The 121,896-nt window shown below is 38.9% G+C and overlaps 2 protein-coding genes and 1 long non-coding RNA gene across 3 annotated transcripts; all 3 read left to right on the forward strand.

Annotated features, from left to right (window-relative positions):
* Window positions 1-23,288: 23,288 nt before the first annotated feature.
* ITCH (itchy E3 ubiquitin protein ligase) lies at window positions 23,289-98,601 on the forward strand (the record flags this gene model as incomplete). Its single annotated transcript, XM_079719557.1, has 23 exons — window positions 23,289-23,358; window positions 31,700-31,841; window positions 35,146-35,270; window positions 36,282-36,419; window positions 44,478-44,523; window positions 53,404-53,561; window positions 55,291-55,480; window positions 56,774-56,869; window positions 58,740-58,914; window positions 64,297-64,366; window positions 70,023-70,107; window positions 73,573-73,701; window positions 77,960-78,032; window positions 78,892-78,963; window positions 81,686-81,774; window positions 83,531-83,690; window positions 84,000-84,133; window positions 84,432-84,572; window positions 89,736-89,856; window positions 90,291-90,395; window positions 92,308-92,404; window positions 96,290-96,362; window positions 98,477-98,601. The coding sequence occupies 23 exons, from the start codon at window positions 23,289-23,291 to the stop codon at window positions 98,574-98,576; spliced, it is 2,589 nt and encodes an 862-aa protein (XP_079575683.1). The 3' UTR covers window positions 98,577-98,601.
* LOC307063421 lies at window positions 98,593-105,305 on the forward strand. The gene is made up of 3 exons (XR_013811246.1): window positions 98,593-98,697; window positions 104,509-104,623; window positions 105,062-105,305. It is a non-coding gene; the product is annotated as an uncharacterized lncRNA (long non-coding RNA).
* A 676-nt stretch (window positions 105,306-105,981) lies between these two features.
* Window positions 105,982-121,389, forward strand: DYNLRB1 (dynein light chain roadblock-type 1). Its single transcript, XM_079719821.1, has 4 exons — window positions 105,982-106,032; window positions 113,591-113,666; window positions 117,247-117,414; window positions 121,028-121,389. Exons 1-4 carry the CDS (start codon window positions 106,030-106,032, stop codon window positions 121,069-121,071), a joined length of 291 nt encoding a protein of 96 aa, XP_079575947.1. The 5' UTR covers window positions 105,982-106,029; the 3' UTR covers window positions 121,072-121,389.
* Window positions 121,390-121,896: the final 507 nt, after the last annotated feature.

Raw genomic sequence — 121,896 nt, forward strand, 5'->3', positions numbered from 1 at the left:
ATTGAGGCTGGGGTCCATTCTTAATAAATACGTGTTTATTTATTTGGCTCCTCCGGGTCTTAGTTGTGGTACTCGGGATCCTCGTTGCTGCGTGCGGGATCTTCTTTGCAACAGTGGGATCTAGTTCCCTGACCAGGAATCGAACCCTGGCCCCCTACATTGGGAGCACAGTCTTAACTACTGGACCACCAGGGAAGTCCCTGGAGTCCATTCTTCATAGTAGTGGCTGGTGAATGAAGGCAGATTTTTCAAAACGAGTCCTTTGATACATAACTCTTTTGAATAGGGGTTTGGGAACTTGGCTGAGTGGCCCTACCCATGGGAGACTACTCAGTATTTACAGTTACCATGTATGCTTCTGTATTTTAGTAAGGCTGAGAGTTTGACTTCATTTGGTTTTAGTTCTCTGAATACCACTGTGTACTTCAGCTCTTTGAACTCTGTACTTTCTGCTTCAACAAGCAAGTTTTCATCCTTACTGGTTTCATGTGTTTTCTGAAATGTCTTTTTGGTGGCTTCTTTTTTCTTTTTGGTTGCATTGGGTCTTCATTGCTACGTGCGGGCTTTCTCTAGTTGTGGCGAGCGGGAGCTTCTCTTGTTGCAGATTACGGGCTCCAAGCACATGGGCTTCAGTAGTTGCAACACATGGGCTCAGTAGTGGCTCGTGGGCTCTAGAGTGCAGGCCTCAGTAGTTGTAGTGCACGGGCTTAGTTGCTCTGGCATGTGGAATCTTCCGGGACCAGGGATCGAACCGTTTCCCCTGCACTAGCAAGCAGATTCTTAACCACTGTGCCACCAGGGAAGTCCTTGGTGGCTTCTTTTAAGAAATTATAGGCCTATATGAAATTATTGAAGGGTCTTCTAGGTCACAGTGGATGTGGCCTATAAAAATAACTGATTATGTTGGATATGTTATTCCTGAAAATAAACCAGGCAAATTTCATAATATCCTGGTTATTTAATAATTTATCTATAAATAGGATATTTTAAAATAAGACTAGAAATGTAGTTTGTCTCTTTGTTGCTTATGGGGCAAGATGTTACTGAAATAATCTTGTGAAATGTCTTCCACATTTTTTTTTTCCACTGCCTTTCAGGAAGATGTTAAGGTTAGAGGGTTTTTAAAAAAATATTTATTTGTTTATTTTATTTATTTTTGTCTCTGTCGGGTCTTAGTTGTGGCACGCAGGATCTTCGCTGAGGCATGCGGGATCTTTCGTTGTGGCAGGTAGGCTTCTCTCTAGTTGTGGTGTGCAGGTTTTCTTTTCTCTAGTTGTGGTGTGCAGGCTCCAGGGCAGGCAGGCTCTGTAGTTGTGGTGTGCGGATTCCAGATCGTGTGGGCTGTGTAGTTTGTGGCACGTGAGTTCTAGTTGAGGTGTTCAAGCTCAGTTGTTGTGGCACGCGGACTTAGTTGCCCCGTGGCATGTGGGATCTTAGATCCCTGACGAGGGATCAAACCCATGTCCCCTGCATTGTAAGGCGGATTCTTTTCTTTTCAAATTTTTAAATAAATTTTATTTATTTATATTTTTGGCTGCCTTGGGTCTTTGTTGCTTGCACGCAGGCTTTTTCTCTAGTTGCGGCGAGCAGGGGCTGCTCTTTGCTGCAGTTCACGGGTTTCTCATTGGGTGGCTTCTCTTGTTGCAGAGCACGGGCTCTAGGCATGCGAGCTTCAGTAGTTGTGGCGCTCGGGCTTAGTAGTTGTGGCTCGCAGGCTCTAGAGTGCAAGCTCAGTAGTTTTGGTGCATGGGCTTAGTTGCTCCGTGGCATGTGGGATCTTCCCGGACCAGGGCTCCAACCCATGTCCCCTGCACCGGCAGGCGAATTCTTAACCACTGCACCACCAGGGAAGTCCCTAAGGCGATTCTTTACTACTGGACCACCAGGGAAGTCCCAAGGTTAGTTTTTATTGCTGGCAGTGTAGACATTCTGTCACATTTTTCTAGTGTGATAGTAAACATTACTCAAAATAAATGATATAAAAGTGTTAAGAACTGGCCCTATTTTAAGTTTCTTTGTAACTGACAGACTAATAAGTAATAGATTATTTTAATATTGTACTAGATTTTAGATTCAAACTGATATCTTCATTGGTTCAAGTCAGTGGTTTACTAGGTGAAGATACAGGCTCTGCACCACCGTATTTGATTGTGAAGGGACTTCCCTGGTGGCGCAGTGGTTATAAATCCGCCTGCCAATGCAAGGAACACGGGTTCAAGCCCTGGTCTGGGAAGATCCCACATGCCGCGGAGTAACTAAGCCCTTGCGCCACAGCTACTGAGCCTGCGCTCTAGAGCCTGTGAGCCACAACTACTGAAGTCCGCACGCCTAGAGCCCATGCTCTGCAACGAGAGAAGCCACTGCAATGAGAAGCCTGCGCACCGCAGCAAAGAGTAGCCCCCGCTCTCCACAACTAGAGAAAGCCCGGGCACAGCAACGAAGACCCAGTGCAGCTAAATAAATAAATGAATTTATATTAAAAAAAAAAAAAGATAGGTTAATCTAGCTGTGAGATGTAGAGGTAGAAGAGAGATACTAGAAAGGAAGAATGTGTCCTGGAGAGATCTCCCCAAGATATATAGGAGATCTAATGTCAATTTTTTTTTCCTTTTTGTTGTAGAAACTATTTTAAGAGCATTTTTTGTCATTCACATTGGGAATATGCTTTTTATAGACAGGTTTGTTGAGATGTAACCTACACATAATAAAATTCATTCTTTTTAGGTATACAGGTCTTTGAATTTTGATAAACACTTGGAATCTTTACTTGTGCTCTTTTGTAGTCATTCCTTAGGAAGCACTGATGGGTTTTCTGTCCCAATAGTTTTGCCTTTTCCAGAATGTCATGTAAATAGAATCATAGAGTATGTTAGTTTCCTAGGACTGCTGTAACAACTTACCACAAACTGGGCAATTTAAAACAGCACAACTTTATTTTTTTGAAGTTTTAGGAGTCTAAAAGGCCAAAATAAGGCATCACTGGAGTTGGAACCTCTCAGAGGGAGAATCTGTTCAATGCTTCTGATGGTTGCTGACAATCCTTGTCTTGTGTATACATCTCTCCAGTCTGTGTTTCCATCTTTACCCTGATACAGTATAACTTCATCTTAACTTGATTACATTTGCAAAGATCCTATAAGACCAAGTAAAGTCAAATTCGGGGTTCCAGGTGGACATAAATTTTGGGGGAGACAGTATTCAACCCAGTACCTAGAATATGTAGCCTTTAAAATTTTTAATGTTTTAAAATTTCATCATACAATAAGATTGGCTTTTTTTGGGTGTACAGTTGTATGAATTTTAACACATTTATTGATTCTTGTAACTAATACCACAATCAAGATACAGAACAACTTCATCACACCAAAAACCTCCCGTGTTCTGTATTTTTGTAGTCATATTCACCCTCAGTTAACCTCTGGCAGCCACAATTTTTTTTTTTTTTTTTTTTTTTTTTTTGCGGTACGCTGGCCTCTCACTGTTGTGGCCTCTCTTGTTGCGGAGCACAGGCTCCGGACGCGCAGGCTCAGCGGCCATGGCTCACGGGCCCAGCTGCTCCGCGGCATGTGGGATCTTCCCGGACCGGGGCGCGAACCCGTGTCCCCTGTATCGGCAGGCGGACTCTCAACCACTGCGCCACCAGGGAAGCCCTGGCAGCCACAAATTTGTTCTTCATTCCTTTAGTTTTGTCTTTTGGAGACTGTCACGTAAATGGAATAGTACATATGTAAACTTTTTGAGACTGGGTTTCACTCAGTATGATGCCTTTGCGATTCCTCCAAGTTGTTGCATTTTTTAAAAAACATTTATTGCTGAGTAGTATTCCAGTGTATGAATGTACCGCAGTTTATTGATTTACCTATTGAGGGAGATTTAGTTGTTTCACATATCTTGCAATTGTGAATAGAGCTGCTGTAAACATTCTTGTACAGATTTTATATGGACATATGTTTTTATTTCTGTAGGCACGGTTTCTCAATCTTGGCACTATGACATGTTGGTCTGGATAATTCTTTGTTGTGGAGGACCATCCTTCACATTGTAGGACGTTTAACAACATCCCTGGCTTCTGCCCACTAGATAACAATAGCACCCACCCCCACCATTGTTTTAAAAAAAAAAAGTCCCAGAGGACAAAATAGCCTCTGATTGAGAACCTCTACTCTAAGGTAAATACCTAGGAATGGGATTGTTGGGTCATGTGGTAAATGTGTTGAATTTTATAAAAAATGGGCAAAACGTTGTCCAAATTGGATGTACCATTTTGCGTTTCAACCAGCAGTACGTGAGGATGCTTTGCATCCTTGCCAGCCCTTGATATTGTCAGTATTTTCTTGTTTGTTACTCTAATAGGAGCGTCATGGTATCTCATTGTGATAGGGTACTCTTTATTTTCTTTTTTTTAATCAGTTCTTTATTTTGAAAAAAATCTACAGAAAAGTTGAAAAAAATAGTATAGTGAATACCTGTAAATACCTTGCTTATATTGACCTCTTGCCACATTTACTTTTTCTCTAGATGTACTTTTAATTTTGCTGAACCATGAGAAAGTCATTTGCAAGCATCATGATACTTCACCCCTGAACACCTTTACGTTACTTCTCCCAAGAAAAAGGATATTTTCCTGTAGGACCACAATAGTATGTGTTAGTATTTCTAAGAAAATTAACAATTCCATAATGTCATCTAATATATTCAGATTTTCCCAGTTATCACCGAAAGTCTTTTGTGTTTTTGTCCCTACATATAGGATCCAATCAAGGTTCACACATTTTGTTGTTTTGTCTTTTTAGTGTCTTGATCTAGAACTGTCCTTTTGCCTCTTCAGTTTTTCTTCTTTTTTTTTGCCACACAGTGCAGCTTGCAGGATCTTAGTTCCCCAACCAGAGATTGAACCCGGGCCCTGGCAGTGAAAGCGCCACTTCCTGACCACTGGACTGCCAGGGAATTCCCTTGCCTTTTTAGTTTTTCAGTGTTAATTTTTTAAGAGTCCAGGCCAGGTAACTGGTAGAGTGTCATGTATTTTGGATATAATTATTTCCTCATTATTAGATTCAGGTCAAACATTTTGGGGGCAATAATACTAGTCTAGGTGATATTGTATACTCTTTTTTTTCTTCATTATATCGGGCAGCACATCAATGGTGGACTGTCACTCTAACGGTGTTGGTAAGTTTACTTATTTGATTAATGTGATACTATAAGATCTCCATAATAATTGTATACTTTTCACTTTGTAATTAGTAAGTAAGATGTGGTGTAATATTTGAGGCCATATAAATATCCTGTTTTCTAATAACCTTTCATCCATTGGTTTTACTATTGTATTAGTTATCTATTGGTGCATAACAAATTATCCCAAAATTTAGCTGCTTAAAATAACAAACTTTTTATCTTACATAGTTTCTGTGGGACAGAAATTCAGAAGTGGCTTAGCTGGATGGGTCTGACCCTGGATCTCTTGAGGTCATAGTCAAGATGTTGGCTGAGGCTGCAGTTATCTGAAGACTACTAGGGCTGGAGAATTAGCCTCTAAGGTGTCTTTCTCATGTGGTTGGCAGGTTGGTGCTGGCTCTTGGCAGGAGGCCTCAGTTTCTTGCCACATAGCTTGTTTCCCTGAGAACAAGTAACCCAAAAGAGCAAGTGGCATTGCATTTTTAAAAAAAAACTGTGGTAGGGCTTCCCTGGTGGCGCAGTGGTTGAGAGTCCGCCTGCCGACGCAGGGGACACGGGTTCGTGCCTCGGTCTGGGAAGATCCCACATGCCGCGGAGCAGCTAAGCCCGTGAGCCATGGCCGCTGAGCCTGCGCGTCCGGAGCCTGTGCTCCGCAATGGGAGAGGCCACGACAGTGAGAGGCCCGCGTACCGCACAAAAAAAAAAAACTGTGGTAGAGTACACACGATATTAAATTGACCATGGTAATCATTTTTAAGTGTATATGTTTCAGTGGTATTAAGTACATTCATATCACTGTGCAGTCATCACCACCATCCACCCCCAGATCTCTTTTCATCTTGCAAAATTGAAAGTCTGTACCCAATCAACAGTAACTCCCCATTTCCTCCTCCTGTGAGCCCAGTTAACCACCGTTCATTCTGCTTTCTGTCTCTGATTTTGACTACTCTTGGTACCTCATATAAGTGGAATCATATTTTTGTGGCTGGCTATTTCACTTAACAAAGTGTGTCCTTAAGGTTCATCCACATAGTAGCACATGTCAGAATTTCCTTCCTTTTTGAGCCTGAATAATAATCCATTGTATGTATTTACCACATTTTGCTTATCCATTCATCTGTTAATGGACACTTGGATTGTTTTCACATTTTAGGCATAATGAATAATACTGCTGCTATGTACGAATACCTCTTCAAGACCCTGCTTTCCGTTTTTTGGGGTATATAGCAAGAAGTGAAATTGCTGGATCATATGGTAATTCCGTTTAAAATTTTTTTAGGAAATGGCTATACTGTTTCCCACAGCAGCTTACTGTTTTACATTCCTACCAGTATGTACAAGGGTTCTAGTTTCTCCACATTCTTGACAACATTTGTTATTTTCTGGGGGGTTTTTTTGGTAGTAGCCATCCTAATGGGTGTGAGGTGGTATCTCATTGTGGTTTTGATTTGTGGCATAGTGGTGTTGAGTATCTTTTCACGTACTTAATGGCCATTCTTCTTTGGAGAAATGACTGTTAAAATCATTTGTCCATTTTTGAATTGACTTGGGTTTTTTGTTGTTGAGTGAGGAGTTCTCTATATATTCTGGATATTAATCCATTAGATGAATGATTTGAAAACAATTTCTTCCATTTTGTAGGTTGCCTTTTCACTCTTTTGATAGTGTCCTTGGGACATGTTTTAAATTTTCATGAAGTCCAGTTTGTCTATTTTTGTTGTTGTTGTTGCCTGTGCCTTTGGTGTCATATATAAAAATCGTTACCAAATCCAGTATTGTGAAGCTTTTGCTCTATTTCTAAAAGTTTATAGTTTTAGGTCTTTCTTGCATCTAAGTCTTGGACCCTTTAAAAAAAATTTATTATTTATTTGGTTTCACCAGGTCTTAGTTGTGGCAGGTGGACTCCTTAGTTGCGGCAGGTGGGCTCCTTAGTTGCAGCAGGCAGGCTCCTTAGTTGTGACTTACCAACTCCTTAGTTGTGGCACGTGGACTTCTTAGTTGCAGCAGGTGGGCTCCTTTTTTTGGTTTTTGTAAGTGAAGGTAGGTAACAGTCTAACATTGTTTTGCAAGAGGATATCCAGTTTTCTCAGAATTGTTTGTTGAAAAGACTGTCCTTTCCCCATTGAAAGGTCTTGGCACCGTGTCAAAAATCATTTTGCCAGGGAATGGTGTGGGAGAGGGGGCTTGGGGGGAAGAATCATTTTGCCATATATGTAAGAATTTATTTCTGGGCTCTCTATTCCAATAGAATAAGTCTATATGTCTGTATTTATGCCACACTGTTTTGATTATTGTAGCTTTGTACTAAGTTTTGAAATCAGAAAATGTGAGTCCTCCAACTTTGTTGTTCCTTTTCAAGGTTCTTTTTGCTATTTAGGGTCCCTTGAGATTCCATATGAATTTTAGGATGGATTTTCTATTTCTGAAGGAAACATCATTAAGATTTTGATGGGATTGCATTGAATCTGTAGATTGCTTTGGGTAGTATTGACATCTTAACAATATTTAGACTTCCCGTACGTAAACACAGGATGTCTTTCCATTTATTTGTGTGTCTGTTAATTTCTTTCAGCAGTGTTTTGTAGTTTTCAGGTTACAAGTCTTTTACCTCATTGTTTAAGTTAATTCCTGAGTGTCTTATTATTTTTGATGCTGTTAGTAAATGAAATTGTTAATATTCTATTCAGATTGATAGTGTATAGAAATGCAACTCATTCGTGTTGATTTTTTATATCTTACTACTTTGCTGAATTCATTTATTAGTACTAATAGTTTTTGCATGTGGAATATTTAGGGTTTTTTACATATAAGATATCATCATCAAACAGAATTTTTTACTCCCTTTCCAAGGTGTATACTTTTTCTTTTTCTTGCCTAATTGCTCTGGCTTGGACTTCCAGTACTCTATTGAATAGAAGTGTTGAGAGCGGCCATCCTTGCCTTGTTCTTGATCTTAAAGGAGAAGCTTTCATTCTTTCACTGTTGGATATGATGTCAGCTGTGGGTTTTTCATATATGGCCTTTATTATGTTGAGGTAGGTCCCTTCTATTCCTAATTTTTTTTTTTTTTTTTATCACGAAAGGGTTTTGAATTTTGTCAGGTACTTTTCCTCCATCAGTTGAGACAGTCGTGTTTTTTTCCCCTTCATTCTGTTAATGTGCATTACATCAGTTGATTTTCATATGTTTAACCATCTTGCATCCCAGGAATAAGTCCCATGTGATCACGGCATAAATCCTTTTAATATGCTGAGAAATGTCTGTTTCTCCCTTTATTTATTTATTTAAAAAAAATTTTTTAAAACTTGGCCACACTGTGCGGCTTGCAGGGTCTTAGTTCCCCAACCAGGGATTAAACATGCACCCTCAGCAGTGAAAGCATGGAGTCCTAACTGCTGGACCGCCAGGGAATTCCCTCTCCCTTTAAATATGTGTTTTTGCTTCATATATTTGGATGGTCTGTTATTAGGTACATAAATGTTTATAATTATTGTTATATTCTTGCTGTATTGGGCCTTTTTAATAAATTATGCCCTTTGTCTCTTATAACCTTTTTTGATTTAAAGTCCATTTTATGTGACATTAGTATAGTCACTTCTCCCTTTTGGGTACTGTTTACATGGGGTATCTTTTCCCATCCTTTCACTTTCAACCTGTTGGTGTCTTTGGATCTAATGTAGGTCTCTTGTAGACAGCATATAATTAGATCATGTTTTATTTTATTTTTTTTTAATTTTTATCTTTTTTTAGCCACACCGTGCGGCTTGTGGGATCTTAGTTCCCTGACCAGGGATTGAACCCAGGCCCTTGGCAGTGAAAGCACAGAGTCCTAACCACTGGACCACCAGGGAATTCTCAATTAGATTATGTTTTAAATCCATTCTGCCAATCTGTCTTTTGATTGGAGAGTTTAATCCATTTGTATGTAATTACTGAGAAAGGAGGACTGACTTCCTCATTTTACTGTTTGTTTTCTGTATACCTTATAGTTTTTTTGACCCTCATTTCCTTCATGACTGTCATTGTATTTAGTTTATATTTTGTAGTGAAACATTTTTATTATTTTTTCATTTCCTTTTGTGTATATTCTATAACAGTTTTCTCTGTGGTTACCTTGGGAATTACATTTAACATCCTAAGGTTATAATACTCTAATTTATAACAGCTTAATTTCAATGACATTCAAAAACTCTGCTCCCTTACTGCTTTGTTACCACCGATTTCAGTTACTGATATCACAAAATGCATCTTTATACATTGTGTGCTGTGGCATTGCCTTTAATGATATAGTCTCTGAAGTTGCATATTGTCACTTCCTGCCACATTCTGTTCATTAGAAGAGAGTCACTAAATCTGGCCTACATTCAAAAGGCATGGGATATTAGGTTCCATCTTTGTCAGGGAGGAGTGTCAAATCGTTTGTAGACATATTTTTAAATTCTGGGACTTCCCTGGTGGCGCAGTGGTTAAGAATCCACCTGCCAATGCAGGGGACACGAGTTTGATCCCTGGTCTGGGAAGATCCCACATGCCATGGAGCAGCAAAGCCCGTGCGCCACAACCACTGAGCCTGCGCTCTAGAGCCCCCGAGCCACAACTACTGAAGCCCGTGCGCGCCTAGAGCCCATGCTCCACAACAAGAGAAGCCACTGCAGTGAGAAGCCCACACACTGCAATGAAGAGTAGCCCCGCTCGCTGCAACTAGAGAAAGCCCGCACGCAGCAATGAAGACCCAATGCAGCCAAAAATAAATAAATAAATAAATAAATAAAATTAAAAAAAAATGCTAACATCTGTTCTTGCCTGGCTCAGTTATTTACATTAGAGGTTCTAAAATGATGATTCTTTCATTCCTTCATTATTAAGCTGAGCTGAATTTTGCTGGGAAACTCAGTCCCTATGACAAGCCTCCAAATAGTATTTCCTGTTCCTGTTTTTTATTACATTTTAATATTTTTTATTTTTAATCTGAAAATCTGGTTTATTAGATTACTTAACATTTCTGTGCCTGTTTCATCATTAAAGTGAAATGGGTGTAGTACTTTCTACCTTAGAGGGAGTGTATTAATTTCCTGTGACTGCTGTAACAAATTACCACAAACTTAGCATCTTAAAATAACAAACTTGGGACTTCCCTTGCGGTCCAGTGGTATAGAATCTGCCTTCCAATGCAGGGGACGCGGGTTCCATCCCTGGTCAGGGAACTAAGGTCCCACATGCTGAGGGGCAACTAGAGCCCACGTGCTCTGGAGCCTGTCCGCCACAACTAGAGAAGAGGAAACCTGCACACCACAAGTGGAGAGAAGTCAGAGCGCCACAACAACAGATCCCGTATGCTGCAACTAAGACCCGACACAAAAATATAAAAAATAAATTTAAAAAAAAACTACTTTAAAATAACAGAAACCTTTTTTCTCATGGTTCCGGAGGCCACAAGTCTGAAATCAAGGTGTCAGAAGGGCCCTGTTCTGTCCAGAACTCTAGGAGAGAATTCTTCCTTGCCTTTTCCAACTTCTCGTGGCTCCATAATTCCTTGGCTTGTGGCTGCATGATTCCAATCTCTGCCTGTCTTCATATGGCCCTCTTCTCTTCTCTGTGTCTCTTATAAGGACAGTTGTCATTGGATTTAGGGTCCACCTGGATAATCCAGGATGATCTTATCTTGAGATTGTTATTATTTTTTTCCCCTCTGCCACCCAGCATGTGGGATCTTAGTTTCCCAACCAGGGATGGAAGCCACACCCCCTGCATTGGCAGCGTGGAGTCTTAACCACTGGACTGCCAGAGAAGTACCAATATTCTTAATTATATCTGTAAAGACACTTTTTTCCAAATAAAGTCACATTCATCGGTTTCAGGGAATAGGATGTGGACATATCTTTTTGGGAACCACTATTCAATCCACTACAGGGAGAGCATATTAAATGAGTTACCACATGTAGAATTCTTTAAAACTGTGTCCAGCATGTGATTATTCAACAAACTAATTATTTTTTGTTATTATGATGCTTGTGATTTATAGCAGTCTCCTGAATTTAATACTTTCTCTCTTTTATACCGCTATTTTAGCCGTTTAAATTTCCATACCTGTCATGCATACCTAGGGTGACTGTATCTCATGGTTTGCCTAGTATAGTCCTGGTTTATTCCTGTTGACTTCTAACTGACCAAGAGTTCAAATTTTTTAATATATTCTTTCTCTCTCAACTCCATCTGAATTCCAAGGGTGCCAACCCTGGTTATGTTTTTTGTTTTTTTCCTCACTGCACAGCTTGCAGGATATTAGTTCCCCAACCAGGGATCGAATCTGTGCCCCCTGCAGTGGAAGCATGGAGTCCTAACCACTGGACCACCAGGGAATTCCCTGTGTTTTGTTTTTTGCTCTTTGTGTTGTGTTGTCATGAATATGTTTTATGTTCACAAGTTTGTATAGTTAACCCAAACTAGTTGGCTTTTGAGATAAAATTTTTTGCCTTTTTTCACTTAATAGTTTTTCTGCTTTTCACTTTGTCCATGGTGCTGGTCAGTTTTCTAGGTTATTATGTAGTCTTTTGGGTTTTCTGTGAAGACATTCACATTGCCTGTGAATTACAAGTTTTGTTTCTAATGTAACAGCAGAGCTAGGGCTTGGTGCCCCTTTTGTTGATTTTATAGTCAGTTCTTTTTTATTGTGCTAATTTCTCCTCTGTGACCTGTTAGTTGACTAAACTTGAGGAAGTCCCGTATTCTCTTCCTGTTGTCTTTTCACCCACAAGTGATTGTCTTCTGGGTCATCTTGTCTGAATTTCCCTCCCCACAAAGTCAAAATTATTTACTACCACCTGTACTTACTCATGTGAGGAAATTTTTACATATAGAGAGTACAGTGTCAGGACTTCCCTGATAAGAAGGGCAAGACTCCATGTCGGGACTTCCCCAATGCTGGGGGCCCAGGTTTGATCACTGGTCAGGGAACTAGATCCCACGTGCATGCTGCAACTAAGAAGTCCACATGCTGCAACTAAAAAGAGTTCCGGCTTGCCGGCATCTAAGACATGGCACAGCCTAAATAAATAAATATTTTTAAAAAATAGAGTACAGTGTCAATTTTCTGTAATTCTGATTATTATGGCTCTCCCTCATTTTAATTTCTAGGCAGGCAGAAGCCCTCTTTGTAAATCTGTGCTGTTTGCTATTATGACGGGAAGCTTTCTTCAGAGTATATTTGTTGGCTGCTTTTATATTGTCATTATAGACCTAAGAACAACAACAACAACGCAAAATCACCCTTTATTACCTCACTTATTCACAAAGAGGCTCTTATGTATAGGTTACCAGTGCTCCCATTTATTTGGAGAAATACTGGACAATGGTGAGTGCTTTGGATTGTAATCGATATTTTTAAGCCTTTTAATGTCTCAGTAAGAAAGATATCCTACATTCAAGGGGTTAGAGAAAAATTCATTTTGAGTATAATAACTTTTTCATGTTTATTTTGATTCAACATATATTTGAGAGCTTACTATTAATATACTTCAGATACTCTGTAAGGTTCTAGTGATGTAAAGATGAATTGCCTTGACCTCAAGAAGACAGTTTGAAAGGTGAGAGGGATTTGCAAACAGATAATAAGAGACAGCTGTTGAACACTTAACTGGGTTTAAGCCTTTCTATATGACTTTACAGGTATTGTCTCAGCCTTTAAACCGAAACTACAATTAAGTTATCCCTGATGTATGGATGAAGAAAGTAATTCAATAATTTGCTTAAGTAATGGTGCTGAGATGTGGATATAGATTTATTTGACTTCAAAGCCTGCACATTTAATTACTGTGTTATAATATCTCTTGGAATACATGCTATAGGGTACTCTAGAAGAAGAAATTAATTCTTTCTGCTTTGAAGTTTAGGGAAGGCTACCAGATGAGATGCTTGAGCAGAATGTTGATGGATAAGAGAAGACCAGATGACTGGGAATTTAGGGAAATTGTGGGGCAAAGGTTGAAGAGAAGGAATAGGATAAATAAATCACAGAAGTATTAAACAGATGATATTTTGGGGAATGAAGAGCTTCACTTCTGTGTGATTGGAGCATGGGGTCTGTATGGGAGAATGGTATGTGAAATAAGAGAATAGGCAAGCCAGGATCATGGCAGATCATCAGAGGTGTAGAAAGTTCATTTAAAAAATCCTTTGACAACACTGTGTGGACAGATTGGGGTAAGGCAAAGAGAAATACTGAAATGAGTACGATAGTACAGGGAGAGCCAAATGAAGGGAATAATAATGGGGATAAAGAGGAAGATGTTTAATTTTTTTTAAATTAAAAAAATTTAATTATAAGATATTCCACCCATATCCAACTGTTTTATTCTAATGTCTTAAGAAATTTTGCCTCTTCCATATTTCCCAGTTTTAAGCCATCATGGTGATGTATGTAGGATGTTACCGTTTCTCACTTTGATGCTTGAGAGCAGGTGTTAGCAAACTATGACCCGTGGGAGGAATCTGGCCCTCTGCCTGTTTTTATAAATAAAGTGTTATTGGAATAAAATGCATTTTATGTGTTGTCTGTGACCACTGTCACACTACAGTGGCAGTTGAGCAGTTGTGACAGAGATCATACGGCCCACAACTGTGAAATATTTACTCTCTGGCCCTTTACAGAAAAACTTTGCAGAGCAGCAGATTGAAGACATTCTTTGATCTAATAACTAAAGTGCACGTGATAGTGCTTACTTAATACTATATGTTGGGCTTTGTTAACTAGGTGACTGACCACATCAGTCATTCAGAATCTACCCATAGTGTATTTGGAAATTTTTTGAACCCAGGCCATGGCAGTGAAAGCGCCAAGTCCTAACCACGGGACCGCCAGGGAATTCCCATGGAAATTATATTAATTAGACTCTCCCAAACTGCAAGGTTTTTTAGGTAATGGGAGGTTAATGTAAAGTTCTTTATGAAAATAAAGAATGGAAAACTCAACGGCATAGTCAGGTTTCAAAAGGAAAACAGGACATGTTGCTAGTTGGTCCTCACAAGGACCGAAAAGTAGCTTAAAGCTGCAAAATTTTTCAAGATTACAGCATAGCCCTGGCAACCAAGTTATTTTGTCAGCCTGGCAGTGCAGGTATCAGTTGATTCCCAATTCCAGTGCTCTGACAAACTGAAATCTGTACAGATCTTGCAATTTCACGCTACTCAAGAGCTGACCAAACTGGTGCTGGGGAGAGTTTTCATGCTAGTTACTTCTTTACCCTAAATTTTTTTTTTAATGGCGCTCTTTTTGTTTAATGAATATAGTATCTTTTCATCTCTCTGAGGATATTAATATATTTTGCTTTTCTTTGGCATCACTTTTCTTTTCTTTTCTTTTTGCGGTATGCGGTCCTCTCACTGTTGTGGCCTCTCCCGTTGCGGAGCGCAGGCTCCGGACGCGCAGGCTCAGCGGCCATGGCTCACGGGCCTAGCCGCTCCGTGGCATGTGGGATCTTCCCGGACCGGGGCATGAACCCGTGTCCCCTGCATTGGCAGGCGGACTCTCAACCACTGCGCCACCAGGGAAGCCCATATTGTGTTTTTTGTGTGGAGTCTTTTTTTGCGGGGGGAGGGGTCGCACTGTGCAGCACGTGGTATCTTAGTTCCCCCACCAGGGATCCAACCCATGTCCCATGCAGTGGAAGTGTGGATTCTTTACCACTGGACTGCCAGGGAAGTCCCTGTGTGGAGGCTTTATTGAGTTTTTTGTATATAAGATCATGTCATCTGGGGACAGAGATAATTTTCCTTCTTCCTTTCCAATTTGGGTGCCTTTTATTTCTTTTGCTTACCTTAATTGCTTTTGCTAGGACTTCCAGTACTGTGTTGACTAGAAGTGGTAAGAATGGGCATCCTGTCTTGTTCCTAGTATTAGAAGAAAAGGTTTCAGTTTTTCACCTTTGAGTGTGATGTTAGCTGTGACCTTTTCATATGTAGCTTTCATTTTGTTGAGGTAATTTCCTTCTATTCCAAATCTGACAGTTTTTATCATGAAACAGTATTGAATTTTGTCAGATGCTCTTCTGCATCAGTTATGATGATCATGTGATTTTTACCCTTAATCTTTTAATGTGGTGTAACACATTTATTATCTTTCTTTTTAAAAAATATTTTAGTCTTACTGGAGTATAGCTGATTTACAGTGTTGTGTTAGTTTCAGGTGTACAGCAAAGTGATTCAGTTATACATATATTCATTCTTTTTTAGATTCTTTTCTCATATAGGTTATCACAGAATACTGAATAGAGTTCCCTGTGCTATATGGTACGTCCTTGTTGATTACGTTAATTTTCGTATGTTAACCCAGTCTTGCATCCCAGGGATTAATCCCACTTGGTCATGATGTATTAATCCTTTTAATGTGCTGTTGAATTCGGTTTGGCAGTATGGAAACTGAACATTTTGAATGTTATCATGTAGCAACTCTGGAAATCATATTCTTCCCCAGTCTCATGGTTTCTTGTTGCTGCTTCCTGTGGTTGTCATTTGATTGTTTGGTGACTTTTCCAAACTAATTTTGTACAGTCCTGTATTCTTTGTCTTGTGTGGCCACTTAAGTCTGTTCTGTTAGGTTAGTGGTTTGACAGATAACCTTTTCATTGATTGACTAATACAACATTGGTTTAGGGCTTCTCTGGTGGCACAGCGGTTGAGAGTCTGCCTGCCGATGCAGGGGACAGGGGTTCGTGCCCCGGTCCGGGAGGATCCCACATGCCATGGAGTGGCTGGGCCCGTGAGCCATGGCCGCTGAGCCTGCGCGTCCGGAGCCTGTGCTCCGCAACAGGAGAGGCCACAACAGTGAGAGGCCTGCGTACCGCAAACAAAACAAAACAAAACATTGGTTTATAACATTATACGTTTCATGTTTAAAAAATTATATTTTGACCTCTGCATACAGTACAACATGCTCACCACCAAGAGTTTAGTTTCCATTCGTCACTGTACAGCTGACTCCCTTTATCCATATCACCCTTCCCCCACTTGCTCTATGCTAACCACTACTCTCTTCTCTCTGTGTGCTTATTTTTGTTTGGTTTGGTTTGCACCGCCCCCCGCCCCCGCCATATGAGTGAAATCATACAGTATATGTCTTTCTCTGTCTGACCTATTTCACTTAGCATAATATTCTCCAGGTCCATCCATGTTGTTGCAAATGGCAAAATTTCCTTTTTTTTTTTTTTTTTTAGTTAATTTACTTTTGGCTGCGTTGGGTCTTCGTTGCTGCGCATGGGCTTTCTCTAGTTGCGGCGAGTGGGGGCTACTCTTTGTTGCAGTGTGTGGTTTTCTCATTGCAGTGGCTTCTCTTGTTGTGGAGCACGGGCTCTAGGTGTGTGGGCCTCAGTAGTTGTGGCTCACAGGCTCTAGAGCGCAGGCTCAGTAGTTGTGGTGCATGGGCTTAGTTGCTCTGCGGCATGTGGGATCTTCCTGGACCAGGGGTTGAACCCATGTCCCCTGCATTGGCAGGTGGATTCTTAACCACTGCACCACCAGGGAAGTCCCAAGATTTCCTTTATTTTTAAAAGAATTTTTTACAGCTGAGTAGTATTCCATTATATATATATTGCATCTTCTTCATCCATGGGTAGGCACTTAGGTTGTTTACATATCTTGGCTATTGTATATAGTGCTGGATTGAACATAGGTATGCATATATCTTTTCAAATTAGATGTTTTTGAATTCTTTGGATAAATACCTAGAAATGGCGTAGCTGGATCATACTGTCATTCTATTCTTAATTTTTGAGAACTCTCCATACTGTTTTCCATAGTGGCTGCAGTAATTTACACTCCTACCAACAGTGTATGAGGATTCCCTTTTCTCTACATCCTCTCCAACACTTGTTATTTCTTGCCTTTTTGATAATAGTTATTCTAATGGTATGAGGTGATAACTCATTTGTGGTTTTGATTTGCATTTCCATAATACTTAGTGATGTTGAACATCTTTTCATGTCCCTGTTCGCTATCTGTATGTCTTTGGAAAAGGGTGTGTTCACCTCCTCTGCCCATTCTTAATTGGGTGGTTTATTTTTTGGTTGTTCTTTATGTATTTTGAATATTAACTCCTTATTGGATATGATTTGCAAGTATCTTCTCTGAGTAGGTAGGTTGAATTTTCATTTTGTTGATGGTTTCCTTTGCTGTGCAGAAGCTTTTCAGTTTGATGTAGTCCCATTTGTTTATTTTTGCTTTTGTTTGCCTTGCCTGAGGAGACATATCCAGAAAGATTTTGCTAAGACTTATGTGTGTTTTCTTCTAGGAGTTTTATGGTTTCAGGTCTTACATTCAAGTCCTTAATCCATTTTGAGTTGACGTTGTGTATGGTGTAAGGTAGTGGTCTAGTTTCATTCTTTTGCATGTAACTGTCCAGTTTTCCCAGCATCATTTATTGAAGAGACTATACTTTCTCCACTGTATGTTCTTTGCTCTTGTTTTGTAAATTAATTGTCCATATATGTGTGTGTTTATTTCTGAATTCTCAATTCTGTTCCATTGATCTATGTCACTTTTTCTGCCAATACCATGCTGTTTTGATTACTATAGCTTTGTAATATAATTTGAAATCAGAGTGAATGATACTTCGAGCTTTGGGTTCCCCCCACCTCAGGATTGCTTTGGCTATATGGGGCCAATTTTGTTGCTCCTTACAGATTTTAGGATTTTGTTGTTGTTGTTGTTCTATTTCTGTGAAAAATGTCATTGGGATTTTGATAGGGATTGCATTGATTCTGTAGATTGCTTTAGGTAATATGGACATTTAAAAATGTTAATTTTTCCAGTCCCTGAGCACGAATACCTTTACATTTTTTTGTGTCGTCTTAAATTTCTTTCAAGAATGTCTTAAAGTTTTCAGTGTACAGGTCTTTCACCTACTTGGTTAAATTTATTCCTAGGTATTCTTTTTGTTGCAATTGTAAATGAGATTTTTTTGTTAATTGTTTTCTGATGATGCATTGTTAGTGTATAGAACAGACTTGTATATTGATATTTTTACTCTACAACTTAGTGTATTTGTTTATTTCTAATAGTTTTTTGGTGGTTTTTTAAAAATATATAAAAACATGTTATATTTATTTCTTCTCTGATTTTTATTAAATTGTAGGACACTTAACTGGTGTTGGAGAATTGCTTGTTGGTGTGGGGAACCTACTCACCACACTCACTCACATGTGGGAATTGGTGACTGGAACCTTTACACTGTTAAGAGAATGAAAAGAGAAGCCATAGGCTGTGAGAAAATATTTGCAAAACACATAAAGGGCTTATATTTAAAATATACAAAGAACTCTTAAAATGCGACAGTAAGAAAACAAATAATAAATGAGCAGAATATCTGAACAGATATCTCACCAAACAGTGTACATAGATGGTAAATAAGCATATGAAAAGAGGCTCAACATCATACGTCACATGGGAATTACAAACTAGGCCAATGGTGAAACGTCATTGTACACCTGAGTCGAAAACTTATATCCACAAGGAACCTGAACATGAATACTTATAGCAGCTTTATTCATAATTGCCAAAAGCTGGAAGCAACTAACATATTCTTCAGTAAGCAAATGTATATACTGTGGAATAAACACACATGAAATATTACTCAGCAATTAAAAAAAAAAAAAGCTGCCAAGCTCTGAAAAGATATGGAGGAAACTTTAATCATACTGCTGAGTGAAAGAAGTCACGCCGAGGCTCTAAATTGTGTGATTCCACCTATCTGATATTCTGGAAGAGGCAAAATTATAGAAACAGTAAATAGATAAGTGGTTGCCAGAGGTTCTTAGTGAGGGAAGAAGGATGAGTAGGTGAAGCACAGGGGATTTTTAGGGTTGTGAGATTATTGTGTGTGATACTGTAATAGTGGATACATGGCAGTTATGCGTTTGTCAAAATCCATAGGACTGTATAAGGTTCACAAAGAGTGAACCTAAATATAAATAGTGGACATTAGTTAATTTAAAAAAAACAAAAACTGTGGAATATTCTAGACACTGATTAGCAAGGCAGACAAGGTTGCCTACCTTTGTGGACCTTATAGTCAGTAAAAAATTTAATCAGAAAAATTTCAGTGGTGTGATAGAAAGTAATAGGATGGCTACATTAGATTGAGTAGTCGGGGAAGACCTCTCTGAGTATTTGAGTATTAACTTGAGACCTGAATATAAGATGTTAGCTATTTAAAGGTAAGAGGGAAAAACATTTCCAGCAGAGGGAACAGTTAGTGTAAAGCCTGTAAGTCTGGAATGACCTTAGTGTGTTTAAGAAATAGAAAGAAATCCAGATTTGCAGTGGGTAAGGGGGAGAATGATATGAGGAGAAGTCAAGAGAGTAGGTCATGGATGGAATGTAGTGGGACTTCTGTAAGCCAGGGTGAGGAATTTGGATTCTATTTTAGGTGAGATAGGCAATTATTGGATGTTTAAGCAGAGTAGAGCATGATCTAACTTTCGTGTTTAAAAGAGTACCCTAGTTGCTGTGTGGAGAATGGGTGGTGGGAGGGAGAGGGAGCAGGTGCAGAAGCAGGGAGACCAATTTAGTGACTTGTAGTAATTTGTTGACAGGGAAGGGATGGGTGTTTGTGGCTTGGACTAAGATGGTTAAGAAGAGGAGAAAAATAAGCATATATTTTAAGGTATGTAGCAGGGTATATTTTGCAGGTAGTATCTTTAGAACTTGGTAATGAGGGAAAGATAATGTCCACAGCTTTGGCTTGTGCAACTGGATGGATGATGGTGCTACTGAGGCCAGGGAGTTTCAGTTTAGTCTTTTTTTTTTTGGCTGTGGTGGGTCTTTGTTGTTACATGCGGGCTTTCTCTAGTTGCGTCGAGCAGGGGCTACTCTTGGTTGCAGTGCATGGGTTCTAGGCGTGCGAACTTCAGTAGTTGTGGCACACAGGCTCAGTAGTTGTGGCGCATGGGCTTAGTTGCTTCATGGCATGTGGGATCTTCCTGGACCAGTGCCCGAACCCGTGTCCTGTGCGTTGGCAGGCGGATTCTTAACCACTGCGCCACCAGAGAAGTCTCCTCAATTTAGTCATTTTAACCATGCAGGCAGTTATAAATAATGGTTAGACCTAAGAGTCTGGAGCTCAGGGGAGAAGATGGGACTTGAAGTGTAGATTCTCAGTCTACTCTGTCTTGCCTGTTTTTCAAACTGTATAAGTAGGCTACACATTTTCTTTTTAAAAACTCAAGCAATACATACAAAACCAAAGTTCCCCATGACCACCTCCTTTAGTACACAGACCCTCTCCCCTTCTCCACAAAGATAACCACTATAAACAGTTAGGGATGTATACTTTTTCTGCTTTTGTTTATATTTACCTACAAGAATATATACTTTGTTTTTGTTTGAAAAAATAACATCACATTATATATATTCTGTAACTTAAAAAAATGTTCTTGGAATCATTCCATTTCAGTCATTAGTAAGTTTTGATAGCTGCATAGTATTCTGTGGTATGAATATGTTATTTATTTAACTGGTTGCCAATTGATACTTAGGTTTCTATAGTTTGTCTTTACAAATGGTATATTTTTGTTCTTAGGGATTTAAAATACTTAAGTAATTTTGATTATATAAAACTAATATGTATCAGTACATACATTATTTTTTTTAATACTAATTTATTTTATTAATTTGGCTGCGTTGGGTCTTAGTTGCACAATCTTCATTGTGGCCTGCGCTATCTTTTATTGTGGAGTGCAGGCTGTTCCTTGCGGCATACGAGCTCCTCAAGTTGTGGCACGCAGGCTCTGTAATTGTGGCACATGGGGCTCTCTAGTTGTGTGGGCTCAGTAGTTGTGGCTCTCGGGCTCTCCAGTTGTGGCACACAGGCTCTCCAGTTGTGGCACGCAGGCTATAGAGCTCACAGGCTTAGTTGCCCTGTGGCACGTGGGATCTTAGTTCCCCAACTAGGGATCGAGCCCGCGCCCCCTGCATTGGAATCACGATGTCCTAACCACTGGACCACCAGGGAGCAGAAGCCTAATTTTACCTTATTGTATTTGTATATTTCTTACATGGGACCTGGCAAATAGTGAGTGCTGAGTAAATTTTGCTTGAGTTTAATCTTTCCTTTGACCCACTCAAAATATTCTTAAAATTTTTATCAAGTCCCCGAAAACCTAAGAACAGGTTATTTTAAAAACATATTTAGGGACTTCCTTGGTGGTGCAGTGGTTAAGAATCCGCCTGCCAATGCAGGGGGCACAGGTTTGAGCCCTGGTCTGGGAAGATCCCACATGACGCAGAGGAGCTAAGCCTTGTGCCACAACTACTGAGCCTGTACTCTGGAGCCCACGAGCCCATGCGCCTAGAGCCCATGCTCCGCAACCAGAGTAGCCACCACAGTGAGAAGCCCGCGCACCGCAATGAAGAGTAGCCCCTGCTCGCCACAACCAGAGAAAGTCTGCGCACAACAACAAAGACCCAATGCAGCCATAAATAAACAAACAAATAAATTCAAAGAGTATTAATGATAAATAATAAACATTCACAGAGCATTTTTTTCCCCACATATATAATCATTCGGTCTTACAAAAGCCCTGTGAGGTAGAGGTGGTATTATCCCCATTTCTCTGACAGGAAACTGGGACCTAGAGAGGTTATATAACTCAAATAGTATCATATAGTAAGTGTTGTAGCCAGGAATCAAACCCAAGTGTTCTGATTTTGTTATAAAACCTTTTTTATTGTATATGAATCATGCCCTTTCCACAGGGGGATTAACTCTTCCATGATTATGGGCTGAAGAAGATATGTTAGAGGTGTTCATTTAGTATAATTCAGTAGCCACAGGCCCTGTTTTGGGCTTCTGGGTTTCATCAGTGAACAAAGCAAAAAGATCCCCCATTCACATGGAGTTTATATTCTAGCTTAGAGAGTCAAAACCAATAAACATAATTACCAGGTAAATTACTTAGTATGTCAGAAGGCCACATAGTTTATAGGAGAAGAAAATGATCATCATAAATGGAGCAGACTGTTAATATTGTGAAGAAGACAAGTAGAATGAACGTCTAAAGGCAAGAATGTGCTGGCATATTTCAAGAATAATAGGGAACTAGGTGCCCGAGTAGGGGAGGAGAGTAGCAGGGAAATAAGATCAGGAAGTAGGGAGCAGTGGAAGCATGTATCATATAGGGTCTTTCAGGATTCAGGCTTTTACTCTGAGTAAAATGGGAAGGTTTTGAAAGGTTTTTAACATTTTAAAAGAATCATCCAGATTGTGTTAAGAATAGGTACTAAGGCTAGACAGGGGTGGAAAAAGGGAGACCTTTTAGGTTAATCTAGGAGAGGGGCATAATTTAGGAAAAAGATGGCTGTCAGAGGTGGGTCTGAACAGATTGGTGGTAGAGGTGGTGAGAAATGGCTAGACTCTAGATATATTTTGCAAATAGAGACATCAGAATTTGCCAGCGGGTTGGAAAGGAAATATAAAAGAAAGGAGTCAAGGATGACTCCAAGGTTTTTGGCTTGAGCTGCTGAAAGAATGAAATTGCCATCAATGTTACAGAGAACATCAGGAGTTCCATTTTGGATATGTTACGTTCGGAGTGTCTTTTAGATACCCAAGTGAAGTTGTTTAGAATTCAGGAGTGAAGTCTGGAATAGAAATATAAAGTTGGGACTTGTTGATATGTAGATGATATTTAAAGCCATAACAGTAGATGATCTCCTTGAGGAAATGAGTATGGAGAGTTGAGAGAAGAGGGAACCAAGAACTGAGCCCTAGGACTTTCCAGTATTAAGAGGGTGGAGAGAAGAGAAAGAATCATCAAAGGAATCTAAGAAGGAACAATCAGTAATGTAGGACATAAACCTAGAGAATGTGTCTTGGGAACTAAAAGGAAGAAAAACCATGGAAGAAGGAATGATCAACCATGTCAGATTTTGCTGATGGTTAATGCAGGATGGATACGAGAATTGAAAATTATATTTAGCAATGTGAAGGCCACTAGTTATTGTGTGGCCTTCAGTGGGACATGGAAATGGCCTGGCTAGCACTATTTACATATTTTTCAAGTGGGAATTTTTGATGTTTATAGTGTTTCTTTGGCCCTGTTCAGGTTTGCCGTCCTGTTGGTGTTATGTCTGACAGTGGATCACAGCTTGGTTCAATGGGTAGCCTGACCATGAAATCACAACTTCAGATAACTGGTAAGTCTTAAAAAGATCTACTGCTTTATTTCCCCCCAACCCCCAAGATAAAAAGAAAAAAATCTTAAAATCTTTAGTGGCTGTGATGTATCAGGTTCTGAATGAATGAATGAACATAATGTTTAGATATGTAAAAATTACATTTTGATTTCAGGATATTCTTGGGTATAGTATAGGATTTGGGTTTGTTTTTTCCATTAAACATGCTTCGGCAATTGCTATTGTTTTCATTTGGATTTTATTAGCTTTGTTGAGATAATTCACATACCATACAGTTTACCCTTTTAAAAGTCAATGATTGTTAGTACATTCTCTTGGTTGTTGTGCAACCAACACCAGTCAATTTTAGAACATTTTCACCACTGCAGAAAGAAACCCCTGCCTCATATTCCCCAACCACCTTCAGCCCTAGCTAACTATTTTTGTCTCTATAGCTTTGCCTGTTTTGGATCTCTCATATAAATAGTCATAAAATGTGTGGCCTTTGTCTCTGACTTTTTTCACTTATCATAATAATGTTTTCAAGGTTCAGCCGTGTTGTAGCATGTATTAGTATCTAATTTCTTTTTATTGCCAAATACTATTCCATGTGTGGACATACTTTATCCATTTATCAGTTGATGGATGTTCGGGTTGGTTCCACTTTTTGGCTATTATGAATAATGCTATGAACGTTTGTATGTAAGTTTTTGTGAAGATGTATGTTTTCAGTTTTCTTGAGTATATACCTTCTACTTTCTTGAGTAGAATCACTGGGTCATGTAATATCCGTGTTTAGCTTTGTGAGGCATTCCAAATTATTTTTCAAAGCATCCACACCACTTTATATTCCCACCAGTCATGTATGAGGGTTACAATTTTGTAAGCATCCTTGCAATGCTTATCTTTTTGATTAGACACATCCTAATGGATGTGAGCCATCTCATATGGGTTTGAGTTGCATTTCTCTGATGGTTAAATGATGATGAGCATCTTTTCATGTGCTTATTGGCCATTTGTATATGTTTTTTGGAGAAATGCCTATTAAATTTTTTGGTTGCTATTGATACTTTCCTAATATCTCTTTGTTTCTTCCTCTAACCATACTAATCAAGTGTATCACTTTCAGATGAATGTTCTTAAAATGCCTCCTGATTTGTTCATTCCTGCTCAGAAACCTTCAGTGCTTCTCCTTGGCTGTGGTATTGAATTTCTTTAAAACTGGGCTAAGACCTTTTACAGGCTCCATATGATCTCTTTGTAGGTCTTTATATATCAATAGAAGCTACTTGTACTAGCCAAAGTGAGGCACTGGATTTTCTTCAGACATGCATGTGTCTATCACACAATGGAACCCTAGTCTCTCTCCCTTTAATTTAATGGCATTTATTGATTATTTTAGTTTTTACTATACCTGGCTTATATCCACTTCTAGGTTATGAATATGAGGTCATAAACTGTATCATTATTGTCCTCCTCAAAACCTAAAAGTGATTGAGTTATATAAAAGTAACACTTTAAGTTGAAAGCATGTTAGAATTTATTCTTGGGAATCCTTTCACTAACTCCAGTCTCTTTCCTTAGCAATGTCTGATTCTCAGTGAGAGATATTAATATTTCTTTGCTAAAGCCAGATTCTAATTGTTTCTCCCCTCCCCATTCTCAAGCTAGTCTTATAGCTGATTTATATTGGGCCAGGCTTCTTAAGACTTCTTTTTTGGGGCAGCTTATTGTTAAAACCTTTGATTTAAAGAATTTCTGATAGATTGTTTCAACTTTTCAGGTTACATAAGTAACATACATGCTTTTTATTTTTAAAAGCTGAGTAAAATAGTAAAGTGAGGAGTTCTTATTTATCATCTCAATCCCCAGATAAATAGGTTTATATTCCTTTAGACTTTTCTTTGCATAAACTGGCTATCTTATTTGCTATCATTACTGTCATAGTAAGAAAAACATTTAATGCCTAAATGCATTATGTCCTCAAGAAGACATAATTCTTAGCCATTTATAAGCTTTTAATCTTGAGTCTAAAAATCCTGAGCATGTACAAGTATAGGGCAAAAACATTTTAACAAAAACAAACACCATGAATTATGGATAAAAGCTATTTACGTATTTAGCAAAAATATCATTAGATATGGGACAAATGAAGAACATCAGATAATGAACAATAAAGTGCCAAGTTGACTAGAATCAAGTGTCCTTCATAATTCATTGTTTACTTCTTTGCTTTTGGTGCTAGAAACCTCAGAACTAAGTTTTTTTTTGCACAAATACCCTTAATTGACATTGTATTTTATAGTCTGTGTTAATGGATTAGCATAGTTTTTTTTTTTTTTTTTTTGGTAAGCTCTTCAACATCTTCCAAAATTCAAGGAAGGCATAAATATGCAAGTGTTAAGTATAAAAGCCATGGCATATGGTAATGGTGAGAAGAGATAATGACTTTGGTCAGGAAAGAGAGATCAGTATTTGACTAGAGTTACTGTGAAAGGAGGTAGTGCTTGAAGCATTGCTACTATTTAAAAGTAGAGGACTTCCCTGGTGGCACAGTGGTTAAGAATCTGCCTACGAATGCAGGGGACACGGGTTTGATCCCTGGTCTGGGAAGATCCCACATGCTGCAGAGCAACTAAGCCCGTTTGCCACAGCTACTGAGCCTGCGCTCTAGAGCCCGCGAGCCACAACTATTGAGCCTGTGTGCCACAACTACTGAATCCCGTGCGCCTAGAGTCCGTGCTCTGCAACAAGAGAAGCCACCGCAATGAGAAGCCTGTGCACTGGAGGAAAGAGTCGCCCCCACTTGCCGCAACTAGAGTAAGCCCATGTGCAGCAACGAACACCCAACACAGCCAAAAATAAGTAAATAAATAAATAAATAAATTTATTTTTTTAAAAAAAGTAGATAGGTAGGGACTTCCCTGGAGGTCCAGTGGTTAAGACTGCGCTCCCAATGCAGGGGGCACGGGTTCAATCCCTGGTTGGGGAACTAAGATCCCACATGCCGCCTGGCATGGCGAAAAAAAAAGTAGAAAGGTAGAAAAGGATCTTTCAGGAACGAACATGACAGAGCAAATGATGTGAAGGAGGGAAATGCCAAGACTTCCCTTGATGTCCCTAAAAGCCACTGCTGCAGAGCAGGGACCCATGAGAATTAATGAGAGTGGATCATCTCCTTCAGGTGTGTCAAGGCTACAAAAAAAAAAAAAAAAATTGCTAAGGGAGATGGGAAGTAACCAGAGTTTTTAACAAAGAGCAGACAGCTGGATTTGTATTTTAAAAGTCGGTGTAGGGCTTCCCTGGTGGCGCAGTGGTTGAGAGTCCGCCTGCCGATGCAGGGGACACGGGTTCGTGCCCCGGGCTGGGAAGATCCCACGTGCCGCGGAACGGCTGGGCCCGTGACCCATGGCCGCTGAGCCTGCGTGTCTGGAGCCTGTGCTCCGCAACGGGAGAGGCCACAACAGTGACAGGCCTGCGTACCGGAAAAAAAAAAAAAAAAAAGTCGGTGTAGGGGGCTTCCCTGGCGGTGCAGTGGTTAAGAGTCCGCCTGCCGATGCAGGGGACACAGGTTTGTGCCCCGGTCCGGGAAAATCCCACATGCCGCGGATCGGCTGGGCCCATGAGCCATGGCCACTGAGCCTGCCTGTCTGGAACCTGTGCTCCGCAACGGGAGCGGCCACAACAGTGAGAGGCCCGAGTACCGCAAAAAAAAAAAAAAAAAAAGTGTAGGGACTTCCCTGGTGGCGCAGTGCTTAAAATCTGCCTGCCAATGCCGGGGACACAGGTTCAAGCCCTGGTCCGGGAAGATCCCACATGCTGTGGAGCAACTAAGCCCGTGTGACTAGAACCTGTGCTCCACAACAAGAGAAGCCACCGCAATGAGAAGCGCACGCACTGCAATGAAGAGTAGCCCCCGCTCACCACAACTAGAGAAAGCCTGCGCGCAGCAACAAAGATCCAACGCAGCCATAAACAAACAAACAAACAAACAAACTTCTTTAAAAAGTTGGTGTAAAAGACTCATAGGGAAATTTAGGGTCAAAAGTTAAAATGTTACTCTGTGGTTCTGCTCAAATTTATTTCTTGAACTCTTTCATACGTACATTACACACTTACACACATGTATGCATACATTATTTGTTTACAATGTATGTTTGCTAATTGCTGTCCCTTACCAGATGAGGGCAAGTAGAAAATTTATTTCAGAGAAATGGCATGTATTATAAGTTGTAGCAAAACAGAGTTTTAAAATATTAAATGATAATACTGTTGATAAATGGATTGTTTAGAGAACTTGATGTGTGTGTGTGTGTTTTTTTAATTTATTATTTTTATTTTTGGCTGCATTGGGTCTTCATTGCTGTGTATGGGCTTTCTCTAGTTGTGGCAAGCAGGGTGTACTCTTTGTTGAGGTGCGTGGGCTTCTCCTTGCGATGGCTTCTCTTGTTGTGGAGCACGGGCTCTAGGCGCGCGGGCTTAAGTAGTTGTGGCATGCGGGCTCAGTAGTTGTGGTGCACGGGTTTAGTTGCTCTGTGGCTTGTGGGATCTTCCCAGACCAGGGTGCGAACCTGTGTCCCCTGCATTGGCAGGTGGATTCTTAACCACTGCGCCATGAGGGAAGTCCCAGGTTCCACTGATTTTTACTCTTGCATTTCCTGGATCATTCTTTATTCTTTATCTCCAATTCCATGGTCTGGATCCTTTACTTTGGACATAAGTCTGTTTTCTTACATCCTTCCCTGTCTTTAGCCATTTCCTGTTTAATTATGTTCTGTACATAACTTCAGCTATTATACTGAGCTTATCTGTGTTTTGATGCTTGCTGTATGCTAACATTATACTTACGTGGGCAAAATAAATTCTTCGGTATTTCCTAGAAATTTCTTAGTCTCAGTCCTTACTCAAAACTCATCATTTGAGGAAGAGAAACCATCTTATTTTAGTTATTACAAATTGAAATTAAACATTACTGCATTTCCCCAAATTTACTAGAACACCGTATATTTAGCTCCCAGTGCTTAGAGACCAGGAGAGTCCTTCACAGTTTAAAGTCAAAAGTTTATATCCATTTCTGCCCAGCCAAGACATAGTTCTGCTACAGAGACCTCATGTAGCTTCTCATGACTTCTGAGCACAGAGATAGCACTTGCTTTAACTGGTTTTATCTCTTATCAGTTCATCATACTGCTAATCATACCTGGTCTCAGCACCCCTGTTTGTTTTACCTTGTTCATTATAGCCTCCTGATTCACAAAATAAATTGGATAAGCTAAGGATTTACTTTTACTTTATATTTAAATTGTCAAGATTTTAATTTTGTATTGGAGAGGTAGGATGAAGAATCGAATCAGTCGGGTAAAAATGTTAACCTTCAGAACAGAAGGATCAGAAGAACATTAATAAATACCATGAAATCATATGCAGTAGATTGTGTGTGTGTGTGTGTGTGTGTGTAAGTAACTATAAAGCAGGGCAACTTATTTTCTACCATGGCTAATCATTTGGTTCAACAAATGTATTAAACGCCTGTCAGGTTTAAATCACTAAGTGCTATACGAGTTATAAAGACTGGCTATAACCTTGCCATGCAGGGGATTACAGGGTGAGTTAAACAAGTAAGAACTGATAAACTTACTAAGAGCTAAGACAAAATAGAAAGCTGTAGGAACCATATATAAATAGGAAAATGCTGTGGGGGCATAGAGCAGGAACAGTTTGACTTACTAGGTTTAAAGAACCATCCGGTCAAAGAGAAGGGGGTATTTGTCTCTCAAGAAGTAGGATTTTATTGGGTGAAAAGAAAGAAGGATCATTATGAGTGGAGGGGGTAGCACGTATGAGGCATGAAAGTACTAGGTAGGCCCTTGGGAGGGACAGCAAACAGCTAAGAGTGGTTAGACTGCCAGGGGCCTGAGTGGAGTTCGGTATAGGAAGAGGCTGTAAACGTACAGAGTAAGCAATGTAAAATGCCCCAGAAGAGTGTAAACTTCATTTTGCAGGCATTAACAAATCATTGAAAAGTATTGACATCACATCTGTTCTAGGAAGATAATTCTGGTAGCTGTGAGAGATTGCATTAGAGAAGTGAGAGTAAAAACAGACAGTTGTTAGAGGCCTCTTGGAGTAGCCCAGGTGACAGATGATATTGACATTTTTCTGATTCCTTTTCTTCCAGTTTACAATTTACAGTTTTTAAATTCCTTTAATTTACTATGGGAATTTAAATTTTAGGAAGTAGTACATTGATCTGTTTTATAATATTAGGACTGTAATGAAAGTTTTATGCAATATAAGCTTTGAGATTTGAACACTTAAATAATTTCTCCGGTCCAGGCTTTGCCGTGACCCTTGGGTAAACTTTTAAATTTTGTTGAGCTTGTTTTTTTTTTTATGTATAAAAATTAAGATGATAATACCTATCTCACAGAATATTTGTATCGAAATGACAGTCTTTAAGTGCCAGACATAGTAAACACTAACAGTTGGTGTTGGTTTCCCTGACTCTTTTTATTTTCCCATTTAAAGTTTCCTAAAATGGCTCTAGTGGGGTTGGGTGGGATTACTTGGCAAAATAGCTTTCAAAAGTTTGAATCCTAAAAAGCCACTAAGGGCAGGTCATTTCCTCCCTGTCAGGCCTGCATTGCTCTTTGTTCTAGGTTTAATCAGTTTTAGAGAATCACAAGAGCCCCTGAAATAAAATGAGCTTATGCATGAGTGTGTGGGCTGTTTTACCTTTTCTCAGACCAGAAATGTATTAAAAATAGGGATTTTATATTTTTCTTTGGCAATCCTGTGATTAAATTAGGCTTTGTATTAAGCTGTAGGGCTTTATAGTACATATTAATCAGATATAGGTCTGATCCCCACTTGAGTATTTTCTGTTCTGAAAGACATTTTACTTAGTGTTTCTACCTAGATGTCTCATGAGCATCTCATATTTTATATATTCTTTATAATACGCTTGATTTCCTGCCCGTTCTTCCCTCCTCAACTTGTGCTTTCCCAGATCTTTTCCATCTTATTAAATGATACCACCTTCTATCCAGTTATTCATGCCAGAAACCTGGGAGTTATCCTTGCTTCTTTCCCCTAACTCACTCATGAAATCTAATCCTGTTGGTTCTCCTTAGAAAATGCTTATTCCTCCCCATATCCATGTTTACCACCCTAGTCCATACTACTGTCGTCTCTTAATTAGATGGCTCTAGCAGCCTCTTAAGCATAAAAGGACAAAAGTCTTTGATAAACATGAAGTTGGGAGATTCATGGCCGCCACCTGGGACCGTGCCTGCTAGGGTACCCAGACTGTCTATGTGTTGGTCTGTATATTGAGCTTCGTGGGTAGCTGCTATATAAACTTTTCTAGCAACTCACAAGGGCCCATTAGTCTTGAAGGGCACTGACATTCTCTGAACTTTGCTGTTGGAGTATATATCCAGGTGGTAGAATATTTCCTTGGCTGTGATCATCTCATTTATAGGGGACCAGTGAGTTGTCTCCTGTGGGAACCAGGGGGTGCTCTACTAGATTTGAATCTACTCTTCGTACCTTTCACACAATGCTAGGACAAGGCTATTTCATGGCAAAAGTGACTAACTCAAGGGTGAAGGCTAAGGATGTAAGAAGCTCTTGCTAAGATAGCGAGAGATAAATGAGATGCTAAAAATAATTTTAGTTTGTAACTCTTCTTTCATTGGCTTTCTAGCATGCTTAGAATGAAATCCAAATTCCTTATCTTGGCTTACAAAGCTAAATGTGATCTTATCTCATTTACCATTTTTCCCTGTTTGCTATACTTTTCCTCAGGTATGCCAAGCTTTTGTACCTCTGTCTGGAATTTTCTCTTCTTCCTACCTTCAGTCTTCACATGGATAGCTTCTTGTCATTTAGATGGTTGCTTAAAAGTACTTCCTTACAAGACTTCTTTACTGCCAAGTCATATTCTGCCACATTAGGCCGTTTTTCATCACAAGGACTTATCTCTAATTGTAAACTGCTCTGTCCACAGTTTAGAGCAATATCTGATAACGTGGTAGGCATTAAAATATTTGTTTACCAAGTTTGTCAGTGTACTTTTTAATTGACGTCAAGATTTCTGGGACTGTTGATACTGACAGTTGGTGGGGGGGGGTCTACTGATGGGAATTTGGGTGGATGGTGTGGGGAAGTTCTATATTTTTTAATATGATGGGAAGAAATACAAAGGTTATATGTGAATAAAATTTGTGAATATTTTAGAGCAAACTGCTTCTCTGAGTAAAAATAATAAAGCTGTGTTTAACCTTTATGAAATTAAATCGATTTGAAGGATGAACTAACATCTTGAATATTGAAATATTTTCTCTTTTATTTTACTTAGTCATTTCAGCAAAACTTAAAGAAAATAAAAAGAATTGGTTTGGGCCAAGTCCTTATGTGGAAGTCACAGTAGATGGACAGTCAAAGAAGACAGAAAAATGCAACAATACGAACAGTCCCAAATGGAAGCAACCTCTTACAGTGTAGGTTTGAAAGTATTTTCTATGGTATATTTTGTTTAGTAGGTGAGCAGAAATGCAGCTTTAAGAAAGTTTCTCACTTTTTTCTTTGTTCCTCCTCTCTTTTTTTTTTCCCCCTTTTTCCCTGTTCTTAGGACTCCTCCTTCTAGTCTCCTTTCTCTTTAGTTATTTGTTTTCCCAGTCTCTCCTTTTTATTGCATTGTTGCCACTGAAAAGTAGCTGGGAGATCCCAGGGTCACGGGCCTAGAAAGATTAGCAGCTCTTTCCTTAATTTAGGTTTGAAATAGAGGGCTATGAGTAGCTCACTTTATTTTTTTAATTTAATTTTTAAAAATAGTTTGTGTTTTTTAAAATTACAGTGCCCACATAGAACCTACACAGGGGTTTTTTTCCTTTAAAAAATTATGCTATACATTTTATACTTAACATACATAACATCCTTTTTCGCTGAGTACGTACGGATCTAATATCCCTTATATAGCTACATAATATTCTTTAATATGGATGGACTATGAATAATTTTACTAGTTCTCTGTTGATCGGTTGGTTTCTGATGTGCTGTTAGACAGTGTTGCAATATACATCCCTGTGCATATGTCTGTATGTTTGTGTTTTTAATCTGTCATTTGAATTCATAGAAGTAGGATGTAGCTCAATTTCAACACTTATTGACAAAGCCCCAGATGTTGGTAGGAAGGGAATTACAGGTTGAAGAGAATTATAGGTTAATTTTAATTTTTCTACTAAAATGGAAGCAAATGTATGATTTATCAACAAATGGATTTTTAAATAATATAGTGTATATGGTTTGTATATTAAAGTGTAGTTCAAAATATAACCAGTTGTTATCTCATCAAATATAGACAAATTGCTTTCATTACCTAACATTTGGAATTCTTGCATTTTTTCTCTTAGAGAAACAAACCTGTAACTAAAAAAAGTTTTATTTCTAAATGGTGAGGTGAGACATTTGAAATGATAAGCTCTTCTCTTCACATGATACGTGCTTATGTGGGCAATATTTATTCCTAATAAATGACAAAACAAATTAGCTATACCTATATTATTCTTTAACATGGATTTTTGAAGTTGTAGGGCATCTTGATGTACTTTATGATTTTGAGCAAATGAATGAAACTTAAGAATTTACTGAAGGTCATCTTGAAACCTATTTGCAGAAGTATCATTCTAATGTTCCTCATCTGTATTTATTTCAACATCGTTTCTTAGACTTCATTTTTAATTAGTGCCCCATTAGAGATTTGATCTAAATTAAACAATATGTGAGTAACATTTTTTAAAAAAACAAATCTTCAAAAGGCCACAGCCTCCAATAGCGACTGGAGATGTTCAGAATAATAGACTGAATACTCATCTACTTTGTACCAACTATCTGTGCTCACAATAAATGTACTTTAGGGCTCTTGAGCTGATAACGACATGAACTCCTTACTGGTTTAAAAGTTAAGAAAAAAGAAACTCCTTGTAGCCCTATATGGTAGTGCTATTCTTAAGCCCAGATGTTCGGGGGAACATAGCTCAAGATCTTCTGAATTTTTAAGTTGCAGCAGATTGGCCTGCAATTTTAACACAGCTTCCATTGTTGGGTAGCAGGCTTTCCAGACTTCTCTCAAGATTTGAATTGAGGGCTTCCCTGGTGGCGCAGTGGTTGAGAGTCCGCCTGCTGATGCAGGGGATATGGGTTCGTGCCCCGGTCCGGGAAGATCCCACGTGCCGCGGAGCAGCTGGGCCCGTGAGCCATGGCTGCTGAGCCTGTGCATCCGGAGCCTGTGCTCTGCAACGGGAGAGGCCACAACAGTGAGAGGCCCGCGTACCGCAAAAAAAAAAAAAAAAAAAAAAAAAAGATTTGAATTGAAATAATTAAGAGTATACCATCTTTGATGGTATACTTTATTGTCTCTCAAAGTAAAATTAAATTTATTAACTCTTTTATTCCATCCCCATTATGATTTCCCAAATGACTAACAGAGAAATGTGCTCCTTTTAAAAAATATTTATTTATTTGTTTGTTTGTTTGTTTATTTATATTTTTGGATGCGTTGGGTCTTTGTTGCTGTGCGAGGGCTTTTCTCTAGTTGCAGTGAGTGGGGGTTACTCTTCTTTGTGGTGCGCAGGCTTCTCATTGCGGTGGCTTCTCTTATTGCAGAGCACGGGCTCTAGGCGTGCGGGCTTCAGTAGTTGTGGCACACGGGCTTCAGTAGTTGTAGCTTGTGGGCTCTAGAGTGCAAGCTCAGTAGTTGTGGCGCACAGGCTTAGTTGCTCCACGGCATGTGCGATCTTCCTGGACCAGGGATTGAACCCGTGTCGCCTGCATTGGCAGGCAGATTCTTAACCACTGCGCCACCAGGGAAGCCCCGAGAAATGTGTTCTTAATATACATTCTCCTGAAAGTAACATCTGAAAGTTTTGAAAGAGAGTGAATACATTGTACAAAAAAGAAAAGGCAGTGATAAGGTGAAAGTTTCTTTGTTTAAAATACCTGTCACTGGGAATTTCCTGGCGGTCCCGTGGTTAGGACTCTGCACTTCCACTGCAGGGGGCATGGGTTCGGTCCCTGGTCAGGGAACAAATTCTAGAATTTGTCTTATAACCTTGAACCATAGGACTATGGTAGGTTATATAGTGTTCCTGTTTTTCTAATTGAAATAGTTTTTATACAGTTTATTGCAAATTCAGATTTCTATTCTGTATTGGCATTTAGCAAGGTCTGGAAGAGTCTTTATTTGACAGTTGTCCCGGACACTTTGCCTCTAACAGTGTGAAACTTGGGGTAATATAATCCTCAAATCATTTAAGTAGCTGACCGAGAAACTTCTTAATGTAAATTTTACTGACAAATTTTTGTTCAGATTACAGACTGCCATTACAGTCTGGCTGTGTGATCTTGGGCAATTTGCTTAACCTCTCTGAATATCAGCTTCTATATCTGAAGATGGGAGTGGTAATTCTCATCTCAGGGTTGCTGTGAAGATTAAACGAAATAATCCTAAGCTCAGGTAGTAACCTGACGTAAAATAAGGATTTAATTTATAAATTCACTTTTTTGTACTACGAAAGTAAAACTGATTTTTCAACAGTTTGTAGCATGGTGAGCACTTTTACTTTTGTTGATGATACACATGCATGAAATTGCCCCTATAGTTCAGTGACAAGTGAAGATGACCATAGGCAGTATTGGTTGTACAGTAAACTGTAACGTGTGCAGTGAGAAGATTTTAATTATAATTTATTTACAGTCTTGTGATATTTAAGGAAAATTTTTTTTCACCTTTTTTTTCACCTGTAGTATCGTCACCCCTGTGAGTAAATTACATTTTCGTGTGTGGAGTCACCAGACACTGAAATCTGATGTTTTGTTGGGAACTGCTGCATTAGATATCTATGAAACATTAAAGTCAAACAATATGAAACGTATGTATGTAAAAACAATAGAATATGCTCACCTTTTGTTTTTCTGCAAGAAATTCATATGCCCAATGTGGAGAAACTATGTTCACTATTTGTTTTTAGGTTTACTTGGTTATGATATTAATAAGGAGATGAATCTTGAACTGTTTAATGCATTCTGAATAACTGTGGTTTGGCCATTCATTTTGGATCTGATATTTTAAATATTTATTTAGTAAATAGGTATTTATTGAAGGCTATATACTCAAAACAAAAAATATAGAGCAGAGCTGAAGGAAAAATGTAATCTCACTACAGAGGACAAATTAATATTTTGGTTAATATTTTGACATTTCCTTTTCAAATGCTTATTTTTAAAACTTCCTCATTTTAGATGGTTGTAGTTTTATTTATACGTGTATATCTCTATTTTTAGATATCTATATATATTATAGATACATAAAAACTTGAAACATGCTTATTTTAATTAATATATCATGATTTTAAAACATTTAATCCCTTGAGTATCTAAAACATCTAAGAATTTTATTTCTCATTTAGGATTTACAAGATGAAAATTCATTCTTAAATTGTTTTCAGTCAATATAAGTCAGGCATATATTGCTGAGTAGTCTTAGTTGTCCTGCTGGCTCATTTTGTAAAAGAGAATGAATATAATAAGTGAGATGATTAAGCTATTTAGTATCTTACATTGTGGATATTAACCATTAGGAAATTTTGTTCTATTTTAAAAATGTTTTTGGCGTCAAAAGGCCTGAAACCTTGGGTGAAGTGTATTAAAACAAATTGTGTACACATAAATGTAAAGTTTTTCTGACAGTTTTGTTTTCATCAGTTAAGTTTTGTTCTATTTTAAAAATGTTTTTGGCGTCAAAAGGCCTGAAACCTTGGGTGAAGTGTATTAAAACAAATTGTGTACACATCAATGTAAAGTTTTTCTGACAGTTTTGTTTTCATCAGTTAAGACTTAAAGGAAAAGAAGTGACCATTTTCTATAATTTTATTCTCTTCCAGTTGAGGAAGTAGTTGTGACTTTACAGCTTGTAGGTGACAAAGAACCAACAGAGACAATAGGAGATTTGTCGGTTTGTCTTGATGGGCTGCAGCTAGAGTCTGAAGTTGTTGCTAATGGTGAAACTACATGTTCAGAAAGTAAGTAATCACTTCTTATATAGGGTCTTTAATGATTCTTCTTACAGTAGCCACTGTAGTATGTTGTAATTATTGCTGTTCTTTTCCACATTAAAGAAATTATTTTATTTCCTTTTTAAAAAGAGACATTTTTCATTTTAAACTTTTAGTGCATTGTTTCTATGAGGAAAACATTTTTCTATAAGTTGAAAAGCTAGCCAAGTAAAAGCTACATCACAGTTGGCCCTATGAGTGATGAATTGATTTATAAAGTATCCGTTCTGTAGGCCAACAGTGGCAGTTAGTATGGCACTTTTTTTTTTTTTTTTTTGCGGTACGCGGGCCTCTCACTGTTGTGGCCCCTCCCCCTGCGGAGCACAGGCTCCGGACGCGCAGGCTCAGCGGCCATGGCTCACGGGCCCAGCCGCTCCGCGGCATGTGGGATCTTCCCAGACCGGGGCACGAACCCGTGTCCCCTGCATCGGCAGGCGGACTCTAAACCACTGCACCACCAGGGAAGCCCCAGTATGGCACATTTGATGCTACACCTTCTCCAGTGCTAATGGCAGACATAGTTTACTCTCTGTAGCAGTCTGATTGAGTTTAAATTTGACTCAGAATCCTTCTTAGTACTGTACCAGACAAGCCAGTAACAAGCTGGAATCCATTTGCCATTCCTCTTCCATTTTTGTAGGCTACATTTATTGAGATGTCTTTGAGTTATAATAATGACAGAACCAATTCTTTATATGTATGCTGATATATTTTACAGTTTATGATTTAGTAGTGTTTGTTAAAGGAAATAAATATGAGCTGTAATTAAAAAGTTGGATAGCACCTGAGTTAGTGCCTGCACAGCTAGCATGCTTAATTAAAACCACTTCTCAGTGAATTCCCTTTAGATATTTCCAACCCTTATTAATGTGCTAATAAGTGTATTTTCACTTGAAACACAGATTGTAGAGGCCCCAAGACAAAGCGCATATTAATGGTCTCCTTGATTAGTCTGACAGAGATCTTTTTGTTTACTTAGAAACTGCCTTATGAAACATTTTGCAGTTGTCAGGTGCTGCTGTACTTCTCTTCCTACTTTGGAAGACTTCCTACTTCCTTTCTAACTCATGACCCTTTTTAATAGCAGAACCTTTAAGATAGTCTTGGTGTTTCTTCCAGTTTGGTTCTTTGGGGTTAATGAGGGTGGAAAGACACTTCTGAATTGGTTATACTGCTTCAGAGTTGACCTGTTCATCTTAATTGACTGTTATTCACAGGAACTCTGTAATAGTTACATTTTTCTATAAATTGGAATTCTGGAAGGTAATAAAAGTTAAGTTACATTGTTAAACTGCTCTAAAACCTCAGTATTTATAGCTTCCTAAGATTTTTTTCCTACAAATTGAAACTGCTACTAATGCAGAATATTTAATAATTAACAAAAGTAAAACATGTCAGCCTTCATATTTCAGAGTAGACTCTAAACTGCATATTATACTTATGACTTTACTGTTTGTTTCCTACAGAAGTGGACGTTTCTGTGTAACCAGTTTTTGACTCAAGTAGGAAAATAATTGACAGAATTTAATCTCATTCTTTGAAGTAAAGAGAGGTTTTAACTGGGAAGTCACAGTGGATTTTAGGGCTAGAGTTGCCACATACAGTAGCTGCCATTTGTGTAATGTTTACCATGTGCCAGGCACTGTGTTGGTGTGTTTACATATATATTCATTTAACCATCACAATTTTGTAAGACATTTTGCATATGAAAGAAAGTGAGGCTCTGAGAGTTTAAATAGTATGTCCCGTATCACACCAACAAGTGTGATGCAGAGTCAAGATTGAAACACAAATATTTGTTGGTTTCCTTTTCTTTCCAATACACTTTCCGTTTCACACTTAAAAACTTAAGAACTTTAAATTAAATCATGAGTTGTTATAAGTAAGCAAAGAAAACCCAATTAAGTCCACAAGCATCTGTGGTGGGAACTTCACTTGTATTGTTTTTTGATTGATTCCATTTCTGTAACTTTAACTATAAGCCAGAAATGAAAATTAGAGTTTAGCGCTAAAATTGAATTTCTGTCATCTGAGCATTGTTTGGTTGGTTTCTTTTGTATTCTAATATTTTTCTAATGTTACAGAGTTTTAGTGTTTTTTTCCCCTCTGTGTGTTCAGTCAAGTTTTTGTGGCTTTGCTGTACAGCAAAAACTAATACAACATTTTAAATCAACTATACTCCAATAAAAAATTAATTAAAAAACAAAAAAGTTTTCGTGGAAGAACTCATGGGATTTTAGACTTTAATATTTTTGGTTAATTTAAAAATAATGCTTATAAAAAGATCTGTCTGAATTTTGGTATTAAAAGTCACCAAATAATAGCTTGTTATATATTTAGATATACTGCGAAGATTTTTCTAATAAGATAGCATTATCTCTTTTGATAGTTAAAATTTTCATTTTTTTGGTAGATAAAATTTTCATTCTTTTTGGTGGATAAATTTTCTAAAAATGGCAGTTATATAAGTAAACTCTTTTTCAGGTGAAACAGATTTTACTCACTATGTTTGTTTGTTCTTCCCACTTCAAGCTTTATTTAAAAACCAGAGAGTTTTATGTTCCCAGTCTACCTCTCCTACCACTGTCTTCACTCAAGGAACAAGTTTAATATCCCAACTGAGAGTGTCATTTGTAACATTTTCTTTGATACTCTTCCTTATTTTTCTGTTTAGGAAGTAGTTACATAATTTGTCTTGATGTTTTCCTTTTCTTAAGTACAGAGTTAATCTGCTTTTATGAGTCTTTGGTAAGAAGAAGCCTTTGTTTAATTTGCTAGTTAGGTAGACTTATTATAGCTCTCAGATCTAAATTAACCTAACAAATTGAGAGTAGGTAGTTGTTCATTTCTGCAAGAACTTCCCATTCATGTATTTTGATTTCTTGGGTGGGTGGTGGTGGTTGATTGTTAGTTTAACACCTGTCTTCCCAAATATGGCATTCAACAAGAAACACTGAAAAGTATCGTCATCAAAGGCAGTAGTTTTCCTAAAGAGAAATAAAAGTCTATTTTACTTTTAAATTTATGATAATAAAATAGGAACATATTCTTGTAAAGATCTTTATTCTTTACCATGGATGCTCTGGAAATGTATTTAAAATTAATTTGGGGATAGTTGTTGGCATATGTGACCTCCAGTTCTTATTGTGTATGTTCCATTTTGTTTTGGTTTTATCTCATTCTTTCCCAGTCTTTCTCATTAAACTATAGTTTTTGTGGTTTCTTTTGATTTTAGGATAAATAGTCATTCTCATGTGTGATTATAATGTTTCTTTTCAGTAAAATAAATTCTAAGAAACTAGATGAAGTTTTTTGCTATACCAAATATTATTTGAAATTACTATACCTCCGCTGGGTCTGGGTACCAACTAATTATTTTATAGAGAGAAACTTTGCTGTAATGGTGTTTTTTTTAATTTGACTTATATTTGATTGATTATTTTAAATGTTTGCTCAGAATATTAACTAACGTCACAAAAAAGCCAGCAAAACTTCCTTTACACACTTACTTTTTTTAATCTTTATCAGTGCTATTTTAAAAATGGAAGTATTGGGAATTCCCTGGTGGTCCAGTGGATAGGACTTGGTGCTCTCACTGCCAGGGACCCGGGTTTGATCTTAAGAATTAGAATATGAACAATATCATTGCATCCACCCGTGTTCTCCTCCCTATATCAATCCTTGTCTTTTCCCTAGAGATAATCACTATTCTGAACTTTGAATTTATCATTTCCTTGCTTTAAATTTTTTTTCACATATGCATGTGTCATTTTGCACTCTATGAAAATATCAGTGTTGCCTTTTAAGATTTATCCATTTTTTTTCTGTAATTCACTTATTTTCATGGCTGTATAATAATCCATTGGGTGAATATACCACAGTTTATCCTTTTTTTTTTTTTTGCGGTACGTGGGCCTCTCACTGTTGTGGCTCTCCCATCGCGGAGCACAGGCTCCGGACACGCAGGGTGAGCGGCCATGGCTCACAGGCCTAGCCGCTCTGTGGCATGTGGGATCTTCCCGGACCGAGGCACGGACCTGTGTCCCCTGCATCGGCAGGCAGACTCTCAACCACTGCGCCACCAGGGAAGCCCCGGTTTATCCATTTTTATGTCAAAGGACATTTGGGCTCTTTCCAGTTTTTTGCCATAATGAACATAAGTGATACATTGAACATTTTTATATTTATATGTGTCTCCTGGTACATAGGTTGAAAGGTCTTTGTAGGCTGTATACTTGGGAGTGGGATTCCTAGGATATGACGCAAGTGCATTTTCAGCTTTACAACATTTATTGTTTCTTCAAATATGCCTCTTTTTTGTAATTCTTTTAATTTTGATGAAATTTACAAAATAGATACTTAACCTTATAAAGTGTACAATTCATTGGCATTTAGTGTATTCACAGTGATGTGTATCCACTACCTCTCATTTCAAAACTTTTTGATCACTCCCAAAAACCAAACCATTATCTGTTAAGTAATCACTCCCTATTCCCCCTCCCCTCCATCTCCTGGTAACCACTGATATGTCTCTATGGATTTGCCTCTTCTGAGTGTATCATAAAAAAGGAACCATACAATATGTGACCTTTTGTGTCTGGATTCTTTTGCTTAGCATATTGGTTTTGTTTGTTTGTTTTGGCCAGCTGCGCCTCTTGTGGGATCTCAGTTCCCCGACCAGGGACTGAACCTGGGCCACAGCAGTGAGAGCACAGATTCCTAACCATTGGTCCGCCAGGGAATTCCCTGGATAATATTTCATTGTGTGTATATATGCCACAATATTTTTTTATCCATTTGTCCACTGATGGACATTTGCCTTATTTCCACCTTGTGGCTATTAATGAATTATAAATAATGCTGCTATAAACATTTGTGTCCAAGTTTCTTTGTGCATGTCTTGGATATATACCTAGGAGTGGAATTGCTGATGCTTGTTTTTGATAGTTTCTTATTTCTTGCTTGTTAGTTTTCTTTTGATAAGTAGGTGTTTTATATTCTCCATTTGAAAATTGCAGTATCAGAAATATTTGGGGATATAAATGTTTTGACTCTCCTTCATTGAGGCTTGTTTTCTTATATGTTATGGCTCTTTGATTGCCAGTTTATATTTGATCTTAGTCTGGGGGAATCTTAAGGGCCTAATATGTTGGGGATTCTTTGCCCAGAGAAAATTTCTTTTGCTTCTGTTAGTGCCGGATGTGTCACCTACCTGGGAATACTTTAGCTCCTTTCCAGGGTCCCCAGCCTAATGTGGATGTCTCTGGTTCAGCCCCCTCATCTTGTTTCTGATCCACCTCAGAGCCCTCAGGGTAACCCTGTCTTTCACATTTGCTTACTGCACCCTGTTCTTGCTCTAGTATCAGTTCACTTGTTTGTTCATTTTGCTTTTGAGATTGCTAGGCACCCAAGTAGAAATAGTGTGTTAAATTGCTTCATCTAAAAGCTGGTTCTTCTGTGGCAGGAGGATCCTTTTCAGTAGAACAGAAGAGATCTTTGTTGATCTTCTAACAAAGTGTCCTCTGGGTAAAATGTGTGTATTTAGAAATCTGATCAGGTTTTTGTTTTTTGTTTTTTTTGGAGGAAATTTGGATTGGGAATACTTTTAAACAGCAGTATGTTTATAAAATACCAATTTAAGTACAGCCTTTTTCCTCTTCTTGGACATTCATCGTGTAAGTGTTGGATAGATAGATAGATAGATTGATTGATTGATTCATTGATTTATCTATCTATTTATTTATCTGTTTATCTATTTATTTATCTATTATCTATTTATCTATTTATTTATCTGTTTGTTTATCTGTTTATCTAGCTATTTATTTATTTATTTATTTATTTATACATGCGGTATGTGGGCCTCTCACTGTTGTGGCCTCTCCCGTTGCGGAGCACAGGCTCTGGACGCACAGGCTCAGCGGCCATGGCTCACGGGCCCAGCCGCTCCACGGCATGTGGGATCTTCCCTGACCGGGGCATGAACCCGTGTCCCCTGCATTGGCAGGTGGACTCTCAACCACTGCGCCACCAGGGAAGCCCAGATTTATATTTTTTAACTATTGTTGAAAGCACAAGATTAGATCTAAATAATTTATGTCATAAATTTCATAGTTATGGCTTTATTCTGTGTTGAAGTGAAATAAAAGATTGAACAAAAATAACCCTTGTTTGAACTTTGAAATGTAAGTGTCAGGAAACAATAATAGTTAATGTTTATAGCGTGTTTATATGTGCTGGGCACTGTTCTAAATGTTTAATTTTCACAACTGTTCTGTGAAGGTAGGCATCATTATTGTTCCCATTTTATACACGAGGTAAAAGGCACAGGAAAATCAATCGTATTTCTCTAAGGTCTCACAAAGTTAGTACATGTTGAACCTAGAATACAGACCCAGGCAATCTGGCCTCAGTCTGTGTCATTAAATATGTACTATGCTTCACTGTAGTAAATGATAAAGTTTAGAAGTAGCAATTATTGGTAGAGTTAAATGGATTATTTCAAATTGTCTTCTTATTTTTTGAAAAAAGTGGAATACTGATTGACTGATTTTAATAACTTATTATATTTTGTTTTGGTTTTCTGGTTTCATTTATGTCATTTATCAGCTATTTTAGGGGAATATATTCCATATAAAAATAATTCTTATAAAATTGAAGCATACTGTTTTCAGCCAAAATGTATTTCATTGTACCATGTTTTTTAAAACCATTTTTAACAGCTTTATTGGCATGTATTTTATATTTCATAAAATTTACCTATTTCAAGTGTGTTAATTTAATGATTTTTAGTAATTTAATGATTTTTAGTAATTTAATGGAGTGATCTAATCATTTACTGTAAATCAGATTTAGAACATTTTCATTTGCTAGTAAGATCCCTCCTGCTTATTCACAGGAAATCTCATTTTGACCTCTAGCCTAGAGCAACCACTAATCTATTTTCTGTCTCTAAAAATTCATCTTTTCTGGACATTTTATGTAAATGGAATCATAACAATATGTAGTCTTTGTGTCAGGCTTCTTTCACTTAGCATAATGTCTTTTCAGGTTTATCAGTGACATAGCATGTTTCAGTAGTTTGTTCCTTTTTATTATTGAATAGTTTTCCATTGCATAGGTATACCACATTTTATCTATCTACCTGTACCATTTTTTTTAAATGTAACATTTCTAGATAAGACACTTGCCAACCTTGCTGAGTATGATATAGTAGTAGTATAGTGGTGACTCAGCATCTTTTTAATGAATTAATTCATTAATTATGCTTTGGAGTAATATAGTGATTTCACTGTTTGAAACTAGAGACTGTATTTAGGGACTATTATTCTTTAGCTAAATGGACCTAGACTGTTAAACTTGAGTTCTTTTTGCATTTCATAGTTTTTTAAACTTCTCTGTATACTGTTTTTGCTGCAATCCGTGTGCCTACCTCTAGTAGCCTCCTTCTATCACTTGTATAATACATAGGCCCTTACTGAATCCTAAGGATATTTCTCATGAATAAAATTTGAAGGAAGTGTGAATGTTGTGGCATTCATTTTGGCCACTTTGAGATCCATTTGTGCCTTTCCTGTTCTTGAAGCTATTTTCAAGACCTTTGCATAAGAAAGATTTTACTGATTTTTCTATTTTCAGAATCTATTTTATCATCGTCCTGCTGGTAGTCAGCACTTTTTTGGAGAGGTAGTTGACTCCTCCCTAGAAGATGACTAAAATACATTTGAATTAGAATCAAGCGTGACATATTTCAAACAAGGCAGAAGCAGCATATGAGTAATATACCTTGACTAATTAACATCTCTTACACATAATAATCATTTGCACAAAATTTTTGTAAAACTTCTCAATCACAAGAACATTTATCATATTTTCCTTTTAAATATCATGTTGGACTTTAACTCTGTTCCAGTATCTTCTTTACTATAAAGATTTGGTGAAAGGTTTTGTTTACATAGCATGTTTAAGAAAAAGGTGCAAACCACTTTCTGAAACTCGTTTTCTGTACAACTTTTATTGTTGTTAAAGGTGCTTCACAGAATGATGATGGCTCCAGACCCAAGGATGAAACAAGGTAAGAGTTCACTTATTACATACCACAGAATGCAGAAAGAAACAAGGGAGAATGAGTAAGTTTCGTTTTAGTCAAAACTTTAAAATTCAGATTGATATAAAAATAAATGGGTATCAAAAATTTCAGGGCTTAAGGTAAGAAGGGAAATATTTATGGAAAATTCAAGACCCTAAGCTTATATGACTGCAGTTCTCTAGACTAGGCCAGAGATACCCAAATGCTAATACTTGTTCAGCTTATAGAAAGTGAATATGTTGGCACTTTTCCAAAGGTAGGGAAGTTCAGAATCCCAGGGTCATCATTGGGCTATTTTCTTTTCTAAGAAAGCTGGGCTATGATTTTTCTCACTGGGATTAAAAAGCAATAGAAAAGGTTTTTAAAATTAATAACTATCTGTAGACTGGAAGACAACTTATGCCTCTTGTGTTTCTTTTTATTTTTATGTTTCATAGTTTTTTTGAAGTCATGAAATTTCCCTCATAAAGATGTTTTAATACTTCAGATTTCTTTGGTCAAATAACTTCTCTTTTGCCTAATAAACCCATACTTTTGCATTAATAAGTGAGAATGTGGTAGAATTTTATAGTGCATTGAAAGGTTCTGTTTTGCCAGTCTCATTTCTTTTTTGCAAAATCTTTCTTATAATACTTTATGAAACTACTCTTGACAGCTGTTAAGTTTCTTGCAAAGGCATTGCTGGAGCCCTGGCTTCATGCCATTTATTTAATCAATGCTTTACATTTTCCCAAGTGAATCATTGTTCACAAATAATCTGAGGAACAATGTCTTCTAGGTTTATGAGACTGCCCGACTAATCTTTGAGCATGTCTTTTGTGTTAAGCATGAATTCCTTTGCATTAGCCTTTTCCAGAGAGCATACCTCTGAGATGATGGGTTTGAAAAACATTTTGTAAACTGTCAAATGCTGTTTAAATGTTGATACACAACAGTCATGGTGGTGAATCCCTTGCTTTTGTTTGCAGACTTCATAACTACAAGGCGTGTGAACAAGGCAAAACCTCCCCCTCCCCCCAGTCATTTAAGAAGCTTACTAAACAGCTTTAGGTTCTTTTACTGTGATTCAAGCACTGCCTATATCATCAGTGTAGTCCTGTTGGTCTCCTTTCCCCCATAGCATGTCTGGATGTTGTATATTTCTCAGTGTTGTCTTCTGTCACTTTTATGAATTACCAAGATGATTGGTGCCTGGCATTCAAGATTTTGTTTTTGGATGTGCCTTCTTGACTGTTAATCTTTGATTTGTATATTGTGACCTTATTATATTAGCATCTTGGTTCTCCATGTTTCGATCAGGTACATATGTATGGTGAGATAAGCAGGGGCTTGTAAGACTGAAGCAGAAAACAAAGCCATAGTAGCACTTAATTCGTAGCTAATTGCTTTTCACATATAATGATGGTGATAAGTTCACACTGACAATTCTGTACAGTATACAGGTTTCCATATTGGTTTTCAAAATTCATCTCAGGTTTTAGCTCCACAATCACTCATGAAAGGAACTAAAGTTAACCACCAGTGCTATTTTAGTATCACCATGTTTCTCAAGCTTCAGAGTACATTAGACTCACCTGGAAGACTTGTTCAACAACAGATTGCCCAGTCACAGATTGCCAAGGCTTTTGTCCTCTTCCCAAATTTTTACATCTAGGATGGGGCCCAAGATTTGCATTTCTAACAAGTTTCCAGGTGATACTGATAGACTAGGTCCTATACTTTGAGAACCACTATTCGGGAGACATACAGGTATTTCTTAGATTTCAACAAACTATTATGGGAAATCTTTCAGTTATGTAACAAAGTCTATTTCTTGAAAATCTAGGCTTGCACAGCTTGCCAGAAATGTCACTCGATCTTAATCTCATCCTCTTTTACTTCAGAGCTGGCTTGAATCCTGTTTCTTTTTTGAACTGCTTTTACTTGTATTTATTAGAAAATGATACATGATTTTTAAAATGTGAAACAGTCTATAAAATATGTAAAAACTTCATGGAAGAAATGGCATTTGACCTAAGACCATTAAGCATAGTTATAATTTGGGTATGCATGTCTTGAGGGAATTGGATGAAGGAGTTCTAGGTGGAAAGAAGAAAGACAGTCATGGAGGTGGGGAAGAACACAGGGGTTTTATTGGAAATCTTTAGCCTCAGTATTTGGCTGAAAATAGAGTAATTGAAAGTGGGAAATGGCAGGTACTGAATTTGAAAGTAGAATCAATCAGTATTTATTGCCTCTTACTATGTGTCAGGCAGTATGATGAACATGTTTCCTGTTATTTCAGTTAATCCTTAAATATTTTTATGAGGTAGGTATCATTTTTACAGGTTATGAGAAAACTGAGGCTCAGAAAGGGAAAGAAACTTGCCTGAGTTAATAGTGTAAGTGGCACAGTTGAACCTGGGACTGCCTTACCTTTAGAGCCTGAGTGTTTTACTGTTGCCTAAAGTGGAATGCTTTTTTTTACCCCCCCCCCATGTAAGTGCTTATCCCTCAATAAATGTTATTTTTAGTACTGCAGAGGTTGGAGCCAGATGGAGATTTTGGTTTGCAAGTATAGGCTTCTAGAATCTTTTTCTCTGGAGAGGAATGTCTTTTAAAATATTTGAACAGAGCATTGGTATGATCAAAACACCATAAGAAAAATTATTTGACAGTCGTGTGTAGTTTGGACTGTATGGTGGTGGTGAAGGTGGGAAGACGTATGTGGGAACTTATTACAGTAATCCACTGAGAGAGAATGAGGGTTGGAACTGGAGCAGTGGTGGTAGAAGAGTAGAGAGAAAACGTGCCAGTGAAATCAGTGGGACTTAGGCATTGAGTATCAATAGGCACAGGAGAGAAGAAAAGTCAAATTGCCTGAGAGGATAGCAGAGTCACCCACAGAACTAGAACATAGGAGGAAGAGTGGCTTTAGCATTGGAGAGTTATTCTAGATCTCCTGCATTTAGCTGATAACTTGGTACCAGGGGATGAGAATGAGACAAAGATTCGAGTTTCTGATTTGGAATTATTTTAAAAGATGATCTTTGAAATCATGGAATTTGAGACCCTAAGCGAAAATTTGTGGAGAATGAAAAGTAAGACAAGAACAGAACCATAGGGACCTATATTTAGTAAAGTGGAGGAAGAGGACAAACCATAGAAGGAATGGTTAGAAGTGGGGAGGACAAGATTAGAAAATCAGTGTCACAGAAATTAAGAGAAAAATGTTTTTAAAAGATGGTGTATTTAACATTATCAAATACTGCAGGAGAGAATGAGATCTTAGCCTAATCAAGCCAGGGAAAACTGGCTGTATGGAAAAAGAAAAATCAGGTTAGATCTTCAGCTCATCCCCAAATGAAGGTAGATTCTAGGTTTTTTAAATTGATTTTTAAAAATGAAATTATAAAACCTTTAGAAGAAAATATCTCTGAATACATTTAATTATATAGAAATATAGAACTCTTGTATGTTCCAGCATATAGAAGCAAATGACCACTATTTAACCAATATGAAATTAGTACCTTTGGATTGTAAAAAGCTCTCACAAATAATGAAGAAAAATTATTCCTTTATAATAGAAAAAACAAAAGACAGACATATACAGTGCATGAAAGAGGAAACTCAGATGGCCTATAAATGAAATACTGTTGAACATTCATGTTTTTATTTACCAAATTGGCAAAGATTTAAAAGTATATAAATGGGGGCTTCCCTGGTGGCGCAGTGGTTACGAATCCTCATGCCAACGCAGTGGACACAGGGTCAAGCCCTGGTCCAGGAAGATCCAACATGCCACGGAGCATCTAAGCCTGTGCGCCACAACTACTGAGCCTGCGCTCTAGAGCCTGCGAGCCACAACTACTGAGCCTGCATGCCACAATTACTGAAGCCCACATGCCTAGAGCCCATGCTTTGCAACAAGAGAAGCCACTGCATTGAGAAGCCTGCACACTGCAGCGAAGAGTAGCCCCCGCTCGCCGCAACTAGAGAAAGCCCACGCACAGCAATGAAGACCCAACACAGCCAGAAAGGAAGGGCGGGCTGGAGGGAGGGAGGGAGGAAGGAGCAATGGGATAATATATTAAAATGTTAAAAGTATATAAATACTTTATGGTGAAATGGGCATTTTCATATCTATCTGGTGGAGAACAGATCAATTATTACCTTTAAAAATATTTTTTTCTTGGGTGCAGTGGTTGAGAATCTGCCTGCCAGTGCAGGGGACACGGGTTCGAGCCCTGGTCTGGGAAGATCCCACATGCCGCGGAGCAACTGGGCCCGTGAGCCACAGCTACTGAGCCTGCCCGTCTGGAGCCTGTGCTCCGCAACAAGAGAGGCCGCGATAGTGAGAGGCCCGCGCACCGCGATGAAGAGTGGCCCCCGCTCGCCGCAACTAGAGAAAGCCCTCGCACAGAAACGAAGACCCAACACAGCCAAAAATAAATAAATTAATAAATAAATTTAAAAAATATATTTTTTCTTAAATTAGCAGTCAATATTTCAGTTTAAAATATTTGCCTACTTTGACCTAGCTATTCTATTCTGGCAGTCTACCTGAAGGAAATAGAAAATGTCACTCCCTTCCCTAAAAAAAATTAGATTATGGTATGTCCATAGGATAGAGTATTCTACAGTCATTAGAAGTGTTTTCAGATAATTTGGGTGAAATGCCCAGTATATAATGAATAATAAAGAAATAAAAACTCACCCAGGATATGAAACATTGTATGATCACATACATGGTATGATTAGTCATAGCCAATGCAAAAGGACGGACAAGAGATTATCTCTTAATGGTAATAATCTCTAGAATGTACGATTGAAAGTAATTTTTATTTTATAATTAGAAATTAGTTTTTATTTTGCAAACCTCTTAAAATTTAAAATGCACTAAATACATTAATTGTATAAATACCAAGAATTACAGTGAAGGAAAGGAGAATGAGAGGATAGCTAGAAGAGTAATTAAGATTGAGGAAGTGTTTTAATTATACTTGTGACTGAGAGGAACAATCTAGAAGGAAGATGATGGAAGAGAGAAGAAAGGTGTTAAATGATGGTGAAAAGTCCTAGAGCATATTATTTGTGTCCTGAAATCAAAGACCCACAAGACAAATTAGCCTTGAAGAAGTGAAGATAGATTTTCTTTTCCCCAGAGGTGGGAAGCAAACAGATGAAGATATTAGTGGCACAGAGAAATTTTAAAATAGAGAAAAAAGAAGGATAGCCGATAATCATCATTTTAGGGAAGAGGTGGAGTCAGGGTCATTTACAAATTGGGATTAGGTATTTGAGGAGATGGGAAATGTTTTCAATGAGCAATGGGAATGTGGCCAGGAGTAGATTAGAGATGTAGAAAATGATTGATTTACAGGCAGTATGGATAGCCCAGTTGAAGTTGAATAATGTGAACTGAAGTCCATGTTGCCTCAGTCTTTTTGAAGTGATCAGGCTTTAGGAAAGTGAAGTTTGTCAGAATAGAAAGATATAGACACTGTAGAATGGACTTGAGGACACGGGGAGGGGGAAGGGTAAGCTGGGACAAAGTGAGAGAATGGCATGTACATATATACACTACCAAATGTAAAACCGATAGCTAGTGGGAAGCAGCTGAATAGCACAGGGATCAGCTCGGTGCTTTGTGACCACCTAGAGGGGTGGGATAGGGAGGGTGGGAGGGAGGGAGACGCAAGAGGGAAGAGATATGGGGATATATGTATAGCTGATTCACTTTGTTATAAAGCAGAAACTACCATTGTAAAGCAATTCCAATAAAGATGTTTAAAAAAAATACACTAAAGGATTCTGCCACCTTAGAAAAAAAAAGATATAGACTAGAGAAGCACAATACTAACATTTTCTATCTTTTGCTTGGGTCTGTGTAACTGTATAGGACCTAGCAAAAGCTCTTTGTCCTTGCAAATTACTGTTAAACTTTTTATTACTGTTAATTTTAACAGTAATCTCATTGACCTGTGGTGTAGGTTGTCACAGTCACCTGTCATTTCTAATTCTTCAGCTTCTGGGAGACTTGAGCTTTGATTTGTTTTTGTTTGGTTGTTTTTTTTGTTTTTATTTATTTTTGTCTTTTAACATTTTTTTTTTGGCTGCATCAGGTCTTAGTTGCGGCACGCAGGATCTTTTGTTGCAGCGCCTGGGCTCTTCATTGCAGTGCATCGGCTTCTCTCTAGTTGTGGCACGTGGGCTTGGATGCCCTGCTCCATGTGGGAATCTTAGTTCCCCTACCAGGGATCGAACCAGTGTCCCCTGCATTGCAAGACAGATTCTTAACCACTGGATCACCAGGGAAGTCCCTGTTTTTGTTTTTTTAAACAGGAAAAAAGTACTCACTTAGCACAAAAAAAGAATTTTTGTTTTGTCAGAACTTTCCTTACCGGGCCCAGCACAAGATTTGTTAGGACCTTTTGTAGAACTATCTGCCCCTTTAATTTGGTACTTTACCTGGTTTATTTACTCTAGTAATACACATGTAATTTCTCATCTGGAACATTCTTCAGCATTACTTGTTGACCCCAGAGAACAGTAGTCGGAAAAGTAAATGAAGGACTAGTTGTAGTGAAAAGATTGCTTGGGGGTGGCGAGTATTGGGCAATAGTGAATTAAAGTACTTGGGAAAGTAGCCTATCATAGAGCCCAGCTGAGACTTGAAGAGAACTGATGGACTGTGAAGATAGAGAGGGGATTAAAGTCATGATGAGACTGAATAAAAGATACAGTAGGAGGCAAGTAGAAGGAATAGAAGGTTGTAGGAATTTCAGCGTTTAAGGTCTAGGAGGAGGAGCGATTCTAACTAAGTATAAAGAAAATTTAAGGAATCATAGTACACAGCTTGTCGGATAATTATGTTGAGAAATTGAGGCCAAAATACTAGAAGGGTGAGCAGCATGGATGTTAAAATCTCCAAAATGGGGCTTCCCTGGTGGCGCAGTGGTTGAGAGTCTGCCTGCCGATACAGGGAACGCGGGTTCGTGCCCCGGTCTGGGAAGATCCCACATGCCGCGGAGCGGCTGGGCCCGTGAGCCATGGCCGCTGGGCCTGCGCGTCCGGAGCCTGTGCTCTGCAACGGGAGAGGCCACAACAGTGAGAGGCCCGTGTACCGCAAAAAAAAAAAAAAAAAAAAAAAAAAAAATCTCCAAAATGTTAATCTTCAACAACAGAACGTAACATTTTTGGAATCCAGTTTCTGCTGTACTTCTGTTTGTCATAGCAGATTTACCTCATGCCCTGAATGTTCCCCCTCCCTCACATATCCCTAAAACGTGACCAGCAGTGGAAGTGTAATTTAGTTGAACATTATAGCTGGGAAGGTTTTAAGGAATCATTTAATCCAGGTAAATGCACTTTTGAGGTACAGAGAGATTAAATAACTTTTCTTTGGTCATATAACTTGTCAATAGCAGAGTTGGAGCTCGAAACCTCAATTTCCCATTTTTGGTCCATTCTACCAGTTGTTTGTCTTTCTAAAAGCATCAGGAATCTTTTTTTCAAGCTAATTAATCACCTCTTAAAATAGTATAGAGAGGAAATACGCAGAGTCTCAAAGAGTTCTACGACTCAAAAGGAGATATATGACTCTTCACCTAGGGGAAGGGGAGCAGTGTCAAAGCTGACTTTTGCTGCATTCCCTTCATATTCTGGGGTTGCTTGGTCTTCTTGCAGGTGGTCGGCACTAACCAGGTGCTCACTGCCTGTTACTGAGCTTTTCCATTTATTCAGAATAAGCATTTGAGGAACCCCGCAAAGCAGTATTTGTCATGCCCTGCTGTTCACACACATCATCTGGAGATCTTGTTAAAATGCTATTTCTGATATAGTGGGTTGGGAGTAGAGTCCAAGATTGTGCATTTCTAATAAGCTCCTGTGTATTGTGCTTGCTTCTGGTCCAAATACCACACTTTGACTTCTGGGAAACATAGTATGAAAATGATTTAATGGTACTGCCTCTATTTTAGTTTCTTCAATCTATCAGATTTTATTCAGGCTTGTTGTGAGGTCCAGGAGTATGGATTAATACTGAGTAGTGGTTTCCAGTTACCAGGTAGTAGATATCAGGGCTTTAGCCGAGGCATCTCCAAACTAGCTAACTCATGCTTTGCTATTTCTAGTCAATGACTAGCATCTCCAAACTAACTAACTCATGCTTTGCTTTCTATTTCTAGTCAATGACTAGACTCCCCTGGGAAAAGGAATCACCTGTGTTTAACTGACAGTAACTTTGTATCTGACATTCCTGTTAGTGTTCTTCCCCCTTTCTCTCCAGTTGATGTCATTGCTTTGAAGAAATGATAGTTCCTTTAAAAAGGTCTGTGGGCACCTCTCTTCTAGATCACTTACCTTTAACATTTTGTATACCATTTGCTGGGATGGGGAGAGAGCACCTATTCCTGGGAAATACGTGTACTTCTTTCTCCTGTTGTGGAACAGTCAGCTTTGCCCCATACCTAAATAATATTAAGAGCCAGTGGAAACCAAGAAAATGATGATTAAGTTATCTGTGCTTGTGATAAAATAGTGCCCTTTCTAAGGCATTTGGAATTTTGAGAATTTGACTCCATTTCTACTTATACAGGGCCTCTGAAGAGTTATTTGAAATCTGAACCAGCACACCTAATAGTTCTGATTGGTCCCCTAAGTACTTCTGTGCCATTGAGTAACCCCTCACATATTTCTACATGGGCTCTGAGGCACTATATGTAAGACTACCATAAGAGCTGTTTATGTATTTGATGAGGCTGGCTAGAAATTAGGAAGGTTTTCTCAAGCTCCTGAAACTTTAAGTTTTGGTCTTCCTGTTGTTTTTTTTGTTAAATTCAAAGAGCATTCTTTTTCCCTTCTGTTCCCGGCCATCTTACCCAGAGCGAACACAAATGGATCAGACCACCCTGAGGATGCAGGGTCTGGTGAAAATAGGAGGGTCAATGGGAACAATTCTCCATCACTCTCAAATGGCGGTTTTAAACCTTCTAGGCCTCCAAGACCTTCACGACCACCTCCACCTACCCCACGTAGACCAGGTGTGTATTCTAGCCATATACTAGGGATGTAGGTCTCAGTACCATGATTATAAAATTCTTTTTGGGAATTGATCCTCAGGTAAGTGTTAAGAGACCCTTTTAGGTTGGTTTTCTAGCTGAATTTTTACATTTAAGATTTTGGCCAAGAATGATCTTTCTGTAGTTAATCAAGATGTACCTGTTCCCCAAGTTTTTCTGCCAGGTGTGAAGTTATTGAGGCAGGTGCTCTACTGAGAATGAAAATCGTGTGTGCTGGGAGTTCGCTGATGGCCTAGTAGTTAGGATTCTGGGCTTTCACTGCTGTGGCCCGGATTCAGGGAACTGAGATCCTGTAAGCTGCACAGTGCAGCAAAAATTAAAAAAAAAAAAAAGGGAAATCACATGTGTACTATAAAAAGTAGAGGCAATACAGATAAGATTGCAACTTTCTGTCAGGGTTTGTAACTGTGGACATAAGCATTTCATAGAGTCAAGGATCTGGTCAAGGATATATCTCATTATATTCTTTAAAAAGACAATCAGTAAATAGCAAATAACCCAGCAATGCTAAATGATATTCAGATTTTAAAGCAAAAATCACACAAGTAAACATTTCATATAGTAAAAATATAAACATTTACAGTTAGAATATTTATTTTTCCTGATTAGCCAGTACAAATCTTTAATCTCTTTTTACTTCCCTCTGTTAGTATGTGAACAGGAAATGTAAAATAATCCAAATAATATTAGAAAAGTAAATTGGTTGTCCACAAATCATTTTATTAAATGACATTGTGTTTAAATATATATCTTCCCCCTTTTTTTCTGTAGATAATTGTGTTCATAGTATATTCCCAGTCTTTAAGATCATATACTACTTTGTCATAATATTAGTGACTTCCTCCAGGTATTGTTTTGTCAACAAGTATTTCTTGAAGATGTGATGTACTCAAGCAATAATATTCTTTTTTTTTTTTTGGCCACACTGCAAGGCTTGCAGCATCTTAGTTCCCCAAGCAGGGACCGAACCCAGGCTCTTGGCAGTGAAAGCGCGGAGTCCTAACCATTGGACAGCCAGGGAATTCCCGCAGTGATATTCTTAAAAATAGTTATTATCCGTCAGATCTTCCATATTATAGGTAACGCCACAAATTAGTCTTGGATCTGTAGGCGTTCATAGGAAAGACAGTTTTAAGGATCTGGAAAATTACTAAATGAACTTATATGCAGGGATACCAACACTTTTCTGTTCTAAAAGTTATTTCCTGTGGCATCAAGAAATCAGCATCTGTATGTGCCTTGTAATTAATAATGAGACATGGAGTAAATGGAACCTTAAAAGTTGTAAACAATGGGCTTCCCTGGTGGCGCAGTGGTTGAGAGTCCGCCTGCCGATGCAGGGGACACGGGTTCGTGCCCCGGTCCGGGAAGATCCTACATGCCACGGAGCAGCTGGGACCGTGAGCCATGGCCGCTGGGCCTGCGCGTCCGGAGCCTGTGCTCCACGTCGGGAGAGGCCACAACGGTGAGAGGCCCGAGTATTGCAAAAAAAAAAAAAAAAAAGTTGTAAACAAGCCTATTAAGTGGGACCATTGACTATTTCCCATTATTTATCTTACTTAAGTAATTTTCATCTGCATATCCATATCTTAAATTTTATATTTATCATCTACCTTTTTATTTAAGTTAAAATTCTCTCCTGAATTTATATTTCTGAAAATTGTTTTTCTGTTTTCCTCAAATCTTAAAGCATCTGTCAATGGCTCACCATCTGCCACTTCTGAAAGCGATGGCTCTAGTACAGGCTCTCTGCCACCAACGAATACAAATTCAAATACATCTGAAGGAGCAACGTCTGGATTAATAATTCCTCTTACTATATCTGGAGGTTCAGGCCCTAGGCCATTAAATCCTGTACCTCAAGCTCCCCTCCCACCCGGGTGAGTAATTGCTTTTGGTTAACATGTTTTCTTTAGACTTCTGCATATACTTATTAATAAGGGAAATAGTACTGAACTCCATTCTTTAAAAAACTGTCTTATAACTCTGTATAGTGTGTTGGGGGAGGTCTAGAGTCAAACTGAACAAAAAAGCTTTGCCACATTTGAAATTTCTCCCTCATTTCCGGAGCAAAGTGAAAGAAAAAAAAAACTTTTTTTATTGAAGGACTCTGAGCCATAGAAAGTTCACCAAGACCAAGTAATAAAATAGTCCCAGATTGTCTTTTCTTTTGAAGGGGGGAAAATCACTTAATTTTTTTACCATTATAAATTCATAGCAGAGTAATAATGATTTAGGAAACTGAGAGGATTACAAATCAATCTCATGTAAATCTCTACTGATTATTTTTTAAATTAATAATACTCTGATAGTTATACACACACCACACACACACACACACACACACACACATACATATTTTGTGTCATTCAAATTAATCCAGAGCTCAGAATGCTAAACAGAAATTAATTGACTAAGTGATAAATTTAAAAACTCTCATGATGAGGAGTTTAATTGCTAAAGAGACTGTATTACTTGTGTGGGTAGTTAGGCCATTTTCCTTTTTGAAAGCCTACATGGGAAGCCAGATTAGAAAATTATTTGTGCAAGGGATAAGAAGTGATTGGTTCTTCTAAACTTTGTTGGTTTATTCCAACAGAGTGGGTGCTCTTAGAAGTGACTGGTTCTTCTAAACTCTGTTGGTTTATTCCTGTCTTTTTTACTTTGGGGATAAACCTACCAAAGAGACTGGAATACTCATATTGCCTTTGTCCTTGGTACTGTGCAGGAGCACATCTGAAAAAGTCTTATTCTTTGATTTCAGTGTTTCTAGTACCAGAACTGTCCTTTGCCCTTCAGTTAACAGCTCAGTCTTTCATCAGATTTCATAACAATAATTACAGTTTTCTTTTCCACTCAAGTCCTATGTATACCCTGATCAGATTGAGACAGTTTTTGTATCCTGAATGCATTGCTTTAAGCCTCTTTAGAAATATAAGACATCTCCTAAAGCAGATACTTCTGCAGGAGAAATCTCATCCACTGTGTGTCACCCTCAGTATAACATTTCTTGACTTTATTCCTAAATTCTTTTGGTATCTGCTTTATATACTGACATGCTTGTTTGTCTCAGCTCTGTAATATTGTCATATAAGAGAAGAAGACAAAGACAAGATTAAAAAAACAGGCTATTCGTACATGTAGCATATCAGCTTTTTAATTTTATGTTTAAGTTGGGAGCAGAGAGTGGACCAGCATGGACGAGTTTACTATGTAGATCATATTGAAAAAAGAACAACGTGGGATAGACCAGAACCTCTACCTCCTGGGTAAGTGTCTGTATTGAAGAAGAAAAAAAGTATTTATTCAGAACTATAGATTATATCTATACAAAAATCTTCCCTACCTTCCTACTTTTCCTCTTCTGTCGATCTTGTCTCTCTCTATTTTGTTTTATGATAGGTGTAGACTAAAAAGAAGAGAGTCAGGGAATTGATTGACCATGATGAATGACTTTTATTTTCACTCATTTCTGACCTAAAGAAAGATTCCGTTTCCTTTGTGAACTTTTACCTGGCTCAAACTGCAGGGTTTTAAGATTAGCTTTTTTTTTTTTTAACTGTATAAGAATTATAGCCCCTATCCTATATATGGTAAAGTTCATATTATAAAAAGCTAATATATAATAGTGAAGTCATTGCAAGATAGTTGGGAAAATATTAATATATTAATAATAATAAAATGAGGATATATTAATAGAATGTGTTAAGCATTTAACATTTATATTATATAAAATAATTGGAATAAAAAATATTTTCATTTGAGGGAAGTCAGTAGCAAATATGGGGAAATATTTAATCTTGCTAGTAGTCTTAAATACACACCTAAAAAGTACAGTGCTGGTGAGACTGTAGAGGAACTTTACCTCATAACATTGCTAGTGGTAGTATGAATTAGTTACAACCCTCACAGAAAGTATATATAACCATAATAATACCCATACCCTTAGTAACCCTTTCCAGGAAGTTTATCCTAAAGAAATAATGCAAAGGAAGAAAAACTTTTTTGATATATAAATGGTATTTATTATTTTACTACAGTTGGCACTCCAATATTGGAGGGGAAATATTGGGGGGGAAATTCCAAGATGTTTCAAAAGACAAAATTTTGAATTTTGAAAATTGAATTTCCCAAGCCCTGGCAACTATTTACATAACATTTTATTGACAGCTATTTACGTAGCATTTACATTGTATTAGGTATTACAAGTAATCTAGAGATGATTAAAGTATACTGGATGATGTGCCTGGTTATATGCAAATACTATGCCATTTTATATGAGGGACTTGAGTATCTGAGGAGTGTTCTGGAACCAATTCTGTATTTATAATATTAGACTAGTAGGCATAATAACCCTAAATAATCAACCAGGTAGATATCACCAAGTTATTTTATCAATGTTTACTTGATAAGTTATGTACCCATTTGAAATGGTAAATAAGATAGTTGTATTCTTGTGAAAAAGTGCTTTTTCTGACATCTGTGAAAAACACCCTCTCTCCCCCACCTTCTGTGTGTGTGTGTATGTTTCTGTCCCTATTAGGATTGCAACAGTCAAAAGAACATTTGAAAGAAAGAAAATGGGAGGTTTTGTCTTAATGGTTGTTTGAGAGTTAATCAGTAAGATACATTCTGTTTTAAAAACCTGACTGATACACCTTAACTTTTAAGAAAGAAATTTTTACACACATTCCTCTTAAGTTCACTTATAGACCATTTAAAAATATATAAAATAGGGCTTCCCTGGTGGCGCAGTGGTTGAGAGTCCGCCTGCCGATGCAGGGGACATGGGTTCATGCCCCGGTCCGGGAAGGTCCCACATGCCACGGAGCAGCTGGGCCCATGAGCCATGGCCGCTGAGCCTGCGCATCTGGAGCCTGTGCTCCGCAACGGGAGAGGCCACAGCAGTGAGAGGCCCTCGTACCGCGCCAAAAAAAAAAAAAAAAATTTATATATATATATATATATATATATATATATATATATATATATATAAAATAAAACACTTCAGGTAAATCAAAAGTAGTATTGCAAGAGAAAATCTTACCAAACCTGTACCAGGGCTAAAATGAAGTCCTGTTTAATTCTTATCTGTTTCATGAGTATTTGTTGAATCCAGTTGTTTTTGTCCTGATTTAGCTGGGAACGGCGGGTTGACAACATGGGACGTATTTATTATGTTGACCATTTCACAAGAACAACGACGTGGCAGAGGCCAACACTGGAATCCGTCCGGAACTATGAACAGTGGCAGCTCCAACGTAGTCAGCTTCAAGGAGCTATGCAGCAATTTAACCAGAGGTTCATTTATGGGGTGAGCATATGTACTTGCATTATAAACTTAATGAGTGTTTGATTTTTAACCTTTTCTTGCATATGAAATGTAAAGCACTAAAAAGAAAGTACAATAGGATGGCAACCCAGTTGTTGCTGTTGATAGATTATTATTTTTAGACCTTGTTTCCGGTATTCTGTGTAGGTGATTTATTCTTTTCTTTTTAAAAATTCCGGAAGTTCAAACTCCTTTGCTTTGTTACTGTCGAAAATAAAAAAGAAGTTAGGACAACTTAAAACTCATTTACGAAAGAATAGTAAAAATAAATCCAAGCAGTTTAAAAAGAAAACAGTTCTGAATTTAATACTGCCTAACTTAGCAGAGCATTAGATGGCTTGGGTCTAATAGCACCTGACTCAATTGTAGTGAACTAATGATGGAACTGAATCATTTTATAACATATAAACGTAAAATTTATGCAATAATTATTTGGTGCTGTGGTAGACTAAAGAAATTTGATTCCTTATAGGATGATGTTAAATATATTATTATGGCTTTAAAACCATATTATCTTTGGTATCAAAACATCTCATTTCTGGAAATGGTTTAAATTTTACATAAACCAACTCTCCAAGAGTTCAAGAGAAGCTGACCCTCTCCGTTGCCATCTCTTCTCTTCTACTACCATCAGTATCATCCCTGTTAGAATCCATAAGAGTAAATTCCTATTCTCACTAGGCATTACCTTTTTTTGCTTTTTCTCCATATTTCTGTTTCTTGGACCTCATCATCATAACAATCACTCACTGATGTAGATAAATACACCTTTATCAGCAGCTTTCCCTTCACTACCTGGTTATGACTAAAATAACTTGCTTTCACGCAACAGTTTTTCTTGCTACCTTCTGTCACAGCAGAAAATAGCTGTCACTATCTTCCCCTTCCCAGTGGTTTTAGAGGTGAAATTAATTTTTGTCTCGTCTACTTTACCGTTTTCGTTTTATTTTCTACAATGCTGTTTTACGTCTTCCTTTCTTTCTAAATTATAATCACCTTTGGTATGCCTGGCTAAATTTCTTTTAGGTTTGAATACCTAGCTTGCCTGCCTTCTTAAAAGCTAGTTTCCACATAGGTGTCCAGTGGAAAGAGCATGGGCTTTGGAGTCGGATACATCTGGGTTCAAATCCTGGTTCTACAGTTACTTTCTCTGTATGACTTTGAGTAAGTTACTTAACCTCATCAAGACTCATTTACTTTATCTATACAATAGATCCATATATAAAATTACCTCAGAGGGTTTTTTATTTTTGAGGATTCTGTAAAATAAAGTTCCTAATATGTTTGGCACATACTGGTTACATAGAAATGTTAGTTTTCATCTTTTCTCTCCCTCATATCCACAATTGCAAATGTGCCCTTTATCTCACTTTTATAATACATGATCTTTTTTTAATACATTTATTTATTTATTCATTTATTTAATTTTTGGCTGCATTGGGTCTTTGCTGCTGCACGCAGGTTTTCTCTAGTTGCTGAGAGCGGGGGCTATTCTTTGTTGCAGTGCGTGGGCTTCTCATTGTGGTGGCTTCAGTAGTTGTGGCACACGGGCTTCAGTAGTTGTGGCTCGTGGGCTCTAGAGCACAGGCTCAGTAGTTGTGGCACACGGGCTTAGTTGCTCCGTGGCATGTGGGATCTTCCCAGACCAGGGCTTGAACCCGTGTCCCCTGCATTGGCAGGCGGATTCTTAACCACTGCACCACCAGGGAAGCCCCTATAATATATGATCTTTTATTTTATTTTTATTTTCATTGAAGTATAGTTGGTTTACAATATAGTTATTCAATGTATATAGGTATACAACATAGTTATTCAAATTTTTATAGATATTCCATTTAAAGTTATTATAAAATAGTGACTATATTCCCTGTGCTATACAATATATTCGTTGTAGCTTATTTATTTTGTATGTAGTAGTTTGTACCTCTTAATCCCCTACCCCTATCTTGCCTCTCCCCCTTTCCCTCTTCCCACTGGTAACTACTAGTTCTCTATATCTGTGAGTCTTTTTCTATTTTGTTCATTCATTTGTTTTAGTTTTTAGATTCCATATATAAGTGATAACATACAGTATTAGTCTTTCTCTGACTTATTTCACTAAGCATAATACCCTCCAGGTTCATCCATGTTGTTGCAAATGGCAAAATGTCCTTTTTTTTGGCCGAGTAGTATTCCACTGTGTATATATACCACATATTCTTTAGCCATTCATCTGTTGATGGATACTTTTTTTACTTCCATATCTTTCTTGGCTATTGTAAATAAAGCTGCTATGAACATGGTGGTGCATGTATCTTTTTGAATTAGTGTTTTTGTTTTCTTCAGATATATATATCCAGGAGTGGAATTGCTGGATCATGTGGTAGTTCTATTTTTAGTCCCTTTTTTTTTTGGCTGCACCATGTGGCATGCAGGATCTTAGTTACCTGAGCAGGGATTGAACCCGTGCCCCCTGCAGTGGAAGCACGAAGAAGTCTTAACCACTGGACTACCAGGGAAGTCCCTGCTTTTAGTGTTTTGAGGAACTTCCATACCGTATTCCAAAGTAGCTGCACCAATTTACGTTTCTACCAATAGTGTACAGGATTCCCTTTTTCTTTACATCCTCACCAACATTTGTTTTGTGATGTTTTCAGTGATAACCATTCTGATGGGTGTGAGGTGATATCTCATTGTGGTTTTGATTAGTGATGTTGAGCATCTTTTCATGTGCCTGTTGGCCATCTGTCTGTCTAGTACATGATATTTTTTTTTTTTGCTGTACTTGGGCCTCTCACTGTTGTGGTCTCTCCCGTTGTGGAGCAAGGACTCTGGACGCGCAGGCTCAGCGGCCATGGCTCACGGGCCCAGCCGCTCCGCGGCATGTGGGATCTTCCCGGACCGGGGCACGAACCCGTGTCCCCTGCATTGGCAGGCAGACTCTCAACCACTGTGCCACCAGGGAAGCCCTAGTACATGACCTTTAAAAACACTATTTTTAAAGACAGATTTAACAGATTTTTGGAGCACCTACAGTGTGTATTGCTTTATTGTAAACTTGACCAATTAAATACTCAGAGTCTTTGGAACTTTTCTAGAATTGCAGCTTTTACTCATCAACCATTTTCCTTTTTTTTTTCTTCTATCCAAATTCTTACTCTTTGCTCTGGTTATAGAGTGGTTCTAAATTATAAAGAACTTAAACAGCCTATTTTAGTTATGAACTGAATTGAACATTCTTAATACCAGCTACTTAAAAAGTGGTGGGGTGGGGCTTCCCTGGTGGTGCAGTGGTTGAGAGTCCGCCTGCCGATGCAGGGGACACGGGTTCGTGCCCCGGTCCGGGAGGATCCCACGTGCCGCAGAGCGGCTGGGGCCCGTGAGCCATGGCTGCTGGGCCTGCGCGTCCGGAGCCTGTGCTCCGCAACGGGAGAGGCCACAGCAGTGAGAGGCCCGCGTACCGCAAAAAAAAAAAAAAAAAGTGGTGGGGTGTTGCTGATAAAAGTCTGTTTATTGGGTAGATGCAGTGGTCTTTGTTCTGACCGTGGTTACGGGGCAGTAGATGCTCATACACCTAGCATTTTTAACCTCAGAATGGATGATGGATCGCCGTGTAATGGCTCTGGCCCATGGCTTCATTGTGCCTGTACCCCCCACCTTATCTGTCCAGGGAGAGCCTGTGGGATAGGCTTGGATCTTAGAAAATTATCAAAACAGATTGTCATATGCCAGACTACTCCGACCTGTTCTGTAACCAGGGTTCAAACCTTGTGTAGTGTTTCTCCTTGGTTACCCTGTTTTCATTATTGTGTCTGTCAGGAGGAGCAAGGCCACTGCTTGACAGGTCTGTCTTCCAAGAGCTTTTTTTTTTTTTTTTTTTTTTTTTTTTTTTTTTTTGCAGTACGCGGGCCTCTCACTGCTGTGGCCTCTCCCGTTGCGGAGCACAGGCTCCGGACACGCAAGCTCAGCGGCCATGGCTCACGGGCCCAGCCGCTCCGCGGCATGTGGGAACTTCCCGGACCGGGGCACGAACCCGTGTCCCCTGCATCGGCAGGCGGACTCTCAACCACTGCGCCACCAGGGAAGCCCTCCAAGAGCTTTTAAATGAGAAATGGAATATCTCTCGTATGCTTTTAAAACTTTTTCAGTCAGTTAACCTAGTTGCTGTAATAAGTCATTGACATGGGGGCGGGGGTTGGGCGGGGAAAGACCGACAGTGGGGGAAACTGCTATAAATTTAGACTTTAGAGACTAAACCAAATGCAGTATGATGACTTTGTTTGGATTCTGATTTGACCCAGTAAGCAACCAGAGGCATTTAATTAGGGATTGTATATTAGATGATAAAATTAACATAGATTCTTTGCTAGGTGTGATAATGATATTGTGGTTGTGTAAGAAAATGTTCACAAATTTTAGAAAGGCATACTAAAATACATAGGAGTGAAATGATGACTGATTTTTTTTTTTTGCTTCAGCAAAGAATATGGAAGAAAAATAAAGAAATGTGGCAGTTTTGGTAATTGTTGAATCTTGTTGCTGGGTATATGGGGTGCACTGTCTTATTTTACTTGTGAGTTTTTTTTCCATAATTTTTTTTGAAGCAGTTAGTCTATTATTTATTTGCCTTATCTTACTTAAAGGAGAAAGGGCTTAACCACATCTTACTGAAAGACCACAAAGTATCCCCCACTTCATTATACATTTAAACTAAAACATAGTCATTACCTCTTCACACTACTCAGTATGACTTTTGCTTCTCTTTTTCCAGTGGTTTACTCCTACCTTCCTTTTATCTAACCAAACCTCTCTCTCCACCAATGTGATAATTTCAAACAAATTTAAGAAATCTTCTATACAGTTCTAGGCTTGTCAACTCCTTCCAACTGGAATTCTTTTCTTTTACTCATCTGACAGCCTGTTCTTCCTGCTCCCCCAACTCTCTTCTCACAATTCTTTGTATATACCATGTCCTGTATATGATACTCTATTTTTGAGTTACAAATACAAAATTTTTCTTAACCAGCTGACGACTCTGAGTACTGTTATTTATAAGTGACTCTTGGGGGATTTATGTATTTCTCTAATTTACTGATTTGGAGCTAAAGAAGGGGAAAAAATGGTCATTTGGGTGTAAAATTACTTGTAATATTTGAATTTCAAATAGTTTCAAATGTTAAATAATGTTGACAAAGTTTTTTTCTTCATGAGAGTGCATTGGCTTTTATTCTTGACTGTGTCATACTTCTCTAAGATGTGAACTCTGTAAGAGTATGTTATGTTGCACATGGCCAGGGAAAGGCATATCAGAATTCATAAGCCTGCTCTCAAGTTATCTGTTTAAGTTGTTCATTATTTCACCATTTTGGGGGTTGTTCTTTTTAGAATCAAGACTTGTTTGCTACATCACAAAATAAAGAATTTGATCCCCTGGGTCCCCTGCCACCTGGATGGGGTAAGTCACATGGATTTTTAAATTGAATTCAGTTATTTCAACAATTAGGTATTTATGGATGGATGATATACCTTGCGCTTGCTTGAGTGAATATCTGGAAAGCTTTTGGGGTGTGTTGGTTTAATTCAGAGTGCCAAATAGGTATTTAATTCCCCCAAAGTTCTAAGTTACTCTTCTAAAATATAAAAATATTTTGCCCACTCAGCATAAGAAGAAATGGATTATGATACACATGAAAATCTGGATGGACCTCAAGGGGCATTATGCTTAGTGAAAAAAATCCATTTCAAAATATTGTATACTGTGTTATTCAATGTATATAACATTCTCGAAATGACAAAACTATAGAGATGAGAAATAGATTAGTAGTTGCCAGGAGACAGAGCCACTGGTAGGTGCTTACAAATATAGGAGGTAACGTAAGTGGTTCGTATGTAGTGGTGGAACAGTTCTATATCTTGACCATGGTGGTGATTACACAGATCTGTACATGGAATAAAAGTGCATAGAACTATATATTTACAAAAATGAATTCAAACTTTAAAAATTAGTGAAAATTGAATAAAGTTTGTAGTCAACAGTAATGTACCAATGTCAAATTTCTGATTTTGATATTGTGCTATAGCTACATAAAATGTCACCATTGGAGGAAACTGGTTGAAGGGGGTATATGAGATTCTTTGAACAATTTTTGCAGTATGCTGTAATACTTATTTCAAAACAAAAAGCTTTAAAGATTATTTTGATCGTATTGGTGCTTCGAAAACATAGTTCAGAGGTTGATTGAGTTGATGTTATCTGAAAGAACAGTGGAAGGGGGAACATATTGGGGTGGTGACTTTGTGTCCTGCATGAGCATGCTCTGTTATCAAGTATCTTAGTTATTAAAACTTTTTATAGACTTTAAGATGAGCCTGCCCTACCAGATTATTTTATATCCATTATATAAGTCATAGAGCTGTAGCAAGTTTCCAGAGTAAACACGGCAATATAGAAACAGTTTTGCACGGAAGAGAAAGAGAATATAGAAAGTGCAAAACAGCAAAGTAAAGCCATTTATGGAACCAGTTGAAGTTTTATCTTCAAGAGCTGCAGATATTTCAGAAAGTGATATTTCTAGTCTTGTTGGGAAACATCAGTTTCTAAGATAGATTGCTCTAGCATTACTTTATTTAGGAATGGAGGGGAAAGATTGATGTCAAGGTCGCATGAATCTGGGCAATAAATGATACTGGCTGTGTAAGCCTGCTTTTCAGTTACCCCATTGCCCTTAAAGATATTTATCCCTAGCATTCCTAGGAGTCAAAGACGTAAAAAAATATAATAGTTCATAGTTATAACTATTATTGTCACTAGCTTGTAGCAAAGGGAAGGCATATGAAAGTTGTGAATTTCTGTCTTTACCAGTGTCTGGTAGTTTAGTAAGGAGTCTTTTGGATCTGTGGGAGCCTTGTAATGGACAGTTTATTATTGGTATGAAGTACTTCAGAAGAAGGGATGTTGTTCTTTTGAGGCATATTGAACTAGACCTGCTTGGTTGCATTCCCAGACCTGGATGGTCTTCTCAGCTTTATTTCTAGAGTTGTTTTATGTTTGTGTTACAGAGGAGAAACGATATACCTGTAGGTCGTGTATTCATCCTCTTAATTTTAGTGCAGAAAAACCATGACCTGATTGGCTTTTGTTAGAAACACAAACTATTTTGCTCCTTCTCCATGGCATCTGTTAAGAAAAATTGTTTCTCGCTCATAGAAGCATGAATTGCAGGCTATGTTGCCTTTATTTCTAAAGCTTTTCCTGCAAATCTGGTCCTTGTCTTCTGTATTTATTATTATCTTCAACATCAGTATTTCTCATTTTTACTTTAGCCAACAACACCTCCATAAAATACTGCCTCAAGAGACCCAATTCCAGCTTATGTATGTTATCAGAATTTTGCCTTGGTTATTTTACATTCTGCTTATTTTTAGGTTTCACACTCCTGAAGTTGAAGTGCAACCCCTCCCCCTTTTTAAATGAGTTCACGATCATTCTATTATTCAGACTGATCACTGCTTTATGATTCTCTGCCTTTGGGGCATATGCATTATTTGTTGAGCCAGTGACAACACTGGTACTATCACAAATGAGAACCACCCAATAGACCCTCAGCATTGATCCAGGAAATAAAATCCCAGTTTACAGCCTGTGTTGATGTTCTAAAATTGTTAGCATTATTTTTGTGACACCGTGTATTTTTAAATCCAGCTTCTTCACCCTTTCAGACTTCTGTATGCTAGGACTAGACATTACTACCTTACAAGCTGACAGTGAAGAATTTTTAACACCTGCAAACTATAGAGGCTGGAGAACAAAGAATACTTTTGGTTCAACGATATAGTCTAATAGGGCTTTGTATAGCAGGTTTACCCATCAAGTATAAAGCTATTTTCTCATTTTCAGAGTTGCTATGAAAAAATACATAGAACAACAAGAAGCTTCTGTTTTTCAGTGTTTTATTCATCAAGTCAGGAAGTGGTTTGATGTGCGTTCAGGCTTGGTGTTCAGTTATTTAGAAATTGTTTATCATGTGGTTTTTTGAACGAAGTAAGAAATCAGCTCTGTAGTCACAGTACTTCTCACTAAGCAGGTGAGCCTTCAGTTTGCAAGCGCATCACCTTTGAAATTTTGGTTTTCACAGCCTCTTCCAAGAAATGCTTTTATCAGTACTATATACTTAGAACAAACATAGAAATAAGTTTTCTATTAACTTTATCTTACCTCATGTTAGTTTTTTTTTTGTTTTGTTGGTTTTTTGTTTTTGTTTTAAAAATGTTTTTAAGCTTTTATTTAGAAAGGCTACCTAGTAAAATCACAACTACAAAGTGTGTGAGCTATAATCTAAGTGCACAAACTAAGTATTTAAAATGTCAAACAGATGTTTTTCACTGAAAAAATCTGCTTGGTTAAGACAGTTAAAAATGAGGGACTTCTTGGTGGTCCAGTGGGTAAGACTGCGCTCCCAGTGTAGGGGGCCTGGGTTCGATCCCTGGTCAGGAAACTAGATCCCACATGCATGCCGCAGCTGAGAGTTTGCATGCCGTAACTAAGAAGTCTGCATGCCACAGCTAAAGAGCCTGCACGCTGCAGTGAAGATCCTGTGTGCCACAACTAAGACCCAGTGCAGTCTAAATAAATAAATTTTTTTTTTTTTAAAGACATTTAAAGTGATAAAACCAAAGCACACAAAAAAAGTTCGGGAATAAGGCAAAACTACACCAAAGCCTTAAATCTGTTCATCTGAAAAGAAAGAAAAAGGAATATCTCCATGCCATCCCTAGCTTCATGCCACCATTCAGTAAACACTGACCATGGGTAAGAAGAGGGTGTCCTTAGCTGAGGTCAGTAACTCACCAGCTCTGATGTGGTTGGCAGGGTGCTCAGACTTCAGAACCATTGGAGAACCCAGGCAGTGACTCTGTTCATGTTAGCTTTTTGAAGAGAGAATATCTGACCCTGAAATCTGAACTTACGTGGCAGTTAAAAGGTGAATATACACTCAACTATGCACTTAGGATATTAATTTTAGATTATAAAAGTTACTTAAAAATTACTTGCACACAAGAAATTTATTAATTCTGTAAGTGTATTTAAAAATTTAAATTTGACTGCCAAGAACATTAACTTATTTTGTTTTTATGTAGCTACAACTGTGTAGCACTGTGGGTGCTTCTTTTTGCCTCAGAGACAGCTCTTAAAGTTGGTTACATGTTTCCACACTCAAGGTTCCATGACCGGCAAAGCCATTTTTATTATTCAGGATGTGTCAGAAGATGCAGAGTCCATTTTCTGTATATTATACACTCTGGAAGTTCTATTTCCATTTTAGCTCAGCTGGTATAGAAACTACCTGAGATGTCAGGAGCAGATTCATGATGCCAATATATCCCTTCTGTGCCACCTCCACCCCAACCCCTACCCCCTGCCCCAGTATCATCACTGCTACTTGCGATCATGGAGTCAGTCCTGGAGATAAGTTAAAAGTTACCAAACACTAACTTTACGAGGCTATATAATTTGGCCTAACTCTCATCTGCAATATCTTGCTTAAAGAAAGATCCAAAGGATCTAAATAAATGTTGTTTGAAAAACATATGAACTTTCAAACCATAGGAAATAAAAATTGGCTTTATCACCATGGAGTTAAACTTAATTTTTTTTTTTGAAAATTGCTAATTTTAAGATAACCGTGCTTTGTAAAATGTGGGAATCCATTTCATACTATTGAATACTTCAGTTTTCATTTTTAGACATCTTTGCCAAATTTAAAAGATTCAGACACTGGAAGAGACCGTTCTTTTGAAGAATTAATTTGTAATGGAGCAGAGAAGTCAATAGTTCAAAACAACAGAACTAGTATTAATATTAACATTTCAAAACTATTTGGTTATTAAAAGAGAAAATAATATCCACACATCTTGTAAACCTTAATGAGAAATCTCAGAGAAGCGGGGCAAATTGTGTAGAATGGGTATAAGAAAACAAGGAGAATTCTAAAGCAAGAGGCAGGTGGGTAAACAAGCAGCTGCTTCAGATACAGTAACTTAAAGAGCCGAGGGCCTCCCTGGTGGCGCAGTGGTTGAGAGTCCGCCTGCCGATGCAGGGGATACGGGTTCGTGCCCCGGTCTGGGAGGATCCCATATGCCGCGGAGCGGCTGGGCCCGTGAGCCATGGCTGCTGAGCCTGTGCATCCGGAGCCTGTGCTCCGCAACGGGAGAGGCCACAACAGTGAGAGGCCCGCGTACCACAAAAAAAAAAAAAAAAAAAAAAAGAGCCGAGCCCTTCTGCCCAACCCTTGTGTAAAAAGTTACTATAGATATTTAGGATTTGGAAACTGGTTGTATTAAGAAACAGGATATATTTTGAAACAGTGTCTTTTCTAGTTGAATAATGCCTAGCATATAGCAAAGAAACAATTAAGTTATATCCCCCCATTGTATTTTAAGAAATGAGATGGTGTGATATGAAAAAAATCTCTGAATTCAGATGTCAGTTTCCATCCTCTAGCTGCTACTTAATTCTGAAATTTGGGCCAGATCACTAAGCCTGTCTGAGTTACCATATCTTCAAGATAAACGAAAACTTCCTACTCTGTGGGACTTTTAAGGTTAAAATGAGGTCATGTATGCAGAGTTAAAACAGTTAATTATTCTTGCTGCTGGTTGGATTGAACAGAAAGGTCCTATGGGCAGTACATTGTGAATTATGTCTTTAGTTTCTAGGACAGCACCAGGGACCGGTTTTGTGGAAGACAGTTTTTCCAAGGTGGGGGCATGGGTGGTGGTGGTGGGGAATGGTTCACGCGGTCACGCGAGCCAGCAAGCAATGGGGAGCAGCAGGCGAAGCTTCGCTTGCTCACCCTCTGCTCACCTCTTCCTAACAGGCCGAGGACCCAGGGGTTGGGGACCCCTGTTCTAGGATAAAATGATATTTTATAACTTGAGTAAGTATGTGGATTTAATAGTGAGAGAATAAATTAAATCTTTAAAGTTGTGATTTTAAAACTACAAAATCAACAGAGCAGCGAGAAAGGGGCAAAATCAGCTCATCTTATTTTAATTTGAAGAAGCAGACTATGCCAACTCTAATGCTTTGCCTTTTTTCGTTTGTTTTAAAGAGAAGAGAACGGACAGCAATGGTAGAGTATATTTTGTCAACCACAATACTCGTATTACACAATGGGAAGACCCCAGAAATCAAGGGTAAGAACTTGCAGTTATTAGTGTATAGATAACTTCTTAAAGATTGTACCCTATTTCCAACTCAGTTATGAAAAAGATCAAACCTACATATTCTTTCCCCAAAGGCCTTAATTACCCATATACTTAAGAAAGAGAAAAAATTACACTATTACTTCCATATAATGAATGTGGGTTTCTTGAGAGTACGGGGGGGCGGAAAACCTCGCTGGTATATACAAATACAGGGTGTGTGTGTGTGTGTGTGTGTGTGTGTGTGTGTGTGTGTGTGTGTGTGTGTGTGTGTGTGTGTGTGTGTGTGTGTGTGTGTGTGTGTGTGTGTGTGTGTGTGTGTGTGTGTGTGTGTGTGTGTGTGTGTGTGTGTGTTTTCCCCCAAAAAATATCTGTTTGTTAGTAAGACCAGATTACTAATTCTGAAGTGGGGTTTTGCAACCTGACATCTCTGGAATTCAGGGAGTATATGACTTAGAGGGGAAAAATACATATTCATTTTCAGTAACCTTTACCTGAAACTGAGTGTTCTTTCCATTATGATTGAGGCCACAACCATAATATTAGAACTAACAATGCCTAGGACTTTGCCACCAGTAGAAATCACAGGTTTTTAATATCTTTCTGCAGTTGTTGCAGATATCTCAATATATTGTTTACACACATCATTATAAGAACTTGCTAGTTAATAAGGCACTAAAGAGATACATTATTTATTATAAGTTTGGCTTTTTAATATTTATTATGTATATGTAATTGTTTTTCTTTATAACATTATGTGATAGTGTATGTATTAGTTTGCTAGAGCTGCTTTAACAAAGTACCACAAACTGAGTGACTTAAACAACAGAAACTTGTCTTATACATATTTTAGGAAACTAGATAGAAGTTCAAGGTCAAGGTGTCAGCAGAGTTATGCTCCCTCTGAAGGCACTAGGAAAGGATGTGTTCCAGGTCTCCTATCTTTGATAGTTCCTTGGCTTGTGCAGCGTACCTCCAGTGGCATTCTTCCTGTATGCATGTCTCAAGGTCCAAATTTCCCCCTTTAATAAGGACATTGATCATACTGGATTAATGGCCCACCTTATTCCAGCATGATCTCATCTAATTACATCTTTAATAACCCTGTTTCCAAATAAGGTTGCGTTCTGAGGTACTGAGGGTTAGGATTTCAGCAGAAGAATTTGTGGGTTGACACAGTTCAGCCCATAGCAGTATGTAATGCTATGTGTTTATCAGATTTCCAAAGGGTTCCATTCTGCAGGGAATTTGGTAAGCTATATAGTCAGAAGGCACAGTCCCCACAAAATTGTCCTCACTTAAGACATCAGGCACAAGCTGGGAGGTCTCCAAGACTACTCTCACTTCAGACTGACTGACTACAAATTTAAGGTGTCTACCCAACCACTTTCAGGTTCAATAACTCACTAGAGAGACTAGAACTCTCTGAAACCTCTTATACTCACAGCGTCCTTTATTACAGGGAAAGGATACAAACTAGAACCAACAGAAGGAAGAGATGTATAGGGCAGAATCTTAGAGTGTTCCAAATGCCCAGAATTGATGTGGAACAGTATGTGTTGAGTATTGCCAACCAGAGAATCTCACCCTAGTCTCTAGTATCCAGAGTTTTTACTGGGGCTCCATCATGTACTGCCTGCATAGCTAACCTTTAGTTTCCAGCTCTTCCCCACAGTTTGGGCTAATACCTATAGTGTCTAGTTACTCCAGAGGTTAGAGCTGATATGGCATATTCCAAAGCCTCCCTCATAAATCACAGGATTGACGGTCTGGTGTTCGAAGCCCCTAAGCAAACAAAGATACACTTGACAGGCAGGACATTCCAGAGGCCTAGAGATCATCTCCCAGTAGCTGAGGGCAGAGGTCTGACCTCTGTTTGGGCGTGATTAAATCTTCACATCTACCATAGGTCAGGGTTTTAAGAACCTCTATTTTAAAGGCGTGCTTTAAATTTAAAATCTATTTCTGGGTGCCAGCAAATCACAACATTTTATGGAGTTATGGTATTTAACTTAAATATTTTCAATTTCTTAAAAAGGAATAATTAAGAATTTTATAGGTAACATTTCTGATTTCTCTTTAAAATTCTATCACTAAGGATAGAATACACCATGTCACCTTTCTGTAATTTGCTACCATTTTTTGTTCCCCCTTGGACCTTTAAAGTTTCAGACCTAAAGTCCGAATCATATTTTTATAAATAATACAAATGACCCAGTTCTATCCAATTTGTTTTCAAGAAAACAACTTGTTACTGAGCCCATCTTGCAAATATGATTACAACAAATGAGAAGTGTTATCTTCTTAAATTTTTAGTAGTCTGTTTTGTCTGACATTTGTATTTAGTTCTGTAAATATAGTTAAATGTTCTTAGCTTTTTGACATAGTTCACAAAGTACTGTTCTAGGCAATGGTTCTAAGCCTTTTGTTCTTCTGAAGTACACTTGAGGAAAGTGACACTCCTGTCAGCAGTAGTGGCTCTCTAAAACAGTGAGATTAAATGCCTCTAACCCTTCCTTTTCTTCCTTTCTGATGTGAACTTGAACATTTCCATTGCTTTGCCTGCCTTCTCACCAAACCCACCAGATGAGAAAAATGAAACTGTAGAATAGAGAAAAATGAACTGGAAAATATGGATGAAACTTGGAACACTGAAGTTTAGAGAGATTAAGCAAGGTCTAAAGATAGGTATTAAGGAAGTGGGTAGGAATACTCCATTAAGAACATTTGAGTTGCCTTAACAGGAATAATAGAGATTCTGGACAAGGCGAAAGGCTTCACTTGGAGGTTTGACAGACCGTGTCTTGTTTAGGGAAATGGTGAGTAGGCGTACACTACACAGGGTTCATGGAAAGGAGTTGGAGGTAGAGTGCAGACGTAAAACTGAAAGGAAACATAGAGGGCAGAGTATCGAGACAGAGTGAGGGCCAAATGGAGGACTTTAGGTCTTATAATTGGTTAGTGGTGAATAGTGAGATCACTTTTAGAAGAGAACGAATTTGTTCAGATCTCCGTTTTAGTACTCTGTCAGCAATGTGAAATATGAGTATAGGACCAGAGTGAGACTAGAGGCAGCAAAACCAGTTAGACTGCTGTTATGAAAGTTTAAAAGAGAGATGAATAAAGCCAGAGTAAGGATGGTTGGTGCTGGTGATTGAAAACAGTGATGAACATGAAGACTTCTAAGGCAGAATTGGCAGAACTTGGTTACTATGAGATGTTTAGGCAGGTAGGGAATACAGGCAAAGTAGATGGAAGAAGACTGGTGGTTGATGGACCTGCTGACATGTTTAACATGCTTGAAGGATTTTAGTAAACAGCCGGAAAATACTGGACTAAATGGTTTTCTAGAAGATTTCTACCACCTGTATGGGTATTTTTAGTTTCTGTACTTGGCAAACAAGGAATTCTTTAACATTTTTTATTTGTTTATATATGTTTCTGTGTTTTATATAGTCAATTAAATGAAAAGCCCTTACCTGAAGGCTGGGAAATGAGGTTCACAGTAGATGGAATTCCATATTTTGTGGACCACAATAGAAGAACAACCACCTATATAGATCCCCGCACTGGAAAATCTGCCTTGTAAGTTTTCTAAATGTTTTGATTAAAAGTAAAACTGATTCCTAAGATTTTGATATAAAGATCTCAATTACCAAAGAGTGCAATTCTTACTATTTCTTGAGGTGGCTTGCCTGTAGGTCTCTGATCACTAAATGTTTTGTATTTCCATTAGCTTCTTGAATATATTCTCCTAGAGACTTTCCATATTTGTTACCATCTATTCACAGCATTAAATGAGAATGTTTAGAAATTAGCAGTACAGTACTGCTCACCAATTAATCCCTGATTTCTGATACCTACTTTCTTTCATTTCTATCACCTTTTAACTTGAAAACTCCCATTACTTTTTCTTTTCCATTTTTGAAAAGTAACTGTGTTTTGTTGATTTGCTTAATATGTTTTGTTTAGGGGTTTTTTTAAAAATTATGGTCAAATAGACATAACAAAGTTGACCATTTTAGGTGTATATCTTAGTGGTGTTAAGTACACTTATTGCTGTGCAGCCATCACCATGATCCATCCCCATCCCCACAAACATTTTTTTTTTTTTTTTTTTTTTTTTGTGGTACGCGGGCCTCTCACTGTTGTGGCCTCTCCCATTGCGGAGCACAGGCTCCAGACACGCAGGCTCAGCGGCCATGGCTCACGGGCCTAGCCGCTCTGCGGCATGTGGGATCTTCCCGGACCGGGGCACAAACCCGTGTCCCCTGCATCGGCAGGCGGACTCTCAACCACTGCGCCACCAGGGAAGCCCTCATTTCTTTTTAAGACTGAATAATACTGCATTTTATGTATTACCATATTTTGTGTATACATGTGGTTCATGGACATTTGAGTTGTTGCCACCTTTCAGCTATTGTGAATGATGCTGTGAACATGAGGGTACAAATATCTGTTAAAAGTTCTTGCTTTCAGTTCTTTTGTGTATATATTCAGAATTAGAATTGTTGAATCAAATGATAATTCTGTGGGTTTTTTTGAGATGTTGCCATACTGTTTTCCACAGTGAATGTACCACTTTATGTTCTCACTGATAGAGCACATGGGTTCCAGTTTTTCCACATCCATGCCAACAGTTGTTACTCTGTGTGTGTGTGTGTGTGTGTGTGTGTGTGTGTGTGATGCCATCCTAATTAGTATGAAATGGTATCTCATTGTGGTTTGTATTTCTCTAATGATTCATGATGTTAAGCATCTTTTCATGTGCTTATTGACCATTTTTTATATCTTAGAACAAATGTCTATTTCGATCCTTTGCCCTTTTTTTTTTTTTTTTTTTTTTTTTTTTTTTGCGGTACACGGGCCTCTCACTGTTGTGGCCTCTCCCATTGCGGAGCACAGCTCCGGACGCGCAGGCTCAGCAGCCATGGCTCACGCGCCCAGCCGCTCCGCGGCATCTGGGATCTTCCCGGACCGGGGCACGAACCCGTGTCCCCTGCATCAGCAGGCGGACTCTCAACCACTGCGCCACCAGGGAAGCCCCTTTGCCCATTTTTGAATCAGGTTGTTTTTTGTTGAGCTTTAGAAGTTCTCTGTATATTCTGGATATTAATCCCTATCGGATATGTCATTTGCAAATATTTTCTCCCATTCTGTGTATTTCCTAAGCATTTCATAGCTTTAGCTCTTACATTTAGACCTTGGATTCATTTTCAGTTAATTTTTGTAAATGGTTTTAGTAAGGGTTCAACTTCATTCTTTTGCAAGTGGATATCCAGTTTTGCCAGCACCATTTGTTTAGTGGTCTTGGCACCCTTGTCAAAAACTATTTGACCATATATGTGAAGGTTGATTCCTGGCCTTTCTGTTCTGTTTTTCTGTATGTCTGTGTTTATTCCAGCACCACACTGTTTTGACTGCTGTAGCTTTTACTAAATTTTGAAATCAGGAAATGTGAGTCCTCCAACTTTGTTCTTTTTTGAGATTGTTTTGGCTTTTCAGGGTCCTTTTGAGATTCCATTGACTTTAGAATGGGTTTTTCTATTTCTGCAAAAAAAAAAAAAAAAAAAAAAAGCAAAGACGTTGGGATTTTGATAAGGATTGCATTGAAGTTTTCTTTGGTTAGTGTTGACACCTTAACAATATTAAGTCTTCTAATCCATGAACATAAGCTGTCTTTACATTGATTTGTCTTCTTTATTTTCTTCCAACAATGTTCTATAGTTTTCATTGTGCAAGTCTTTTACCCCGTTGGTTAAATTGATTCCTAAGTGTTTTATTGTTTTTGATGCTATTTGTAAATGGAATTGTTTTGTAAAATTTCCTTTTCAGATTGTTGATTGTTAGTGTATAGGAATACAACTGATTTTTGTGTGCTTTGTGTTCTACTTTGTTGAATTTACTTACTAGTTCTAACAGGTTTTTTCGTCTGGAGTCTTTAGGGTTTTTTATATTTAAGATCATATCATCTTCAAACAGAAATGTTTTCTTCTTCCTTTCCAATTTGGATGCCTTTTCTTTTTCTTGCCTAATTGCTCTGGCTAGAACTTCCCATACTGTGTTGAAAAGAAGTGATGAAAGCAGGCAACCTTGCCTTGTTCCAGATCTTAGAGGGAAAGCTTTCATTCTTCCACCATTGAATGTGATGTGAGCTGTGGGATTTTCATGTATAGCTTTTATTATGTTGAGTTGGTTTCCTTCTAGTTTGTTGAATGTTTTTTATCATAAAAGGATATTGAATTTTGCTGAATGCTTTTTTGCATCATTTGAGATGATCGTGTGGTTTTTTTCCCCTTATTAATGTGTGGTGTATTACATTGACTTTTCATATGTTAAATCATCCTTGCATTCCAGAGATAAATTCCACTTGGTTAAAAGGATTAAAATGTTAATCCTTTTAATATACTCCTGAATTCAATTTACTAGTATTTTTTTTAGGATTCTTGCATCTATGTTCATAAGACAGATTGGTCTGTAGTTTTTCTCTTTTTAATTTTGTTAAGCACATTATAAACATACTTTTTAATTTTTTTATTTTAATTAAGTTGTACTCGACATACAATATTGTTTCATTTGTACAATGCAGTTTTGTTTTCATGTAGCACCTTTGTCTGGCTTTAATTTCAGGACATTGCTGACTCTCGTTACTTTTTTTTTTTTTTTTTTTTTTTTGCGGTACGCGGGCCTCTCACTGTTGTGGCCTCTCCCGTTGCGGAGCACAGGCTCCGGACGTGCAGGGTCAGCGGCCATGGCTCACGGGCCTAGCCGCTCTGCGGCACGTGGGATCTTCCCAGACCGGGGCACGAACCCGTGTCCCCTGCATCGGCAGGCGGACTCTCAACCACTGCGCCACCAGGGAAGCCCGTCGTTACTTTTTTTAATATGCAGAAAATATAAAATTAAACTTTCGTGTTTCAAACAGAAACTAGGAATTCAGGCCAATTAGGTATTAATGAAATTAGATATGTAATAAATTACAAACAGATACTGTTGTATCATTAATCTTAGTTACAATTAAGTTTGGGCACATATAGCAGAAAACCCCAAAACAATAGAGGCTTGTATGAAACAGAAGTATATTTCTCTCCATCATTAAAAAATAGTCCAGTGAGACTTAAATAGCACAATACTGAATAATCCATAGCTCAAAGAAGTGCCTCACTAGAAATAAGGAAATTTTTTTTATTTTATGATAATAAAAGCAAAATATCACAATTTGTGGGATTTAACAAAAGTAGTCTTGGAGGAAGACTTAATTGCTTTAAAGGACTAGATTAGAAAATAGGGTGTAAAATCATTGATCCGTGCTTCCACCTTAAGAAGCTAGAAATAGAAAAGTTAATTAAATACAAAATAAGCGTAAAAGCAGAAGCCAGTGAAATGGAAATGAAAGAACAGAAAAATCAAAGCTACAAGTTGGGTCTTCAAAAATTTAATAATAGTGGTAACCCCTAGTAAACTTGAGAGAAAAAAAGAGAAAAACTGGGAAATGTAGTCTGCCCAAGTAAATCTCAAGATTCTGTTAAGGACAAAGGAGAGAATGGATTCAAGAATAGACACCATTCTCAGACAGAACTTCCTTTACCTAGTCCTGTTATATTTGGCTGTATGTAAGAGAGAATCTCACAACAAGGGCTTTAAAAAGATCAACGTTTATTTCTGTTTCTTACTTAAAAATAGTCATGGGAATTTTTTTTTTTTTAAAGTGGTGTTAGGAGTATGCTGTACTAGGGCATTTTTGTATTTGACTACTGAGTTCTTAGGGAGTGTGGTATTGTGTTTTCCTTCGATATTTTATCTTACAAGAAGCTATATATGTCATATTAACATTCTTTCTCAGAGACAATGGACCCCAGATAGCCTATGTACGGGACTTCAAGGCAAAGGTTCAGTATTTCCGGTTCTGGTGTCAGGTTAGTATTGGGACTGTATTTCTGTACTCCTTTTATTATGTTGCTTACACAGCCAGTGATTGTGAAAATAATTAACCTGTAGAAAAAGAGGTAAAATGGAAGCATTGAAATTTTTCTCCTATTTTTAGGTCAAAGAAATAGATTTATCCCTTAGATAATTTATGGTTTCTCTTGTCCAGAAGAATAAATCTGAAACCATTTGAATAAGGAAACATTGCTACTCATTCCAGTACTCATTATTTTTAGATTGGAGAAATCTTCAAACAAATGAGTTAAAACATTTCTGATGTGTAAATTATAACCAGCTCCTTTCATATCTAGCATTTGATTGATATAAATGACGTTGATAGATCCGTACATATGTATCACTTTGATAGATACATTAGTACATATATATGGTTATATTCAGAGTATGTTTAATAACAGACGTGATCAGTTATTTCTGATGTATTATAAATGTTTACTGAATTAATGATTTCTTTATGGGGTCTAAATAAAATTAATGGACTAGTCAAAGTGTTACTATGATGAATATTTTTAAACTTCAAACTCTTGTACTGGGCCTGTGCAAGCAAAAAGAATTTGAATTAGCTTTTTGAAAATTTAAGTAAAGATTTGTTTGACTCATTAAGTAATCACTGTGCATACGACATCTTGCTTTCTTCTGTTTCTTATGTATCAGATGATCTGTAATTAGCATGAATACTCACAAATGCATGGTTAAACATTATTAAATAAAAGTTCATATTCATAGTCTACTTGTTACTGTAAGCAAAAAAGTAAGTAAACTTTACCCTTTTGGTTTTTTGATAGGCCATTTTAATGGTGAGAGTTGACTTAAGACATTCTTATATTTCAGCAACTGGCCATGCCACAGCACATAAAGATTACAGTGACAAGAAAAACATTGTTTGAGGATTCCTTTCAGCAGGTACTGTTTCATCCACTTAATGGTTTGCCCCCTGGCTTCCAGCCCAAAACCTTTTGGTGCTAGCAGTTCAAACACTTTGGAACTTTTTGAGATGGAGTCCTTGAATTTTTTAAGTCTAATCTCATTGCCAGCTACCCTAGTACTTAAAATTTAGGAAAATGCAGATAGCTTTGTGTGTGTGTTTTGTGTATGTGTATGTGTATGTTCTGTGCTTTTGAAATGTCAGAGTAACTTAGTATTAGTTTCAGGTTTCCATTTCTAAGCTCAGTGTTTGATTTGAAATAGATATTTAAGTAAAAAAAATAGGCTTTTGGTAGACAAAAGTCTGGAAGTACTATATGAACATACTGGATACAGATAGAAAAAGAGAGAAGACTTTGTTTTGTTTTTTGGGGGGGGGTTTTGGTTTGTTTTTTTTTTTTGCGATACACGGGCCTCTCACTGTTGTGGCCCCTCCTGCTGCGGAGCACAGGCTCCGGACGCGCAGGCTCAGTGGCCATGGTTCACGGGCCCAGCTGCTCCATGCCATGTGGGATCTTCCCAGACCGGGGCACGAACCCACGTCCCCTGCATCGGCAGGCGGACTCTCAACCACTGCGCCACCAGGGAAGCCCAAGACTTTGTTTTTATGCTTCTGTATTGCTTGCATTTTTATAATCATATTTACTCCTATAATTTAAAGAATTTTTTATGTAGTAAAAAATGTAATTGGTCATTGATGACAGTATCTAAAAATAATGTTTTCAGGAGTAGTCAACAAATGTTTTAGCTGTCCTCAGAACCTGAGTTAATTTACTACTTACCTTTATTTTACAACTTTGTTTACCAGCCAACTACAGCTAAGTATTAAGTGATTTTGATATATTAAAATGACCAGTGGAAAAAAATGTCTTAATATGCAAACATCCAGTGCGTCCTTCTTTTATGGCCAGATGTGGTTGTGATTCTTTATTATCAAACCCTTATGATAATTTTGGTAGCTACAGCTTTGAGAAGTGCTAAACCGAATGCAAAGGGAAAAGAGATTGTCTGAGATAGTTGACAATAGCTGTCTACTTACTTTCAGAAACAATTATATATATTCTTTACTAATGGAACTTCAGTTATTAACATTGAAGGGAAATGCCAGTTGGCATCCTGCTAAGTAGGAGCAGATATTTTTTTAGGAGCAGAGCTTGACTAAGGCCACTTAGAGAATTATGAGTCATTCTCTTGATCTGATGTAAGCAAGGCTCCAAGGCCATTCTCCACCCTGTGATTACCTATTTCACTATGCAGTCACTGAGTAGTCAGTCTCTGGTGTGCCAGTTTCTTGGAGCATAACTTGCCGATAGCAGTGCTGAAAAGATGCGAACATGAGTAAATGTCCCTTTAGCTATTGATACCTAGAGACGTTCGCAGAATGACAGACCAGATGGTGCTAAAACGGTTTTTAAAAATTGTCACCCTAAACTCTACATCCATCCAATAAATGTGAAATAAAAAGAGAAAAATTTGATTGCTTTGGAAGAGTGACGTATAGCAAAATTAGCATCAGATTGTCTTCATAGCATTTGGATAAAGTTGTTTGGGGTAGTAAGTGTTTTTCTTGACACAGCACAACTGCTTATGGGGGAAATTGCAGGAGAAACATTTCTTTTTTTCCTTCATATTAGGCATTTGGTAAAAGGTATTATGTCAAGGTATTTCTTTTCCGGGGGGACAGCAAGCGAGATCAGGGACAGCCTTGCGGTTTGGGGAGCAGCCACAGGGACAAGGAATAGCCAGAAGGAACAAGAAATGAACAAAAAGGATAATTTTAACTTATAACATTTCTCATTTGAGTTGCTATATTTCTAGCCTATAGTGTTGTAGAATACTTGTCATAAGTACTGATTTTTTTGTTATATCTGGCATTTTCTTGTTTGAGTGGGATATGAATTCATGAAAGTGTGGGAACTGAAAGAGCCCTAGCATAAGCAGGTCACTTACTGAGCCTCTCTGGATATTTAAATGTGATTGTTCATTCTTATCCTTTCATGAAATAGAATCATTGTATGGACTTTATTCTCTCCAGGCCCTGTCATTTTTTTTCCTAAGAGTAATTAATGTTTGTAATCTTCTACAGGCCCAATTTTGGGCAAGTAATTAAATACTTTAAAAAAGCAAGAACCCAAATGACCTCTTCATTGTAACTCAGTAATGGTACTGTCCTTCAAATATGAAGATGATCTTATTAGCCACTGTAGTAGAATACAAAATTTGAGTAGTTTTTCCAGGTTTCCACTGAGAATGAGTTTTCAAATTAACTATATTTTATCTGCAGCCTCTGTTTTTCATTTCCAAGTTAGCCAGTTAGTTATTATGTGTACATTTTGGCTATATAACAAACCCAAACCTACCCAAACTAAAAAGGACCTAAGCTCTGCTCATGGTCACAGTTACTCTGCTCTAAGCAAATGAGAGAAGGAACTTTGTCAGTAGTAGGATCATTTAAAAGAAAATTATATATGTATAAAATATACAGAAATATAGATATGTATAATTTATAAAACATTATGAAATTTTAATGTATTTTCTATATGTGTGGTGTTGACCAAACCACAGACACCATTCTATGTCATGGGGAATTTAAGTTACTTATAATGCAGGAGATTTCTAACCTGAAAGTAAGTGGTATAAGGTGTTTCTACTTTTACCGATTCTTTTACTTCCTCTTTTTTTTTTTTTTTTTTTTTGGTAGATAATGAGCTTCAGTCCCCAAGATCTGCGAAGACGTTTGTGGGTGATTTTTCCAGGAGAAGAAGGTTTAGATTATGGAGGTGTAGCAAGGTAGTGATAATATGAATACTCAGAACTTAGTTCCTTTCCTCCAAAGGTATCATTACACTTTGCTTGCAAGTATTATTTTCTCAATTTTCTGTTTCAGGAAAATGAAATATAGCAAATTTTTGTACCTTTATTAATGTTGCAGTTATAAAATTTCGAGAAACATTAATTCAGCACTTTCTAAGGTACTGCTAGTTGATTTCACCCACACCACTCCTTTAATCCTCAGGATAACTCTGTGAGAGAATTTTGCAGGTAATAATGAGGTTTAGGGACTCACCAAAGACACATAACTAAGTTGTAGAGCCTGGTTGCAAGCTTTACATCATCAAACAAGAAGCCAGTGTTCAGTCCACCACCTCATATCTGTTCCACAGAACATACAAGGCCCTATAGTGTTCAGATCACTTTCCCCATCACAGATTCCTGATAGAGATAATAGTCATTCAGTTCCCAACTGAGATTAATATATGTTTTGAAAATATAGAAAGCTGTATAAAATAGGAGTTGAAATTATAAATTCTTCTTTCTTAATATTGGAGCTTCTAATCAAACCCCTAGAAGATAGACTCAAGCAGAAAATTGCTTTGCTTATTCCATAACAGTATATCACACCAGGTTAAAAATTTGCATAGTGGTGGCAGTATGGAAAGCCAAGGACTTCGTAGTCAGGACTGGATTTGAATCCTTTTTCTGCACTCAGTAGTATAGCTTGGGGCAAATATCTTCATCTGTAAAATAAGAATGATTATATCTACTTGTCTGGGATTATTGTGAAGAGTAGAAATACTGTTTATTAATATCCTAGTTCAGACCCTGAGTCTTTGTGGGGTCACTAACTGGTGGCTACATTTGAGGGATTTTTACTTAGGTTTTGTTTCAAAGCTCACATTTCAAACGTATGAAGTAATCACAGGTAAATAACAAATATGAATAGAAACATTTAATTTTGTATTAGGTAAAGATAATTCAGGAGGGCAATCATTCATTCTTAACTAGAAAATTAACTAGCAGTATTAAAATACAAGCAGGATTACTACCAGAGGCCATAAACCAACAAGAAAGGAAATCTCAGGCACGAGCTGATACCACATATATTGACCCAGATTCACTCTGCCTACTGTTCTGCCAGACCTTCACCCATGTTACATAGTTAATAACTATAATCTTACGTTAGTGTTGGTTGGTATTTTCACAGCATTTGAATTAGAGCTTCTCAGTATTTTCTTAATGAATGAGTAGCTTGAATTAAGTGCTTTATTGCCTCTGTGAAATTGGAAGGTTTTTCGTATTTATCTAAGATTTAGAGAGCAGTGGAACTTAATGAGAATCACTGAGGGGCTTTGTAATGGATGGAATAATGTTAGACTTGTTTCAGCTGTTCTAACCACATGGTTCAACAGTGAATTTTAAACTTGCCTATGTATAGTATTTCACTGATTCTAAGACTAAATTTTTCATATTTTAACATCTCTGAAACTGAGATGTGTATTACAATTGGAAAAATTTTTTTAGTGGTTCATCAAATAATGTTGTCTTTAAAGTCAATGATGTCTTAGATTCTTTGAAGTACGCAGTGTGTAAATATCTCTGTACAATAGATGTCAGTTTGTACAGAAGCAGTGAAAATCAATATGAGACTAGAGAAATATCACCATCAGAGGAGTATAGATTCCTGAGAACTTTATAGCACTGCTCTTTGATTTATTGGTATGGTTACTTACAAGATTTTTCATCCTAAATTTTCTTTTGATTTCAGAGAATGGTTCTTTCTTTTGTCACATGAGGTGTTGAACCCAATGTATTGCCTGTTTGAATATGCAGGGAAGGATAATTACTGCTTGCAGATAAACCCCGCTTCTTACATCAATCCAGATCACCTGAAATATTTTCGTTTTATTGGCAGGTTTATTGCTATGGTAAGTGCAAGTGGAGAATTGTGTTTACTTTGCTAATTCAGCAATACTAAAGCATTGTTTCTTTAACTTTCTCATTTGAAATTTTCTCATCATTAAGATATGTCTAAGATTGGGCTTGTTATACCTGCCCTTTTCCCAGAAATATTCCATAATAGATCATATGACAGGGGAGTTTGTTTTGTTTGTTAGATGAGTTCTTCATTCAAAAAACAAAAACATTCTGAAATACAGTGAGATGTAAGATATAAAATCTTTTATATCTTATAAGATACAAAATATCTTAAATGATATTGTTTTCTTCTTGCATAGGCTCTGTTCCATGGGAAATTCATAGACACAGGTTTTTCTTTGCCATTCTATAAGCGTATCTTGAACAAACCAGTTGGACTCAAGGATTTAGAATCTATTGATCCAGAATTTTACAATTCTCTCATCTGGGTTAAGTAAGTTTGTTTCCTTTTAATTTATCATTGTTGTGTTGGTAATGTATTCAGACTGTAAGCATGTAATTGGTTTACTGAATTTAAATGGTTTACATTAAACCTGTCTCATTATTCAATATGATAAATTTTATAGAAATATCTTAGGCAAAAATGTGATTTTAGAGCATAATGTTCCAGTTTTGTTGTTAATTCCAATGTTACAGTTTAACAATAGTTATTTAAGAACATAGTCCTTTAGTTAAAAAAAAAACTCTTACATGACTGAATTAGTGTAACGGTTTTACTTTCATTTGGGCAGAGAAAACAATATTGAGGAATGTGGTTTGGAAATGTATTTTTCCGTCGATAAAGAAATTTTAGGTGAAATCAAGAGTCATGATTTGAAACCCAATGGTGGCAATATTCTTGTAACAGAAGAAAATAAAGAGGAATATATCAGGTAAGAGAGAATGCTCCTTTTGACATAGTTTTTAGCCTTTCTGTTGGACTGTATAGTATGCTGATAATTGCTTAGTAATACTAGTGGACAGTATGTCAAAAAATAATATTTGCCTTTATACTAATTATTATGAGAACTGCTCATGTATTATTAAGGATGCAATACACCACATCCTACCTTGTAAGTACATTGAGAGAGGAACAAGAAAAGTGCTATGGGAGACATCCTTTCATCTAGCTATAATCATGGAGCAAGAATCTGATGGTATTTAATTTGAGCCTTGATGGTTGGGAAGGATTCAGTTATGTAGAAATAAGAGCAAAAGTTATATGCAGAGATACAGAGGCTGGAAAGCACAAGTCACAAATCGTAAATAGAGAAGAGTTGCCATGGTGCATGATGCTGTCAGGCAGAATTGGTAACCCATTTGCCATCTCCTGCATTTCAGAAGCCAAGGAAAATGAAGAATCTTTAGCAGATGTTGTGGCTAATAAGTTATGATAACCCTTAAGAGAACAGTTAAAACAGATTCTTGTGGAGGCAGCAAGGTAGAGGGACTATCCTGCAGGTTAATTCAAACTGTAAACCTTACAAAGAATTAGTCTAGTGGATGCTAATGAGTTTAATCCCCCCCTTTCTGATATATTTCAATTTAACCAGAAATAGGAAGATTTATAAAGTAATAGAAAAGAATTTTGGTCATATAGAACTTTCAGTTTTTCTCCAGAAGTGGGAGTTTTAAGGCTAGAAGCAGTGCTGGATCACTTTTTTAAATACCAATTCTGTAACTACTATGCCATGTAACATCATGGCATTGAAAAGAATCTCAAATTTATATGCAGATATTTTTGTGGGGAATATTTGAAGATCAGGTAAAATTTTTAAGTAAAAAGATGGTTTTCTTAGTGTAGTCTCTTATGCTTTGCATTAGTTCATACTTTTAGTCTCAAGAGTTATTAGTTCACTGACATATTCTCAACACCAGTTCAGTCAGATGGGGGTGAGATTTCACATAGCTGCTGATTCTTGAGTTCCAGTTTCTGGATCTCTTGCCTGCTTTTCTACTTTTAAAATATTAACATATCCTCTCCACATTTCTTATGATTAATATTTGCATGGTATATTTTCCTCCATCCTTTATTTTCAATCCTTTGTCTTTCTGTTTAAAGTATGTTTCTTAAAAGCAGCATATTCTTAGGTCTCACTACTTTTATCCATTCTGATAATCGTTACTTTTAGTTGCAATTGGTGCATTTAAATTTAATGTTATTACTGATATGATTGGACTTAAGCCTGCCACCTTGCTATTTGTTTCTTCTATTTCCCAATTTCTTTTGTTCCTCCTTTCCTGCCCTCTTTTGTATTAATAATTTCTAGTTTTTCTTTTTATATATCTTTGGTTTTCTCTTAGCTATACCTCTTTAATTTTTAGTGACTGCTCTAATGAATATATTCATCCTTAACTTATCACCTTTAATTAATAATATACTAATACATTAATATTATATGTAACATCATAATTTATAATTAATATGCTACTTGTACATCATAAGAGGCTCATAATAGTATAATTCTGTTTATCTCATTTCAGCCATTTGTGCTGTTGTTATCATTTTATTTCTTATGTTTATGACCCCATAATAATATATTCTTGCTTTAAGCAATCAATAGATTTTAAAAGAAATTAGGGAATAATAGTCTTTAATATTTATTCACATTACTATTTCTGGTTCTCTTCATTTCTTTCTGCGGATCCATTTTTTCCATCTGGGATCATTTCTCAGCCTTAAAAACTTCCTTCACCATTTCTATTAGTGTGTGCCTGCTGGCAATAAATTCTCTCAGCTTTTATCCAGAAACATCTGTATGTCATCTTCAGTTTTGAAGGATATGTTCACTAGATTTAGAATTCTAGGTTTATAGTTTTTTTTTCTCTTTTTTTTTAACACTTTCTTTCAATAATGTAATTCTGTTATTGTCTTCTGTTTTTGATGATGTGAGCCACTGTTTCTGTTGTTTTCTGGATGAAATGTATTTTTTTCCGTGGCTTTTCAAAGATTTTCTAAAGGTTTTTTTAGCATTTTGCCTTGTATATATGCGCTTTTATGTTCTCCTGATTGATGCCATTTCAGCAGTTAGGGAATATTTTTGTGCTTTTTCTCTGTAGATGTTCCTTTTGCTTCGTTCCCTCTTCCATACTTCAGAGACTTCGGATACATGTATATTTAACCTTTGATATCATCCCAGATGCTGTTTATATTTTTTTCATTTTCTCTATGCTTCAGTTTGGGCCATTTTGATTGATCTGCATTTGAATTCACTGCCTTTAAGTTCATCCAATTAAATTTTCATTTCAGATATTCTTTTTTTTTTCTTTTTTTTTTTTTTTTTTTTTTTTGTGGTAAGCAGGCCTCTCACTGTTGTGGCCTCTCCCGTTGTGGAGCACAGGCTCCAGACGCGCAGGCTTAGCAGCCATGGCTCACGGGCCCAGCCGCTCCACGGCATGTGGGATCTTTCCAGACCGGGGCACGAACCCATGTCCCCTGCATCGGCAGGTGGACTCTCAACCACTGCACCACCAGGGAAGCCCTCAGATATTCTTTAATTTCCATTTGCTTCTTTCAAGAGTTTCTGTGTTGAGAATCTTCATCTCTTCATATATTTTGTCCATCTTGTCCTATAAATTAGTTAATACATTTTTAATAGCTTTTAGAAAGTATTTACTAACTTCAGCATTGGGCTATCAGTTGGGCTTATTCTATGGACTTTTTTTTTTTTTTTTTTTTTTTTTGCGGTACGTGGACCTCTCACTGTTGTGGCCTCTCCTGTTGCGGAGCACAGGCTCCAGACGTGCAGGCCCAGCGGCCATGGCTCACGGGCCCAGCCACTCTGCGGCATGTGGGATCTTCCCGGACTGGGGCACAAACCCGTGTCCCCTGCATCAGCAGGTGGACTCTCAACCACTGCGCCACCAGGGAAGCCCTATTCTATGGACTTTTCTCTCTTATGGGTCACATTTTCCTGCTTCTTTGCCTATGTAGTCATTTTTTATCGTGGATGATACATGGTAGAGACTCTGAGTTCTTTTTTTTTTCCTCCCCTTTGAAAAATATTGAGTTTTGTTTTGACAGGCAGTTAAATTAAGGACAGATCACATTGATTGTGCAGAAGCTTGCTAGAGCTAGTCTACTTCCATTTTGCTTTTAATCCTAAAACATAATGTTTATTCCTAGACCATGGTTCATAGTCCTTACAATGGAAAGCCCAAGGTGTTTTACCATTACCTTGTGAGAATTAAGCTTTAATTCTGTCTCTACAGCCCTAGGTGGCTGCTGAAATTTCTGGTTGGGTCTTTGGCTTTCCAGTTGTTCATTGCACAGGGTTCCTTGGAGTTTCATCGTCCTAGACGTGTATTTAGGAGTGAGCTAAGGAGTTGAAGTGTGTTTCTGTGCAGATTTGGGAGCTCCTTTTCTTTGTCTTCTTTCTTCCAGGGATTTTTCTGTAGCTGCTTTGGCAGTTTTAAGCTCCCAACCTCACGTCTCCTCAACCCAGTACTACTGTTGCTTTTAGTTTGAGTTTCATTTCCCTGTGCTCTGTGTAAGCTGGGAAGTGCCCTCAAAGGAAAAGCCTGGTAAATGCGGCTCTGCTCCAGTGTGCCAGCTTCCTCCAAGAATCTTGTCCCCACCAGCTTCTGCCTGCCTTTGGTTTCTCTCTGATGCCTTCAGACATTTGTTTTCTGTAATTTGCCCAGTGTTTATAATTATAATCACCCGGAAGATTAGTCCAATACAACCTACACTGCCATTTTCCAAACTTTCAGAGTTTTAATAAACTTTAGGACTTTGGTTGTCTGAAATTGTCATGAAGTAATCAAATGCCTAAAATACATGTTGGTTTGCTTGTTAAAATTGTTAAAATAAATATTCTGTAATAAAACAGCAAGTTTGTATTTGATGTGATTTTAACTCTGTTAATGTATCTATGTAGATGAAGATCAGAAGAAAATCTAATATGATTCAATCAATATGTCCAAAAATTTGAGTCAGTCAGTAGAAGTTGAGCACTGAATATTTGACATAAAGGAATTATTGTTCACTTTTTTGGTGTGATGATAGAATTGTAGTTATGTTTTTAAAAAACATAAATAAAAAAATAAAGACGCAGACATAGAGAATGGACCTGAGGATACAGTGGGGGAAGGGGAAGCTGGGACAAAGTGAGAGAGTAGCAGTGACATATATACACTACCAAACTTAAAATGGATGGCTAGTGGGAAGCTGCTGCATAGCACAGGGAGATCAGCTAGATGCTTTGTGACGACCTAGAGGGGTGGGATAGGGAGGGTGGAGGGTGGGAGGGAGGCTTTAAAGGTAGGGGATATGGGGATATATGCATACATATAGCTGATTCACTTAGTTGTACAGCAGAAACTAACACAACATTGTAAAGCAATTATTCTCCAATAAAGATGTGAAAAAAAAAAAAAAAAAAAAAACCAAGGGCTTCCCTGGTGGCGCAGTGGTTGAGAGTCCGCCTGCCGATGCAGGGGACACGGGTTCGTTCCCCGGTCCGGGAAGATCCCACATACCACAGAGCAGCTGGGCCCGTGAGCCATGGCTGCTGAGCCTGCATGTCCGGAGCCTGTGCTCCGCAACAAGTGAGGCCACAACAGTGAGAGGCCCGTGTACCGGAAAAAAAAAAAAAAACGAAAAAAAACTTTTAAGCTGCTTCAAGAAAGGAATAGCTTATACCCCTGAATCTCCCCCAGCATTGAGCATAGCATTGAGCGTAGCATTGCGCATAGCATTGTGCATATTTTAGGTTAAGACCTTAGTTAATGATGAACTAACCTTGAGTTACAGAGATTTTGCATAATAAATTATGCAAATTAAAATAAAATTAAAAGAGACCTCATCTTATAGAAATATATACTGAAATGTTTGTTTAAAATGAAATTATATGCTATCTAGGGTATGGATAGGGGCATAATGAAATAAGATTGGTATTGAAGCTGAGAGATCTGTACATAGGGTTCATTTATTTTACTTATATATATATTTGACACTTTTCATAATAATAAAGTTTTTTAAAATTATTTTTATACTCAGAATTTAAAGGTAAAATCTAAACTTCCTCATAGTTTTTTTTATATTTATTTACCAGAATGGTAGCTGAATGGAGGTTGTCTCGCGGTGTTGAAGAACAGACACAAGCTTTCTTTGAGGGCTTTAATGAAATTCTTCCCCAGCAGTATCTGCAGTACTTTGATGCAAAGGAATTAGAGGTAATGAGTTGTTCTTTCCTCTGCAGCATGCTGGTAAATAATGCCTTCAGGTGTCTGTTTTCAACTCACTTTACCATCTTTCCAGTGGCAATACTAGTTTTTATTCTGGCAGTATGTTTCTGAAGCATCCCCAGCGGTTAAAAGAAGTCCATAATTTATCCAAATATATAAAGTGTTACCAAAAAAAGAAAAGTATTAGAACCTCTGTCCAGTGAGTGACTTAGTATACCTGAATATGTGTATATATGACACCAATCATGGAAACTCAACTTTTACAAGTAATATAGATAAAATTCTTGATACACAGTTTACAAGGCAAAGCCTCCTGATTAAATTTTTGAAAGTTGTTTAATATTAGTCTTAACTATATCTAGCATTTTTATATAGGTTGTACAGTTACCTAAAGAAACCATTTGTCTTTTTCATCCCTAAAGGTTCTTTTATGTGGAATGCAAGAGATTGATTTGAATGACTGGCAAAGACATGCCATCTACCGTCATTACACTAGGACAAGCAAACAAATCATGTGGTTTTGGCAGGTTTGTCTCATTTTCCTTCTTTTGGAAGACATACCGTAATTTTTGTAGATATTGCTTACCACATATGGAAATGAGTCACAGAAAAAGTGTACCAGTATGTTAAGGATCCTCATTCCATTCTATGCATTACAATAAATGAATACCGATTATAACAGCATTCTTTGACTATTGCCAAGTAAGCAACACACACCTTGCACCTTTGCCCAGAGTATAAGACAACCCCAGATAATAATATTCCCCTGCATTTGATCTAAATGCTTTTGGAATTTTGTAGAACTGTCTGAAGTATGGTTTTCATCATTCATATCTCATTAAGAATTATTTAATGTTTAGAAGGTGTAACTTAAGCGAGAGCCTTGGTTTGGAATCATAATGGTGTCTCTTCACAAAATTTCTGCTATAAGCACATGAAAAGTTGCTCAGCATCACTAATCATTAGAGAAGTGGAAATCAAAACCACAGTGAGACATATACCCATTAAAACGTGGCTTTTATTAAAAAAAAGAAAGAAATAATCATCCTTGGTGCGGATGTGGAGAAATTGGAACTCTCCTGCATTGCTGCTGGCAATATAAAATGGTACACCACTGTGGAAAACAGTTTGGTGGTTCCTCAAACCGTTAAACATAGAATTAATATGGTCTAGCAATTATACTCCTAGGTATACGCAAAAGAATTGAAAGCAGGGACTCAAACAGATACTTGTATAACTATGTTCATATCAGCATTATTCACATTAGCCAAAAGGTGGAAGCAACCTAAAATGTCTATCAAAAGATGATTAGATAAACCAAATGTTGTATATCTATATACATACATACAGTGGAATATTGTCCAACCTTAAGAAGAAAGGGAATTCTGACATAGGCTACAACATGGATGAACCTTAAGGATATTATACTAAGTGATATCAGCCAGGCACAAAAGGACAAATATTGTATGATTCCACTTATATTAGGTATCTAGAATAAGCAAATTTATAGACAGAAAGTAGAATAAAGGTTACCAGGGACTGGGGAGAAGTGAGGCAGAAGCAAGGAGATAAGTTTAATGAAATGAGTTTTTGTTTGATATAATAAAAAAGTTCTGTAAATAGTGGTGATGGTTACACAACAGTGTGAATGTACTTAATGCCATTGAATTGTACACTTAAAATGGGAAATTTTTATGTTAATGTATATTTAACCACAGTAAAAAAAAATGTTAATGCCTTCTAATTATGTAAAGAAATTTATGTAAAGAAATTCACAAGAAGCTGAGGTGACTGGGCTTCTGTAACAAATACAATTAGTACAGTAGGATAAAAATTCTTTACCAAAAAAAATTTGGCTGAGACAAAATTCTTGTGCTACAGGCTAGAAAGCATTCTCTAGACACTTAATGTTTTGAGTCAGAATTGTAGGAGTTAAAAGCCACATAATTCTGGCAACACATAGCTACACCAAAACATAAAGAACGCTGAGGGAAGAACATTACTGGGATATATCTTGGTCAGAATTTATGAGCTTGATTTCATTTGTTCATAAAACCAAAAAGTCTGTTCTGACTCAACCTCTGTGTCCTTTGTAACCACATGAATTTCTATAGGACAGGCAGATCTAGAGGGAAAAGGAGGGGTGCCCTAGAAGAGCTGATCTTGAGACTGCATGAGTAAGGAGCTCTTGGGCCCAGGGCACTCTTCTTTTTCTGTTTCCCTATAAGGATGTGGTACTAGGATTGGTATAGGGGAGGGTTGGTAGGGCTTTTGACAAACATGGAGAAGCTCTACCATCCACAGTGGTGGGTTCAGTCATTTTCCAGTGCATCTGACACTGGGAGTTTGGTTAAGATTTGAAATGATTTTTTTCTTTCTTGTTTAGTATTCTGAACATCACATATGACCTATGTATCTCTTTAAATGTGCTTTTAACAGTTTGTTAAAGAAATCGATAATGAGAAGAGAATGAGACTTTTGCAGTTTGTTACTGGAACCTGCCGATTGCCAGTTGGAGGATTTGCTGACCTCATGGGTATGACTACAGGATCACTTTTCCTATAAAGAAAATTGTTTATCACACTGCTGTTATGTTAATGTGTATACAGTGTATCAAATAACAAAGACAAGTATATTTTCTTGACACAGTTAACCTGGATTTGTGTCAACTTTTAAATCACTTTATAATCCTTATCTGTAGAAGTTTTTAACTCTTAGGCTAGACCCCACCTTTTAACTCAGTAGGATAATGGCCTTCTGTATATGTAGATCTGTTTCTTCATTCAGTCATATGGCAAACATTTCAGTGTCTCCTATGAGAGACACTACTATTGTTTGTATTATATTTTAGTGACTTGTTTACCACTCTTCCCTGTTATACCTGGAGCTCCTTGAGATATAGATCCATATCTTCATCTTTTTATTTCTAGTGCCTAGTACAGTGCCTGTCACATAATAATCACTGATTAAATTGTATGTTATTTTGAAATGAATGACCTTAAGAATATTTATTTTGTGACTAAATAAGTAAATTCAAATCTTTCTTTAACACCAGCACTATGCAAGTACCACGAGAGGATCGAAGTTGTGATCCCTAAGTCTGTTTCAGCTGGAGAAGAGAGAGACAGAATTAAAGAATTAAATAGGCAGTTCTGGATACAGTGTGTGGAACCAGTTCAAGACTTTAAAAGCCAGACCAAAAGAATTTGGACATTTCTTAGGGTTTTGGAAGCTATGGGAACTTTTTGAAGACAGGTGAATTTGCTGAAGCTGCCTTTTAGGAAGATTTGATAGTAAGGTATAGCATGCAGATGGAAGAGCCTGGAAATAGGAAGAATGATTAGAGCAATGATAAGAACCTGATCTTAGGAGATAAAATACGGATGGAAAAGAAGAGAGAAATGCTAGAGAAGTTCCAAAGGTAGAAATAGGACTTGATTAGAAAACGAAATATAAAGGAAGAATGTTTACCATGTTATGAAACATGGAGAAGTTGTGAAGTGTAAAGAATCTGCTGAGTTTAAGGTGACTATCAGGCAACCAAGTAGAAAATCTCAGTGAGGGGACAGCTTTACGGGTGTTGTTAAAGCACGAGTTTAGAGGTAAGAGTAGAGAGAGAAAGTAGACTCATAAGAGCAATGAAGCAGTGACATTTGAAGCTGTGAGAATGGATGGGCTTATACAGAAATAGAATACAGAGAAGAGTATAGAGAGCTGTTGCTTAGAAACATTTAGGAGTGAGACATGACTAGCCTAGAGACAGACTTAAAGGAGAGGCCAGAGAATAAATATTTTAGTCTCTCCGAAGCAATATAGAAGGGAAGTTTTTATCTAGTGCTACAGAGAAGGAAGTCTCAAAAAGGATAACTCGTAAGTCCTTTGAGAATGCTCTGTAGTTTGAAAAAGAGAAACCATGGTGGTGGTTGGAGAGGTAAGGAATAGTGACCAAAATGAAGAAAAAACTGGTACAAGCTTCTCAGTATAAACTGGAAATCTGATTATTAAAAAAACAAGAACTAGGTCTTCTCTTGGGAATAATACTTGGGGTTGGATGGAGCAGTCTAAAGCAACACAAAAGGATACCTGTGGAAGACAGACAGTGAGATTGTGGTTCATCGAATTTTAGAGGACATTGGTTTAACCTTCCTTCCACCCAATGTAGGAAAAGAAAGTTGTAAGAGTGATGTATATAACAATTTAATCTGGTGGTTCTTGACCTTATCAGATCTAATATCCCATTTTTTTTAACATATTTATAATATCCTCACGGAATGAAGTTGGTAGATGTGAAATAATGTATCTACAATCTCCAAAAAATACAGATACATAACACTAACTGTAATATAAAGAAGAAAAATTTTTAAAATGATTTATAAAGAAATAATATGTATTTCAATACATGTACGTTTGGGAAAAACTCTATTAGAAGACACAAAATGTTGTTCCTATTTAGAAGAAAAGATTTGGGCTTAAGAGAAGGTCAGAAGCCCTTCTGTATAAGAATCACTGGAATATGAAAGAACAGATAGAAAAGGTAAGAAATAATAAATAGACTTAAATAAATATAAGAAAAAGAGGGAAATAACCTAAGTGAATTAAGGATAATATACCTGCCAGAATAAATTATAGCTGATCGAAGTAGAGAAAAATGAGGTAGATCTTATTTCAAAGTGTAGTGTCTAATCATGAAATTCCATTATAGGCCAAGGCTCTGATATGTACAAAAGCCTCAGAGACCTTTTTAAAGCTGAAATAGGCTGAAAAATAGGAAAAGAGGTGCAAGAGTCTATCTGAAAGTTGTTTCGTTTAGGGACAGTGTCAGAGTAAGATTGAAAACAACAGGCAACCTGAAATTAACTTCAGTACATAATGTTTACAACATGATGTCTTACAATTCCATAAAATTTTAGAAAGCATCCAGGGTAATAGTATTGATAATATGACATATTTGTACAATAGCCTTTATCAATGAAATTCACTAAAATCCTTCATTTCATATTTCTCTGCTATTTTATTTTATTTTATTTTATTTTATTTTTTAAATTTTTATTTTTGTCTACGTTGGGTCTTCCTTGCTGTGTGCGGGCTTTCTGTAGTTGCAGTGAGCGGGGGCTTCTCTTCGTTGAGGTGCATGGGCTTCTCATTGCAGTGGCTTCTCTTGTTGTGGAGCACGGGCCCTAGAGCACATGGGCTTCAGTAGTTATGGCACGTGGGCTAAGTAGTTGTGCTTTGCGGGCTCTAGAGCCCAGGCTCAGTAGTTGTGGTGCAGGGCTTAGTTGCTTCATGGCATGTGGTACCTTCCTGGACCAGGGCTCAAATCCATCTCCCCTGCATTGGCAGGCGGATTCTTAACCACTACGCCACCAGGGAAGTCCCTCTCTGCTATGTTAATATTAAGATTCTAAGTCTATTAAAAGCAATCCAGACTCTACTATTACATACTAATTAGCACTATTAAATGAAACTTTCCATCTGTGTGGTTAGAAATGCTGTAATATATTGAGAGAATGTGCCAGTACATAAACCATTTAATAATTTCAAGCTTAATTATTTAATAATTTTAACTATCCTTTTTCATAATGACCATATCCTATGTTACTGGGCTTTTCGCATAACTACTTGTGAAAACACTTCAATGTGATTAGATACAAAAGTACTACCACTTTATATTTGTACTGGGTTTAGTCAGGTGGAACATGAGAAAGTTCTTTGGGTATGACTATCTTACATATGGCAAAACAATAAGTGTGCCTGGCCCCTTCTTATTTAAAAGTCCAGTAGTACTACCAGTCCTTATGACCACCAGTAAATGCTTCTTAGGGAGCAGTAGTGACCTTTTTAGAAAACCAGTGCTTAAAGATAACCATTAACAGCTGACTCCAACACAAGGTAAATGAGAGGCAAGAATGGGGTGTTAAGTGTATAAGGGTCTGCCCTATAGGACCTATAGGCACAAGCATTGTTAATATTGAATTCACTAGGTTGTTTACATTTTCTAAAGTTTTAACAATTTTCTATTTAAATCAAGTTTTGTAAGACAGTGAGCTGTAGTTTCCCTATTGTGTTTAAAACTAAAATTAAGCTTTTTATGTGTTCTGTTCTTATGTGAGGTATTATTAATTTATAGCATTCTGTTATTCTGGCTAAGGAATACTAGATAAAAGTGCATTTTCTCCTCTTGGGCATACATTAACAATGTGGTTCTCAAACTCTAGCTCTCAATCAGAATCACCTGGAAGCTTGTTAAAACACTATTGCTGAGCCTCACCCCCAGAGTTTTTGATTCAATTCAGTAGGCTTGGGTTAGGGCCTGTGGATTTGTGATTCTTAACAAGTTCCTTGGTGATGCTGATGCAGCTGGATTGGGGATAACAATTTGAGAACCATTGCACTATCAAACTGTTGATGATTTCACTTTTAGGGAGCAATGGGCCACAGAAATTCTGCATTGAAAAAGTTGGGAAAGAAAATTGGTTGCCTAGAAGTCATACCTGGTAAGTAAAATCAGAAAGATTCAGTTATATGTATAACTGAATCACTTTGCTGTACACCTCAAACTAACACAAAATTGTTAATCAACTATACTTCAAAATAAAAGAAAAAAAAGTGTAGAAAATAGCCTTTTCTCATTTATCCTGTATATACTAAAATGTGTTAGAAATTAGAAATGGAATACTTTGCCCATGGTATTGAATTATTTTTAATAGCTTTAGTGAGACATAATTTATGTAACAAAAAACTTACCCATTTTAATTCAGTGATATTTAGTAGATTTTCAGAAAAGTAACCATCACTATAATCTAGTTTTAGAGTATTTCCTTCACCCCAAAACAATCCCTGTTGCCATTAACAGTCAGTCGCTCCCCCGACCCCGAATTTTTTTTTTGAAATGTGATATTTAGAAAACTTAACTTTTCTCTGTAGGCAGAGGAAGAAATCAAGTCTAGATAGCTGTAGGGAGAGCTACTCTAACATGGTGACAGAAATACTATTTTCTCATAATAAATGTAGTTTAACCACATTTCCAAAAATGTACAAAACTAAAAACAAACCCTAATCTTAACTCTAATACAATATATTGGAATTCAACCTAATGTCAACAATAGTTGAACTTTATTTTGTGGGACATTTCATTGGTCATATATATACCTTGCTGGATGTTTGTTTATTTTCCCTATCTACCCTTTTTATTTGTTTTATTGTTTGCTCCTTTGTATTTTCATACATGTGGCTTTTTAAAAATAACAGCTTGGCATGTTTGTTGAAAATCAGTTGACCTTAAATACATGGGTTTATTTCTGGGTTCTCAATTCTATTCCATTGATCTATATGTCTGTCCTTAATGGCAGTAACATTGTCTTGATTACTGTAGCTTTTCAGTGAGTTTTGAAATTAAGTATGCATTCTCCAACTTTTTCAAGATTGTTTCTGCTCTTCTGGGTTCTTTGGATTTCCATATGAATTATAAGATCAGCTTGTCCATTTCTGCAAAGAGGTCAGCTGGGATTTTGATGTGAATTGCTTTGATCAGTTTGGGGGAGTAAGGTCATCTTAACAGTATTAAGTCTTCTGATCCATGAATATCAGGTGTCTTTCCATTTGTTTAGGTGTTTAACTTATTTCAGCAATGTTTTGTGGTTTTCATTACACAAGCCCTGCATTTCTTCTGATAAACTTATTCCTAAGTATTTTTTTCTTTTTGAAGCTATTATAAATGGAATTGTTCTCTTAATTTCATTTCAGATTATTCATTGCTAGTATATCAAAATACAATTGATTTTTTTACATTCATCTTGTACACATATATTTTGATTTGATCTTTTCTCCCTTTTTTTAAACTTGGAACAGATTGTGCCATTACATTATTGTGAATAGCTTATCTCAGTCACACATGAAAACCAGCCTCATTACTTTTTCAAGTTCCATGTTTCCATTTGTTCATTTCCATAACCGTAAATTTATTTTCCTTTTGTGGATAGCATTATTTCGTCTGTTGCCAAACATCTACCAGCACCTTATCCTATAAATATAGCAGAGAGCCAAGGCTTTAGGGCAGATTCACTACCTGTTACCTTGTGAAGGTGTTCTTAATATGGCCCAAAATTAGAAGATGCCTTTAAAAACTCACAGCTAAGAATATATTGGACAGAGAAATTCAGTCAGACGAACATATTAGATATTAGAGCCGAAAACTGTTTTATTCTTAATGGGGTATACTTAAAACCTTTTGATAAGAGACCTGTGACTCACAAAGCCTGAAGTATTTACTGTCTAGCCCTTTACAGCAAAAGTTTGCTGACCACGTATAGATTAGGGTGGATGGGAAAGCTTGAGAGGAGTAACATTTTACTGAGTACCTGCTGAGCACCAGTACTGTGCTATATATATGCTTGTTTATTCTTCGCTCTATCCCGAGAGATAAATATTGTTATTCCCATTTTACCAAAGAAAAAACCAAGACTCAGAAAAGTAAAAAACACATGCTCAGGGGCCCAGTGACAGAGCTGGGATTTGAACCTAATTTTGCCTGGCTTTAAAACCATTGTTACACTGCCCATATGATTCTTAGTATATTTCCTTTTCTCAAGCTAACAATTCTTACTTTTAGTTTTAACCGCCTGGACCTGCCACCCTACAAGAGCTATGAGCAGCTGAAGGAAAAGCTGTTATTTGCTATTGAAGAAACAGAAGGATTTGGACAAGAGTGACTTCGGAGAGCTTGCACCGCCAAAGGACAAGAACTTATTTGCAATGTTTGTCCTTTTCCTTCTTTGCCTATTGCACATCTTGTAAAATTGGACTGTGACTGTTTAGAGAGTTACCTTGAGTGTAAGTAAATTAATGTTATCTTTGAGATTTATCTCCCAGTGATTCTGGATTCCTTCTCAATGTTCCAGAACTCAGATCTGCAAATGACTAGTCAAAACCGTACTTAACATGGAATTAACACAACAATGAAATCTGCCTTGTCTTATTCCACTAGATTGTTTCCTTAACAAAAATTTTGTATATGTGTATCAGAAGTCTCATTTGGGAGTAGGGTTTTTTCTTTTAGAGATTCTGAAAATATGCAGGGAAGTCCCTTGGTAACTAAAATAGGTAAGATCTTCCTGTTAAGCCTCATGGTAAGAGGTATTTGTTTAAAATAGCCCAGCTTCTGGGGATGTGAGCAAACTTCTGGGTTGTGCTCTCCCTCTTATTTCAGCCTGGCCTGACTGTTGTTTTTCCTTTCCGGAGCATGAAATCCATGCATCATTTTGATGTTATCTCTAGAAAGGAGAGATGTGAGACTCTTGTATCTCTCTACAAAGTAGTTTTGTTAATTTGAATTCAGAGAGAAGTTGGTCCCAGCCTGCAAATGACTGCATAACTCTCTTCATTTGGAAGTTTGTTTTAATTGCCTTGCAAATACTAAACTTCACAAACAATATTAACACTATGCTTCCTTCACTGTCTGTATAAAAAAGTTAACCTAGAATTGGAATTAATTTAGCTGAATTCTTTGAAGGCCATCAACAATTTTTATATGTTCCTGTATATTAATTGCATCTTTATAATTTTATCATAATCCAACAACTTCAGTTACATTTAATTATTGCTAAGGAGTTCAAGTTATAACTAGAGTGCTTTCTAAATCAAGTAGAGGTCAATGAAACATCCTGTAAAATTACATTTTCATTAGGGAGGGAGAGCTGTGGTACTGGCTAAAAAGAAGGGAGTAATACGTTTATTTGCAATACATTTCTAGTAACCACAGAAATGTATTCTGTATGTGAATTAAAACTTTTTAAATTGATAATTTCTCTGACACCTGTTAGAGTAGTTATTTCCATTCTTTCCCTTGTCCTGATCTGGATGTTCTGTTCACCTCTAAAAATTTTAACAGGTTTTCCCCATGACTGTTAGATTGCTCTGTTAGTAACTGATTAATGAATGCACTTTGACTTTCTCTGTGGGAATTTTTTTAACTTAGCCTTCTTAGACTCTGTCAAGATGACAGCTGTCAGAGGTTTGACTTTATGGACAGTGGGAGGAAGCCGAAGCCAGCTGAGTGCCTATCATAGCTGAACCCTGAGGACAGCCTCATAGCTCATGAGATAGGAACTTTGGCAGGTTTCAGTACCATAGCATGAACAAATAGCATTGAGCCAAAAATCAGCAGAGAATAGCAAACCCCTGTTGTATATGGAAAGAAAATGGGGGTTTTTGTCCCTAACTACTCTTCCATCTTGGAAAAACAACAAAAACACTTTGCAACTTGTGTATCTGTACTCTAAAACACTGCCATCATAAAGCATACTTATGTGAGTGAAAGGGTTGCCTCATCCAGAAATTGTTAGTGTAAAGGGAGAGATTCGGCTCCCCCCAAATCCTATCTTTATTTTGATTTTATTCTCCTTACTCTAGGAAATGTAGTACAGTCTAAGCCCTAGTTGTTTTCAAAGTAGTGACTCTGCCTTTTTGTTGGTAGGGGGCAAAAAATTCTTGCTTTGTCTTACAGAGCGAATGTCTGCCAACTACCCATTCGTTATATATAAGTCTGAATTTTGGTAATATATGGCTATGGAGATTAAGCCTTCTATAAAGACTTCCTATTGAGGTGAATGCTTACATTGAAATGTAGTTACCTACAATATTTACTAGAGATTTATGAGATTAAATTAAGAGATAATGTAAGAAAGTAGACTTTTTTTGTTCTACATAATGCTTGATGATTCATTTAGGGACCTAGAAATATTGTTCAAAAATGTATAAATATCCAAAAGGCTTTCTGCCCTATATTTTTAAAATACAGAATAGTTATATTTGAAGTAGTCCTGGCCCTAGTTCTATAGGGCTTGGCTATTTAATATTTTTATGGAAGAAACGTTTAGTTCTGGAAAAGGTAAATGCTTGTATATATTTTTGCAGCCTGGGATCTCCCTTACTCCATTTCTTCCTTTAATTTAAATGGCCACATGTATATGTCTTTCCCTGCTGTGTTAGGAAAATGGGGGCTGGATATCCCAAGAATCAGAGGTTATATAAAAATACTGCAAATAGACAGCAGACATAAATATCTACCAAATACTATCTTAAATTTTGGTCCAAATTGATCATTTGGAAATAGATTTATTGTAAGTGTTTAATTAGAGCGATTTCTTAAATCTGAACTAAATTGCTTTTTAGAGTCCTTTTTTCTTTGTAAGCATTGTAAATGCTAATACATCCTGTTAATTTTTTTACTGCATGTTATGTTGAAATAAAAACAAAGTAAAATGAGCAATTGCCTTATTCTTCTGCTCTTTTGGGAGGTTGGGGAAGGCAGCATTTCACATAATCTGGGTCTGGAGGGAAGGACCTCACTTGTTTCATCAAATAGAGTGATTTAAAACTGGTCCAGCCGCTCATAATAATGAATTACTGCTCTGTCTTTTATGATCTTATATCAGAGTGCAGAAGAATGTAATTTCATAAGACTTACAATAACTCTATTTAAAAATCAGGTACTAGTTTTTCATCAGGAGATTGACATACCAATGTCAATTCATCTGAAATTTTAGTGAAACATGACTCACCTGCCCAAAGAGGTCTCATCCTAAATGAACTACTTCAGTCAAACCCACTCTGCCACTTTTTATTTACCTGGTTAATAATCTGAAATGTTATTAGGGATGACTCATGGAATTAGACTTCTCTATTTTTATATCCCTCCTTGTTTTGGATGTAACTCCATCCTTTTAAACTCCTTTAGGTTAACTACTTCTATTTAATATTATTGGTATCTCCAGCCCCCCTCATTTTTTTGTTTTTCTTTTAGAGTCATTTACAAAATTATTTGTATATATGCTATGCTTTCATTAACCAAAAATGGAATGGCAGCACTGGATTGTATATTACTGTATTGGAGTTCCTTTGTTTTCTTGAACTGTAATTTCAAACACTCAGGTAACTTTACAAATACCACAAGGAGTGAAGTGCTCTTATAAAGGTCCTGCAGGGGGCTGCCTCACTTGCATTTCCCTAAAAGTTGTAAGACTGTTTACAATTAAACTTTTTGGTCCTTCATTTGCACACTTTTCTTTTAGTCTTGAGTAAGGTTTTCCCCACTTGCAGGGAAGCCTTCTATGTGAACAGGTCATATAGATTTCTGCCCCTCTGCTTTTGTAAGTGAGCAGGTTACAGCCTGTCTTGTACTGTGGAGTAGATAGGAAAAAATCTAGGAGGACTCAGGTGAGACTGTATTTAGTGCCTATGTTGAAGAGAACCAAGATGAAGACATCTCCTTTTCTGGGACAGTCAAGGGTTTCCCTAAGACAGGATCCCAGCCATAGGTGCTCAACTGAGAATTACCAGCTGGCTACCAAGACCTTTTCTTATTAGGAAACCAAGTGATCATGCTCTTATTTAAAATAGATCCAGGGGAAAGATGCTAAGGGAAGTGGGTTTTTTTTAATATTCTGATCTAACAGTGACTGGAGGACAGGTTCCTTCGAGATCCTGCAAAGTAGGCCCTATCCTGTTTATTCTGTCCTATATAAGCAGCTAGAAAGCTCTAGTTTTCAGCGTGGCTAAAAAAAAGAGGGAAGACATGTTCCCCACAGCATGAGGAAATCTTCCATGGGAAAATAAGTAGTTACTTTTACTGACCATTTGGCTGTCCAGCCCCAAACCCTGTAAAGCATCAAACTGGGACTCAGCTATGACTGACTGGCTGCTATTCTCTGGACTTTTAGGAAGAGTGTCTCACACTGTGTAACTCCAGAATAGAAACTGCTGTCACTTGCAGCTCATTTCATTGGTCAATTCCCATATGTCTGTCGGGCTTCTTTGTGGTCAGGACATTTAGGGGAAAGATCCACGGGAATCTTCCAGGTCTTCACTGGAGACCTAGAAAGGACAGTATTGGTCCCTTATGAACAGGTTCCCATTGAGCAGAGATGCTGTGGGCAGGAGGGTTTCCTCAAAGAAACTCACAGGGAAGGACACTGAGAATTTTCAGTCATACCTGCAGATCGCTGAAAATAGCCATGCTGTTATTTTCCTCATTTCTAATTCAGACCTCTTCTATTTATCTTCTCTATCCTAGCGACCAATATCACACCTATATTTACTTAGTCCAGGACAGCTGTCAACATTTATTACTATGTCCCAGACACTTAGATATGCTACATGCACTGTCAGTCTTCCTGGTCACTTTCAGAGAGGAATGATTATCTCTATTTTATAGAATAGAAAATAGGCTCAACGTAATTGAGTAACTTGAAGTGTCCACAGCTATTAAGTGGCAAGAGTGCAAATTGGAATCCAGGACTGTCTGATTCCAAAGACTGCGTGCTTAAACGTTTTGCTGTACTGCTACTCACAACCAGTTCAGCTGTTCCATAACCAGTTCAGCTGTTCCATCTAATTGGTCTCCAAATCCTATCAAATCCACTTCCAAAACTTTTTTTTTTTTTTTTTTTCCGGTACGCGGGCCTCTCACTGTTGCGGCCTCTCCCGTTGTGGAGCACAGGCTCTGGATGCACAGGCTCAGCGGCCATGGCTCACGGGCCCAGCCGCTCTGTGGCATGTGGGATCTTCCCGGACCGGGGCACGAACCTGTGTCCCCTGCATCGGCAGGCGGACTCTCAACCACTGCGCCACCAGGGAAGCCCCAAAACTTCTGAATCACTTCTTTCGGAGCTGCCCGCATTACCACAGCCCACGTCCATCATCCCTACCATGGTTGACTGTAGCAAATTCTTGTCATTGCCTCCGTTCTCTCCAGTCCATCTGTGCTGCCTCAGAATGATTTGTGGAAGAGTTGTCTCATGGTTCTCCCCTCTTAAAATATTACAGTGGTTCCTCCATTGCCACAGAATAAACTCCAAAACTCTTAAGCCTGTCACTCAAGGCCCTGACTACTTCCAACTCCTCAATTCTTATTCTGGTTCCAGTCACATGAACTTTTTGCTTTTGTGATTGTGATCTTGTTCAATTCATTCACCCCCTCTCAGTCTGTTTCTCCATATGTAAGATGGTGGTGATGATCATCCTGTGCTTATCTCCCAGGTTATTTTGAGGTCCAGTCACTGCAGCCCTTCTTCCCCTTGCTAAACACTTTTATAATGTTTCCAGATTCAATAATCATTTCTTTGTATCCAGTCCTTTTTTTTTAACTTTACTTTGAAATAATTTTAGACTTATAGAGCTGTTGCAAAAAAATAGTATAGTACAGAGAACTCCTGCACACACTTCACCCAGCTTTCCCCAATGTTAACATCCCATATAACTTGGTACAATTATGAAAACTTGACATCGGTAAAATGACACTAAACTACAACCTTTATACAGGTATCAACCAGTTTTCCCACCAGTGTCGTTTTTCTCAGTCTCTTCCAATCTGTGACAGTTCCTCATTCAGACCTTGACATCTTTTGAAGAGTATTGATCTGGCACCTTGTAGAATGTCCTAAGATTGGTTAATGTTTTCTTATGGTTAAGGCCATGGATTTCTTTTTGTGAAAAACACCATAGAGGTGGTGTGCCCTTGGTGCATATCAGAGGGCACATATCAATATCCCATTACCAGTTATGTTAACCTTGATCCTCTGGTTAAGATGGTGCCTGCCAGGTTTCCTCACTGTAAAGTCACTATTCAATCCTCTTAATATGCAGATGCCCCTAGAAGGAAAACCAGATCCTCCCCCAATTGAAAGAGGCTACAGTGGAATGAATTTTTGGAGATCATCTGCGTTGAATTCAGCAAGATCCAGTGCCTCAAAGAAACACTGTAAGCTGAGGCTAACTAATTAGCAAATTATTTCCTGCTAGAGAACCCATAAATTTTTGTGGAAAACGGAACAACAGTGTTGCAATAAAAATAGAAGTGAGGTGGTTTTTTTCCCTCTCCTGAGAACAAGGAAAGTAAAGGGAACAGTGAACAGGCTGGAGAAGAAAACATAACCTGGCCTGAAAGTGTTAATCACTCCTTGCTTTATTTTAACTGTTACTAATCGGTAGTGTCTGTAACTAGATTTGAACTTCACAAAACTAACCTCACTCCCTGACACTATGTAAATTACATCCTGCACCTATCACGCTAACGCTGTGTGAGTTACATCCTGGGCCTATCAACCCCAAACTTCATGTAAATTACATCGTGGTCCTGGTGTTTATATTCCCTGCGCCCCCTGGTAACAAATCACCCCCTGTAGCTTTTGCATTTCAGAAAGAAGGTCGCAGGCAGATAAACCAGAGACAAAGGGACCCAATTACTGGACTGCCTAACGCCAGCTATGACTGTTTTGAAATAATGCAAGGAGAAAAAGAATGCGAGACTTTCACTACTTTGATCCTTATATACCGGGGACTGCGAGCCCCACATATAAAATCTCCGTTTGGGGGTGGGGGGACACAGTTCTTGAGGCGCTAGCCTGCTGTGTCTTCCCTTTTGCCTGGCAGAGGAATAAAGCCATCTCTCTTATCCTCCAAAATCTGTCTCGTATTTCTGTTCAGCATCGGTGCACAGAGAGCCAAGATTTGTTGGCAACAATAGGGCTCCAGGAAGAAGGTGAGAAAATGAGGGAGCACAGAAATGTGAGGTGGCTTCTTCAAAGGAACACCGGGTGGCTGCTGAGCTCGGGGTTCAAAGGCTGCGGACTCCCAGGCTAGACCTGACCGCTTCTCTCAGAGCCTGCATGGAATATTCCCAAGGGAGTCGCTCTGGAGAACCCAGGGACGCTTGACTCCAGCACGAACTCCGGATTTTCCCGCGTTTTCGGAGCTTTTTGGCTTCGCGCCTCATTTTGCCTGAAAGGAGGTCTCAGCAACTCCCATCCTCGCCTTCAGAATCGCTCACGACCCTCCACCCAGAATCTGCAGATCCAGCTCAGACCTCGGTTGAGAGTTGAAAGCCTCTTCCAACAACGCGAACCAGCGTCTTTTCGGCACAGCGGGCATTAGGAATTTTCCATAGCTTAAGTGCTCCTTTGCTGTTCATTTTCGGACGGCACAGGGCAAGTTCCCCTCGAGCCCTGGGGCAGCTAAGATCCGCCTACCCTCCCGCCCAGCCGTCCCACGCTGGCTCCTGGTAGGTTACCGAGGCTGTCCGCCTTGACAGGGGGCTGTGCGCAGGCGCAGAGAGGCAGCGGGACTGGGCTGAGGGCTGGGGACGCGGAGCTACCGGATCGGTCCGAGATGGTGAGTGTCTGCTGGGAGCTTGTGGCAGGCGGACGGGAGGTGGCCGAGCACGACTTCCCAACACCCTGAGCCTGGCCTTCCATCCTCCGGGGGCGGCTCCGAGCGCTGGACTGGGCATCCGCGGGGCTGGGCGGGGCCGGGGCTGAGTTGTCTGGAGGTCGGAACCGGGGCGGCGCGGGCCTCCAGACTAGACCGAGGGGACACCGGATCCCGCTGTCCCTAAACCGGAAGCAGTTGCTTGGGCCTCGGCGAAGGATTGACGGAGATGTGGAGGCAGGCCCACAGGCCTCTGCCTCCTAGCATCCTGGGCCTTGTGGCGAGATAACAACAATAATGATTACACTTCCGGGAAGCTTAATTCGTGTCAGGCACTGCTAAGCGCTTTACCTACCCTGCCCTTCCTCCTCACCATAGCGCTGTGAAGTAGGTACGACCGTTATCCCCCTTTTACATACTTGGAGTCTAAAGCCTGGTGAAGCTAAGTGCCTTTCCCCAGGAAATGGCAGAGGTGTATTTGAACCCTAGAAACTCGACTGCTGCCTTTCTGTTCCTGTGGTTCTTTCGAGACGCTGGGACATGGTGCATGAGTCAGAAACGAGCGGGATCCACCCTTGGGGTTCCTGCCTTGCTGGCTAGAACTGTGGGCCCTTTACGCCTTTACAGGTTTGTTTTCTTGTGTTTTTAATCCTCCCAACTTGTAAAAAACTTGAAAAGACCTTTTAAATGTTAAATCATGTGAATGGTTTTCAGAAATCGTATTTAAGAATTTAAAGTCTATAAGAAAAATTGAAAAGGAATAAGAAACAGTGCCGTGACCTGGAGGTGACGACTTATAATTAGGCATATTACTCCTATTAGTCATTTTCTCTTCAGTTTTTGCTTTATATAGTTTAGCTGTATACTTTGCTTTATATAGTTAGCTAGTTTATAGTATAGATGAAGTAACTTCATCTTTCACATCACTTTTTAAACTAAAAAATTTTTTTAACAAATCTTACAGTAAAAAAGTAATAATAATCTGAAAGGATCTAAGTGTATATATATGTATATACATATATATGTATATATATGCCCCCTTTTTCTTACACAAATGGTAGCTTCCTGCAACCTGTACCATGCTGTTGTGTGTTTATATTCATAAAAGCAAAACATATTTAGATGCACAGTTTAACAAATTGAAGCAGTACCAAAGTATGTAATGTAGAAAGTGTAAGTAGTCCCTATCTCACTTCCCTCTGGTAATGACTGTTGACAGTGGGTGTGTTTCCTTCCAGGTTTGTTTAGTGCATAAGCACATTTATATATAGCCTGTTTATTACATGAAACTGGAACATATGTATTTATACATATTAAGTTTACTTTAGGCTAATATGTATAGATAATCTCATTCTGCAACCTACTCTGTTCACTAAAAGATATCAAATATTTTTCCATGTCGATAAATACAAATCTACTTCATTCTTTTAAAGGACTGTATTCATATTCTATTGCAGTATATACATTTAGATGGTTTACAGTTTTTCAATCCAGACAATGCTGCAGTATTATTTTTGTCTTTTTTTTTTTTTTTTTTTTTGCATTTATGTTTGTGTTATGTAGTTGTGGTACTTCTGGCATGCATATTTCAACATTTTGGTAGAAACTGACAAATTGCCCCTTAGGATGGTGAGGTGATATAAAAATCATCCATAATTAGCATCCAGTTTTACTCCATCACACAAGTATTTTCATCTTTGTACATTCTTCTTCCTCTTTGTTCACATATGCTTATTTTTCAAGATGTACCTGCTAGTTTTTTGTTTCTGTTTGTTTTAATGTCCAAAGACATATAACTTTGTTGCTGCATCATCTTTGTAATGAATCATTTTTAGTAACTACATAATAGTCAGCGAAATATTTTTACCATAATTTGCCAAATCATTCCCCTGGTGTACATTTGGGTTGCTTCTAGTTCATTAACGGAGATAACACTGTGATGAATGTCTCTGAATGTGTAGAGTTTGTTTTCTTTGTCTTTTTTTTTTTAATTTATTAGTTTATTTCCTTAGGAGAAATTCTCAGGAAAAGAATTTCTGAGGCAAGGGGACCAGCACTTACGGTTCTCGCAATAGTATTGTCCTGTAGCTTTCCCAAAAGGTCATATTGCCTTCGTACCAGTTTTGCCATAATACTGCCAGCGTTCAAAAACATAATCATTCTGTGTGGTATTTTGGAATTACTCCTTTGTTCTATTTGATGCAAATGTTTTTCCCTCCTTTTAATTCATTTTTGTTTTATGGCAATTAAAAATTTCATGCTTCTTAGTCAAATTGGTCACAGTTCCTTTGTGAATCATTTGCTTCAGATGGTTATCCCTCCTATGCCAAACCAATGAATAATCCTGGAGTTTTACTGCTGCTTGTTTTTTGTTGTTTGTTTGTTTGTTTTGTGTGTGTGTGTGTGTGTGTTTGTCAGCAACATGCAGCTGGGAACTAGAGAACCCTTCTCTGATGCAGACACCCATGTTAATAGTAATAAAGAGTCCGGGTGCTGAGGATACCAGCTGGGCTGTCTGTAGGAGCAGGACAGGGATTTGGTGATGTGAGCCGACCCAGAGGATCCACTCAGATATTTCTGGTTCCAGTTGACTAGCACTGCAGGGATGACAGACTTTAAAGACAAAGGTGGCATGACTTGGATGCCTAACTAGGACTCCTTTCCCATCTGCAGATGTCTCTGTTGCTGCTTGTGTCTTTTTGGCATCATTTGTTTTCTTTCTTGGCTCCTCAGGACTGAACTTGAAGTTTGTTTTAAGCATTTTCTCCTGAAAGCAGGTGTGCAGTGCCTCCTCTAGACCTCATGACCCCCATTCACCCAGGCCTAGCCCCACGCTACTGGTTGGGGTCAGATTGGAGAAGCTATTTTCTAGTCTTCCAGGAAAAATTTTTATTAAATTTGACTACATAAAAATTTTGAACTTCTGATTATTGAAAAAAATCATAAGGCTACATTTGAAAAGTGGGAGAAGTGTAATTTATATGATGGACAAAAGTCTAATATTTCTAACATAAGTTTTTGAAAATCAATAAGATATATGGAAAAATCAAGACTCAAAAAAGGAGAGATGCAAGCAAATTCCACTTTAACTTCATTGATAAGTTTTTTGTTTTTTTATTTTTCTGATGAACCTCACTGATAATTCTTAAACATTAAAGAAAAGTTGGCTTTCTATTACTTGGGTTTTGCCTGTCAGATTAGCAAAGAATCAAAAACCTTGGCATTACTGGTTCTCTTTATTCCTCTGAACATGCCAGACTCCTTCCCACTTCACTGCCTTTGCTTTCATCCCATTGCGTGGAGTGCTTTTCTTTCTCATCATTTAGTTCTTGGCTTAAAGATTACATCTTCAGGTGTTCCTGACCACACTTGTCAAGTAGCATCCTCCTGTCCCCCCCGCCCCCCCCAGCCCCATCCCTGTACCCTGCAAGAATCTTGGTCATTTGTTTTTGAAGGTCTCTTCCACCAAAATGTGAGCTCCCTGAGGACTGGGACCTCATCATTTGCGGTCAGTGGTATATTCAGCTCTCCTCTTTTTTTTTTAATTTATTTATTTTGGGCTGCATTTTGGGCTTTTCTCTAGTTGCAGTGAGCGGGGGCTACTCTCTGTTGCAGTGCGAGGGCTTCTCATTGCGGTGGCTTCTCGTTGCAGAGCACGGGCTCTAGGCATGTGGGCTTCAGTAGTTGTGGCACTCAGGCTCAGTAGTGTGGCTCGTGGGCTCTAGAGTGCAGGCTCGGTAGTTGTGGCGCACAGGCTTAGTTGCTGCACGGCATGTGGGATCTTCCCAGGCCAGGGATCGAACCCATGTCCCCTGCCTTGGCAGGTGGATTCTTAACCACTGCACCACCGGGGAAGTCCCTCAGCTCTTCTCTCTTGACCTGCTGTGTGTCCTTGGGCAAAAACTCTTCTCCTTTCTGAACCTTGGTTTTTCTCATTGTAAAATGGAGATCATACTAACCATGGAAGGTTCAGATGAGACGTGTCTGAAAACATTCATCCTAATATCTGACCTATAGCAGATTCTGAGTTGGTCATTGTATATGTGTATGTCCTCCCTTTCTTGGTAAGTGTGTATACTTTTTAAGCAGCCAGATCTCAGTAGTTGGTTCTCATTAAATTTAGGATCAACTAAACCTTAGCTCCTTTTCATCCTGGGTACTGAACTTAAAAAGGTTGATTTTTTGTAAAACATGGTTGTAGAAATGGTTTTTATTTGTTCCTTAAGTATCTATTGAGCCTATGCTGTACCAGGTACTGGGATTACAAAGTCTAGGTTCCTGCTCCCAGGGTGCCTTGGGTCTGGAGGAGGAGACAGATGCAGAACAGGCAGTTACACTCCACTGTGATAAGTGCTATGGAGTCAGGGTGCGTGGGTGCCTAGAAGAGGGGCAGGTGTCAGAGAAGGCCTCCCGTAGGAGGCTCGTGAGCTGAGTCCAAAGAGTTGGGATTTAGTTACATCAAGTGGTTGAGTGAGGGAGAGAAGGTTGCTGCTTTCAGAAGGAGCAGCACATGCCAGGCCCGGGCTCAGGCAGGCTGTGCTTGCCCCCTGCAGTCCATTCTCCACACAGCAGCCAGGGCCATCCTTTGGAAAGAGATCTTGTCACTGCTCACCTCAGAACCTGCTAGTGGCTCCTCACACCCTCCCCATTAAAAACCAAAGTCATTACTCTGGTCTATGAGGCCCCCTGAAATCTAGTCTGATCCTGGCTCCCTCCCTCATCTGGCTGCCTGCCACTCACTGCCCTCAGCCGCACTGTCTCCTTTGCTTTTTTTCTGGAACACTCTCCCTAGAAATCTGCATGGTTAGCTCCCTCGTTTCCTTTCAGATCTCTACTCAACTATCATCTTAGTGAGGCCTTCTCTGACCACCTTGTTTAAAATTGCCATCAGCCCCTGCATTCCAGATCCCCCATCCCTACTGTATTTGACATTTGTATTTTATGTTTTTTTTTAAATGTCTGATCCCTTCCCCCCACCCACAAATGTCGGCTTCATGAGAGCAGGGATTTTAATCGTATTTTGTTCAATACAGCATCCCTAGGCCTAAAACAACATCTGGCACATAGAAGTTTCCCATATAGTTATTGAATGAATAGCAGTCTTATGAAATTTCATCTTTTTCATTTCAGCCTCACTTTCCAATCTCCAGGGGTATTTTGGACTTTGATTCTGGCATCTTTGGTTTTAGTTTGCCCCGTCCCGTTTGACTGCAGATTGTTTGAGCTGCCCTAAATTGCCATCCTACTTATTCCTATATATTCTTATTCTCATAATGTTGAGAATGTCAGAGCCCCGATCGCTTGGATACACAGAGAGATGGGTTAAAAAAATGTTTTTAAGTAGAAACAATGGGGACTTCCCTGGTGGTCCAGTGGTAAAAAATCCGCCTACCAATGCAGGGGATGCGGGTTTGAACCCTGGTCGGGGAACTAAGATCCCACATGCTGCGGGGCAACTAAGGCCACGTGCCACAGCTACTGGGTTCGCGCGTCTCAAGGAGAGAGGCTGCATGCGGCAAACTACAGAGCTCACACACCCTGGAGCCCACGAGCCACAACTGGAGGGAAGCCCGAGCACCGCCACGAAAGATCCTGTGTGCCGCAACTGAGACCCGATGCAACCAAATAAATAAACAAATAAATAGGTATATATGTGGAATTATATAAAAAATAGAAACAATATAATAGAGTAAAAGAGGCTGTTTAAAAAAAAGAAAGAAAGAGACGAAAACCTAATCTATACTTCTCTGCTCTCAGTGTGGCTTTTTAATTTTTTCCATAATCCTTCTAGCCCTCTTCTTGTTTTCATGTATATGCAGTCTCGCAGCACTTTCTCTTTGTGGTGGTGTAAATATTCTGATCCCCATTGTTAATGTATGTATTATATTCCTGTGAACGGACATTCCAAAATTTCCTTGGCCTTTTCCCTAATTACTAGGTATTTGGGGCTCCTCCTGCTTTTTTGTTATTGTAGATGTCACAGCAGCAGACACCTTGCTGTGTTCTTTTAGTTCTTTTGGATTATTTCCTTAGGATGAATTTCCAGGAGGGTTACCAGGTCAGATTGAGTACGGTGTAGTTTTGACCACTATCATACTTCTCCGCTCCTCTCCAGAATAGTGTGTAGTAGGAGCTCACTGAAAGTCTGCTGAATGAGTTATGATCTCATACATGTATAACGCACTGTATTATACTCTCACATCCACATAGCTAGCCCTGTCCTTTTACCCAAGGCTCCAGATTATAGAGGCATCAGGCTCTCTGCCATTTTGTAGAAGGAACTTGTTTGCCCTTCCATCTGGCATTTGAGAGTATTCACATGTCATTGGGGGGTGGGTGGCAGAGACTGGATTGTGAGGCTTGTGCCTACTAGAAAAACAACCTTTGTGCTATCTCCGTCCACTGTTTAGAAGCTCCTCCCCCTGGGCCAACTCATTAGCCCATGAGGGTGGGGGACCACTCTCTTGGTGAACAGAGCCTCTGTTTCCAACATAATCTGACTCTCGGCCTGTGAGGAGCTTCTGACTAGATTCTGGATGGGTACAGAAGGGACCTCCTAGAACAAACACTTCGGGCCAGTCTCCGTCCACAGGAAGAGTTAGACCTAGTTCAGTTTAACAGCTATTTATTGAGCCCCTACTCTGCAGACCATTATAGAGACTCCAAGTAAAGCAGTACCTAATGCATCCCCAGAGAGGTACAGTCAAGGCTTCATGGAGGAGGTGATATCTTAGATGATCTAGAAGAATTTGCTGGATTTCAGCAGAGAAGAGGCCTTGTTCGGGTAAAAAGATGTGGAGACAGGGAGTTATGGACATGTAGGTGGAGAGTGGATGGAAGGGTAAAAGAGATGGGAATAATAATAGAGAAGGGCTTGCATGCAAGGTGAGGGCCCAGAGTCTGTCCACCCTGTTTACAAATTCCATGTGCCAGAGTATCCCACCCAGACTAGCACCCGGAGATGCAGGATTAATGAGCCCCTTCCTCAGCATTTGCTATGGCTGTGTGCCACGTGTCACCCTATCTCAGGTGCCAGCTTATTAGGTCACTGAGTCTATCCTCATGGGATCATTTTGCTTCCTTTGGGATGTTTTCAGTTGTGCTCTTTGGGCCACAAATGATGATGTGTCTCCTTCCTGTTAGACACCCCTGTTTGGATTTTTTTTAATCATTGGAGTCCTCTGGTTTGTCCCCCAGCTGTACCAAATATGTGAGTCATGGATGTGTCTGTACTCCTGGGAATGGTATTTGAATTCTGCTCCCCAACAGCTGAGGGGCAAAGGGCCCCTGGTGGGCAAAGGGCCAGGAGCACAGCCCCACCCCATACTGGGAAGATGATGGTTTAGATGCTGGTGGTGGCCTAGGAACCATTCCAAATAGGCCTGGGGAGCTTTCAGGAAGTGCCACGTGCCTGGGTGTTACTTGTTTGTTGTTGGAATGTGTGATTCATCTGCCAGGGCTGTGAGGGAGTTGATCCAGCCTTCCTGACCCCTCCTAACCTTGGTCTTATTCTCTCTGGCAGGCAGAGGTGGAGGAGACACTGAAGCGACTTCAGAGCCAGAAGGGCGTGCAGGGAATCATCGTGGTGAACACAGAAGGTACACCCTCCTTCCAGCCATGACCTGAGTGCAGGCAGGCCCCCAGAAAATAGCCCAGCACAGCATAACACTTGCTTTTTACTAAACCTCTCATTACCTGATCTATTTCTCACCCCCCTTTTTTTTTAAACACCTCAGGTGTCCAAACACTATTACTAGAATTCTAAATTTAAAAAAAGGAAAAATTCACTCTACCCCACTGCCCTGACACATCATACTTTTCAGTATGCCATACTTTTTCAGCCCTTGTCCAGGTGCATTTTCTCTTGGTCATAATTATAGTTGTTACTCTTTTGCATATGTTTTACTCATGAGTTTTTGTTTGGGTTTTTTTTTTTTTTTTTTTGGCTCCATGGTTTACATAGGCAAAATTTTTAACTGCCAGTATAATGTTTATTGACCATCCTACATTTATGCTGTTTCTACTTTTTTTTGCTAGGTAATACTCTTGTCAACTTCTTTGGGCCTATAGTTTTCCCTCCTCTTCTGGGACATTATTTCAACAACTAGAAGAGTACAGATGCTAATTTTCTCATCCTGCAGTAGACATGGTGAAGAAGGGAACTGACATTATTGCACAACTGTTCTGTGCCAGGCCACGGGCTGGTGCCTCACAAAACATATTTTTTCATTTATCCCATGAAGCAGCTCTGTTGTCTCCATTTTGCAGTGGAGAAGAGTGAGTCTAGAAATTTAATTGATTCACCTACCATTATAGAGCCGAGGTGTCATCCCAAGTCTGTCTGAACGCACTTGTGCTCTTTCTCCCACACTGTGCTGTGAAGGACCAGAGGGTGGCTGCTGGACTATGTCCCAGGCCATGTCCAGGGTCACCCGGCTGGGCTCCCCCAATTCTCAAATCCAGTACATTCAGTCAGCTCTGCTTTGTTGGAGGCTCCTTGAGAGCCTCTGTGTGTATGCACTGTCATTCTGGGCCTTGTTTTGGAAAGGCAGAATTCTCAACAGTGCCTACTTAAAGAGAGCAGAATGAAAGTCACCAAGGGTGACAGATTGAAGGTGGCATGTCCTCAGAATGTTGTTTTCCAAGTCGTCAGACCCTGGACAGCCCAGAGACAGGCAGAGTGTGCTCCCCAGCTTTGTCAGACTCTAATTAAACCACAAGGTCATTGTGTTCAAAGGAGGCAGTAGGTTGGGGAGCCCAGAGGACACTGGGAGGCAGCTCGGGTCCACCACTGATCAACTGGGTGGCCTGAGGCTTCCCCTTCCTCTTCAGAACTTAGCTGCCCCAAATGGAGTGGTTGGTCCTTGCTGCAGGGAGCTTCTTGCTCCAAGACCCAAAAGACTGTATGTCACTCAGAAAAAGACTCTCTTCTGGGACTGGACATTTTTGACCCCAGATGGGGAGGGAACAGCCCCAGGGGCCGACTCCCCACCTGGGACCCCTAGGCTTCTAGTAGTATTCCAAACCACAAGGCTTCATTCTTGCCTTAAAACTGCCCCAAAAGTTGAGCTTTTTCATTGGGAAAATATAACCCCAACTGCTTACCACCTTTTGGATACTAATGATGAGCACTTATTTTTTGTATATTAATGTGGCAGTATGGCACAGTGGCTAAGAATATGGAATGCGGAACCAGACTGCCTGGGTTTGAATCCTGACCCTACTTACTTATCAACTGTATGATCTTAACAAGTCACTTAACCTCTCTGTTCCAGTTTCCTCATCTGTAAAATGTGGACAGTCATTCTGCTTTCTTCTAAGGGAAGCATTTAGAACGGTGCCTGATGTACAGTAACTGCCATATGAATGTTAAAAATTATTTTGTGTGTGTGTGTGTGTGTGTGTGTGTGTGTGTGTGTGTGTGTTTATTTATTTATTTATTTATTGGCCATGCTGTGTGGCATGTGGGATCTTAGTTCCCCAAACAGGGATCGAACCAATGTCCCCTGCAATGGAAGCACAGAGCCTTAACCACGGGACTGCCAGGGAAGTCCCTGTGTTTATTTATTTTTAGTTTATGTTGCATTCACGGAGCTCCCACTTCAGTCTCTCATTTACATTTCACACAGTGACCCTGCAAAGCAGGGACGTTTGCCCATTTTTCAGATGAGTAACTGGAAGCTGAGAGCAGTGAGGTAACCTGCCCGAGATCACCCAGCCATAGATGGAGGTGGTCAGAACTCACTGCTCTGTGGGGCCCTTAAGCCCTCTGAAGACTTCCATTAGAGGTGATCAGTTAAGGATGATTGTATTAGGGACCTTTATTACCCCTCTCAGGCTTTCCTACCCCTATGATTCAGCTCAGCTGCCTCTTCCTGCAGGATGCCTTCCCTGACCATCCCAGCCCAGAGGGATTGCTTCCCGCCCCTAAAATTATGACATGCTCTTGTCCCAATCACTTACCAACCACCTGCCACTGCCTGTTGACGTCTCAGCCTTGGCCAAATTTAAATGGTGTTTCATAATAAAAGTGTGAGTTTAAGCAGACTTAACAAAGAATGTAAGGAACAGGGCCCTGGTGGTGCAGTGGTTAAGAATCTGCCTGCCAATGCAGGGGACACGGGTTCGAGCCCTGGTCCAGGAAGATCCTACATGCCACAGAGCGACTAAGCCCATGCACCACAACTACTGAGCCTGCGCTCTAGAGCCCGCGAGCCACAACTACCGAAGCCCATGTGCCTAGAGCCCGTGCTCTGCAACAAGAGAAGCCACTGCAATGAGAAGCCCACGCACCACAATGAAGAGTAGCCCCCACTCGCTGCAACTATAGAAAGCCCATGCGCAGCAATGAAGACCCAATGCAGCCAAAAATAAAAATAAATTAAAAATAAATTAATTTAAAAAAAAATAATAATAACTGGGCCCTAAGCCTTCCTTGGTGGGAACTGGAGCAAAACACCAGTGATGGTTCTATCTTTTTTTTTTTTTTTTTTTGTGGTACGTGGGCCTCTCACTGCTGTGGCCTCCCCCGTTGCGGAGCACAGGCTCCGGATGCGCAGGCTCAGCGGCCATGGCTCACGGGCCCAGCTGCTCTGCGGCATGTGGGATCTTCCCGGACCGGGGCACGAATCCGCGTTCTCTGCATCGGCAGGCGGACTCTCAACCACTGCGCCACCAGGGAAGCCCAATGGTTCTATCTTGACACGGGCTGACCTTTCTTCTATCTACTTTTTAGTATTTACAGATTTGTAGGAGGTATTCTCCTTATTTCTGTTCTAAGTGTTATGAATGATAGTCTCTCCTTCTATTGCTGGAAACCAGCCAGTATGATGTGGCCCTGTGAAAAGAGCCTGGCAGTCGAGCCAACAGGCCTGCGTTTGAATCCTGACCCCACTGCTTCTCTTTACCTGCTGTGTGACCATAGGCAGGCCACCTCACCGCTCAGAGTTTCTGTTGCCTCATTGGCAAGTAAAGATGGTGACGCCGCCCTTAGAGTAGTTCTGGGGACTGGTGTTGACATACTTCAAGTGCTCAACACTTGCCTGTCAAGCTTTCAGTAAATAGTGGGCTTTGACTGTTAACTGCCAGTCTAGACTCTAGAATTATGGGTGTGGGGCTAAGAGCTGGGCAGAAAGGGACCCCAGTGTTCTGTTCAGTCTCTGTCTCGTCTCCCCTCAGGCATTCCCATCAAGAGCACCATGGACAATCCCACCACCACACAGTACGCCAACCTCATGCACAACTTCATCTTGAAGGCCCGGAGCACCGTGCGTGAAATTGACCCCCAGAATGACCTCACCTTCCTTCGAATTCGCTCCAAGAAAAATGAAATTATGGTTGCACCAGGTAAGTGGTCTTCCACATCCCCACTTAGGAGCAGACCCTCACAGTGCATGCTCTGTAGCTATCAGGACGGCTTAGCACATGGGTGTCTCCATAGTTTCCACAGAAAGGCCTGAAGAGCAGAAGGTACAGATTTGATTGCCTCACCACCTGGCATGTCTCCAGCTGGCGTCCCCAACAAATACTCATTCACAGTGACTCTAGGCCAGACCCCGTCCTGGGTTCCAGGCCACAGCGGGGAATTATGTTCTCATGGGGGAGAGAGACATATAAGCATATCACAGTGTAATCCTCACCTTGATGTGGGGGAATTCAAGGAGCACTTGGGAACATAGAGGAGGGTGTGATTAGGGCTACTTGTGGCTGCTTGTGGCGGTCAGCAAAGGCTTCCCAGAGGAGGGAGCACTTGAGCTGAGTCTTGAGGGCACAGGTGCAGAGTAAGCAAGCAGGGTGGGGCTTGGGGGTGCCGGGGGTGGGAAAGCTACGCTTGAAGAGAAAGGAATTCAGCACTTCTAAACCAAAGTGTGAGGCAAAAACACCATGCACTATTTTATCTATTAATTTGCCCACTTCCAAACGAAAGTCCCGTTTCTCTGGACCCCATACAGACAGCTCTTCCTCCAGCACTGGAAGAGATTGCTGCTTTTGTTTCACATGAGGTGCTTGGCTTGCACTTGGGGACTGTGTGGTGCAAACAATACCTGTCTTAGGTCTTAGGATCATTCTCAGGGTAATGAGATGCTTACCGTGGGAGGAGCCCATAAGGACTGGGACCACAGGAGGGGACAGCAGGGCCACCTGCCCTGCCCTGCCTCACCTCACTCACACGCACGGCCTGGAGTGATAGACAGATCCTCCAGGACTGTTTTTGCAGTCACTTCTCCCCCTCCATCTCCTTTTTGGCTGAGCCCCGTGGTTGAGTGTGCCTGAGCTAAATGTGCAGATGGTGATGGAGGCGGCTGCAGTGCAGCTTGTCTAGGGCACCAGGTTATGTGTAGGAAGGAGTGTGAGGTGATACGTTTGGTCCAGTTTAGAAGGGGCCTCAAATGCCAAACTCAGCTGCATAGACTTGACCCTGTGAGCACAGGTTTTTTAAGGCAGGAGGTGATAGGATTGTGACTGGGGGCTTGGATGAAAGAGGGCAGTGGGGAGGCTGGGACATTGACTGCCCCTGGGCTTTGCAACACAGGTGCCGAGGAGGCTGGCTGCAGAATTCTGAGGTATTTGATGGCGGTCAGCCACTCCTTGCAGCAGAGCAATATTGGTTCTGTTCCCAGGCCTGTTCGGGTCCAGTTGAGCTGCTTGGAAGGATGTGAAGGAGAGGCCCATAGAGCCAGTCACAGGGGCCCACAGTCTCCTGGGGACACTTCCTGGAGGGGTGGGGACAGAGCAGGTCAGTCACAAATAAGAACCTAGGATAACTTCAGAGTGATTTATTCCAAAAACATACATACACTGTTTATCAATTTAATCACTGTCTAATGCATCTCCAGCCAATGATGAGGTCTCTGATTCTGTCAGCGAAAATAGACTGCAGCAGGCACAGCATCTGTTTTCCCGGCTTCACCTCTTACAAGCATGACCTGTAGCAAATCACAGGACACCTCCAAACCTCTGTTTCCACATCTGTAAAGTGTCTAGTAGGGGCCGGTACTGCTCTGGTGCTCTGAGATGCCTCATCTGGTTGAGTATGTTGGCACGAGTTTGGGCAGAAAGGCTTGGAATCAGATTTGAACTCACATCCCTCCCAAGACTTCATGCTGTGTGATTACAGACAAACCTCCACTCCCCTAGAAATTAGGCTACCAACCCTCCAAATCAGAGCAGACCTTGTGCCCCACCTGGAAGTCCACAATGTGAAGCAAGGACAAATTACGTGGTCTCCAAGTCGACAGACTCTCGGCGGACAGCATCTCTTGGCTTAAAGCTTCCAAGAATGTCTGCTCTGGAGCAGCTGAGGTAACACAGTGTCATCAAGCTTTAACACACTGCTTCCCACAAAGCACTGTTATTGAATGTAGAGCTTGATTATTTGGAAGAAAAGACACTGGTATTGCTAATAGTATCTGTTTTTATCAGTTTTATTGGTGGCTTGTTAACTATTTCTATTTTTATTAGTGCAGATTGCTTAGCCATGAAACTTAGTCTTATAATATCTGTTCCTTCCCAGATGTCCATCGTCATGGGAAGAAGCAAGCTTTAGGCTTGAATCTGAACAGACACAAAGCAGACATGGCCAAGGTCCTGCCATTTTTCACATGTTCAGCAGCGGGGCAGACCAGAGGCATTCAGCATCTGAGTCAAACCCAGCTACCCCACCTGGCATGTTTGCCTTGGCTTGGGCAAGTCATTTAATTCTCTGAGCCTTAGTGATCTCATTAGTAAAAATGAGAAAACACTGGGCCCTGCCTCATAGAGTGATTCAAGGATTCAGTGAGGTGCTGTATGAGAAGTGATTGACCCAGAGCCAGCACGTGGAAGCCTTGGTGAATGTTTGCAGTTTGATCGTTAAGTGGGCAAAGCTGAAACACCCCACTTCTCCCACTTCCTCTTTTATAAAGTTAGAGGCAGTCAGGCTCACCCCAGAGGACTTGGACTCCCTATGATTTCATGATGGACATTCCTTCTGACTGGCTGGATCCCCAGAGCTGAAATTCAGGTAGCTTTGGACCCCTTTGGCCTGGTGCCTTTGAAATTTTCTACTCCAGAAGGCTCTGGAAGGCTAGCACCTGAACTTATGACAGAACTGACATTAACCCAAGACTAGAGGGGTTGAGGTTAGAATTCTGTCTTTGATACTAATTAGCTGGGTAACCTTAAACTAGTGGTTCTTCCCGCAGCATCAGCATCACCTGGGAACTTGTTAAAAATGCAAATTCTCGGGCTCCACCCCAGACCCACTGAGTCCGAAGCCCTGGGGGTGGGACCAGCAGTCCCACAGCCTTCCAAGTGATTCCGACACCCTGTAGGTTGAGAACCATTGCTGTCGGAAACCTTGAACCTGAGTTTCCCTACCCAAAAAAACGTGATAATCCTTCCTCCCTGTTGGTACTGGGAAGATTAGAAATGAGGATGCGGGGACTTCCCTGGTGGTCCACTGGTTAAGAATCCTCCTTCCAATTCAGGGGACGTGGGTTTGAACCCTGGTCAGGGAACTAAGATCCCACATGCCACAGGGCAGCTAAGCCCACGCACCACAACTACTGAGTCCACATGCCTCAACAAGAGAAAAACCCGTATGCCACAACTAGAGAGAAGCCCACACGCTGCAAGGAAAGATCCTGCACGCCTCAACAAAGATCCCTCATGCCGCAACTAAAACCTGACGCAGCCAAAGAAAAGGAAAGAAATGAGGATGTGCTGCCGAGCACCACTGCCGGGTAGGGTGAGGGCCCCGCTTCGCGGCAGCCACATGTGCAGAAGCCCCCACAGGAAATCTGCAAGTTTATCTTCTGTTTCCCCAGCAATTGGAAGCAGCCTGAGTATTGATGCTTTTTATCCCTCTCTGCCCCACCACCATTTTACAGTTGGTGTTTTAATGATTTATTGGCTTTGTGGTGTGTTTTTCTCCCATTTTACATTTAGTGATTCGTTTTTCATGTTTCCTCTTTTGCAGATAAAGACTATTTCCTGATTGTGATTCAGAATCCAACCGAATAAGCCGCTCTCTTGGCTCCCTGCGTCATTCCTTAATTTAATGCCCCTCAAGAATAATAGCATTAATCGTGTCAACTGACTGGCATATGGAAGTCACCTTAGAGCCCTCTCAGACCAATCCGGCTGCAGCTCCACCTACTCCACCAAAGTCATCCCTCTGCTGGCCAGTCGCACCTGATTTTCCAGGAGGAAAATCCCATCCAGGTTTATGGAGCAAGAAATTGTGAGAAGCCCACACACCCTGTTTCCTTCTGACTTTGAGTTCACTTTGTTGCCCTTGGAAAAGGCTGTTTTTCTTTAACTAAAAATAACCAAAACGCTTTCCCTGCTGTGTGTCTTTAAACACTAGGTGGAAAAGGCCTCCCTTCCTGTGTAATCACGTGGTGTGAAGGTTAAGCCCGGTGCCCCCATGGTGGATTGTGCTCCATACTGCACCTGTGGCCACACTTTCTGACCTGGACCTGTTTTATGACTGGTGTCCTGGTTTCTGGGCCTCTTGTCCCTAGTCACCCCCTTTATCATTTCTCACCCTCACCAATGTTTCGAAAGCTTTTTTTCGACTACACTTCACTGGGGAAAGGAAAGGAAAGGAGTGAAATTTGTTGAGTACCAGGTGTGGCTTATATCATCCTCATAGTTCCCTACAGACGGGGTGGTAAAGCCATCCTAAAGATGAGGAAGTTGGGTTCTCAAGAATGACTTGCCTGAGGTCTCACAGCTGGGAGCACAGGTGTCTGGCTCCAAAAGCTCTGCTCTTTCCACACTGCCTTCCCCAGAAATCCCAGATGGTCTGGTTCACCCGAGCGAGCTCATCCTGGATAAGCATCC

This window comes from Hyperoodon ampullatus (assembly GCF_949752795.1).
Source record: "Hyperoodon ampullatus genome assembly, chromosome: 14".
Taxonomy (NCBI): domain Eukaryota; kingdom Metazoa; phylum Chordata; class Mammalia; order Artiodactyla; family Ziphiidae; genus Hyperoodon; species Hyperoodon ampullatus.

Excerpts from the sequence above, each read along its gene's own strand:
- DYNLRB1 (XM_079719821.1), top strand. Across the intron at positions 113,667-117,246 it reads CATCGTGGTGAACACAGAAG|GCATTCCCATCAAGAGCACC; the intron begins GTACACCCTCCT and ends GTCTCCCCTCAG. Across the intron at positions 117,415-121,027 it reads TGAAATTATGGTTGCACCAG|ATAAAGACTATTTCCTGATT; the intron begins GTAAGTGGTCTT and ends CCTCTTTTGCAG.